This window comes from Euprymna scolopes, chromosome 10, assembly GCF_053919585.1.
Source record: "Euprymna scolopes isolate OS-2025 chromosome 10, ASM5391958v1, whole genome shotgun sequence".
In the NCBI taxonomy this organism is placed as follows: domain Eukaryota; kingdom Metazoa; phylum Mollusca; class Cephalopoda; order Sepiida; family Sepiolidae; genus Euprymna; species Euprymna scolopes.
In genome coordinates this window covers 149582647-149726825 of record NC_136491.1, presented here as the reverse complement: position 1 = coordinate 149726825, position 144179 = coordinate 149582647, and the positions used below count along the sequence as shown (strand labels likewise).

The 144179-nt window shown below is 34.8% G+C and overlaps 1 protein-coding gene and 1 pseudogene across 1 annotated transcript; both read right to left on the bottom strand.

Annotated features, from left to right (window-relative positions):
* Positions 1-28032: 28032 nt before the first annotated feature.
* LOC145286428 (uncharacterized) lies at positions 28033-143070 on the bottom strand. Its single transcript, XM_080135346.1, has 4 exons — positions 142740-143070; positions 102917-103053; positions 37729-37791; positions 28033-28158 (listed from the first exon to the last, which is right to left on the bottom strand). The coding sequence occupies exons 1-4, from the start codon at positions 142768-142770 to the stop codon at positions 28048-28050; spliced, it is 342 nt and encodes a 113-aa protein (XP_079991472.1). The 5' UTR covers positions 142771-143070; the 3' UTR covers positions 28033-28047.
* Positions 104158-104304, bottom strand: LOC145286692 (U2 spliceosomal RNA; annotated as a pseudogene).
* Positions 143071-144179: the final 1109 nt, after the last annotated feature.

The following is a 144179-nucleotide window of genomic DNA, read 5'->3' as shown; positions in this document are numbered from 1 at the left end:
TACCATATATATATATATCATATACCATATATATATATATCATATACCATATATATATATATCATATACATATATATATATATCATATACATATATATATATATCATATACATATATATATATCATATACATATATATATATATCATATACATATATATATATATCATATACATATATATATATATCATATACATATATATATATATCATATACATATATATATATATCATATACATATATATATATATCATATACATATATATATATATCATATACATATATATATATATCATATACATATATATATATCATATACATATATATATATCATATACATATAATATATCATATACATATATATATATATCATATACATATATATATATATCATATACATATATATATATATCATATACATATATATATATATCATATACATATATATATATCATATACATATATATATATCATATACATATATATATATCATATACATATATATCATATACATATATATATATCATATACATATATATATATATCATATACATATATATATATATCATATACATATATATATATCATATACATATATATATATCATATACATATATATCATATACATATATATCATATACATATATATCATATACATATATATATATATCATATACATATATATATATATCATATACATATATATATATATCATATACATATATTATATATATCATATACATATATTTATATATCATATACATATATATATATATCATATACATATATATATATATCATATACATATATATATATATCATATACATATATATATATCATATACATATATATATATCATATACATATATATATATATCATATACATATATATATATCATATACATATATATATATATCATATACATATATATATATATCATATACATATATATATATATCATATACATATATATATATATCATATACATATACATATATATCATATACATATACATATCATATACATATACATATCATATACATATACATATCATATATTATATATATATACATATCATATACATATACATATCATATACATTACATTTTCACCCTAAACAAGGTTCATTGCTACTTTGGTATAGGGGGCTACTATCAGAGGCAACAACTACTCTAGTACTAGGTAAGGATTTGGTCAGCAAGATGTCTGTTCAGGTTGCACTTGAACTTCTGCACGTCGGTACAGTTGTGGAAGCAGGGACCTGTAATGGAATTCCAGAGTCTACCGGTTCTGGGGAAGTGCTGGAGTAGAAAGCTCTTTTAAGTCTAGAGATCTCTACAGTGTGGGGTCGGATTTAGCAGCCTGTCGGGATTGTCTAGGGTGTTCATGCAAGACCGTCTTAAAAGACAAGATGGCCGGTGGGCAAAAATAATTTAATCTGCTGACGTCATCACGGATAGTCACTTAGTTGCTTGACACTGATAGGCACCGGTAGTCACTCGTGGATATCTCCATTCAGCAAAGTAAGTTTTAACGTGCTCCCCCTGTATTTAACACGATGTTACTATAATTTAATTCAATATTATCATCCTAAATTTTTTACCATTCAAAAGAAGAAGCTTCAAATAGATTGCTAATATTAAGAAAAAATTTTTACAGCATACAAAACTAATGAAAATGCGAGACATAATCGACTCTTTAAAACACGTTCTTTTGAAGAGACGATTTTTTTAAGCTTTTGACACACATGTTTTAAAAATCTAGCAAAAATTAATTTTCCTGAAATTTTTCAATATTTAAAAATAAATTATGCCGGCTGATAAAATTTTTAAACTTTTTTTTAAGCTAGAAAGATAAAATTTAAAAATACTTATATATATATATATATATATATATATATAAGTATTATATTAAACTAAACTAAAAAAAAAAAAAAAACGCGCGTTCATTCGTGGTCTTAAAATTCATTTCGGGTTTGTATTACTGTACATAGATTCGAAAAAGTTGTCAAAAAACAAATATATAACAAATAAATGTTATCAAAGGCAAGATACGTTACTTTTCTACCAAACTGGATATATGTGTCGTATTTTTATTCAATGTAACATGTTTATTCAGCTCGAAAAACATACAGTGTTTACCGATGTATTGGAAAATTCAAGATGGCGCCTCATGGGAAAAGGTGTTATAAATAAAAAATTAGAAAAAATACTATTAAAAACCCGCCGAATATATGTCAAGCTATGTCACGGTAACATATTGAGCGAGTTTTTAACAGTATTTGATTAAAAAAATATTGTTCATTTTGATTCAAAAAAATATTGTTCATTTTGATTCAAAAAAATATTGTTCATTTTGATTCAAAAAAATATTGTTCATTTTGATTCAAAAAAATATTGTTCATTTTGATTCAAAAAAATATTGTTCATTTTGATTCAAAAAAATATTGTTCATTTTGATTCAAAAAAATATTGTTCATTTTGATTCAAAAAAATATTGTTCATTTTGATTCAAAAGAATATTGTTCATTTTGATTCAAAAGAATATTGTTCATTTTGATTTAAAGAATATTGTTCATTTTGATTTAAAGAATATTGTTCATTTTGATTTAAAGAATATTGTTCATTTTGATTTAAAGAATATTGTTCATTTTGATTAAAAAAATATTGTTCATTTTGATTCAAAGAATATTGTTCATTTTGATTCAAAAAAATATTGTTCATTTTGATTCAAAAAAATATTGTTCATTTTGATTCAAAAAAATATTGTTCATTTTGATTCAAAAAAATATTGTTCATTTTGATTCAAAAAATATTGTTCATTTTGATTCAAAAAATATTGTTCATTTTGATTCAAAAAATATTGTTCATTTTGATTTAAAGAATATTGTTCATTTTGATTAAAAAAATATTGTTCATTTTGATTCAAAAAAATATTGTTCATTTTGATTCAAAAAAATATTGTTCATTTTGATTAAAAAAATATTGTTCATTTTGATTAAAAAAATATTGTTCATTTTGATTCAAAAAAATATTGTTCATTTTGATTCAAAAAATATATTGTTCATTTTGATTCAAAAAAATATTGTTCATTTTGATTCAAAAAAATATTGTTCATTTTGATTCAAAAAAATATTGTTCATTTTGATTCAAAAAATATTGTTCATTTTGATTCAAAGAATATTGTTCATTTTGATTCAAAGAATATTGTTTCATTTTGATTTAAAGAATATTGTTCATTTTGATTAAAAAAATATTGTTCATTTTGATTCAAAGAATATTGTTCATTTTGATTTAAAGAATATTGTTCATTTTGATTTAAAGAATATTGTTCATTTTGATTTAAAGAATAGTTTTATTTTAATATTTGTTTATTGTCTTAACTCATCAAATGTTTTGCTTGTGTTCTGCTTCAAATATTCATAATCTTACATGCATAATTTTCATTTAATTATATTAAATAAACTTCAAGTTTACTACAAATCAAATCATGTTCCTTCACTTTTTTAAAATGTAATTTATAAGTAATTAAAGAACGCATTCTAATCTTTAAAATCTATAATACAACGAAATATTCAATTGCTTATAATACTTAAACAAACAGCTTGTGTTTTTTATTTTTTATTATTAATATTAGATGAGTTTCAGTATAAATCATCGTGTTCTTTATTTCAATCCAATTTTGAAGTTTTGTAACGCTGTCTGTAAAAATTACTGTTCATTATTGACAGTCTAAGAGTTCCACATATCTTGCTTGTTGGGACCTCTGCGATGACGTCATTTTTTCAGCTGGCCGGGCATCTTTATAACGAAGGCCACGGTTCACGTCGTGGGGGCACAAGTGCTTGCAGTTCGTCAGAGCATTCACCATTAAAATACTTGTAAAACAGCTAGAGTGATGCAACGTTTCGTCGATGGGACAGAGGCTGAAGCTTAGATGCCATTTAAGGGCCTATCAGATTTGCGACTCTTTTGAACCTTGTAGCAGATGCATCAGTCCAAATATGACAGCAATACTCTATACATGGGCGAATGGTGGTCTTATAGAGATACAAGATACTTTCGGGTGTTAGTAGTTTTCTAGCACGGTAGAAAGAGCCCACCTTCCTTGCAGCGGCCCTGGCGATGCCTGCAATGTGATTGTTCCAACTCATGTTTCCTGTGAGCGTTAGGCCAAGGAGTTTGAAAGATGTACTCTAAGATAAAGAGTCGTTGGCCATTTCTATAGGTGGTAGAGAATGTTTTTTGTAATTATTTAATGAAACTAGTTTAGTCCTGGTGGCATTAAACGTGACCATCCATTTTTGTCACCATTCTACTACAGATTTGAGGTCTTCATCTAGTGTTTCTGCCATTTCTTTAGATATGTGTTCATTTGTTTTCCTGTTGTGTCTGTTATACAGTGTAGCGTCATCAGCATATATACCCATCTCAGAGGAAATTTTGTCGGGGAGGTCATTTATGAATATAAGGAACAGTAGAGGTCCAAGGATAGACCCCTGGGGAACTCCCGCATTTACATCATGTTGCTTCGATATACAACAGTAGACGACAACCTGGATTTTTCTCTGATCTAAGAAGGATTTAATTATGTTAAGTATTCTACCAGTTATACCGTATGATCTAATTTTCCTGCCAAATACCCTGTCAAAAGCGTTAGATATATCTAAAGCTACCGCTCTGCCCTCCCCAGTGAATGGTATATACGTTCAGAGATTACAGTTAGGATGTCTGCTGTGGAACGGGCTTATCTAAATCCATACTGTTGGTCAGTCAGAAGTTTAGCATCTGTAAGGTGATGAACTAGAGCATGGTTAATTAAGATCTCAAATATTTTGGCAAAAAGTGGGAGGAGGCTAATGGGACAATAATTTAATGGTTCAGTTCTTTCACCAGAATTCTTGAATACTTGTACCACAGAAGCAGTTTTCTAACAGCCCAGAAAGCAAGCCTCATTAAGGCATTTGTTGTTGAGTTTGGAGAAAACTGGAGCTACTTAAGCTGAGCACTTTTTTAATAGCACAGCTGGGATGAGATCGAGTCCACATGCTTTTGAAGTGTCAATGTTAATTACGGTAGCATGCACCTGAGCAGGGGTGATTTTCAGATCGTCTAGCGTGGCGTCCGTCCGCATAGGAAATTAAGGTAAGTGGTGATTGGAGGGGTCCAGTATGGAGTTACAGGCAAACTGACTGGCAAGCATGTAGGCTTCTCGGTTGCTGAGCAAACAACCTCGTGATTGTTGGTTAGTGGGGAATTGTTGATTGCCCATTATTTACTACACTCTTGTAGATTTTCCAGAAGTCACGAGTTCCTAGTTTTTGTGCTTCAATGCGTTTTTTAGTGGTTTCCGTAAATTATCTCTTAGCTGTCGCTATTTCTTTCTTAACATTACTTCTAGCTTCTATATAATTCTGTCTGTTTGAACTGGACTTATGTCGATCAAATCTGCGGTATGCATGCTGCCTTTGAGCAATGGCAGTAACGAAAGTTGAAGTAAACCATTGGGGAGAGTGGGGCTTGCTATAAAACTTCCGCATGGGAACATGCGTTCAATTGGAGTTTTGAGCCATTCGGTTGTCTCGTTTGCGCACTCTTCAGGAAGAAGAGAAAAATATGTGCCCATGGGGTATCTCTGATAAGATCTCCGATGGCTACCCAGTCTGCTTTTTCATAATATCTCGTTGCTTTGAGCACTGGCTCTTCAGTTTTGGCTCTAGAGTTTAGGGCGATTTCAACCATTATCACTGCATGTCATTTGTATACATACATACATATAAATAATATATATACATATATATATATACACATACATATATATACAAATATATATAATATAAAATATATATACATACCTATACATATATATATATACACGTACAATATATATATATATACATATATATATATATATATATATATACACACACGTACAATATATAAATATATATATATATATACACGTACAATATATATATATATACACACGTACAATATATATATATATATACACACGTACAATATATATATATATACACACGTACAATATATATATATATATACACGTACAATATATATATATATATATTTACACGTACAATATATATATATATATATTTACACGTACAATATATATATATATTATATATATATTTACACGTACAATATATATATATATATATTTACACGTACAATATATATATATATATTTACACGTACAATATATATAAATATATTTACACGTACAATATATATATATATATTTACACGTACAATATATATATATATATTTACACGTACAATATATATATATATATTTACACGTACAATATATATATATATATTTACACGTACAATATATATATATATATTTACACGTACAATATATATATATATATATTTACACGTACAATATATATATATATATATTTACACGTACAATATATATATATATATATATATATATACACGTACAATATATATATATATATATATATATACACGTACAATATATATATATATATATATATACACGTACAATATATATATATATATATATATACACGTACAATATATATATATATATATATATACACGTACAATATATATATATATATATATATACACGTACAATATATATATATATATATATACACGTACAATATATATATATATATATATATTTACACGTACAATATATATATATATATATTTACACGTACAATATATATATATATATATTTACACGTACAAGATATATATATATATATTTACACGTACAATATATATATATATATTTACACGTACAATATATATATATATATTTACACGTACAATATATATATATATATACACGTACAATATATATATATATATATATACACGTACAATATATATATATATATACACGTACAATATATATATATATATATATATATACACGTACAATATATATATATATATATACACGTACAATATATATATATATATATATTTACACGTACAATATATATATATATATATTTACACGTACAATATATATATATATATTTACACGTACAATATATATATATATATACACGTACAATATATATATATATATACACGTACAATATATATATATACACGTACAATATATATATATATAGTACACGTACAATATATAGTATATATATACACGTACAGTATATATATATACACACGTACAATATATATATATACACACGTACAATATATATATAATATATACACACAATATATATATAATATATACATACAATATATATATAATATATACATACAATATATATATAATATATACACACAATATATATATAATATATACACACAATATATATATAATATATACACACAATATATATATAATATATACACACAATATATATATAATATATACACACAATATATATATAATATATACACACAATATATATATAATATATACACACAATATATATATAATATATACATACAATATATATATAATATATACATACAATATATATATAATATATACATACAATATATATATAATATATACATACAATATATATATAATATATACATACAATATATATATAATATATACATACAATATATATATAATATATACATACAATATATATATAATATATACATACAATATATATATAATATATACATACAATATATATATAATATATACATACAATATATATATAATATATACATACAATATATATATAATATATACATACAATATATATATAATATATACATACAATATATATATAATATATACATACAATATATATATAATATATACATACAATATATATATAATATATACATACAATATATATATAATATATACATACAATATATATATAATATATACATACAATATATATATAATATATACATACAATATATATATAATATATACATACAATATATATATAATATATACATACAATATATATATAATATATACATACAATATATATATAATATATACATACAATATATATATAATATATACATACAATATATATATAATATATACATACAATATATATATAATATATACATACAATATATATATAATATATACATACAATATATATATAATATATACATACAATATATATATAATATATACATACAATATATATATAATATATACATACAATATATATATAATATATACATACAATATATACATATAATATATACATACAATATATACATATAATATATACATACAATATATACATACAATATATACATACAATATATACATATAATATATACATATAATATATACATACAATATATACATATAATATATACATATAATATATACATACAATATATACATATAATATATACATACAATATATACATATAATATATACATATAATATATATAATATATACATATAATATATATAATATATACATATAATATATATAATATATATATAATATATACATATAATATATATACACACATAATATATATATAATATATACATATAATATATATATAATATATACACACACATAATATATATACACACATAATATATATATAATATATACATAATATATATATACACACATAATATATATATAATATATACATAATATATATATACACACATAATATATATATAATATATACATAATATATATATACACACATAATATATATATACACACATAATATATATATAATATATACATAATATATATATACACACATAATATATATATAATATATACATAATATATATATACACACATAATATATATATAATATATACATAATATATATATACACACATAATATATATATAATATATACATAATATATATATACACACATAATATATATATAATATATACATAATATATATATACACACATAATATATATATAATATATACATAATATATATATACACACATAATATATATATAATATATACATAATATATATATACACACATAATATATATATATACACACATAATATATATATATACACACATAATATATATATATACACACATAATATATATATACACACACATAATATATATACACACATAATATATATACACACATAATATATATACACACATAATATATATATACACACACATAATATATATATACACACACATAATATATATATACACACACATAATATATATATACACACATAATATATATATACACACATAATATATATATACACACATAATATATATATACACACATAATATATATATACACACATAATATATATATACACACATAATATATATATACACACATAATATATATATACACACATAATATATATATACACACATAATATATATATACACACATAATATATATATACACACATAATATATATATATATATATATATTAAAGATATATTTTTATAATTTCATCGCGATGGGGCGTCAATTTACTTATTCATTTTTTGCGTAGTGTAATCTATCTTAATTATTGTTAAGTTATGACTTTTTATAGTCATATCAATCCTTCCAGAGGATTTGTTTTCTAAAAGCTGGTGTAACAACTTTGGAAGAAAGTATCTACTGGGGATACAGTTACAAGACTCAGCATTGCTATCCCGCCGCGATTATTCACCTGAAGAAGGTACGAGAATAGGTTGGCCGAAACCTGATGAAACAACTATAAAAAATATAATTAGAACGTGCCCGAAAAAATAATGAATACACACAAACTAATAATCTAATTTATCGATCCTCATCTCAAAAATTTACAAACAAAATTATACAGCAGCGATGGGAGGATTCTTATATTTTTCGCGATTCAGATAAAAGTACAGATTCTGGTCTAGATTCCCGATTCGAATACAGATTTCAATTCTTTTAAACTTTCTAAAGATTTATATATAGTGTGTCTATTTTTAATTTTTAGATACCCTCTAAAAAGTTTCAGCAAAAACCTAACAGCCAGCCATGGTTCTCTCCAGAATGTGCTGCTGCCATTGCGCACAGAAATCACTTTTTCCACTGGTTCAAACGTAATAGATGTATGGAAACTAAAGCCGTTTTCAGGACTGCCAGCAACCATTGTAAGAAAGTAATAAGGAACGCAAGAGTGTTATATACTCAATCTGTTAAGTCCAAAGTAGCTGAGCAGAGGCTTGGTTCCCACCAGTTTTGGCAAATAGCAAACAGAATCCTGAATAGAAGCGTGTGCTCCATCCCAACTATTATCAATGGACCTGAGGTAATCTCGTCAGCATCAGACAAAGCCAAACTCTTTGTCAAGAACTTTGCAGCTAATTCTACCCTTTGCGACCAAGACCGCCAACCTCCAATATTTCCTCCTGTATCAGAAAACACGCTATGTGATATACGTATATCTGTACGTGATGTTGCGAAGCTAATCAAAAACCTTGATTCGAGTAAAGCAACTGGCCCTGATGGTATTCCAATTATAGTACTCAAAAAACTTCAACCTGAATTAGCGCCCATACTTACAAAACTGTTTAAACGTTGTCTTAAGGAGAATAGTTTCCCATCTCCCTGGAAAATCTCATCAGTATGCCCTGTATTTAAGAATTCAGGTGATCGCTCATCCCCCTCTCAGTACAGGCCAATAAGTCTCCTGTGCGTCATGAGTAAGTTGCTAGAATCTGTGTTAAATACAGAAGTAATCAAACATCTCAACAAAAATAACCTTCTTAGTGACACTCAATATGGTTTCCGTTCTGCTAGATCTACAGCAGATGTCCTTACAGTTATATCGCATAGGATTAGCAAATCTCTCGACGGTGGCAATCTTTCTAGGGCAATTGCTCTTGACATATCTAAAGCCTTTGATAGGGTATGGCATAAAGGTTTACTTCATAAGATCGCTAGCTATGGTATAGCTGGAAAAGTCTTCTCAATTATTAAATCATTTCTTTCTTATAGGTTCATAAGAGTAGAAGTTGAGGGGCAAAAATCAGAAGCTCACAGTATTAATGTCGGTGTCCCTCAGGGATCCATCCTGGGCCCAACTCTTTTTCTGATCTACATTAATGATCTTCCAAATCATATCCTTACATCATTTGTAGACATTTATGCTGACGACACTACCATTTATGGTACCACATCTAAGACAGTAAACGACCAAGTTCTCTCCAATTCTCTCTCCTCTGATCTTGAGCACGTAGTACAATGGGGAAAGGAGTGGCTGGTTACTTTTAATGCATCTAAAACCAAGCTTCTCTCTTTACATCATCAACATTCTAATCCACATTTGTCATCAATTGAAATGAATGGCTCTCGTCTTCAGGAGGCCTCAAGTTTTGACAAGCTTCTGGGCTTGACCATTACTCCTGATCTTAAATGGAACACGTACATCAAATCTGTTGCCAAGGCCGCTGGAAAAATGGTGGGATCTTTCTATCGATCCAGTAGATATCTCACTGCTGATGCTATTCTCTACCTATATAAGAGCCAGGTACGTCCAAGGATGGAATACTGTTGCCACATCTGGGCAGGAGCTGCTAGTAAGGACTTGTCCTGCCTTGATAGAGTTCAAAATAGACTTCGTAGCCTCGTAGGAGATGTCCTTTTCTCCTCCTTGCAACCTCTATCTCACAGAAGAGATGTTGCGAGTTTGTCTCTGATGTATCGTTATTTACATGGAAAGTGTTCAACTGAGCTTCAATCTATGGCCCCCCCCTCGCCAAACTTTCACAAGAAACACTCGTCTAGCTATAAACACTATCAATAATTTCCCCCACTCTTTATCTGTGCCTAAACCTAAACGTAGATTCCATGAACAAAGCTTCTTTCTTAGAACTGCACGCCTGTGGAATTGTCTTCCATTTTCCTGCTTTCCGGCTGACTACAATATGGTTGTGTTCAAGTCTAAAGTAAATAAGTTCTTGATGAGCCGTTCCATATAAGTTATTAAATTTACCAAATTTTCATTACTAATGATTACTATATTGACCAATTTCTACTGTACACTCTTTAACCCTTATCCTTGAGTGGCCTCTGGGCCTTGATAATGTGGTGATGCCTTTGTAAAAAAAAAAAAAAAAAAAAAAAAAAAAAAAAAGATAACTGTAAAAATGTATATATGTTCTAAGTTTTCGTAAACGAAAAATATACACTTTTGATGACCGAACTGAAACATGTCTGTTATGTAAGCATAGATTTCTTAACTTCGTTTGAGTTCAGGATATTTGACACAATGCAAGATATTATACAATGCAAGACGCTAAACTTGGTTCAATGCAGCTATGGAAGCCATGTCTTTCAAACTTGCACACCCACCAGCCAATTGTTTATTGAGCAGCGCAGCAAGAACAACGATGCTACGAATATCCAATTTCCGGTTCGTTGTCCTGATATCTGGCCCATCATTTACTCAATCCGGCTGATGGTCACTATCCAAGGATATTTGAATTAAATTATTAGATTGGCCTTTTGTGTGCGGAATTAATGGATCATTGGAGAATGACATTAAGATGCAGAAATAAAATATGACTTGATGGTCTAGACCAGTTAGGATGGAGGGATACGTAGTTGTATGATTACTCAAACAATTTTAAGCCTGAGTGCGCAGAAACAATACAAGACCGGTGGTTGCTTAAATTGGTTGGGTGAGTTCTTACGATCTGCACAAATTACCTACAAGAATTCATATGAGAGAGAGAGAGACAACGAGACACAGAGAGAGAGAGAGAGAGAGAGAGACAACGAGACACAGAGAGAGAGAGAGAGAGAGAGAGACAACGAGACACAGAGAGAGAGAGAGAGAGAGAGACAACGAGACACAGAGAGAGAGAGAGAGACAACGAGACAGAGAGAGAGAGAGAGAGAGAGAGACAACGAGACAGAGAGAGAGAGAGAGAGAGAGAGACAACGAGACACAGAGAGAGAGAGAGAGAGAGAGAGACAACGAGACAGAGAGAGAGAGAGAGAGAGACAACGAGACAGAGAGAGCCAACGAGAGAGAGAGAGACAACGAGACAGAGAGAGCCAACGAGAGAGAGAGAGACAACGAGAGAGAGAGAGACAATGAGACAGAGAGAGAGAGAGACAACGAGACAGAGAGAGAGAGAGACAACGAGACAGAGAGAGAGAGAGACAACGAGACAGAGAGAGAGAGAGACAACGAGACAGAGAGAGAGAGAGACAACGAGACAGAGAGAGAGAGAGAGAGACAACGAGACAGAGAGAGAGAGAGAGAGACAACGAGACAGAGAGAGAGAGAGAGAGAGACAACGAGACAGAGAGAGAGAGAGAGACAACGAGACAGAGAGAGAGAGAGAGACAACGAGACAGAGAGAGAGAGAGAGACAACGAGACAGAGAGAGAGAGAGAGACAACGAGACAGAGAGAGAGAGAGAGACAACGAGACAGAGAGAGAGAGAGAGACAACGAGACAGAGAGAGAGAGAGAGACAACGAGACAGAGAGAGAGAGAGAGACAACGAGACAGAGAGAGAGCGAGCCAACGAGACAGAGAGAGAGCGAGCCAACGAGACAGAGAGAGAGCGAGCCAACGAGACAGAGAGAGAGCGAGCCAACGAGACAGAGAGAGAGCGAGCCAACGAGACAACGAGACAGAGACAGAGAGAGAGACAACGAGAAAGAGACAGAGAGAGAGACAACGAGACAGAGACAGAGAGAGAGACAACGAGACAGAGACAGAGAGAGAGACAGAGACAGAGAGAGAGACAACGAGACAGAGAGAGACAACGAGACAACGAGACAGAGAGAGACAACGAGACAACGAGACAGAGAGAGACAACGAGACAACGAGACAGAGAGAGACAACGAGACAACGAGACAGAGAGAGACAACGAGACAACGAGACAGAGAGAGACAACGAGACAACGAGACAGAGAGAGACAACGAGACAACGAGACAGACAGAGACAACGAGACAACGAGACAGAGAGAGACAACGAGACAACGAGACAGAGAGAGACAACGAGACAGAGAGAGACAACGAGACAACGAGACAGAGAGAGACAACGAGACAACGAGACAGAGAGAGACAACGAGACAACGAGACAGAGAGAGACAACGAGACAACGAGAGAGAGAGAGACAACGAGACAGAGAGAGAGACAACGAGACAGAGAGAGAGACAACGAGACAGAGAGAGAGACAACGAGAGAGAGAGAGAGACAACGAGAGAGAGAGACAACGAGACAGACAGAGAGAGACAACGAGACAGACAGAGAGAGACAACGAGACAGACAGAGAGAGACAACGAGACAGACAGAGAGAGACAACGAGACAGACAGAGAGAGACAACGAGACAGACAGAGAGAGACAACGAGACAGACAGAGAGAGACAACGAGACAGACAGAGAGAGACAACGAGACAGACAGAGAGAGACAACGAGACAGACAGAGAGAGACAACGAGACAGACAGAGAGAGACAACGAGACAGACAGAGAGAGACAACGAGACAGACAGAGAGAGACAACGAGACAGACAGAGAGAGACAACGAGACAGACAGAGAGAGACAACGAGACAGACAGAGAGAGACAACGAGACAGACAGAGAGAGACAACGAGACAGACAGAGAGAGACAACGAGACAGACAGAGAGAGACAACGAGACAGACAGAGAGAGAGACAACGAGACAGACAGAGAGAGAGACAACGAGACAGACAGAGAGAGAGACAACGAGACAGACAGAGAGAGAGACAACGAGACAGACAGAGAGAGAGACAACGAGACAGACAGAGAGAGAGACAACGAGACAGACAGAGAGAGAGAGAGACAACGAGACAGACAGAGAGAGAGAGAGACAACGAGACAGACAGAGAGAGAGAGAGACAACGAGACAGAGAGAGAGAGAGAGACAACGAGACAGAGAGAGAGAGAGAGACAACGAGACAGAGAGAGAGAGAGACAACGAGACAGAGAGAGAGAGAGAGACAACGAGACAGAGAGAGAGAGAGAGACAACGAGACAGAGAGAGAGAGAGAGACAACGAGACAGAGAGAGAGAGAGACAACGAGACAGAGAGAGAGAGAGAGACAACGAGACAGAGAGAGAGAGAGAGACAACGAGACAGAGAGAGAGAGACAACGAGACAGAGAGAGAGAGACAACGAGACAGAGAGAGAGAGACAACGAGACAGAGAGAGAGAGACAACGAGACAGAGAGAGAGAGACAACGAGACAGAGAGAGAGAGACAACGAGACAGAGAGAGAGAGACAACGAGACAGAGAGAGAGAGACAACGAGACAGAGAGAGAGAGACAACGAGACAGACAGAGAGAGACAACGAGACAGACAGAGAGAGACAACGAGACAGACAGAGAGAGAGAGAGACAACGAGACAGACAGAGAGAGAGAGAGAGACAACGAGACAGACAGAGAGAGAGAGAGAGACAACGAGACAGACAGAGAGAGAGAGAGAGACAACGAGACAGACAGAGAGAGAGAGAGAGACAACGAGACAGAGAGAGGCAACGAGACAGAGAGAGACAACGAGACAGAGAGAGACAACGAAACAGAGAGAGAGAGACAACGAGACAGAGAGAGAGAGACAACGAGACAGAGAGAGAGAGACAACGAGACAGAGAGAGAGAGACAACGAGACAGAGAGAGAGAGACAACGAGACAGAGAGAGAGAGACAACGAGACAGAGAGAGAGAGACAACGAGACAGAGAGACAACGAGACAGACAGAGAGAGAGAGAGACAACGAGACAGACAGAGAGAGAGAGAGACAACGAGACAGACAGAGAGAGAGAGAGACAACGAGACAGAGAGAGAGAGAGACAACGAGACAGACAGAGAGAGAGAGACAACGAGACAGACAGAGAGAGAGAGACAACGAGACAGACAGAGAGAGAGAGACAACGAGACAGACAGAGAGAGAGAGACAACGAGACAGACAGAGAGAGAGAGACAACGAGACAGACAGAGAGAGAGAGACAACGAGACAGAGAGAGAGAGAGAGACAACGAGACAGAGAGAGAGAGAGAGACAACGAGACAGAGAGAGAGAGAGAGACAACGAGACAGAGAGAGAGAGAGAGACAACGAGACAGAGAGAGAGAGAGAGACAACGAGACAGAGAGAGAGAGAGAGACAACGAGACAGAGAGAGAGAGACAACGAGACAGAGAGAGAGAGACAACGAGACAGAGAGAGAGAGACAACGAGACAGAGAGAGAGAGACAACGAGACAGAGAGAGAGAGACAACGAGACAGAGAGAGAGAGACAACGAGACAGAGAGAGAGAGACAACGAGACAGAGAGAGAGAGACAACGAGACAGAGAGAGAGAGACAACGAGACAGAGAGAGAGAGAGACAACGAGACAGAGAGAGAGAGAGACAACGAGACAGAGAGAGAGAGAGACAACGAGACAGAGAGAGAGAGACAACGAGACAGAGAGAGAGAGAGACAACGAGACAGAGAGAGAGAGAGACAACGAGACAGAGAGAGAGAGAGACAACGAGACAGAGAGAGAGAGAGACAACGAGACAGAGAGAGAGAGAGACAACGAGACAGAGAGAGAGAGAGACAACGAGACAGAGAGAGAGAGAGACAACGAGACAGAGAGAGAGAGAGACAACGAGACAGAGAGAGAGAGAGACAACGAGACAGAGAGAGAGAGAGACAACGAGACAGAGAGAGAGAGAGACAACGAGACAGAGAGAGAGAGACAACGAGACAGAGAGAGAGAGACAACGAGACAGAGAGAGAGAGACAACGAGACAGAGAGAGAGAGACAACGAGACAGAGAGAGAGAGAGACAACGAGAGAGAGAGAGAGACAACGAGACAGAGAGAGAGAGAGAGACAACGAGACAGAGAGAGAGAGAGAGACAACGAGACAGAGAGAGAGAGAGAGACAACGAGACAGAGAGAGAGAGAGACAACGAGACAGAGAGAGAGAGAGACAACGAGACAGAGAGAGAGAGAGACAACGAGACAGAGAGAGAGAGAGACAACGAGACAGAGAGAGAGAGAGACAACGAGACAGAGAGAGAGAGAGACAACGAGACAGAGAGAGAGAGAGACAACGAGACAGAGAGAGAGAGAGACAACGAGACAGAGAGAGAGAGAGACAACGAGACAGAGAGAGAGAGAGACAACGAGACAGAGAGAGAGAGAGACAACGAGACAGAGAGAGAGAGAGACAACGAGACAGAGAGAGAGAGAGACAACGAGACAGAGAGAGAGAGAGACAACGAGACAGAGAGAGAGAGAGACAACGAGACAGAGAGAGAGAGAGACAACGAGACAGAGAGAGAGAGAGACAACGAGACAGAGAGAGAGAGAGACAACGAGACAGAGAGAGAGAGAGACAACGAGACAGAGAGAGAGAGACAACGAGACAGAGAGAGAGAGACAACGAGACAGAGAGAGAGAGACAACGAGACAGAGAGAGAGAGACAACGAGACAGAGAGAGAGAGACAACGAGACAGAGAGAGAGAGACAACGAGACAGAGAGAGAGAGACAACGAGACAGAGAGAGAGAGACAACGAGACAGAGAGAGAGAGACAACGAGACAGAGAGAGAGAGACAACGAGACAGAGAGAGAGAGACAACGAGACAGAGAGAGAGACAACGAGACAGAGAGAGAGACAACGAGACAGAGAGAGAGACAACGAGACAGAGAGAGAGACAACGAGACAGAGAGAGAGACAACGAGACAGAGAGAGAGACAACGAGACAGAGAGAGAGACAACGAGACAGAGAGAGAGACAACGAGACAGAGAGAGAGACAACGAGACAGAGAGAGAGACAACGAGACAGAGAGAGAGACAACGAGACAGAGAGAGAGACAACGAGACAGAGAGAGAGACAACGAGACAGAGAGAGAGACAACGAGACAGAGAGAGAGACAACGAGACAGAGAGAGAGACAACGAGACAGAGAGAGAGACAACGAGACAGAGAGAGAGACAACGAGACAGAGAGAGAGACAACGAGACAGAGAGAGAGACAACGAGACAGAGAGAGAGACAACGAGACAGAGAGAGAGACAACGAGACAGAGAGAGAGACAACGAGACAGAGAGAGAGACAACGAGACAGAGAGAGAGAGAGAGAGAGAGAGAGAGACAACGAGACAGAGACAGAGAGATAGAGACAACGAGACAGAGACAGAGAGATAGAGACAACGAGACAGAGAGAACAGTCCACACAGAGGCAAAACCAGACAGACTACGCGGAGGTAAAACTAGAGAGGAAAACAGGAAAAGAACGAGAGACACAAACTTAGACACAATATGGAGAAATACAGCTAAACAGTTTGATATAGAGCGACGCTGAATAAAAGACAGAAGCTGTGATTTTAAGTCAGTTAATGTTAGAGTTGAAACCAAATCTCCTTCAAGCGTTCACTGACAGGAAAATAAGTTTCCGAATGATTTATTCTAACATCTACTTTCATTAATCATGCGAACATTGCACCACGTGAACTTCAGTTACGTTTAGATCTTTCTTTTCTGACATTTCTATTGCAATCGAACGAATAAAAAGAAATTCCAGCACTTCTTGAAAGGTTAATGGCTTTTCAAAATTAAAACAACGTCGTTTAGCATTACATTCAAAACTTACACATGAAGTGTTCAGGAGGCATCTTAAAATATAGTTTTGTGACACACTAAGTTCGGTTGGTAAATAACGAAACAATTCCACAGTCGAACGCTTCCCTTCATTGGATTAATGAAGAATTATGGTGTTGATACCCAATTATAAACAACATTTTTCTGCATACAGATCACGTAAATTTAGCCTATCCGTCCCAAACAAAACTCGCTTAATTTTGATATGTGGCAGTTAATTTTTAAGCAACCAAATGTTACCGTTTCTTGTAACTTTTTCACCCGAAACAAAGCATATTGCTACTTTCTTAATGCTTTTTTTTTACAAAAGGAGTTACCACTTATCAAGGCGTGGAAGCGATTCGAGGATAAGGGTTAATAGGTATACAGAAGTGGAAACCTTGTAAATTGGATAATATACGGGGATGGTTTATTAAGAAAATGTTTACGTTGGACGTGAAGACAAATTGTAGTCAGCTGGAAAGCAGGAAAAGGGAACAGAGTTCCACAGGCGTGTATTTCTAAGAAAGAAGTTTTGTTCATGGAATCTACGTTTAGGTTTATTAACAGATAAAGAGTGTGGAAAATTATTGATAGTGGTTTTGGCTAGACGAGTGTTTTTCGTGAAAGTTTGACGAGGAGGGGACCATAGATTGAAGCTCAGACGAGAACTTGCCATGAAAATAACGATAAAACAAAGATTTATAGCTACTTGAACCTAACGGGCACTATTTGGATTAATGTCTAATAGGGGACTCTTTTCTCAATATATTTTAAACTGCTGCAGGTTAGTACAATTAGGTAAGTAGGAAACTGAGAGAAGTCCAAAGTCTAACAATTAGAATGAAGCAACTATTAAAGTAGAAGGCTTTCGGCATTTTATAACCTCAACAGTGAAGTGGGATTTTACTGCTCATCAGATTGGTCAGGCATATGTACGTCTAAGTGCTATGAGTTTATCAGAGCACACTCTAGTAAAGTATTTGTGAAACAGGGATGCAATATTGAAGTGATGGGACAGGTTAAAGCTTGGCAGATGCTGCAGGACCTATTAGATTTGAAACTTTTTTGGGAACTTTGTTTTTCATTTTCACCGCAAAAAAAGCACCGTGCCATTTTGATGCAAGGGCTACAAGTTGCAGGGATACTATGTAGGGAGTTGAGCAGAAATATATCTGTTCACATTACACTTGAACTTCTGCATATCAGTACAGTTGGAAAAGCGGGAACCCGGAAGTTTAAAAGTTTAGCAGTTCTGGGGAAGAAGTGATTAAAGTAGAAAGCTTTCTTACATTTGGTTCTGTGTAGGAGTCGGACTTTGCTGCTTGTCAGAGGTATTTACGTCGAGGGGTATAAGGGTTGTAGTTCGTCAGAGAATCCAACATTAAATATTTGTAGAACAGAGGGATGCAACACGGCGTCAATGATACAGAGGCCAAAGCTTAGATGACAGTTCAGGATCTATTAGGTTGGCGACTCTTTTGAACCCTGTCCAGTAGCGAGATACTAGTAGCACCAGCCTAAATGTGAAAACAATACTTATACATGGGCGAATGGGGGTATTTTAGAGGTACAGGATACTTTCAAGCGTAAGTAACTTTCGAACACGGTAGAGTGAGCCCACTTTCCTTGCAATGCTCTCAATGTATCTATTCCAGCTCATATTCCCTGTGAACTTTAAGTCGAGGAGTTTGAAAGAAATACTTTCAGGTAATACATCTTTAGCCATAGCTACGAGTATTGATGGGAAATAAGGTTTCTTGTAATTATTGAAGGAAACAAGACTAGTCTTGGCAGAATTGAATTTGCCCATCTATTTTTGACCTCATTCCACTGCAGATTGGACTTCTACCTCTAGTGTTTCTGCCATTTCCCTAGATACGTGTTCATTCGTTTTCCCCTTGTGCCTGTTGTCATCAGCAAATATACCCATCCCAGAGACAATTTTATCAGGAAGGTCATTTATCAATATTAGGAATAATAAAGGTCGAAAGATAAACTCCTGAGGTACACCCACATTTATATCGTATTATTTAGATGTACGACCGTCGACAACCTGGATTCTTCTCTTATTTAAGAAGGATTTAATTGTGTTTGGTATTCGTATATCATACCGTATGATCTGATTTCACTTAGAAGACCATCATGCCATAACCTGTCAAAAGCTTTAGATATATCTAACCCTAAACCCTAACCGCTCTACCCTCCTCTTGTTTAAAAGTGAATGTTAACCAACATTCATTTCTAGAAACTCATTTAAAACAAGATTGAAATATTATTCACTCCAGACAAAGCATATTGCTACTTGGACGTAAGGGGCTAGTATACAAGGTCAAGTATACAATACGCTATGTAGGGAATTGAGTAGCGAGATATCTGTTGGCACTCGGACAGACATATGCATGGACTTGGAGTCTATATTCGAAACACCCTCCCCCTAACTAGAGAAATAAAACTAGAATCAGAGGGCCAGGCCTTTATGTGCTTCAGACTAAATATGCAACACAATATTAGCTACTTGTATTTTCTCTACCGCTCTCCCTCAAACCAAGACTGTACCCTAATAAACAAAGTCTCAGACAGCATAGATATAGCACTCTCCCTCGATACTAGCGCACAAATACATGTATTTGGTGACTTCAATGTCCACCACAGTAACTGGCTAGGATTCTCAAATCACACAGACGTAGCTGGTAGCGCAACACATAGCTTCTCTATATCTCATTCCCTATCTCAATTGGTTACATTTCCGACACGTTTCCCAGACCAGCACGATCAACATGCCTCACTTCTAGATCTCTTTCTGACAACGGTTCCCAATGACTGTACAACAAATGCCCACAGCCCACTCGGGAATGCTGATCACGCTGTGATAATGGTAGAAATCAGCCTAAGTTCTCGCCCTAAAACTGAAGACCCACTACTCAAAACAACGAGGTATTACAAAAAGGCTGATTGGGAAGCTATCAGGGAGCTCATCAGAGATGCCCCATGGCAAAATATCTTTACTCTTCCAGCGGAACAGTGTGCAAATGAGACAACTGAATGGTTCAAAACTGCTATTGAAGCACATGTTCCCGCACGGAAATACTATAGCAAGCCCCACTCCCCCCAATGGTTTAATTCTGCTTGTGCAGCTGCCATTTGTCAAAGGCAGCATGCGTTCCGCAGATTCAACCGACATAAGTCCAGCTCAAATAAACAGAAGTTCATAGAAGCTAGAAATAATTGTAAGAGAGTGATAGACAGCTAAGACAGCTTACTCTGAAACCACCAGAAAGCGCATCGAAGCACGGAAATTAGGAACCCGGGATTTTTGGAAAATCTACAACAGCGTAGTTAATAATGGACAGTCAATTATTCCCCCACTAACAAACAATCATGAGGTTGCTTGCACGGCAACTGACAAGGCTAATCTGCTTGCCAGTCGGTTTGCCTCACACTCCACACTGAACTCGGTACACCACTTACTCCCTGATTTTCCTCTGCGAACAGACGCCACACTTGACGATTTGAAAATCACCCCTTCTCAGGTACATGCTATTATAAAAAACCTAGACACCTCAAAAGCATGTGGACCAGATCTCATCCCGGCTGTGCTATTAAAAAAATGCTCTGCCGAGGTTGCTCCAGTTCTGTCCAAACTTTACAATAAATGCCTTAACGAATCTTGTTTTCCCGACTGCTGGAAAACCGCCTCTGTGGTACCAGTCTTCAAGAATTTTGGTGAAAGAACTGACCCACTAAATTATCGCCCCATTAGCCTCCTCCCGCTTTTCGCCAAAATATTTGAGTCCTTAGTTAATCAAGTCCTTGTCCAGCACCTAACAGCTGCTAAACTCCTGACTGACAAACAATATGGATTCAGGCAAGCCCGTTCAACAGCAGATATCTTAACTGTAGTTTCTGAACGTATATACCGTTCATTGGATAAAACAGGGGAGGGTAGAGCGGTGGCCCTTGATATATCTAAGGCTTTTGACAGGGTATGGCACGATGGTCTTCTAAGGAAAATTAGATCATATGAAATCACTGGAAGAATTCATAACGTAATTAAATCCTTCTTAAGTAATAGAAAAATCAAAGTTGTCCTCGACGGACGTACATCCAAACAATATGACATAAATGCGGGAGTGCCTCAGGGGTCTATCCTTGGACCTCTATTGTTCCTGATATTCATAAACGACCTCCCTGATAATATTGTTTCGGAGATGGGTATATTTGCCGATGACACCACTCTCTATAACAGATATGAGGGGAAAACAAATGAACACATATCCAAGAAAATGGCAGATACACTAGAGGATGACCTCCAATCCGTAGTGGAATGGGGACAAAAATGGTTGGTCTCATTCAATGCTGCTAAGACTAAGCTTGTTTCCTTCAATAATTACAAGAAACCTTCTCTACCACCAATAGCAAGGCCAAGAACACATTGCCTGAAAGTACTTCTTTTAAACTCCTCGGCCTAACGTTTACAGGGAATATGAATTGAAATAGATACATTGAGAGCATTGCCAAGGCTGCTGCAAGGAAGGTTGGCTCCCTCTACCGTGCTAGAAAACTACTTACGCCTGCCAGTATCCTATACCTCTATAAGGCAACCATTAGCCCATGTATGGAGTACTGTTGTCACATCTGGGCTGGTGCATCTGCTGCTTGTCTCTCGCTCCTGGACAGGGTTCAAAAAAGAGTTGCCAACCTGATATGTCCTGAACTGTCATCTAGGCTTCAACCTCTGTCCCATCGACGAGATGTTGCATCCCTCTGCCTGTTCTACAAATACTTTAATGGTGAATGCTCTGACGAACTGCAAACACTTGTACCTCCCCGACGTAACTACCCCCGACAAACCCGACAAGCTACTAAGTCTCATCCTTTTACAGTGGAGATCCCTAGGTGCAAGAAAGCCTTTTACTCCAATAGTTTCTTCCCCAGAACTGCGGGTCTTTGGAACTCCCTTCCGGGATTCTGCTTTCCCAACTGCAATGATATGCAGAAGTTCATGTGTAATGTTAACAAACATCTTTCTACTCTTCTCCCTTCATAATGACCCCGCTAATTAATTTCCTAATAGTAGCCCCCTGCTTCAAAGTGGCACTGTGCCTTGTTTGGGGTGAAAATTGAATAAAAAAAAAAAAAAAAAAAAATTAGATTTACATTTGTGCAGATTAGCATACCAGGAAAGTAAGAAAGAGGGAAGCGTAGCAATCCAACGAAATAAACTATTAGAGTAGCTTTCCAGCATATAAGAGCCTCAACTCTGAAGTGATGGGATCTTGCTGTTTATCGAGTTAGTTTGGTGTATTAATGTGGATATGGTACAAATGCTAAATGTTCGTCAAAATACTTGTGAAGCAAGCATAGCGATGCAGAAAAAGCTTAACCTTAGTAGCATTAAATGTTACTATGCCTTTATTTCCCTATTCTGGCACAGACTAAAGGTCATTTTTCAAATCCATTAACATTTGCTATGTGTACATTAGTATTTTCCCTTACACCTATTATAGAGCGTGGTGTTATCGCAAATATACTGATCTAAACACAAGTTTTCCTCAATCCTGGTCAGAAAGAAGTTTAGCCTTTATGTAATAGTGGACCAACGTTTGATTTATTAAGGATTGACATATTTTAACAAAAGGCGGCTGATGGATCAATAATTGAGTGGGCCAGTTCCTTCACTAGAATTCTTAAATATCGTTACCATAGAGGCAATTTTCCAGCTATAAAGAAAACTAGATTCAGCAAAGCATTTGGTGTAAAGTTTGGAGACAATAGCAACTACCTCATCGGAAGATTTCTTTATTAGTATAGAATGGAGGAGATCAGTTTCATACGCCTCAAGCTGCAGACTTTGTTTTCCGATATCACGGGACTGTAATCTGATCTTCAGATCATCGAGTGTAGTTTATTCTCACAAAAGGAAATTTGGGAATAAGAGGCTTGTGGGATCTAAAGTGTAGTTGAAAGCCAACTACTAGGTAAGCTGTTCAGCCTTCACGGTTGCCGTGCAAGCAACCTCATGGTTATTGGATAGTGGGAGAATTGTTGATCGCCCATAATTTATAACTTAAAAACATTTCTAGAAATTGCGAATTCTTATTTCCCAGTCGACTACAGTATAGATATTTTCAAGTCTAATACAAACATACTTATTGCACCGTTCTTTGGATAATGAATTTCTCAAGTAACATCCGGTATATCCCATTCATTGTTTCCAGTCCTTTCGTGGAGGCAATCCTCATCTAGCTGATCATCTCTTAAAAAATAAGGTAAATACACTTAATTTTTTTAATTGAAAATGTTTCAAATGTAAAATATTTAACTTGTACTAATCCTGTTAAGACTCGGCTTGTGTCTTTTAATCGTAGATTCTTATCGATAGTTCTGCTCTTTGTGAAAAAGATACCACTATTCCTAATGTATTTTTGCCATCGGAAAACGATGGCTGTGCACGAGCGTCTGGGACACAAATTATACGAGGGTCGTTTCAAAAGTAAAACCTATTTTTTTTTAAGTTAAAGAACTATGAAGATGGCAGCGATACCCTTTAAATGACTGACCTTTTGTGCTTCAAAATGTATTTTTCTACATAGTCAACACATTCACAATACACTTTTGTCATGAATTCAATGACATCTGCTTCCTACACATGTTCAGGACAGGTGTTGCTTTCTAGAGTCTTACACCGTTATTATCTGCAACAGACAGATGAAACTGAGGTTATGAATACACACGTTAGGTCATAATAATGCAATTTGCAAACTGCTGATACATTCGAACGGAATAAATATGAGGTATTACTTTTGGAACGTCCTTTGTATTTCTGGTTATTAGGGATATTACGTCAATGCCGATTAAATTAGCTTGTGTGAACTATTACAAAGTTCACACCGATTGCATGATAACCGAAATCTGCAAAACTGAATAGTTTCAAGAGTTGAATGAAAGAAGAGTTACTGAAAGTTTAGGCATAGAGAAACAGCTCAAATGGTAGACAAAACATGGGTCGAACGATGACGGAACCAACGTCCCTTGTATTACTTTCTAAGTGAAAATTTACTTTCATATCAACCACTAGACGAAAGGCTGACGGTGAGAAGAAGCGACTATAATACAAGTGGAAAAAAGATCACGTATAAACATTCCACAAGTGTGTATGAAGAAAACTTATTTTGTTATTGAAAACATTACTCTTCAACATTGTTTTTGTGAAATGCCCGTTGATAAAAGTGGAAGGGTCTCGTTTGAAATAGTGCACGCACACAGATATAGGCATTCCAACTAAAAAGAAAATGAATTCCTACTAGACATCATATTCAAGTATCTAATGACTATCAGAACAAACTAGCTTGAAGATACTTTCTTTACAAGTAAGCCTTAACCAATTACTTAAAATAACATATTCCCGACCCAAATAAGATCTCAAATAAACTAACCCATATAGGATTTTACGATAAATACTTCACCTTCTCCAAATGGTATTACCTCAGGTTACAGCACGAAATTGAATACTCCACCGAACTGGATGAATTCTTGTTCTGAGATCTGGTAATACTAAGAGGACACAAGAAAAATATACTGTAACATATTTAAATGGTCAGTTGGGGAGAGGAAAACTATCTTCAACTTTACTAACTAAGTGTTTGTAAAAGGAAATAAGAACTTTAATAGACTATTCGAATATCTATGTATCTCACAAAGAGATACAGTTTTTTATATAGGAGTCACCACTTATCAAGGCCCTAAGGCCACTCAAGGATAATGTTATTGAGTATACAGTAATCAATGGTATAATATCGTAGTAGTTAATGGAAATTTGGTAGATTGGGTTAATTAAGGAGACGATTCATCAGGAATTTGTTTATGTTAGACTTGAAGACATCCAAGTTGTAGTCAGGTGGGAAGCAGACAAACAGAAGAGAGTTCCATGGGCGTGCAGTTCTAAGAAAGAAATATTGTTCATGGAATCTACGTTTTGGTTTAGGCACAGTTAAGAGTGGAGAAAGTTATTGAAAATGGTTTCAGTTGGACGGGTGTTTTCCGAGAAAGATTGGCGAGGAAGGATTAAAGACCGGAGCTCAGACGAGAACTTGCTGTTGAAGTTACAATAAAACAGACAGGTTCGCGACGTCCCTTCTGTGGGAAAGAGGTTGCAGGGAAGAGAAAAAGGCATGCCCCACTAAGTTACAAAGTCTGTTTTTTACTCTGTCAAGGCAGGATAGCAGCTCCTGCCCAGATGTGGCAAAAATACTCCATCTCTGAAAGTACTTGGCTTTTATATAGATAGAGAATTGCATCAGCAGTGAGATATCTACTGGAGCGGTAGAACGATCCCACCATTCTTACAGCAACTTAGGCAACAGATTTGATGTACGTGTTCCATTTCAGATCAGGAGTGAAGGTCAAGCCCAGAAGCTTGTCAGAACATGAAGCTTCTAGACGAGAGCCATCCATTTCAATTGATGGAAGATGGGGGGGGATCAGAGCGTTTATGATGTAAAGATAGGAGCTTGGTTTTAGATGCATTAAAAGTAACCATCCACCTCTTCTCCCATGGTACCATGCGCAAAAGATCAGAGGAGAGAGAATCAGAGAACTTGATCATTTGTGTTGCCATAGATTGTAGTGTCATCAGCATAGATGTCAACGAATGATCTAAGTACGTGTTTTGACAGATCATTGATGTAGGAACAAAGTTGGGCCCAGGATGGACCCCTGAGGGACTCCAGCATTAATACTGTGGGCATCTGATTTCTGTCCATCAACCACTACTCTTATGAGCCTATCAGAGAGAAATGATTTTATAATTGAAAAGACATTTCCAACTATGTTTCTCGCTTTCCGAAAACTTCGATGAAAGTAAAATGAAACAAAATACATTTCTAACATGTGACGAGAGGCAGTAATGCATTTTTAGATGTGGTTAAATATCAAAACAGGAATATTATTTAGTTTGAAAAATATGTCTTAAAAATGAAACGGAAAAATATAAGACAATGTATAGACTTGAACAGTGTATTTGCAGTCATGGGGGCCCAGGATAACTATTCTTCCCCCTGAATCGCACCAGGAACAGATTTTCCAATAGTTTTACCTTGCTCTTTGATAGAACGTCTTTATCACGTGACCAATACCAAAATGGATACTCAAAGATAGAAAAAGAAATGTTGGGGATAAAAAATTTAAGGAAGAATCCTTTTGTCTCAATAGAACTGGCGGTCTGAGACCTTGTGAAATTTAGAAGGAGCTTATAACACTCCGACAATGCAGAAATTATTTGAAAATATAGAATATAAATAACATGAGAATGTATTCTTAAACCATTTACAAAATGAAACGTCAAATTGCTTTAGAAAAAAACTCACAGCTAAAAGTCCGCATCTTATACCCTCCCCACCAAGAAAAAAGAAAACCCTTGTAAGATTTTTAAAAGGAAATAGAATCGTGCCGGATTAAAATACTTCGATCAAGATCTAACAATTTTCTGCAAGCAAAACAAACTTACGCATATATTTGTAAAACACATTGGACTCCAAATGTGAGTTTCATGGAAAAGGAGTGAACAGGTTTTCCAACACTAAAAAAAAAAAAAAAATGTTCAAAATACATTATATTTTTACAAGTTTAGATAATATATAAAAAAAACGAATGTAAATAAAAAAAAACAGAAAAAGAAATAACCTAATCAACTTTCTACTGTACTGACTAGTTTCAGTGGTTTCTTAAACATTTACCAGAGAATAAAATATTTTTTTCTGATCTGCATGGATTTATCTGGTCAACGATTACCCAGAACTTTTAAAATAATTTATTTTACCATAATCACCTTGAGGCTCGAATAAAGAACCTAATGACTTATCAACAGTCCATAACACGTGATTATTTTTCTCATTGTTATTACTTTTTTTGGTTTGAGGATCAACAATGTACTAAGCCTTGATTTTTTGAAGAGGAGTTTATGTTGTACGACATAACCTTTTTACTTATTTGGGTAAGGATTTCCGAGACATGAAATTATGTACTCTGTAAGATCTGAGAGTCCATCTTATGAATTGTGCTTCAATCCATATAGTAGGTTGGCGCAAAAAATGTTTTTTAAGGTTCAGCTAATATATATGTGTGTGCCTAATAATTGAGAGCTTTAGTACTTAATCGAACCTTGAGTGGCCTCTGGGCCTTGATAATGTGGTGATGCCTTTGTAATAAAAAAAAAAAAAAAAAAAAAAAAAAAAACAGTTTGCAGTTTTTATTTTAATTACTTCGCTTGTTTTGTTTTATGAGATATCAATCTTTTTAGAGTTATTTAATGCCAAATCCAACCATTTTGGTAAAAGTTCTTAATCGTCAGTTCTTTATTTCTTTGAATATTACTCATGGTGTTTAATTGTTTTGCAGAATTGATTGAGTTGTGCAAAGGGAAAGGAGAAATAAACCAGTTTCTACAAGACGAGGTGAAAATACAATATTTAACTAATTCATCGTAAATTTTAAAGCGTATAAAAGTTTTACTGTAATGAAATGTTGCTACTCAACTCCCTCCATAGTGTCCTGCAAAATATGTCGAAGATAGACTCTTATCTTAAAGTGGTACTTTTTTCCCAGTTTCTTTGATATAACTACGTCACATATAAAGACAGAAGCCACTATAGAAAGCTTTAATAATCCTGTGTCTTATCTTGCGAGTAAATGCCTTAAATTATGCAAGATATATCTCCTTTAAAGGTTTTCTTTGTCGGCGAAGATTTATATAAAATTCTGCAGAATCTGGCATCTAAAGACATCACCTGGCACTAATATATATATATATATATATATATATATATATATATATATATATATATATAATCTCCCCGAGAAAGGGGTTATCAAACGCCTCTCAATTTCTTATCTACAGTCTTGAAACTATAGGAGATGAAAACATGGAAAAAATTCGATTTTGCTTTTAGCTGGTAAAATAGCTGCTAAGGTGTCAAAATTAAAAATATTGAAACTTGATAGGCGTAAGCCGACTTATAGTGCTATTCTACGCATGAGACATATATACATTTATAGATTCAACAACCTTATTTTTTTAAACTTTCCATACGTAAGGAAGTGCCTCAGAATAACGAATAAGGCTGGAGAGCTACATTTTTGGTTTCGATTCAAGGTGATGCCACCCAGGTCATGTACTTTTACTTTTAAAATACAAATAATATATCGGATACAATACTTGATAGAAAATTGACTATATGATAATAAATATAAAATATGTACACATTCAAGTGTTGTTTACGACAACCTGCTAGTATGTTTGCAAAACCTATATATGGAATATTGTTGCAACGTCTAGACATAATACAAAACAATTTCTAATCAGGCTATGTTTACAAATTTTTAACCGCTGAATAACTTACTGTACTTGCATTCACTAAACGTACGAGGTCGTCTCAACAATAATACCTCCTATATATATTTTTTTCGCTCGAATAGATCATAGAGGCTTGCAAATTGCATTATTATAAGTGAACTTATTCGTTCATGACCTAAAAGTTTCTGCTCTATTACAGATATTGACGGCATGCGACTGTAGAAAAAAATTGAACTGATCAACATTCACCGGTGCCTGTTTAACGTTTACGAACCTTATGAAGTTAAGGTTAGAAATTAGAAGATGGGTTCATCGATTCTAGAGTGGCAACAGAAATGTGAGTGACAAAATGCGCTCCGAACTTTTACGAGCGAAGCATCAAGATATGGGAAAAGTGCATTAAGGATGGTCCTGATTATGTAGAAAAATACATTCTGGAGCACAAAAGGTCGCTCGTTTTAAGGGTATCACTTGTCTTTCTGGCTCTTCAACATTTTAGTTTTAAAGCTTATATATATATATATATATATATATATATATCTTTATTGTAGACGTTCTATGATCTCGGAAAAACCACTGCTGTGCTAGCTTCTTCCCTGACCTACACGCACCAACATATGTAACGTAGCCATTACGCTGGAACCATGTTCGTTACAGTTAAACCTCTCTTGGAATCCCACGCCGTCCTGCATCATCGGAAAGGAACAAACAAAAATAAATAAATCCGACTGTCCCCCCCCTTTTTTTTCAATCCAAGTCGTATATTACCGTTTTTCTTTCTCCTCGTCTTGACATCAGCTTAAAGAATCTCTGCCACTGCGCGGCCACATGTCCATCTCCCGTGGTTCGCGTTTTTCTCCTGCTCCACTGCACGCCGACCGTAGACAGCCCTTTGTCGTCTTCGACTTTTCATGTTCATCTTTTTCAACCGTACTTTCTCTTCTGCAGACAACGTGGTGCCCTTATATTTTTGTTCATCTCGCACACTTCCTAATTTGCATATGTGCTTTTTTCGGCAAGCCAGCTATCTTACAGCTCCTGATATTGCGCTCATACGCGCTCTCTTACACATGCAGAACTCACACCGAAAAGTATCATATACCGCTACAAAGCCACCAGTAGCCCATGCATGGAGTATTGCTGCCACATCTGATACATATGGTGTATCTACCACGAGCCTCTCCCTCTTGGATAGGATCCAAAAAGGAGTTTTTAATCTAATATGCCCCACTGTCAACTAAGTTCCAACCCCTGGTCCGTCGCCGTAGTGTTGCATCTCTTTGCCTGTTTTACAGATATTTTAGTGGTATTTTTTCTGATGAACTCGTTGACCTTGTGCTTCCCCAACGTGCATATTCCCGACAAACCCACTTAGTAACAACATCTCACCCCCTTCACTGGTGGGATCCTAAGTGCCGGAAAGCTTTCTACTCAAATAGTTTCTTCATTAAAAAGAAGGAGACTTCGAAATTCCCTTCCTGCTACACTGACTGTACTGATATGCAGAAGTTTCGATGTAACGTAATCCAACATGTTAATCTTTCCTAGGTATGGTCTCAAAATAGTAGCCCTTTCGTCCAAGTGGCGATATGTCATGTTACAGTTGAGCAGTAGTAAAAAAAATGTGAATACACATTTTGTGTCACTTATATTCACTATAAATCTGATCCCTTACGTCTCTGTGACAATGTTTTGTTTGCGGTAAACTACACGTAAAATTAATCATGTTTTATTTCTATAACGTCTAATTCATAAAGAAAACTTAGACATAATCGATTTAAAATATTTTAGTAGTTTACAATTTTCACTCTTCATAGAAAAAGATTAAAAAGAGAAAAAAAAAATGAACAAATCTTTTGCTAAGAATTCGTTGAAAGAAATTTACATTAATCTAAATCGATAAAGACATGTAGAAAAAAATGCATCAATTGTCGGTTCGAAAAATTGTGCTTGTAAATACATCAGACGCAGGGTCTAGCATTATGTCAATTACGAAAAGGCGGCAGACATGTTGCTAAGAGAAGACCAAGTAGTGTTTTGGCTTACAAATCGCAATTGCCTTCCATTTAAAATTTGCAGATTGGCACTTAGAAATCTTTCGAGAATCTTTGCTCGTTAGATAATTCGGATAGTTTAGTTTTTGCCAGAAAAATATCTATTTGCGGCTATTAGTCACCTCCATAATATGTTATATAAAACGAGATTTTCCCATATTTCATTTATTGTTTTCCATCAAAATGTTTCATATGCGAGTTTGTATCGGCATAGATGTGGGCCAATTATTGATACGCATTTCGTTTAGAAACTATACTTTGTTCACATTCATCGACTTTTACAAGTAGTTTCGCTAAACATTTTCCTCAAGTTTGTATTTATACTAGAAACTCAAGAATCTCACATTATGATTTATTATTACTGCCATATATGTACACTGGAGTGACATTTTTATAGGACATATAACACCACTATTAAATCTTAAACAGTTTATTATCCTAAACAAAGACGTTCTATCGGCGTGCTTTTTATTATTCCAGAAGTATTTTGATTAGCTACTCCAAATACTTTATTTTATATTCAATACTATCGGAATAACAGATTAGCGGCATTTATATTTAACGAAAACTAAGTAGCCTTCAGTATCACTAAGACATTCATGAATAGTCGGCAAAATCTGGTTCTTATAACATGCAATCGTACAACGTGCACAACTGATTACTGAATACTTTTTTGATACTATCTAACGAATTCTAGTCGGATTGAACGAATATATATTTTTTTTTCAAAACACACATTGATTTGTTCTGCGCTTAATTACCATATCTATTCAATATTACTCCAATCTGCATTTTCACGAACGATTGAGTTAACAAAAATATGACGTTAACTTAGTTTTAAACGCACAGTAAAATTATTTAAATTTCTATGTTCCATTGTTTTATACTGTTGCATTTGCCGTAATTGGCATTGCATGCATTCGTTTCACAATGTATAGTAGCAGTTTCCTGGTGTCTAAATATACCGCTAGACATCTTAAAGTTCCTTTTTATTAGGGTTTTTGCGCTACGCTCATTAACGTTCACACGTACAGAACGCTTGCATGTGATAAGGACCAGATTTTGCCGACTATTCATGAATGTCTTAGCGACAATAAAGGGTACTTAGTGTTCGTTAAATATAAATGCCGCTAATCTGTTACAAATTGATCTAGTGGAAAAATGAAAAGACAAGAGGAAAGACCCCCGCCCCCCAAATGAACGAGAATAAAAATAAAATATTGCCAAAGATTAGTAAACAAAACATAATTGTAAAATCAATGCGTATCGTAATTATTTTGTCTGTTTTAATGCATTTGAATTTTATTCCGTTCATTTCGTGCTAAGCCACATTGCATATTCCAACCGACTTAATGAACCCTAACCGCAATTTAATTTTCTTGTAGGTTTACAACGGTGTTCGTGCACAACAGAATTTGAACACGGCATTCCGGTTCTACTGTCGACGTATTTATCCATAATATAACATCTTGCATCAAAGGAAATATACGATATGATAATATTAGTATTTCGTGAAATTTATACTATTTCTGTTTCATTTTACCTCAGTCGATGATCTCAAATGAAGCCCCTCCCTTCCTAGTGATAACACTTGATCTCTATATGCGATGCATGGATAATCGAATATTTCGTAAGTTCTTTACCTCTCAAAAGTAAAGAAATTAACATAATTTTCTTTCTCTAATTGTCCATTTAAATATGTTATGGTATTCATGTGGTCTCTTCGTCTTACCAAGTTACAGGACAAAATCCATCTAGTCTGGTGGAGTATCCAGCTTCGTACTGTTACTCGAGGTAAAATCACTTGGAAGAGGTACGCCATCCTTCGGAAAAGTCATCTGGGTTAGCCATGCGGAAGATATCTTATTTGCACCGCGAATACCGCTGGAAAAATGGTGGGATCCTTCTATCGATCCAATAGATCGATCACTGCTGATGCAATTCTCTATCTATATAAGAGCCAGGTACGTCCAAGGATGGAGTACTGTTGCCACATCTGGGCAGGAGCTGCTAGAAAGGACTTGTCCTGCCTTGAGTTCAAAATAGACTTCGTAGCCTCGTAGATATTCTTTTCTCTTCCCTGCAACTTCTATCTCACAGAAGAGACGTTGCGAGTTTGCTTTATCGTTATTTTCATGGAAAGTGCTCGACTGAGCTCTAATCTATGGCCCTCCCTCGCCAAACTTTCACAAGAAACACTCGTCTAGCTTAAAACACTCAATTTTCCCCACTCTTTATCCGTGCCTAAACCTAAACGTAGATTCCATGAATAAAGCTTCTTTCTTAGAACTGCACACCTGTGGAATTGTCTTCAGTTTTCCTGCTTTCCAGCTGACTACAATATGGTTGTCTTAAAGTCCAACGTAAACAAGTTCTTGATGAGCGATTTCACTTAAGTTAACAAATTTACCGAATTTCCATTATTAACGATTACTTTATTGGCCAATTGACTACTGTACACTCTTAACACTTATCCTCGATTGGTCTCTGGGCCTTGGAAAGTGGTTATGCCTATGTAAAAAAGAATACTATAGGATTTTGAATATTTGTTTAAGGTTTAATCATATAGAAAAGTATCCTCATGTCAGATTGTCTTGACACACCTACGTACCAAGAGAGCTTAAATACTCGGCGATAATGTATGGTAGGTAGTTAAGTTATTCTTATATGAGTGAATATTTATGCACGATAATTACTTCGTTAAATTGAATAGACGTTTTTAGTATTAATTTTACATTGAATCATTTCCATTTTTTTCATATTGTAGTCTTTACTTCAGTACGTATTGCAATTTACTGTAATCTTTACAGAACAGACGAAAAAGCTCTAAAATGTATTAATAAAAATGTACATTGTATTGACACTAATAAAAAACTATTTTATGACAAATTTTAAACTTCCAACCTTATCAGAAGCAATAATTCCTCCCCTTTCGACAGAGTCATATAGTAAAACTAACCTTGTATATGAACTCAAAAGCCCATTAACAGACGGTGGCCCCGACAGAAATATATGTAGGTATAAATACCACGACATTGTTTAGGAGACTAACATTAGATCGCCCTGAACAAAGTGCCATCCTTAAACACCTGACAAACCAGTATTCTGTTCAATTGTCCCAGTTTAAAAGCTCCTAGTTGATAACTAACATTCTTATACAATGTAATAAACTTTAAATACTCGAAGCTATTCTAATAAAAACTAAAAACCCAACATTAACAAAATAAACTTCACTAATCGCTTTAACCTTTTGAAGTGTTTATAAAAAAAATTAACGAATGAAAATTAAGCATCCATAAATATAAATAGTAAAAATTCAATCAGTTTAATCCCTGAAGATTAATTCCGAAGGATTTGAAAGTACTGGGACAAAAAGTTATGGTTATTACATCAACCAGTTCTCACATAAAGTAAAGACTTCAATAGGAAAAATGGAAAGGATCCAATGTAAAATTAATAGTCTAAAAACGTTCAATTGTACGAATTATGCATAAAAAATGCTGCCCAAATACGATAATTACTGTGTATTATTTGACGTAGAATGTAAACTGTAGTAGGAGTGTTAATACATTATTCCGTTCGTCATAGCTAAGATTATATACTTTAATGTTACATAAGCTTAAAATTATACACACTCTTATTAGATTTTAAACGGACACGAGTATAAACAAGGAAGAAAAGCTCGTACTTATGCACAATATCTGTTCGGTAGTAGGATACTATCTTCTAATCACCACTGACTTTCGCGAAAGTGTCGATGCGAATATATGGGTGGTTTTGATTCCCTACAGTGCCTATTTCCCAGAGAATTGAACGCTGCATTGCATAAAACGACTATGCGTAAAACTGCTTTAGAACATGGTGGAACGATAAATTTGGTTATGTTGGTGATATTCCCTACGTAAGATTAAACAAAGTAGTCCAGCGGGTTCGGGTCAGGGGGGGGGAGGAGACCAGTGAGAGAAGGGTACAAAAGCGTAGCATTCCTTCTGAAGCCAACCCTGGGTTTCTTTTGACTTTCTGGTGGCGCAGAGTCCTGCTGCCACACCCAACGTCTGCCAGCGGCTGCCTGATTACATCAGGGGATCACTGCACTCTTCAACTTATCCAGGTACACTTTGTTGTTGACTTTCAAGCCGACTTCGAAGATGTGAGGTAGCACAATATGACATTCACTTGAAATCATACCAAACCTCATAACGGTTGCTGTAAACTAATGTTCTCATCACGCTGGGCACGCCCTTGTTATTCGTGGCAATTCAGCAATGCATTTTTAAGGCGCTTGCAAGAGACCTGTTATCATAACTTGCGTCAGTAGAGAGCACGTGTTATACAGTGGCACACCTTCGATCCCGTTCCTTGAACATTGCACTACTGTTATGTAATTGGGAACATTAGAAATAATTTGTTATCTGTCTCTCGACCGATCTATATATCTATATTATCGATATATCTATCGATCTAGTTATCCATCTATCTCGTTATCTAAGGATCTGTTTGGCGTGGTGAACGGGGAGATGTTAGTTGTGTTTTGATATATTGTTAAAACATGTCAAAGTCACAAATTCGATGACCGATCAACTTCATAAGAGTTCGATAGCTAACCCGAAAGTACGTATATGATCACGTGTTCTAGTTTGATGAGAAAATAGTCGGAGTTAAACTGAGGACATCATCAGAATATGGTGTGAAATGGATTTCCTTTCAAAGCAGGTGGCGTCTCAGAAATGGGCCATGCAAGAACTAGTCACCCAAGTAAAGACCGTCGATTGTTCCTCTGCTAGACGTAATGCCTGGGAGCGAATAAACAAATAACCATATATAAAAAAACCAACCCATCCTCTTGAGTTAATCGCACGTGTCTTGTCAAGAGAATCAACTCTCAAGATGAGAAAAGAACCTCCCGGAGAAAGGCTGACCAGCAGAACCAGGTATATACCACGTTTATGTATTTGTGTTATATGTCGACACACGCAAATAGACATTCACACACATTAAGATAGACACTAACGATACGACATGATTAAAGAGTTAAGGAATCAAGAGCTAATTATACATTAAGGTAAATGTTAACGCACACTTTGACTGCAACAGGATCAGCTAGAAATCTATTAGTGAAGAACCACCATACACATTTAGTGACCCGTACACACATTCAGATTAACCCTTCGTCACATACATACGTATGACCAGTGAATATACAATATACGTCATGTTGGTAACCCCATTATAAAACATTACTTTCAGACATGATCGAATGGTCCTACTGCTCTTGGGAATTGTACACAACTGGTCAACTAGTAGATCTTGGAAAAAAAAAAGTTTTTTTTTCATTCAACGAAAATGTCTTTTCTAGAGCGATAATTTTATCGTTCCACAATGTAGAGATAGAAACATATCCTAAAGCAGAGAGACCATGTGTCGGCAAAAAGGCAGCGATCATGCGCATGTAGACACGAAGAGAAATAAATTGGAAAAATGAGAAGTCTTAGATCCAATCAGTTTAACATTATAGAAAAGATCCCTGAAGCGATTCCAGTAAGACACGCTTAGAAATATATTACTAGTTCTTGAAATCGGTAAGAAAGAGAAAAACAAAATCATTCTTTCTAAATATATACCATGGAAGGCTCGCAGAAACCGACGAACATATTTAGTTTCAATAGGCATTTGTATATCACAGGAATGTCTGCTTGTAATATGTTTGCTTAAATTTCAAGACCAGAATAAACAATGTACTTACAGTCGAACAAGATTGCACTGACGAACACGATTCACTTTGGTTGTTTTCCAGAAGTTTTACATGCTGTAAAAAAAAAAGCAAAATATCGATTATTTATATGTATATATATATATATATATATATATATATGCGCATACACTCTACCATATAGTCATCCATAGACAAACTGTTTAGTTGTATCACCGGTCTTAAATGCGGCTAGACTAGCATCAATTCAGAGTTAGGGATAGGACCTACAACCATATAGTTGATAGTCAACATCTGACCTTACGCCTCATGGAATGAGCACTCGCAAATGATTGTTTATTCTTATAAACATTTGACTGATGCATTTACAGTGCTTTATTTGTTTGTTTATTTACAAACAAACAGCTCGAATAATGCCTCATGTGACATCATTTACGACAGTGAACTATCCAAGAAGAGGGGGTACATTAGTTTTTACACCAAACGACGTCATGACACAAAAAGCACAAAAGCCATGACAGTCAACAAACCGGAAGTCAAGACCAGAGTTTCGCCCTCATTTGGGTTCATCACAAGATATATCCGAACTCTGAATTCGAAACCTGAGCCTCTTGTATGCGAGGCGAGTAATCTGCCACATGAGCGAACGCGCCACACACAGGAAAGTCTGTTAACTAACAGATCAAGCAAGCCAAGAGGCTCGGGTTGAGAATGCCGTGTTCGAATATGTCTAACTGATAAGCCCAAAAGTAGTACGAAACTCGAATGTTGGACTTCCAGTGGTTGGCTGTTATGACTCTTGTGAGCTGCAACGTTGTTTGACGGAAAATTATGTCATATTCTGAAAATTATAGAGTGGCGCTAGAAAGTCAACACTTGTCATAATAAAACCGAAGAAAAAAAAAAAGAAAAAAAAAGAAAAAAGAAAAAAAAAGTAGATTTAAGTTAAATTGAATTTAACTAAATAACCTATACCTCATTTGATTCGCCTTTTATTCCTCTATAATTTTATCCGTTCATATTTAACTTTTAATTAATGTATTCTAGTGTTAACGTCAATTTAAAAAAAATGACTTCAAATCGAGAAGGCGAAAAAAACTTCGCAGCAACAAATGAGCTTAAAACTAGCTTACAATATCCACATATTAGGCAACAAAGCATATCTAATCGTAATTGTTCCAGGTTATACAACGTAACATTTAGTCCATATGCCTCGTCAAGAGCTCATTAATGTCCACTTTTTTGGTTTATCGAATTGAGAAATCGGCCGTAGATCTAAATGTGATGAGAACGACACGAATGACTGTACAAAAAGCACAAAAAACCCGGCAGTGTTCGTGATGCCCCTAAATCTGGTCGTCGTAGAGGTACTTTTTACAGGAAAGACAATGCTATTAAGATACTTATCCTCAGAAACAGACTGGGCGGTTCCCCAAATTTAACAATGTAAACTCGTTAAAAAGTGTTTTCATTCTCCAGTTACGAACATTGAATGGTATTTAATTTGCGAGGATGTGTTACAAGACGCAAGCCAATGATTTCTGTAAAGAACAAAAAGCGCCGTTTGGACTTCGTCGGATACAATGAAGATCATGACTCTTCTGGTTAGTCGAAAGTGATTTTTAACGCGAAAAGTTCAATAGACTAGGCAATGATCGTAGGCAGTACGTCCGTCGAAAGAAAGACTAAGAATTTAATCCTAGGTTAATAGGTTCAACGGTACAAGGTGGAGGTTCAGTTTTGGTGTGGGGGAGTTATTCAGTGCTAATAGGTCCAGGGCTTACAGATCTCTTGCAATATGTTGACTGAGCATTTTCTACTCTACTTGTACAGGAATTTGGATGATAATCCCATCTTCAGGCAGGATAATTATCCCATTCACACAAGCGGCAATGTCGAGAGGTTCCTTGAAAAGCATGAAATCCGTGTTTGAATTAACCTGCACAATCTTCAGACCTCAATCCTATCGAACATTACATCAAGCAACAGCTACCCAATTATAAAATCTGAAAGCACTTTGGACAAAAATTAAAGAGAAGTGGGATGCGATTTCATCGGAGTATTGTCGCAGACTAATTCAAAGAATGCTCCCAAGATTGCAGGCTGTCAAATTGCAGAAGAGCTATACTAATTATTAATCAGTCGATTGTGTTCTTGTATTTGTGTTGTATTGGGTTCCAAAGTTACATTTAAATAATTTTCCATTGTGCAAAGTTTCTTTTTGCCTTCTCGAATTGAAGTTAATTTTTAAATTGACGAGAACACTAGGATACTTCAATTGAGAGTCAAATATAAGCAGGTACATTTATAGAGGAATGAAAAGCGAATCAAACTAGGTATAGGTTGTTTGAACAGTTACATTCAATTTAGCTAAAATTTGCAGTTTTTGAAAAAAAAAATGACCAGTGCGGACTTTCTTTTTGGCACCACTATATATACTCTTATGGATTTTGAAATTGTATTAATCTGCAAAAGATCTAGCTAATTTGCATATTCTTTTAAACATTTATTTGAATTAATTCCCTATTTGCTTTTTCGGTTTTCTAATGAGATGATCATCTTTAGTAAACTATTACGCGTAATTATGTTCATGCAAATATTCTACATTATGTATACTTGCGTAATAGGAGTAAACACAAACCTCTTTCGAGATATTTATGTATGCGTACATACATTTGTAAACCAAAAACTGACTGGGGTTTGGTAGGCAACGTTTTTAAACAGACATGAAACTCAATATATAGGGTATTCAAACCCATGCGAAACTTTATATTAGGGTTTTATCCGGGGAAAATCTGTGCGAAAAAAAAAAAAAAATGGAATTTACTAGGTGTAAGTCGAACGACGGCATTACGAATATGCATGCGTAACTTAATAGCTATTGGTCTATATTTTAATTTTTAGCCTTGTAGCAAACGTGCCTTCATAGCTCAAACATTAATATCAAAGGAAAAAGTCAATCGTAAGCTAAACATTTTGGTTTCGATTCTCGGTGGTGGCGCAAGAGCCATTTTTGTTTACTTTTTAAAATCATAATTATATATTGGGCTCAATATAATTAAGAAATCCGCATTAATCAAAATAGATTTAAGCGTATTTTACGACCTGGTAATTAATGATGGCCTGCTAATATATATATGTAGATTTTTTTTTCGTGGGTAAAGTTACATATGGTCTCTACAAACAGCCATCTGTTTCAGTCAATGAGACTTCAAGCAACCCTGAACCATTCGACGCTATAGAAAAATATTTTGCTCTTGTTATCGAGCACTATCTAACAACCTCGTTGTATTCATTTTTGAATATCTCCAGCTTGAATACACACACACACACACACACACACACACACACACACACACACACACTTATACCGACTGGATGTTATCCTGGAGTAAATTTTATTACAGTATAGGTTGATCATTACAATTTGGTTAGTTAGCACAAATAGTTTAAATACTGTATAAATTTTAAATTTTCATTCAACTTTGAAGGTTTCAAATGAGTTCTATTAACGTATTAACAGTTTTTTAATTTTTATACTAAAAATATGAGTCAAAAGGATTTCGTCAGGTCGTATGAAACTCAAAAGTGATTCCGATGCCTTTAAACCAATTTCATTCCCGTTCCTATATAAAAGTAAACCAATATTTTCACATTTCTACACATTTTTATTGGTTATTTTTTAGTCGTGTTTGACCAAGTAAATGTGTCGAACACAAACGCCATTTATTGTATATTTTGCTAGTTTTCAATTCTGTTAGTCGTAACTAGCGTATTACAAGAATGCAGATATTTTCATATAAATTTTTCCAAGATTTACGCTTCAATTTAACAAGTAAAAGACAGAAAATAAAATTACGAATCTATAATTTGTAATTAAAAAATATATAGCATGACCTAAGTTAGATATAACAGACTTGTAAAAGTTTTAAATTATAGGAAGGAGGAGAAAGTACAGTATCGGCCATAATATAAGGAGCGGAAAAAAATTTACAATTATTCATGTATATTTAAAAAATTAGTGCATGGATTTTTATGAAATACTCAGAATAAACCAATAGAACCAATATGTATAAACTAGTACCCCCCCCCAAAAAAAAAATTACGATTCAATATTGAGAAATATTTTAATTTAAAATATCTGGATTTATCCTGGCCAAAAGTTAAGGAACGAAATAGAAAATTTATTTTTAAGAGACTAAACTTTACATAAAAATAGCTAGTTTTTAATATTGGAACTGCTGATAAGCACAACAAAGAAAAATGGCGCAAAACTGTCTCTCCAAGAAAAAATAATTTTAGACAATTACAAAGAAAAGAAATTAATTTCAACAATTTCTAATATCGTTCGAAGATCAAAAAGTGTTGTTCATCGTGTGATAGCTCGATATAAGAATAAAAATACATTAGAAGCATCCCCTAAAACCGGCAGACCCCCTAAAACGTCTCAAAGAGAAGATAGGATTATGGTAAGGCAGGCTCTTAGTGATCGATTCAAATCCGCAACATCAATTTCTCGTGATTTTAATGAACAGACTGGGAAAATATATCTAGAAAAACTGTTTCTCGACGGTTAGCAGCTGCCGGATTGCATGCCATGATGCCAGTATCTAAACCCTTGATCTCCAAGAAGAACAAAAATAGCCGTTTGAAGTTTGCCCATGAGCATGTCGTCTGGACTGATGAACAATGGGCTAAGGTTCACTTCAGCGATGAATCCAATTTCAATTTGTTTGGATCTGATGGAAAGAAGCATGTACGGCGTAAGCAGGTGAACGATTATCCTCCAAATGTGTTAAAAAGACACTTAAATTCGGAGGGGGGAAGTGTAATGGTGTGGGGTATGATATCCTCGGAAGGAGTTGGCCCTCTAGTTCGAATCTATGGTAGGGTTTATGCGGAGACTTATAAGCAACTCCAACAACATGTCATTAAGAGCTTACGCCTTTCACCTAATCAGCCAAGCATTTTTATGCAAGATAACGCCCCTTGCCATAAAGCTAAAAAAGTGATGTTACCTCGAGGAAGAAGAAATAAGAGTAATTGACTGGCCAGCGCAGAGTCCGGATCTGAATCCGATAGAAAATGATTGGAGAAAGAGCACAGACGAGGAATCCCAACATCAAAATCATTTGTGGGATTTATTGAAGGAAGAGTGGGAAAAGATAAATCCTGAAGTTTGCAAGAAACTAATCCAGTCTTGTGGTCGAAGATGCAGTGAGGTCATAAAGAATAAAGGGGTGTTCACTAAATATATAATGAATTTATTTTTTAAAAACATTTGCATTAAAAAAATAAATTTTCTATTTCGTTCCTTAACTTTTGGCCAGGATAAATCCCCAGATATAATTTTAAACTAAAATATTTCTCAATATTGAATCGTAATTTTTTTTTGGTACTAGTTTATACACATTGGTTCTATTTGTTTATTCTTAGTATTTCAGAAAAATCCATGCACTAATTTTTTAAATATACATGAATAATTGTACATTTTTTTATATTCCTTATATTATGGCCGATACTGTATAACACCTAAAGTAGCATAATCCCACCTAGGAATAATTCAGTACTAGAAGAAATATTTTCAGAAATATCTCATGTGGAGGAGAATTACATAATATCTTGCCAGAAATTATTTGGGGAATGCTGGAATATGAACTCTTATCTGAAATCAAATAGTTGATTCATATCTAACAGAACAATATCTTTTAGCACACATATATATGGCTGTTAGTAGTCGCAATATAATTCTAAAAGTTCAATAAAATACTCGATTCTCGAATCCAAACTACAATTTTAGTCGATATGATTTTACATAATATCACATGAGTGCAAACGTTTTTGTAGATTAAAACTTTCAAAATAAAACAACTGAAACTTTCCATTTTTTAAAAGAATTATTTTTAATAACTAACTGACCGCCCGGTGTTGCCCGATCGTACATACACATTTTAATTCATACAGATTTCGTATGTATTAATATAGAATCAATCCTTTATTAATTATATATTACGAGGAATAATTTGTCCGATGGACGAATTCTAAAAGAAAAAAGAAAAAAAAAATCAATGATAATGTCGTTCATCAACTTTCATCTGTGTTTGTTTACAGTATCACGTCAGCTGATATTTGGGCTTATCGATCTTAAGAGTCTTTCTCTTATAGATAAAAAATAATTTTTACAGGGGAATATTTTACGTTACACCGGTCGTTATAACGTAAAATATTACCCTGTAAAACTTATTTTATCTATAAGAGACTATTTTTAAGATCACAGGTTTTCGATTTTCATCGTATGAATTTCTGCACAAAACCTATCTAAAAAAACAAAAACAAAAAGAAACAAACAAAATACAAAAAAAAAAAAAAACACTGCCAGACATATAGATTACCTTTGTGTGAAATTGAGAAAGACAGGGCCGGGCGTTTCGAAACCTTTAAGGAAAGGACTCTTTTACACACACGCAAAGTGACTTTTATATAACAGTCGATATCTTCGGCTCTCTAACTTGATTTTGTTTGCAGACGAACTTCTACATGCATTAGCTGTAAAATTCATTGAATTTTTATGTGAAATATGAATCTAAAAATGTTACATACTTTAAAGTAATTAAAAAAGGTTTTATAATTCTCGAAATAAGTGATAATCCGAAGGAGCTTAATAAGGAAAACATGCAAGATTGAATAGATTTTCAAACCAAATTCTTTAGTCAGTGAAGCTGTGCGAAATCGAGCATTCTCATGATGACATACGAGTCTTTCTGGTGGCTAAACGCCGTTATTGTTTCAATACGGGTAAAAATATTGCAGACAAATATGAATGATGCTTTCATAACTTGAAAGAAATTAATCATGGTGATATGTTTAAGTAACAATATGCATAGAATAAATTAATATGGCTCAAAATACCTTCCTAATGACCTGATATTTTGAATTAAAATTATATCTACGTAGATACGAGTGTATTCCTCTTCAAAGGAAAAAAATATCAAGCACTCTTTGCAAATATATAGTTCTTAAGAACTGACCCATGTTTCGTTACAGGCATACGAATATTTATTGAAGAATTGTGATTATGAAATTATGTTACTAATATTTTTTATCACAATAAAAAAATGTGAGCATGAAAAGTAATGAGGTTAAGCTTAAACATGAAAAAGTAAAGGACTAGTTAAAACCGTGTTTGAATGATAGAACCATAAGGAATCGAAATTAAAATACCATGGATATGGTTATTATATGCTATATATGTATATGTACAAAGTGATAACTACGTTGGTTAAATAAATAAAATATTTTAGCTAAAAGAAAGAAACTCATGACGAAAATAGTCTTATATAAAAATAAGTTGGGGAAAATGATAAATTATGGAAAGGAGAAGTGAAACTATAAAACAAATACATAGCAATTGATAAACATCGTTTCTATGAAAAAAATGAAAAACAAAACGAGGAAACTAAGAACAAAGGACAGTCCTGAAAATTAATTCATTTATTGCGGACTATTATCCCCATCTTAGTTGTTGTTTCACGACGTTTCGGCCAACTATTCCTCTGGCCTTCGTCAGGTGGTAACCGCGACGGGATAAGAACTTCGCATCTCCTAACTGCATTCTCAGCAATTACTGCCATCCATAGTTGTCCTCTCACCATGTTTTGGCCAAGGAAGCCTCGGCTTTGGGTAGGAATGAAACCGCTATCTTCAAACCATTCTCATCCGGAACCGTAGAGATTCAACGTGTCTATCATCTGCACCCCAGGCTTCGTCCCATCGCAGTTATCACCAGAAGAATAGTTGGCCGAAACAACCAAGAAAAATGAGGATAATAGTCCGTAATAAATAAATTAATACTCATCTCAATAATGAATTCCAATTAAATAAGTCCTGAGAATGATAGACATAAGCAAAACATATGTAAATATTTGACTTATTTTAAACGACATTATACATACATTATAACTAGTTGAATGCTTCCTTCCCCAAAGAAAAATTCTTTCTAGTTGTATTGTCCGTCTGAATAGTTCACGCACGGGACAAGTAAATGGTCCGCAGGCCCGTCTACAACAGAGACTTAATTAAAGTGTAGAATAAAACAAAAAATATGTACTAAATAAAGTTATATTTAAATGTAGAATAAAGACCAGTAAAACAAAAGTGAATACCTAAGCAGAATTTTGTCTACTGTTTATAAGCATGTGCTATTCTCACCTAAAATTAATCCTTAGTATCTTGAAGTCACTTTCACAGCTGAAAAACAAAATACGCGCGCGTCTGGAAATAGTCCAAGCTAATCAAAGTTTCGAAAACAACTGCGTCAAGGGGGAAAAATAACCCATGATCTTAGCACAACGTTAATTATCGTCTTGCTTCCGCACTAAAAACAAGTTCAGCGGAAGTAAAAAGAAAACAAAAACAAATATGTCTGTTGAAGCCTTAAGATGTTTAGGGAATGCTTAGTGGGTCTGTAATTCTTTGCCACCTTTAAAATGATACAACAGATCACGTTTGCACACACACACACACACACACACACACACAGAGGCGGGGCTGTCTGCAGAGAAATCAAATATAACAAAAGATAAATAAGAAAAAAAAAATTCCAAGTTGAGAGAAAAATACCAAATTCAGCCCAAAATAAGATGTGACTTTTCCAATCCAAAAATAGTTTCTTCCTTCGTTTTGCTTTTGCAGAATAATCAAGGATCAAATTTAGCCAATTCTCTAATGAGACAAAATACTGAAATATTTTTTGGTAAATGCTTTTGGGAAGAAACTATTTTAAACTTAAAAGATGAATCTTGATTATATAATTTCTGTGAACAAGCATCGATTTTAGAAAGATGCGTCCGTGCGTATAAATAAAATTAGAACGGATATTCGAAGATGTGTCCATTCAGTCTGCGCGTTCAGCAATGGGAATACTATTTAAACTAAAAGCAGAACAAGGCAAAACCTAACACAGTAAAGACAATAACGATGACATGTAAAAATGGGAAAAACTCATTTTTCACATAAGGTTAGAGTAAACATACGAAGGAAAAAGTGGAACACTCAATCCGCGCCTTTAGTCAACGGACTCGGCCGACAGACGGAATTTGTATAACTTAAAAGGAATAAAATGGACATGGTTAATTATCATTCACAATCGGAGAATCTCAATTTTTAGTGCGTGATAACTATGGCTTAGACGATAGCGTATTCATTTCATTGCTTTAACTCTCGAGTGTGTATCCGTTGATATCTTATGTTTTCATATATATAGTGATTCTCGGTTGATTAACTGTGTGTGTGAGATATATACTCCAGAGTCAAAACAATGAAAATAAGCTGTTGTCATAGCCCTAGTGATAACGTAGTTCGAACAGACAACGTCTTAGCGAATTATAATATAGATAGCGTATGTGGCGTCTGTATTATTATAACGATATCTTTAACTAGTAGAAACGATGTCTAAAAATCTTTAATCTAAAAACCGACAATTTTTCCCATAAGGTTAGATTAAGTATGCGAATAGAAGTGACAAACTATTAAAAATTAAACACTGAAACTATGGTGACACATAAGCAATAAGTTTAAAAAAAAATTTTAAGAAAGGAGTCACCACTTATCAAGGCCCGAAGGCCACATTATGCTGTGTAGGGGACTCAAATTGAAGGATGACGCGGAGTTCATATTAAAAGAGATATTATGGGGATTCATATTGAAGAGAGACGGCGGGGACATATATACAATAATGATGAGGGGGAGAGACATTTATACAGTTCTGGGAGGTTTCTTCTTAACTCGTATAACGAGAGTGATAGATGCACAGTTCTTATATTTCTTATAACACCTATTAGAGAGGAAGAGAGAGAGAGAGGCATTTCTTACATAAAGTTCATATTAAGATGATTAACACATTACCTTTAATTTGTGGAATGATGACATGAAGACAAACAGTTACAAATATCGATGGTGATTATTTCATTGGACTGGTCGAATGATAATGACGTCAGGAATTCACCTTTGTTCTACATGGTTAAACTTTTATCCCCTTCACCTCTAAGGGGACCCTCCTATGACCATGTCTGCTCTTTTCGACCGACTCTGCTGACTGATCGAACTCGACTGCCCAACTGCCATAATCTGACTAATTCTAGCTCCTATATTGAGAATTCACTTTTTGCTATGACGTCAGATATGTGGTTCCAAAAGGTGACTAACTCACGTGGCTTAGCACACGTTTGTCCAAAACACACTTCTGCAAACAGAGAATTATCAACTAACCTATTTTTTAACCTAAACTGTTTTTTACAATATATTTTTAATTTTTATTGTTCATTCTTTTTAGCTGACATTTTAATTCAGTTTTCATAGAAGAACGAACAATCAATTTTTTTTACAATACAAACAATATCGAACTATTTCCAATAGAATTGAACAATAGCTAAATTCTAACATTCCAATTTCTGAACTTTGCTCCAAGGTTCGAGTCTCGGCTTATCCTAATCTCATTTTTCACTTACCTAATGTTCTTATTTGCATGGAAATGGGTCAGCCTTTCATGTAACACTTAGGATTAATGAATGTACAGTAGTCAATGGGCTAATATTGTAGTAATCGCTAGTAGTGGAAGTTTGGTAAAAAAGATTACTTAAGGAGACGGTGTTGGACTTGAAGACGATAATTTTGTAGTCAGTTGGAAAGCAGGAAAACAGAAGAGAGTTCCACAAGCGTTCAGTTATGAGAAAGTTTTGTTCATGGAATCGTTTAGGTTTAGGCATAGATGAAGAATGGGGGAAAGCGTTGGTTTCAGCTAGAGTGTTTTTCGTGAAAGTCTGGCGAAAGGGACCATAAATTGAAGATCAGACGAGCACTTGCTATGAAAATAACGATAAACAGAGACAGGCTCGCAAAAACTTTGTGGGAAAGAAGTTGCAGGGACGAAAAAAGGGCATTTCCTAGGCTACGAAATTACTTTGAACTTTGTCAAGGCATGATAAGGTGCGTCTAGAAGCTCATACCCAGATCTGGCAACTGTAATCCATCATTGGACATACTTGGCCCTTGAACAGGTAGAGAAAATTATCAGAAGTGAGATATCTACTGGAGCGGTAGAATTATTCCACTATTTGTACAGCGATATTGGCAACGTATTTGTCAAAGTTGTCAGAAACAAGAGGCGAATAGATTGAGAATAAAAAAATTAAGATTTAAGACAAAACTGGAGGAGAGGGCAAACCGAGCTTTAATACAGCTGACCCTTCCTCCCATATGGAGTAGATCGAGGATAAATGTAACGGATACTCATAAAACAGACAGCATAGTTTCTACTAAATGGTTTGTGCTGTCATTTATAACCGTCGGTATAATTCAAAACAACCCGATAAAAAAAACAAAACAAAAAAGAGACAAAACGGACTACTTCTATAGATCATCTACTCAACAAGCTCCCAAGTATGTGATAAGATGCCGCAAGAAAAATACTATAAAATAAAACAATACGTAGATCGTAGTGATACAATAGATAAAAGACGCATCTAAAAGAAAAATATATTATCGTTAGTGAAAATCAATGATGAGCGAGGAGAATAAACATGAAGTTTTAAAAACTTAGTAATGTAACCTTTTATTTTTTTTTTCGCATTTGCTGAACATTAGTTTTCATTTAAGTACAATAACATTGTGGTAGTTATCTGACTTTTAAATACTAAATTAAATGGTAGCCATTAACTATGGCATTTGTTGTCATATTTTTACTATATATATACATATAATATATATATATATATATATATATATATATGAGAGAGATGTACGTGTTCATATGCACTTACTGATATGTTTTCTTAATTTTTTCATGGTGTTCAAAATTAAAATCCAGTTCTTCAACGAAACCAACTTTCACTTATGATGTTGGCAAACTTCATGTGCCCCCAAACTGTAAGTACTTGATGGCTTTCTAAGAAGGAAGAAAACTAGAAAAGGCTTAAGTGTGATATTTTAACGAGAACTGAGGTGTTAACTTAATTAGAAATTGTGATTTTTTATTTTCTAATTGTTCAATAACCGATAATCATGAGAAATTGTATGTTGGTATGGTTTAACTATTTCTTTGTTTCATTCGTTTAATAAATTATTTCCATTTTTGTTGCTAAGGACAAGTAACGATTTAAAAAAAAAAACACCTGGTGATGTATTTAGTATTTTGCGTGAAAAATACTTGTCTCCATAATTATTACATTAAAAACAAAAAACAAAAACTGTACCCATCTTAATATTTTTTTAGAATTGATTAATATATATTCGATTAGAAATGTTAATAGTTCTCCGACTTTATTTTATTTTCTAATAGTTCAATAGTTGTTGAGAAATTCTCAGGGAAGGCTTTTTCTTCTAGAGTTGTATATTTTTGTTACTCTTAATTTGAGAAACACCATTTCCTGTGCTTGCCAGTTCTTGTTTGGGAGTTGCCAGGGCAAAAAACAAAAACAAGAAATCTTAACATAGGTGTATAGGAAGGACTTCATGTCGGTTGGTTACTGGGAAACAAAGTTTTGGTATTTCTTTTAGAAAAATATCAATGTTTTTTTGAAGCGTGTTAAGCGTAATCAATTTACCACGCTTTTCTACATTTCGGGAATTATTAGTAAGAGGTTTGAACAAGTGAATTAATTATTCAGAGTAGTTTATCGTGGGTTTTACACACACGGTGAGGTTTGGTGTAATTAACCGATTAATCGTTCAAATCAGGCAATGGCCAAAGTCTCATCTTCAGACCTAATCAATCATCAGGATCCCTTCATTGAGCATTACGACTAAGATATGGTCACAGCGGGATTATTCTTTTGTTTTAAAGAACGAGGTTTTGTAAAAGGACAAAACTAATGTTTAGTCCATGTTTGTTAGAAAGTATCTTGAAAAGTCTGATCTGATGACACTAGAGTTTTACCGAGTATTATTACTGGTGATTTCATCCGCTATTTTATGTTTCTATTATAATTATTGTATATTTTCAAGCGATTTTCCTGGTATTGCATGCATTTTAGCAGTTAGAGAACAACCGACCTTAATTTTAATCATTTTGTGCGTTTTTTTTTTCTAAGAAAACTGCTTATTAGTTTAAAGTAAAGATATAAATGCGAACATTTTGTGTTAACGTTTATGTTTGGATACCCTATACACGAAATTTCAAGTCTGTAGGTCAAAGCTTCGTTGAGTGTATAGGTTGCAGAAGATCCACACGTATACACATTCTCAATTTCATGCATATATACATTATAAAAATACTATCAAACAAATCTCTTAATAAAACCATTAAAAATACTCGTAATTGAACAAAAAGCAAATACTCGCACGGAGCTACTCCCTCAGCTATATAAAGAGCCAATTAAAAAAAAATCTTGTGAAACAATTATTCAAAATTAATTCGGTATTCTATTTTATTTGTAAATTTTTAACATTACAAAAAAGAAAAAAAAGTGACCACATTTAAAAAATTTAAGGTTTATAAACCGCAACAACTATTAAAATGCGAGTCAACTATTAAAAGACATTTCATTTCATGCATCCGAATGCCGTATTTTTAATTTTCAAGTGACGTCACCTTTTCTTCGGCTATGTGTCCTTACTGTTGTCAAAATTGCCGTTAAATTTCACTTTTTTTTTTTTTTTAACTTGTTATATTTCTTATCTTTGGAAATAAATTAAACGAGAATTAATATCGTATTCCCTTTTCTAGTCTCAATACATTTTTGCATCTTATTGGATCGTAAAAATGTTGTTCAATCTTTGAGAAAAGGTGACATCCATTCAACTCACCAAATTCTATAAAAGCTTAAAAATAACAAAAGTTAAATATATATATATATATATATATATATTATTGCAACGTCTTGTGAGACGAGTGCCACTCCCTCAGACACTTAAAGTCCATGCGCCCAAAAATGACTTCCATCGCCGCAGGACCATTTTAATTAGACAAATGCCTGAGGGAGTATGTATACACATATGTTACAGAGTCTTAGCTTTGTACGACACCCAAGTCTCTCTCGGTTCAAAATGTTGAGATCCAGCAACAAGCAAGAGCAAGATAGCCAGCAACAAGTTGAATTGCAAACCAGCTTAATGCGGGTACTGGTCTCCCGCTTTTTTTTTTTTTTTTTAAAATCAGATTTGCTTCTCCTAGAAAGGTTGCCTTCACACGGCTTACGGGAGCCCTATCCACCCTAACAGACAAACATACGATGTTAGTTGGCTGTTGACCCCCCCCAAAAAAAAGGTTCATTCGTCCTTTGGAAGGTCTTGTTTATAATCCTTCAAGGAGACTAGCCACCCTCCTCACCAAACAAGTCTGGTGGGGGAATCAGTTTAGTCGCCGGTGACCCGACCATGAGGCAGGTAGTACTGGGTTACACGGTACCAGTAGCATATGACATGACACGCACATATATATATATATATATATATATATACACACACAGCCACATACGACTAATTATAGCGTTCATCTATTAACGTTTGAATGCTACATACTTTTCTGTGTTAGTTTTGGCAGAACAATGAGGTAATAACAGAATCTAAAAATATGTTTCACTGTTAATTTGTAGACGATACAAAATGCGCAGAAGTTTTATAAAATTCTTGGCTTTTCGACTGTCGGCGAGGCAATTTGTTAACGAATTACATTGCCAACTATTTGTTATCCTATTTCATTACCATTCATGAACATGGCGTAATTCATACATGATTTTCTTAAATGAAATAACTTTGGAGATAATTAGATTTTACATGGTTTAAAATGTAGATGAATTTCCTTGCTAACGCTATATTCTGATTAAGTAAAGTACTCTGAATCGTTATCGATGTAGTCTTGAAGGGGTCCGGCCTATAAAATCATTGGGTTAATTAAATTATTTGATAAAAGAGTAGACACCATATAGGTCCCGAATCATCAAATAAACTCCAATTTTCATCCCATCGCCAAAACGTGGCGTCCTTGTGCCTGTTTTACAAGTATTTCAATGGCAAGTGTTCTGACGAACTTCGAACACTAGTACCCCCTCGATGACATAATCAACAAACCGACAAGCAACAAACAGACAAGCAACAAACAGACAAGCAACAAACAGACAAGCAACAAACAGACAAGCAACAAAAGCTCACCCCTACTCTGTAGAGATTCCTACATGCCGTAAAGCCTTCTATTCGAATAGCTTCGGACTGTTGCACTTTTGAATTCTCCCCTGGGCACCTGCTTATTTGACTTGTAGAAATTCAATAATGTGAACAGACATTTGCTCCCGAACAACGCCGGTAAATAAAAGCATGTAACTCATCCAACGTTTATTAATAAAATACAATATTTCTATATGAAATTCAATAGACGAGAACCGATTATTTCAAATTCATTTAAACAAAGGTTTAAAGAAATTTATTCAACAAAATTATTAGTAGGAAATGGTGTAAAAATGGTTCAAGGTCAAAATATACTATTTGTTTGTGAGTTTTATTTTTATGGAAATAGCACGAGACAAAGTATGAAACCACTTGATGTAAAGAGTTAAGAACGAAAGCTGATTTGTGCAAAGAGAGGAGTGGCCTATTGACGTTAGTCGTGAAGAGATAAAGGCTGTACATAGAAGGAAAGCAGGAATAGAGTTCCACAAACTTATAGTCTTTGAAAAGAAGCTGCTTGAGTAGAAAGCTGTATTGCAATGCGGTATTGAAACATCGTATTGATGGCGACGGTGTCAAACGAACTTGGACAAAGGAAGAAATCAGAATTCCGAGGAACAAATGCCACAGTGGTTATACGAAAAAAAGTGACTTTTTCCAAGTAATGTTACCTATAATATCATAGAATGACAAAGAAAAATACTATATTATAGGTCAATTAGTGAGAAAACAATGTTACGAACTTAAACCCAAAGTTTTATAATGAAAATGAACTTAATGGAAGATTAAAATATCTATGCATATCATATGGAAATCAAATTTTAGGCAATAGAAGGGATTCCTTTCCAAGCACATGGATAAAGCTTTTAATTTGGATTTCAGATGCAAAAAGTAAAACAGTTTCTAATCTTGTATCTATATTCTCATTGAATGAGTCATAGTTCCGTAAAGGAAGTATTTACGGAAAACGAATGACTGATAATAGTAAATGTTTAGTAAAAATTAAAATTCTCATTTAGGCTTTAAAGCAATCCGTGCAAAAAAAAAAAAAAAAAGTTATGTGGCGTTTGTACAATGGCTGCCTTTTTTCATACCACCCCATTTTGCTAACACGAATGCTTCAATAGAAGGATACTTCAATTATATCAAACGTCAAGCAAAAGTAAATATAGTCTTTACAACTTTGACGAACGTGATTAATTTAGGATAATCTAGATTAGAAGCTGAATCGACTGTTTATTTCTCATAACCCTAACCTCACCTGTCACCTATCGGTATTAATACTTAAATGACGAAATATCGATTAAAAGTCCCGACAAGACACAAATGATCTCATTCGTCTGCAGAGATTTTGTCCTGACGACTTACAAGAGAACAAAACGATTAATTAAAGCCGGCCGAATGACAACATTGACTTTCACAGAATTATATATTTATCGAAAAATCAAGCCATTCTTTATAAACAGGACCGAAATCTTTAATATTTCGGTTAGATCACATAAAATTACCTCAGTTACACTTTCTGATAATTGGATTTCGTATTCAATTTTATTATATGCGGCACACATTTTTATAAGTATACAGATAAGCAGAGACCCACAAGAAAAATACTCATTACAATCCATCCATTTAACAATAATCTCAAATCTCCTGTCTTCGCTTAAAGCCATCAAAAATCTTAATTGCTACTAAACTACCTGTGACCAGTCGGATAAGTATATGTTATAGCTGTGGAAAAGTAAATATACAGAATTAATGTATAAATGCGGAAAAATTGCATGCACGCCCGCGAAAACAAACATGGCGACCAGCAAAAACAATGCAGGATACACTGGAGAATTAAGGTCTTAACATCATTGCCCTTAGATTAAATGAAAAGTCCTTTATATAACAAGGGTGTAATCTACTGTAAAATAAAAACGAAAATACAGGGAGAGAATGTGCATTGTACAGGTCCACACTATTTTTTTTGTGTTACAGCCTTAACTATCAGGAAATAAGTATATCATTTTCTGATATTTTTAAGGCTGTTTATATGAGACTTTCAAAGAAACTTTATATATAGAAAAGTGACATTTTCTCTCCGTGTGTACACATTTCCTCACCAAATTATTCTGTCAATTCTCAGCTACAGACTCGGGTTTTGACATAAGGGGTATTGAGATTTGGGAAAATCTTTTTAATCGATTTTCCGTCAGAAATTTGACTGTTTAAGGGTCAAAGTTCAACAATTTGGCCTTTGAAAACTAACAAAATGCTCCGCCAATTTTGGATCTAAACACTTGAAATTTTAGATGTAGATTCCTTGGACATGGATCAAACTTTAACTTGATTTAAGTCCAAAACAATAAATGTTAAGGGAAGGGGGGGGGGTCAAAATTGGGGTCAAAGAAAAAAAAAAAAGAGAAAATGGACCCCTTAACCAATTTTTGGTCTAAACATTTGAAATTTTGCATAAAATGTATTCAGACATAGGGGGCAACATTTTAATTAGTTTTTGGCCGACAATTTGTCTGTCAAGGGGTCAAAGTACAAAAGATTTAACCTGTGCCCAAATATTTTCACCATGCAACATCTGTAGTCTGGAGAGCAGTTGAATGTAATAATCAAAGAAGAAAGCGCGTGTGTGTGTATTGTGCGGTTATACAACTTACCTTTGGGGGGGGGGAGAGATATTAAAGGTGGCAGCCATGGATTTATAAGGTGTAGTCTCGTGGAATCTCACGAGATCTCATCTACTGCACACGTATGCAAATAGAATGGGGTCAGTTTTTTTAATAAAATGCCTGTTGGCAGGTGGTTGGGAGAACACGTGAGAGAAAGTTGACGGTGACGAATTCTAGCTGAACTTTTGCTTATTGTATTTATTTTGTTTTGTTTTGGTGTTTACCAGCCCATTTAACTGCAAACTCATAATCCCACCCCACTCCCCTTTTCTGTCCCAAATTAAAAAAAAAACAAACAAAAAAAAACAAAACAAAATCTGCTAACGATTACGTCTCGTTACATCGCAAAGATATAGGGCCTCGTTTTACGTTAAATTTATATAGGAAAGTGATCCTACGCTAAAATTAAATATCCATATATTAATACAATAGCGTCTGTGTTCTTTTGTGTGTCACGCCTTCCGGCAAATTTCATTGGTTGAGATTTAAGAACACACACTATCATTAATATATAGATTATACTAAATGTGAGTTAATGGATTTGGCGAGTGTTTAATGAACTCCCAGGCATAATCTCCTTTTCGAGTAAGGGGAGATGATAGTCTGACGCGTTTCCTTCCGGTGATGACGTCATTATATTCTGTAAAAAAAAAAAAAAAAAAAAAAAAAAAAAAAAAAAAAGGATACATACAATATATTCATGATGTACTACATTGACATAAGATGTCATATTCCAAAAATCACATTGATGTACTGCCGATTCAAAACTTCAGGTAAATGGATCAGTGCACGCTTATTTGTAACATTACAAAAACCACGTAAACATATCAAGTAATTCAGAGTTTATATTTTCACCCTTAATGTCCTCATGGCAGTAATCAAAAAATCTCCCTAAGAAGGGGGAATTTAAGTCACTGGAATGCCGAGACAAATATTACACTCAGAAATCTATGTTGAAGTAATGGTTGCCTAATCCCTAACCGTATTAATGTTTTTATGTATTAATTTCGAAAAGCTGCTGAAACAGTTTATGATTTAAACATTACTTTATTTCAAGTATATTTTTAACAGTGCGGTGGGGGGGATATGCAGTCAGTCCCGGAAATGGCTGAAACCGTTTACGCATTAAACATTACTTTATTTCATGTATATCTTTACAGTGTGGTTGCGAACATGAAGTCAGTTCCGGGATAGGATGAGATAAGTGCAAATATATACTAGTAGCATACCCAGCGTCGCTCAGGATTGAATGAGCTGGGAAGATATATACTAGCAGAATACGCGGTGTCACCGGGGATTGGATAAGATAGGTGGAATATATATATACTATGAGAATACCCGAAATCGATTGGTGTGTTCGTAATGAAATAATCAACCCAAACAATATATCAAAGTTATTTTAGTAAGGGGGCGATAATGTGGGTCCAAATTATAAAAATATTTTGTAGAAATTAGTAACATATCCAAGAATTATGAAAAATGATGGAATATAAATTGATTGGTGTATTTGTAATGAAATAATCAGTTCAGGCAATATATCAAAGTTATTTTTTAGTAAGGGGGTGCGCTAGAGTTTTAACAAAAGGACTAAAATATTATCGTGTCTTCATTCATGCTGAACGTCCATAAAATGCCCAGCAGCAATATATTACATATAAAAGAAGCTGTTGTGGAATTTCCACAGGTCCCGCCGGTTTATCATTAATATATACATTATATATATATATATATATATATATATATAATCTTTAAAATACATGGAAACGTATTAGGCAAAAAGTAGATTTTGATTTTTTTTTTAGGTGAACTACGATGGATTGGGTCGTAAAAAAGAAAAAAAATATAAATTGACCAAGTAGTTTTTTTTACATAAGAAAAACATACTACCTCCGGTCGGAATAGTTGGTGCACAAACATTTTCAGTTTGGTCGGAAATACTTGGTGCATTCAAGTTTCAAGTTTTATAAGGCAGTACTTTTGAAAGGAAATACAGGTTAACCAAATAAGTATACTTAATTAAATTGACAATTGATTGTACGTACATTCTTACAATGTATGATTAAATAAATATACAAAAAAAAAATAATGCAAAAAGCTAAAACATCTAACTATTTATTCAATTGTGTTAATTTACTTTTCAATTTTTCTGATATCAAAATTGAAGTGGGAAGTTTTCCTTTTCTTTCTAGCTGTGCTTTTGACATATGCTGAAGCCTGTAATTGTTGCCACCATCAACCAAAATTATTTGTTCCATTGTCTCCTGCAATGTCAGGAAAATGTTGTTCAACTTTGATTTTTCTAATTATTGAAAGCTGGTTTCAACTGCTTCAATTAATTTATCAATATTCTTTGATGCCTTTTGGTGTTGAATGGATTGGATTGCATTGAAGTAACATAGGTCAAGAACATTCAGATCCGGACTGTTTGCAGGCTGGTTAACCAGTTCAATGTTCAGCCCTAAACTCTCCGATTCTTCTTTGAACACCGGGTCCGTTGGATGTACGTGTGGCTTAGCATTATCTTGTTGAATTATGATTCGTTGTGCAATGGATCCACTTGGCCATTTGTTCCGTGTGGAAACAAGGACCTTTTCAACAAGGAATTCACGAATCTGAATTTTCGTGATTGTATCCATGACTTTAGTTACCATTGTTCCAACAGGCCTGTTTCTGCTGTTACGTTTAGCCGCCTCTTGTTTGACAAATGGCCAAATTCCAATCTTCCCATCAAAGTAACATTTGCAATGTGAATCGCAACGGGGTCGAGCCACGGCAGCAAGAAACCTTACCTTTGTAATGAAAGGCCTGCTTTTAGTGGTTCTTAAAGGGTCATGTTCGTCTTTGTCTAAATAAAATTTCTTTGCATTTTGCATCATGTAAAACCATTTCTTATCAATATGTATGACATCAAACATTTCTCTAAAAGTTCCTCGATTTAAATCCAACTGCGAAAATTCATGTTTTCTATCGTGAGAAGCGGGTTTACAGGATTTGAATGTGCCCGAATTTCGCCATCTTTCATCCTTGCAATCAGCGTTGTCTTAGGTATTCCACATACTTGAACAGTAGACCTCAAAGTGGTCTTTTTCTCAAGGGAATGATGTTTATTTTTGACAGCTGTGAACTATAGTCCCTTTTATCGGCCACAGAGAAACTTACGACTCAAAGAATCCATTGGCACCAATATATCGGACGAACTGTCTAGTGCTCGTGACCAAATTCTGCCTACAGTGTTTCGTCCTATACCGAATTTTGTGGCAACATCTTTGATTGCACCTCTTTCTAGGATGCACCCTATAGACCTTTGTAGCAACGCCTTGCAGAACTGCTGTTCGTCTTGAATTTGTCAATTCTCTCTTATCACTTCTGTTTTTACCTTCCACATTGGCATCAACTACATTTTCCAGATTTATATAGCCACTGCGAGTATTTTTAAAAATAGATTATATAGCAGTCAACAAAGTAATGTGCATAGATTAAATGACTTTTAGAACGAAAACTTTTTTCAATTAAGCACGCTCTAAAGTACTACCATTTACCCCCTAAAACATTGAAATGGTGTTTGACAAAACCTAAAACGCGGACAGTTTTAATTCTGCACCAACTATTTCCGACCGGAGGTAGTATTTGCTTTGTTTTTGCTTGAAAAAAAAATTGCAACTCAAAAATAAATAAAATAAATAAATATTACAAATAAAATAATCGTAAATAAGTTTGGACACGAAAAACAGATTTTTCTAAATCAAGTTCTAATCACGCACAACTTCAGTATAGAAAATATTAAAAAAAAACTATAAGTGCACAAGAACTATCGGCACCTCCTTACAAATTTGTCCCTTTCATCTTTTTTCAACTATTTCTGCGGATTATTGGATATTAAGTTACCACATTATAAAATGAAAAGTCAACATTTAAAGCTTTTAAAGAGGGTTCAGTTTCAAATACAACGTTCTTCTACATCGATCCCTATTTTCAGAACAGATTTACAGTCCTGATTTTGCTCTTTCATCATCTTTCCTCCGCCATTATTTTGTTTTTCTTTTGCGACTTTTCACTAAAAAAAAAAAAAAAAAAAAAAAAAAGATCGGTCTGCTTCCCCGATGTCATTTTTTATTTAGTCTACCCGTTGGCCCTTAAAGATCGAGATGAAAAATGTTTTAAATCAGTGATTGAGATTATATTGTCTCGAGAAATATTTTCTTTGAGTAAAAAAAAAAAAAAAAAAAAAAAATCCCAGGAAGCCTCTATAGCACTATCTAAACACTTATTAAATTGAAGGACGTCCTATTAAAAACATTACAAAAACCAAGTTTCTGACCCCTCCCATTTTTGAAGAGAAAATATTTTTAAATTGAAAAAACAAATCGTTAGAATCCACAGGAACGTCACAAAAGGCAGTAAATATAACTAATCATAGTTATGCCCATATGTTGTATATTTATATTTAAATCAGTTTTTTGTAACTTAACAGGGTTAAATTACATTTGTAATGAAAACACGTTAAAATAAGTTAAAACAACAACAGAAAAAACATTCTTGACCTTGTGTATGCTTTTAATAGCGGAGTGGCTTTCAATATCAAACTTAAGACAGGACGGTCATGAAATAGGTAAGCAGACGAATTTTTTGAAACCGGAAATCACAAACCGGATGGACGATTTAAACGCGCAAGCAAGTTGATCTGAGTTTTATAATTATATAGATATAATGCAAAATCATGTTATTTCAGGTATACTATTTTTCCTGGAGCTTTTTTTCCGGGACATCCGATTTAAAGCATATTCTTCCCCTATTAAATTGTTTCTTCTGAAACAAAAATAATTGTAATTGGAAAGATAAAGTATATAACATTAACTGTTTTCAATCGGACATTCAATCAAAAATTAAGATCATAATTTCCGATTAAAATTCTATGAATTTATACGAGTTATCATTTAAATATTTTTTAAAATAATACCGTCGTGTTTTCAATTTCGTAGAAAATTCATAACAAAGTGAGTTTTCTACTTCTAAAAAACAAAAAAACAACGAAGGAAACTCTCGGAAGATTAAAGTATAAATAATGCAAGATCAAACGTGAAAATTATATTTAAGCATATCGATTGATTTCTGGAGAATTTTCGATATATCCACTACCAAAATAATGAAATACTTCAAATTTGGGAATGACGTAAATGCACACAAGAAAATATTGAAATTAATCATATACAGTCCCATCATAAATTGTACAGGATCCAACCGATATAGCAACCACAATTTTATCAGTACGTACTTGCTGATATAATTCTATCTGTATAAGAGCCACATACGTACTAAAATGGAATACCGTTGCTACATCTGGACAGGAGCTGCTCGGCGCTTTCTATCTTGCCTTGACCAGGTTCAAAACCGGCTTCGAAACGCAATCCCCTTTTCTTTACAACCTTTCCCCACAGAAGAGACGATGCGAGCCTCTTACTGCTCTATTGTTATTTTCATGGCAAATGCTTGTATTAGCTCCAATCTAGGATCCGCATTTTCCCAAAAGACTTGACTAGCTACAATCACAATCAACAATTTCCCCTACTCTGTTCATTGAATCTGCGTTTAGAATTAGGTACAAAGCTTCTTTCTTAGAACTGCTCGCTTGTGGAACACTGTTCCATTGGCATGCTTCCCTGCCGATTACAAAATTGTATCCTTCAAGTCTAATGTAAAGAAGATCTGTTGAACTGTCCCCTTAAATAATCCAAATTGTACCCCATCTACACCATTAACCATTACTAAACTACCACCTGGAATTCTTTAACCGTTATCCTCGAATGGCTATCGAGCCTTGATAAGTGGTCACTCCCTTGTATAATAGCTTTATGCACCTTAATTCTAACTAATTTTCTAAATTAGTATTCGAACTTGAAGTTTGACCGTAGTCAGCACAGCTATTTGTTTTTCACTTGCGGAAAATTCTGCAATTTGATGTAAGGAATGGGTTATTTGTTACGTTAGCAATAGAATATCGAATATAAATCGACATATATTTAATGCATCGTGTCTTTAAATTGTCCGGACAAATATTTACACCAATAGAATAAAGAAATTTTACCGTGCAAACCATAGATATTAGCTATAATTTCACTTGAAGAAAATTATGCATTTTATTTTAACTAGCAAATTTTATACTAACTTGGACAGGCTCAAAAAATTTACCATAGTGTACATAGAGTACACTTATTTATTTGCGAAAAAAAATGCATTTTTGGTGAGGTTTTCGGTTATTTGTCAGTAAAATATAGAATTCGCATCTGCATGTAATCGATCTTAGTTTTATTACGTAACATTCTATGATTTTTAAAGAGTTTAAAATTTAATTTAATTTTTATGTATTTTTGTTTCCCCTGGTCTTTTGTAGATATTGCAATAGTTTATGCCTACAGTTCGTAGCCATTCCACTTCAGTGGCTCATTAAAACAGTAAATCATCAAAATAGCTTTTCGAACAGCTTTACTTGCATTATACACTGTGAACTCCGGTTCAATTTCTTTAGTGATGAACTCACTTGGAAAGCGACGTTTACAAATATGTTTACTTAAAAGACAGTCTAAAAAAAAAACATTGGTAGATACACAATATGTATACATTATAAATATTATAATATAATATATACGAAAAAGAGAATTTTTATTTGCATCTAAAAGCGCGTTTTAAATAGTTTTTTATTATGTATTCTTGCATTTAAGATGTTTCTATTGGCCGACACCTATAACTTAATATTTGGCTAGTGCGCGCTTTCCGGCTTAACCCTCTCTAAAAAAACAAACAAAAAAAACAAACAAAAAAACCAAAAACACAAAAAACAAACAAACAAGAAAAACCTAGAGTTCTATGTGCAATAGCAGCTAGCGCAATCACAAATGAGCGGACTGTCTATTTCCTAGGAAAAAAAAAGACAAACCAACGGACTAACAAAACTTAACCTTTTCTTTTACAAAGGTTTTTAAATCCAAAATTAAGAAAAAGAATTTTCATCTGAAAACGGGGTTTAAAACGGTTTATTATATATATATATATATATATATATATATATATGAGAGGGTTCGTCTCACTACTTAGATTATGGCTTAAAAACTACATAATAACTGCTTAAAAAATTATATTGTAGTATTTTGAAACGGCTTCGTGATTGGCATATTTAAAGAGTTTCCTTATGTAATAATTTGAAAGAATGTGGACCGGAATATTTATCCAGTAAACATGCATATTTGATCCATCCGATAAAAGTGAAGCATTCATGCCCCCCCCGTGAGTGCAGAATGAACGAGGCATAAAAAAATGACGAAGTCCCCAGGGGACGTCAAATCCTGGTGAAAATGAATAAATGGTTCAGTTTAAGGCCTTAACATATGCAAATTTGAGTTCTGCACCATAAAAAAAAGAAAGAAATAAGTTCACCATTTGCTCCCCCATTTTCCCCCTGAATCCCGAACATATTCAAATTTAAGTTCAGCACCATCCATAACTGCTAATAAATAGACATACACAGACAATTTTAAACAAATATGGTAAAATAGTCCCTAAAATGGAGGGGTTTTATTAGCCCTAAAATAGCCCCTAGGGCACACAGAAGAGTTATTGCAAAGTATAGACAAACAAAATTATATAGAAATCAGTTACAACTTTTCAGAAAGTTTTCTCAAAATCTAAGGCATTAATTTTTTTAAGCACAAAAGTTTCAATTTTAGTCATTTTAACCCGAAAGCCACGCTTAGAGGGACAACCGGAGGTTTCCCCGGAAAATCCCTCGTGTTACTTTTTTTTTTACTTATGTTTAAGGAGTGTGAAAATTCCAAAAAATTCCAAGGCGTAGTTATTGAAAAAGTGCGGACAGACGAACAGACGAGGGTGAATTTACAGGTCCACCCCCTTATGTCGGGGAGGGGGGCAAAAATGCATAATATAGACTGAATTAGATGCATGTGCAATACACCATATTAAACAACTGGATAAATTTGCGTTAGTTCCTTGTAAAGAAAAATGCTAAACGTTATTGTCCTTTATGGACCGATTACGATTGCGCAATTACATGCAAGATAAGTATTGACTTGCATTTTAAAAACGTAATTGTTTTTCATTAATTCTCTGCTTGGTACGTCGTCGAAATTTCATTGAAAGAAGATAAAAATTTTTGAAATTTTACATGAAGCACCGGCGGATCTTTTTCGTTTAGTGTCAGCAATTAATAGAAACTGAATACAACCTCTACCAAACTTTATCCTACCATAAAGGTATATATATTATATGGAGGATCGGCTGACAGCAAGCACTAAACTCCAAAAATTCCTCAGTTACAAAAAAAACAAAACAAAAACAAAACAAAACAAAAGCAAAACATGAGTTTTCTACAAGACATCACAAATGATAATTTATATATAGGAAAATTAAATTACGTATGTCTGATTTTATAAAACCATTTTAGATATTAATAGAGCACTGGAAAATAGAAATTCCCAGTTTGATCTCTGGGGGTGCCTTTAATCCACTGACAGATGCACTCTCAATCTTCGTTAAGACATGCATCTAAGAGGAGGAAACTAATATAAAACTTGAGGTCTACTGTAGGGTGTATTATGTGGCAGCCATTGCACTGACACATTAGCAATTATACTAAGAAGGTGTTGTTGATTGTGCACAAAGCTTTCATTATTAAAAAACAACAAAAAACAAAAAAAAAATACGTGTGGATTCAGAACAAGTTAGTTATGGCGAACCTCATACGTTGAAATCGACGAGAATACTAACGATGTGTATGTGTTTAGTTATTTTCTATGTTATTCTCACCACCTTTCGGTCGATGTAATCTCCAACTTTCTTCAGATACATGACAAAGTGAAAATCTGTAAAGTAGTTCGTGCACTACGCTATATTAAATCCACAGGTATAATTTCGTTACGCCAACCATAAACAAATAGAAGTCTAAAATGATTCACAATTATATTTCTAGTCTCATTCGCACTGAGGATTGAAACAAACTCAAGAGGATTGCCACTCAGACATTTTTATTTCGTTACGTTTAAGATCCGTACGAAAGCAGTAATGCAAATCATTCCCATTTAAAAAATTCAAAAACAAATTACAAACATGTAAAACACACAAATATAATTTTAAAAGCAGTCAGCAGAGTTAGAAGAAGCATGATAAAATATGCATTTAAATTTTTAATACGCGACACTAAAATTCTTAAACGCAAGGTTGTGTTGCTGGATTCACGATATGCAATGTCGTTGGCATATACAGCATCCACGTAGACACAAGGTTCTCATTAGATCAAAGTTAAGCTGTTAAATATTGGATACCACGATAATGATACTCTATGGCTGACTGGGATAGCTTTCGTACATTCATATCTGATTTACCTCTGCACTCCATGTTTAAAAAGGAAGTGTCCTCTATAGTATCAGATCTGACCGAATGGTTAATTGTTCCCACCAGTTTTGGCAAATAGCAAACAGGATCCTGAACAGAAGTGTGCGTTCTATCCCAACCATTATCAATGGACCAGAGGTCATCTCGTCAGCATATTTGCAAAGAACTTTGCAGCTAATTCTACCCTATGCGACGAAGGCCATCAACTCTCCATATTTCCTCCTATAACACAGAACACGCTAGGTAACATACAAATATCCGTGCATGAGGTCGCCAAGCTAATCAAGAACCTAGATTCCAGTAAAGCAACTGGCCCTGACGGCATCCCAATTATAGTGCTAAAAAAGCTTCAACCAGAACTTGCTCCCATACTTACGAAACTGTTTAAGCGCTGCCTTAAGGAGAAGTGCTTTCCGACTCCATGGAAGACCTCATCAGTTTGCCCTGTATTTAAGAATTCAGGTGATAAGTCAGCTCCCTCTCAGTACAGACCAATAAGTCTCCTGTGTGTTATGAGTAAGTTGCTGGAATCCATATTAAATAGAGAAATAGTCAACCACCTCAGCAGAAGCAACCTTCTTAGTGACACACAATATGGTTTCCACTCTGCAAGATCTCCCGCGGATGTGCTGACAGTTATATCTCACAGGATTAGTGAATCTCTTGACAAAGGCTTCCTTTCTAGTGCAATTGCTCTTGACATATCAAAGGTCTTCGACAAGGTATGGCATAAAGGCCTACTTCACAAGATTTCCAGCTACGGTATAACTGGAAATGTTTTCTCAGTCATTAAATCATTTCTCTCCGATAGGCTCATAAGAGTAGTGGATGGACAAAAATCAGAGGCCTGCAGTATTAATGCTGGAATCCCCCAGGGTTCAATCCTGGGCCCAACTCTCTTCCTGATCTACATCAATGACCTCCCTAAACATATACTTAAATCATTCGTTGACATCTATGCTGATGACACGACCATCTACGGCAACACATCAAAGGCTGTTAATGACAAAGTTCTCTCTGATTCTCTCTCCTCTGATCTCGAGCGCGTGGTTCAGTGGGGGAAGACGTGGCTGGTTACCTTTAATGCATCTAAGACCAAACTCCTATCCTTACATCATCAACGCTCTGATCCCCATCTGGCATCAATTGAAATGGATGGCTCTCGTCTGGGAGAGGCCCCATGTTTTGACAAGCTTCTGGGTTTGACCTTTACTCCGGATCTGAAATGGAACACGTACATCAAGTCTGTTGCCAAGGTCGCTGGAAAGATGGTGGGATCCTTCTACCGCTCCAGAAGATATCTTACTACTGATACAATTATCTATCTATATAAAAGCCAAGTATGTCCAAGGATGGAGTACTGCTGCCATATCTGGGCAGGAGCTGCTAAAAAAACAGCCTATCCTACCTTGACAGAGTACAAAATAGACTTTGTGGCTTAATGGGGGATTCCCTTTTCTCTACCCTTCAACCTCTCTCCCACAGAAGAAACGTTGCGAGCCTATCCTTGTTTTATCGTTATTTCCATGGCAGGTGCTCGTCTGAACTCCAATCTCTGGTCCCCCCCTCGCCAATCTTTCACGAAAAGCACCACTCTAGCTGAATCCACTGAAAAATTTCCCCCACTCTTTATCTATGCCTAAATCAAAACGTAGATTCCATGAACAAAGCTTCTTTCTTAGAAGTGCACGCCTGTGGAACTGTTCCGTCTGCCTGCTTCCCACTTTTTTTTACACAGTGATCACCACTTATCAAGGCTCGGAAGCCACTCAGGGATAAGGGTTATTGCAAGTACATTGCAACTACAACTTGGATGTCTTCAAGTCCAACGTTAACAAATTCCTAATGAACCGCCCCCTTAAGTAAACACTTCAAATCTCCACACTAAAGTAATAACTTGCAATAACCCTTATCTCTGAATGGCTTCCGGGCCTTGATAAGTGGTGACCACTGTAAAAAAAAAAAAAAAAAAAAAAATGAAAAACAAACAACAACAGCAAACACAAACAATCGATCGGTAGGACAAATGCAGATTTATTTAATGTAAAGAATTTTGGACTCTCCACCATTGTCTTGCGGAATGCATAATTTTACTCAGAAAATGAGAGGATATCGATCAAAGACTGAAACGATAGACAAAAGAAATATTAAACATTCCAATAGGAAAATAATGTTTTTATAAATAAAATCGTCACAAAGAAGAAGTCAGTCAGTCGATCAGAGAGAGCCAGGCTGTGTCACCATTTCTTCACCGCCGACATCTGACAAACACGCATCGTATCTCACGCGCCTTTCAGAAACGTCAAGATACAGTGATTCTTTATCATCAAAAGCTGATTTGTCGGTGTGAAATAAAAGCAATATATTTTTTGTAGATCAACTTTGATTTTTTTTACTTCACTGTCAGTGTGTGCGTGTATATATTTGTACCAGCGATTAAAGTAGTTAACATTTATATAGACTGGACAACCGGCCACGGCAAATACGTAATACAGCGACGTTGGACCTGATCAGTACAAGATGAGTGACCATTTGAGAATATTAGACGCTGTATGTATTCAGATAAGTAGGTATGTATAATACCCCAGCGTGATGAACGCTCCAAACTTAGTTCCATGTCACTTTTAAGCAACGTTTAACAATTGTTAGACCCCATCTAATATTCTGGAGGTAGATAGTCCTCAGCAGTGGTGACTGGAATACATCTAGAAAAGAATAGCTCCGTTTCAAAACCAAACTGAAAAGAAGAATCCGGTAGCATTGTACAGCAATCTTCCATTGATGGTGTCATAAATTAAACACTTGCTTCCAATTTTCATGATCTAGATTGGAAGTAGTAAGGCACGGAAAACTGTCACGAGAATGCTTATGTCGGTGCGATATCTGGTCTAATCGATAAAATTTTATTTAGTTGTTTTGTTTCATGGCATATCTAAATATTTCGAACCATTTTATATTGAATCCAGTAATTTTTGAGACTGTTTTTATGTTTCAAGTTGTATATATGATAAAATATTTTATCATTTTTTATATGGAGTCACCACTTATCAAGGCCCAAAAACCACTCGAGGCTAAGGGTTAATGAAGTGATCGTTAATATTGGTAATTGGGTTAGGACTTTGATAATTTATGGGAACAGCTCAATAAGAACTTGTTTAATTTGGATTTGAAGCTACCATGTTGTATTCAACCGAGAAGCAGGCCAGCGGAACAGTGTTCCACAGGTGGGAATTTCTGGGAAAGAAGCTTCGTTTATGAAATCTGCGTTTAGATTTAAGCAGAGAGAGAGAGAGAGAGAGAGAGAGAGAGAGAGAGAGAGAGAGAGAGAGAGAGAGAGAGGGAGAGGGAGAGGGAGAGGGGAGAATCGTTTATTGTGGTTGTAGCTGGTCGAGCATGTTTTATGAAAGTTTGGTAAGGGGAACCATAGATTAAAGTTTAGTCTTAAGTATCGTATTGTGATGTTAGGCAGTGTAAGGTGTTACCGTTGGTCAGTATCCCCGTTCCTTCTTTCATCGTATTAGATTAGAGTTTAGTCAAGCACTTGTCATGAAAATAACGATAGAGCAGAGACAAGCTCGCAACGTCTCCTTCGTGGGAAAGAAGGAGGTTGCGGGGAAGAAAAAAAGGGCATCACTGTTTCGAAGTCGAGGTTGAACTATCAAGGCTGTATAGAGCGTACCGAGCAGCTCCTGCCCAGTTGTGGCAACAGTATTCCATTTTAGGGCGTACCATAATTTGGGGTAACTTTGGCCACATGGGGTGACCAAGTTATTAAGAAAAATAAAAATGAAGACAATAATGCGTGAATAATATATGATCTATTTTTAAACTATTTCTACATCCTATACAATTTTATAAATTTACAGACATTATGGTGCAGCAGCAAATATTTATTGCGAAGCTATCTTCAATTGCAAATAGTTGCTTGACTGCACGATTTACTCTGTTGAATTTTATATCTTCAAATTTCTGTGAGTACAAAAAATATTTTCCATTGAAATGTTAAGATTTGTTTATATCAAGCAGTAAGAAGGATAAACACTATGAAAATAAGTTAATTAATATTATAAAACACGAGTGAGATTGGGAAGGTGGGAAAAGTCACCCCACGGCGGGCAATGACTTTGGCCACCACTTTGTCAAAATAAAATATCCAATTTTAAATTTTATAATCTATTTAATATTTTATTTGCCTGTTGGAAATGGCAGTAATGTTTATACAATGATTATTTCTGTGTTTTAGTCATCAAAATGCCAAGATCATACTAACCAATACAAGGAGGGAAGCGATACAACTTAACTGCAGCTAAAATCTTTGAGAAAGCTGTTGCAGACTTGCAAGATGGCAAAAGTCAGAGGAAGGTCTACAAAGAGTATGAAATACCAAGGTCATCACTTCAAAACTTTCTGAAAGTGTCATCTGGTGACGGGATGCCTAGAGTGCCAGGTGGTCAGTCAGTGATAAGGCCTGATGATATTGCTCAATATTTAGTCGTGCTGTTAGATTGGGAGGGGCCCCTTTTGATAACCTTTACCTTAGAATGACAGTAAAGAGGTACCTCGCTATACAGGGCAAGACTGTCGGACGTTTCAAAGATAACTTTCCAGGTGAAGACTGGTGTTACAGGTTCATGAAGAGACAGAAAACCCAAATCTAAAATCGTTTTTGTCAAAATATTTCAAGGAGTAGAACAGAAATCAGCAGGGAAACTATGCTAACTTATTTTAACGATCTAAAGATAAGACTAGAAGGAATTCCACCAACTAACATCATCAATTATGATAAAACAAACTTGACTGAATATCCTGATAGGAAAAAGCTTATCTTCAGGATGGGTGTTTGGTATCCTAAAAGAATTGTGAACGGTACAAAAAGTTCTACAAGCCTTATGCTAGCAGGACCAGCAGCAGGACAAACATTGTACGTTGTATACAAAGCAATACATCTCTGGTAAACATGGACTGAAGGTGGACAGACAAGGCCCGCTATAGTCATTAAAAATCTGGATAGTTCGACCACATCACTTTCAAAGATTAGGTTGACGTGATGGCACTCCCATACTGTAGGAAGCTACAAGTGAAGTTATTCTAAGGCAATGTGAAAAGAAGGACATCAAGTTTATTTGCCTTTCACCAAATGCAACACACTTGTGTCAGTCACTGAATGTTGCTTTTTTTTGCTCCAATGAAGGTAGTATGGAGACGGCTTCTCACTGGGATCAAGAAGGTAGCCAAAAAATCCCAAAGCACTATGTCAAAAACTTGTTCCAAAGTTTTAAAGACCTTCATAGATGAAAAACTAACAAACCAAAAAGATCTTGTGGCAGGCCTCAAGAAATGTAGAAGGTTTCCTCTTGATGAGCATCATGTTCTGAAACGCCTTCCACAAATTCCATCTGATCCGTCGGAGTCAATCAGTGCTCAAAAGACTTCGATATGGAGAAAAACTTGGAAAAACCAGCGCCAACGCCAAGCGAAAAAAAATGCTCCGGGAAAGAGCATTTCAACAAGGCCAGCGGCAACATCAGAGATGCTGCTGAAGAGGTTTCTCGTGACAGCAAGCCTCCATCCTAAGGTTCTTCGGGTAGGAGGGTGGGTCCAAATAATACCAGCCCCAGTCCTCCAGCAGTTGATACAGATACTAGGCTAGGCCGATTTTTATGAAATTTCACACAAAGGTACTTAGTTTTGTATCCAAGTATCTTAGATAAGCATCGAAATAATACGACGGAATAAGGAACAGGCGATATTGACTAAAGTTAATGCCGTACACAGCCTAACATCACAATTTAATACTTACGAGTGCTGAAAAGTGTCTCAAAGTGTCAAAAGGTTATCGAACACAGTAAGTAATAAGAGTTCCTAAAAAACGTGATCAATTGTCCAGTGTATGTGTACCCACTAGATGGATGTAGTATCATAAACCGAAGTCTTCACACTTGTACAAAAGATGGTTCTTTTATTATTGAGTTATCAGAAGTTTCTCTCAAACACGCTGGTCTGCTGGCACCAGGTAAGAAAAGTAATAACACACAAGTCTGTTTTCCGCAAACATGTTTGTACTGAAAATTATGTCAGCTGTGCGGCGACACTATCAAAACAGAAAAATTAAAAAGAAAGGAAAAATAACTGGAAAACAATATATTACGAACTCGTCAACTGGTAGGTTTCAAAGGGATGAGACAGGGTTAGTTTTATTTTAATTCGTTTTCTTTGCTTTCTCTTGATAGTCAGCTTGGTTTTTCATCGCTCCGAGCTGTTTTTATCAGGAGTTTCGAATTCGGTTTTTGTTCGGAAGGGCTGTCATTTTAAGGACGTTTAAGGATTCATCTAGAGACAGGTTTTGGATACGGCATTTACAGTGTCATTCGAATTCAACTAAACTCACTTCACTGACTATTTCTACCGTTTTACTTTCAACTATCTTCTGTTCTATCTCATTCTACCTTTTAGAACATGGTATACGATGTTTATTTATGCAGAGGTACGTATATGGTCATATGTTAACGGACCAATCAACGTATTATACAGTGTCTAAATTCTCCCCAAAACAGAGTGTTCTTTGATAAAGAATATAATTTTCCACTTTAATCATTTTGAATAATTTCTCTTATTAACAAAATAAGAGATTCGTAAGACTTCACCCTCTTTTTCCTGTTCGAACAATCAAAGTCTAATTTATTCAACAGCTTTGTTGAACATCAAAGCAACATATTCTCTGATGTCATTTTAACCAAAATTCTACTAAATTATTGATTGTCAAAACAATTATCCATTTGGGTATCGTGTCCTTTAGCAAGTAAAAACAATTACTCATTTAGGTATCATATCGTTGCTAACACATACATATTTATCTTAATATGCGTTAGCACACCTAATTGACAGTGCAATTAGGGCCTTGTAATTTTATAGCAAATATCTTGGACTAAGGGCTGAATCTTTCGGTAGGAGCTATCAAGTGAAAACGTCACATAAGTGCATTTAAGATTTATTGCCACACAATCCGAAAGGCCCGACATATAAAATCAATAGTAGATTCTGATACGGCAGGGGCGCGTTCGAAATGAATGTTTTTGTTTGAAGCATGATACTTGACTTTTACATTTTAAACTTTAATTCAAGCCATTATATATAAAAAATAATTTAACAGTAGGTTCTCTACAGTGCAACGTAAGCCCCAATGTATTTAAGACTAAGTCACTGCAAAAGGCATGCGAGCTTCCTCACGGTTAACCACGATTGGTATCCAACTATAGCAGGCAAGCAATCGATTTGATTGAAGATGAGCGATTTTACAGATTTCGAAGATAACAATCCGCGTGTGCGTGGTCCTCTTCTGGTGCTGCATGTGAGATGACGTCACAAAAAAATAGTGAAGAAATGATGAATATGAGAAATGTGAAGGGCCAACGCTGCCTGCACATTTTTGCCAAGTTTCAGAAAAATCTAATAATAAAATTAATAAGTTATGAGGTATAAAAAATGCCACTATTTGTAATTTTGGGGCATTTGTGAGAACTTTTGAGCTCCTTGGAACGCCGAATCCCAGTGAAAATGGACAAACGGTGCAGTTTCACACATTAAGACATGTATATTTGAATTAAGCACCATGAAAAACGACTAAATAGTTTGAGTAATATGAAAAAAGAGCTCCAAAAAGGCATGTTTTTTAAGCCCTAGAAGTTCCAAAGCAATGTGAACCAGAATTTAGCCAGGGTCACCCATACTGAATTTATATTAAAAACAATAGCCTTCATATTTTGGCAAAATTTCAGGAAAATCTAATGGATGGATCAAACGCTATGGGACAAAAAGTGTCATTTTTTATCATTTTGGGGCATTTTTTACTTATTTTGAGCCTCTGGAGACGCCGAATTCCAGTGTAAATGGATAACGGTGCAGTTTGAGGGCTTTACACACGTATTTTGTTGACCACTGTGAAGAACCACTATATAGTCAGACACATCAAGTTCTTAAGTAATATGAAAAAAAAAACAAACAAAACACACACACACACACACACACACACACAGAAAAAGAGGCGTTTTTAGCACTGAAAATCCCGGGGACGCGAACCAGAATTTTGCTAGGGTTACCGATACTGCATTTATATTAAGAAAAATAAGATCCACCTTTTGGCTAAGTTTTAAAAAGATCTAATGGATGGATCAAAAGTTATGAGGCAAAACGTGTCATTTTTTGTCATTTTGGTGCATTTTTGACCTCTTGAGCCCTGGGGAATTTTCGCATATTTTTTTTTTTTTTACTGTGCACATCTATTTAATAAAATAAAGTTTGTGGCAAAATTTCCGGACAAACTAATGGACGGTTATCTGGCAATCGTCCGGAATAACGGACACACGGATGGACGCTATTGAAAACATACGTCCCTCTGATAAATCGGGGGACCAATAAAAATATAGGAGGATGAAACATTCGTCAACTATTTAATCCTGGATAACGTCGGGCCTCCCTGCTAGTACATATTGTAACGGACTAATTAGACACAAACTAATTTTATTGTTAGTAAGGTGAAAATACAGTTTAGAACCATACTTAATTGAAATAAGCGCAATGGAATTTGAACACTGATAGCAGATTTCATAACGCGTGTTTTTAGGTTACCAACAACCCCTTAACGTGTTAATACACGTCGAATAATTCAGGATCGTAGGAAAATCGCCAAGTAGAAATAGAAAATACACACACACACACACACACACACACACACACACACACACACACACACACACACACACACACACACACACACACACACACACACACAAACAAAACAAAAAACAAAAAAAAACAAACAAAAAAAAAAAACTAGAGTACAAGAAAAATGCAGTTTGGCCCAATCTTGAAAGGAGTTGTCAAACAGCCAAACAGTTTACAAATGCTGCAAAGAAAACCACAAAAAATACTGGATATAAAAACAAGTTAAAAACTTGTAACGGTTTCGGGATTGAAAGACTTCAATTCGACCTAATTCATCATTAATTACATCGCATGCCAACAGATATTAAACAGGTTTTTCCAATCTAGAGGCTAAGCCATAATAATGATAAAAAAAACTAATCACATTTCGAATCCCATGATTGGAAAAGTATTGCTACTCCAAGCGATCGGCGATATCCAGCTGGAAATCTATTCAAGTTTATTCAGAATATTAGAATATGGAACTAATAAGCTGCATATCTTTATATAACCATTGACGTCAGCGGTGGTTGTTAAGCGAATGCATGTTATTATTGACTATATAAAGCAATATATTTTCGTCGAGTTGCATTTCACGGCAGAATATTATAAAAGCATATTCGCTTCATTGTTAAGCTTTGTCCGTCGTCCAGGATTCAATTTTACACTGAATTTACATCGATAAACGTGTAAATACTATAGACGCATCTTAATCGTCGTTATTGGGGTTGTGTGTCTATTTCGTCTATTACTAACAACCACTGGGGTTTGTTCGGTCATAAAATACGTATAAACATTTTAATTCATGCCAATTTCTTATTAATTGCGGGGGGGGGGAGGGGCTAGCTTTTCCCGGTCTGAAAAAGTATACTTAAATATACTTTAATTTTTTTCATGATTTGAAAAGTAATAGTATTTGGATGCCATCAGCTAGAATCGAAAGCTAAAGCAAAACTGCAGCATTCAAAGCTGGTGACGTTACCTCTGTACAAACGTGACACGCATATAAACTAATTAAGAAAAAGCAAACTAAGATGAAAATACAAAATTTTCAACGCTTTCTTTTTCAAATTTGACCCACTAAAAACTATTTTAACCGGCTAAAAATAAAGGAATGCTCCATAAATATTCAATCATTTGAGGCTCCTAGCGACGCTCTGCAATTTTTAGGTTCGGAAAAAAATAGAGTTTGAATATATGGAGACACAGAATATTGTTTTTAATAATATATTAGATTATAGTGGCAATTATCTATGAATTAAAAAAAAAGGTGTGTATGTGCGAATTTATTCCTAAAAAAAAGAAAACAAATAAAAAAACGGCTGCATGGATTTCTTTTCTTTCTTTTACTTTCACATGCACTTATATGCCTGTCAGTGTTCTCCGAAATGTTTTGTATCGGAATATTTTTGGTATATATCGATAATCGAAAAAAAAATCCGATGCGATTTTGACTAAAGTTAACGCCTTATACAGCATTGAATCACAAATGCATTTGACAGGTTTCCTTACCGCACAAGTAGAAAGGCCCGGCATATAAAATCAATAGTAGGTTCCTTGATATGACAGGGGTGCTTTTGAAATGAATTTTTCAGTTAAAAATACAGCTAGAACATTAAAATACTTCACTTTTGCATTTTAAACTTTTATTCAAGCTGTTATACAATTTTATAAAAATCAACAGCGAATTCTCTAGAGAATTTTTTTTTTTTTTTTTTTTTTTTTTTTTTTTTTTACACGGTGGTCACCACTTATCAAGGCCCGGAAGCCACTCAGGAATAAGGGCTATTGCAAGTACAGTACGTTAGTGTGGAGATTTAATGAAGTGTTTACTTAAGAGGGCGGTTCATTAGGAATTTGTTAACGTTAGACTTGAACACATCCAAGTTGTAGTCAGGTGGGAAGCAAGCAGACGGAACAGAGTTCCACAGGCGCGCAGTTTTAAGAAAGAAGCTTTGTTCATGGAATCCACGTGTAATGTAAACTACAATGTATTGTGGACCAAGTCACTGCGGGGAGGCACGCGAAGTTTTCTTCCAGTGCACCGCAGTTGATCCCCAACTAGAGCAGACAATTTATCTATTTAATTGAAAAATGGACAATTTCATGGATTTCGATGACAAGATACAAGATATAGGAGGGTAAATCATTTTTGACCATTTCTGCAATTGCAAAAATTCTCAGTGGTAGTTCAACTATTGAACGTTAGAATTGTTCCAGTTTGAAGACAATCATAGTGTCATTACTAACTAAAATTAATATTCTTTAATCATCTACATCATAATTCAGATCATAAATTCTTAATTTATGATTTGAACCAGGTTAAAACTTACAGGTTTTAAAGTATTTAAAAATATTAACTTACTGTTGCCCATCTTTTTAGATTCATCTAATTTTTCAACCTTATTTTAGCCACAATTGCGATTCGAATTCAATTTTAAAAATTCAGTAAATCACATTTTGCATTATTCCCGTTTACCTTGTTCAATCGGGTTTCAATTAATACCTTATTTGACATAATGACGACCTACGACAACGAAAGTCTAATTGCTTAACTAGTTAAATATGGAATTCAAAGCTAAGCTTAAAGAATTCTAGAATAAAGTTTGAAATAAATCTACACTCATAAAAATGTGTATGCGTGTGTAAGTTCCTTCCTTATAGGTTCCGAAACGGCTAAGACTATTTTTTGCAAATATCACATAAGGGTAATTTATGTTTGGCAGTGTTCTTAGATATGCAGAAATTTATCCGATAAGTATCGAAAAAGTTAGATCTTGAAAATAGTTCGCTCTTATAAAATTTTTTTTACGTTATATTGGATATGAAAAATAAAATCTCAGCAAATCATTTATTTTTAAAAACAGATATGTTGCCATCTAGAAATATAGCTCACGGGTAAAGCATTCAACTACATATTGAATGATTCCCTGCTCAAGTCAGAGTGTATCTCACCATTTTATTTTATAGTATATCGATACTCTATGGCTGACTGGGATAGCTTCCGTACATTCATATCTGATCTACCTCTGCATTCCATGTTTAAAAAGGATGTGTCCTCTATAGTATCAGACCTGATCGAATGGTTAATTGTAGGTATAAACCGATTCATACCATCCAAAAATTTCCAACAAAAACCTAACGGCCAGCCATGGTTCTCCCCAGAATATGCTGCTGCCATCGCGCACAGAAATCACTTTTTTTATAGCTACCATCGTAATAGATGTACCGAAACTAAAGCTGCTTTCAGGACGGCCAGCAACCACTGCAAAAAGAGTAATAAAAAATGCAAGAGAGCTATATGCTCAGTCAGTTAAATCCAAAGTAGCTGAGCAGCGGCTTGGTTCCCACCAGTTTTGGCAAATACCAAACTGGATCCTGAACAGAAGCATGCGTTCTATCCCAACCATCATCAATGGATCTGAGGGCATCTCGTCAGCATCAGACAAGGCCAAACTATTTGCCAAGAACTTTGCAGCTAATTCTACCCTAACGAAAAGCCATCAACTTCCCATATTTCCACCTATAACAGACAACACGCTATGCAACATACACATTTTTACGTTATATTGGCTAAGGGAAATAAAATCTCAGCAAATCATTTCTTTTTAAAAACAAATATATTGCCATCTAGAAATATAGCTCACGGGTAGAGCATTCGACTACAGATCGAATGATTCCCTGCTCAAGTCAGGGGGCATCTCACTATATTTTATTTGTTTCTTATTAACGACTTCAATTGACGATAAAAGGAGGTACCATTTAAAATTGCTGCAAATCATATCTTCGTTTGCCTATTTTAAAACTAAATATTAATCAGAAGTGACTTTTCCAGGGCGTTAATCATCAAGCCCAAATATCAGCTGACGTGATATTGTAGTTCATCAAATTTCGTTTGCGTATGTTTACATTATTAATATTTTAAAATTGTTTTTGCGAATAAGTCCACCGGGCAAAATACTCATTTTAATATAATATTACATAGAGGATTGATTCTGTAATAATGCTTACACAATCTACATAAATTAAAATATGCTTAAGCGTATTGTACGAGCGAGCAACGCCGAACGTACAGCTAGTACATAGATATTTGACAGAAAGAATTTACTAACAATAAAAATTGATGACAAAACAAACACTTTCCTCATTTCAAACGTAAAAAATAACGCAATAATCCGAAACTCGATGTGCCGTAAGGCAAAACAATCAAACCAAACATCACGAATAAATATTTGAAAATAGAAAAAAACTTGAAGCATAAAACCTTTTTCAAAATTACTTGATTCAGCATTAACTTAAAGATGGTTGATATACTGTAAAACAATCCACCAACATCTGTTGCATGCTATGTAATTTTTGGATCATTCTCAATTTTACCTTACCTGTAACTCAAAAATCCTAATGGAAATCCATCTGTAAATAAATAACCCCTCTTCTCTTGAACGCTAACAATCTACTCCTTCCAACCTATCCGCCACTAAACTCCCACATTGCTCCGCATCTGTAGTTGAATCGCTAACTTCCAGCCCCTAATCCCTCACATGCAAACTGTTTTAACAACCATCACTAAACATCTATACATTTCTACCTCTAAGGCATGCATTACAGCTCATTCCTATCCAGTAAGGGACTTAACAGCCTATGCACACAAAGGCAGGTACTTAACAGCCAAAGTACCCAGAAACAAAGCGATATGCACTACACAACTGTCTCGAGTTTTGCAACGATTAATTACGTTATTGAAACGACACTCCTTGTTATGCAAAACGCCCCATGACTCTTACTAAAAAATACCTACAACTCCAACTCTATTCGCACCTACTGAAAACCTGCCTATATATATCTATTCACCTAATTACGCATGACTCAATACTTGCTATCTTATCCATGCTATATTGCACTTACATCTTAACCCTCCTATCATCTAAAATAGCTCGGGCACAACTCGTAGCTCAATTCTTAATACCTACTCATACTGTAACACTATACTAGACCTAAGCTAACATTAATAAAATAAAAAAAAAAAAGGGTACGACTAAAATCACATTATCTCCTCCCTAACAAGCCCTCTTACAAACATAGACGCTTACACTGCATGAATTCACCCACCCCCTTTATCCATTAACAAGAAAATAGCATGTCCCTAAATCACTTTGAGGAGTGTAACTAATCAGTAGATATAATCCCAACAAACTAACCCAGTAACACTAACAACGCGGGGTCGCAGAAATACCTGGATTAGAACCTAGGCGCGGAGAAAACCCTCTCAGGGCTGACGGACCCAGTAGGTCTTCCCAGATCATCCGTCTAGGAAAAGGAAAACTCTGAAACTAAACCAAAGGGGAGAGAGGCCTCTTCAGTCTTGGATGACAACCTTCCTAGAGCTGGTGACTCAAACAAATTCACCGGTTTGCAAACCTAAATTGCTTAAGGAGTAGATAGGCTCTGTCTATCGCCGGCTTCCATACTCCTTCTTTGCCTATTAGTCAAGCGCAGAGACACTATCTCAGTGATTCGACAGAAACACCCAGCGGTAGATCTTGTTTCCTGGCTAGGGCAATGAACGCCGTTCTTCCCCATTCCCAGCATGCCCCACCCCTAAAACTGAACATTTGGGAGTGCTTGAGTATAAGATATGCCTGAGCGGTTAGATTGGGTTGACCTTCTTCTAAAGGGTTGAGGGTACCGGATTGACAGTTCCTGGCTGCTGTTCCCGACTGGTAGTACAGGAGCCCTAACTCTTTGGTAGCGCTTAGAGCGGCTGCTCCATCAACAGTTGAATAATATCGGGTTGTTTGCAGTGCCATGACGCGCATGGAAAGGGACCCTGCACTCATCCCCGGTGGGCTTTCCTGAGGCCACAATCCTAATTGGAGAAAGGTCAGCTGATGGTCTACTTGTGATGCATGTCTGAAGCTCCGCATAACCTTGTTTAGCTCCCCCTTACCGAAACTCTTAAAAATAAATATGACGACAGTACAATCTAAAAATAAGCTTAAACCAGGATTAGGGACAAACAAATTCAACTTTCCTCCTCCCTTGAGGCTCTCATTCACAAATATCCGTGGGCTTAGAACTAACTTAGCTGATGTTGAAGCATTTCTCTTAACAAATACCCCGGATATCTTAGCACTAAGTGAGACTAACCTACACTCCTCCATTCCCTCTAACCACTTTAACATGCCTGGATATCTCCCACTCTGCCGTAAGGACTCTGACAGACATATGCACGGACTTGGAGTTTACATTCGTAATACCCTTCCCTTGACTAGAGAAACAAACCTAGAAACAGATGATCAAGCCTTTATGTGCTTTAGACTAAACGTGCAACACAGTATTAGCTACTATTATTTTCTCTACCGCTCTCCCTCGACTCAGGACTGCTCCATAATAAACAAAGTATCTGACAGCATAGACACGGCACTGTCCCTCGACACTAGCGCACAAATACATGTATTTGGTGACTTTAATGTCCACCACAAAAACTGGCTTGGATTCTCTACTCACACAGATGCAGCGGGCAGCACAACCCATAGCTTCGCTATATCTCACTCCCTATCACAAATTGTTACGTTTCCAACCCGTTTCCCTGACCAGGAAGAACAACACGCATCACTTCTAGATCTGTTTTTGACCACAGTTCCCGATGACTGCATAACGAAGGCCCACAGCCCACTCGGGAACGCTGATCATGCAGTGATAATGGTTGAAATCGCCCTAAACTCTAGTCCCAAAACTGAAGAGCCAGTGCTCAAAACAACGAGATATTATAATAAGGCTGACTGGGAAGCCATCAGGGAACTAATTAGAGATGCTCCATGGAAAAATATTTTCTCTCTCCCTGTTGAACAGTGTGCAAACGAGACCACTGACTGGTTCAAAACTGCAATCGAAGCGCATGTTCCCATGCGGAAATTTTATAGTAAGCCCCACTCTCCCCAATGGTTTACGTCGACTTGTGCAACTGCCATTACTCAAAAGCAGCATGCATACCGTAGGTTTAACCGACATAAGTCCAGTTCAAACAGACTGAAGTATATAGAAGCTAGAAATAACGTTAAGAAAGAAATAGCGACAGCTAAGAGAGAATTTACGGAAACCACTAAAAAGCGCATCGAAGCACGAAAACTAGGAACTCGAGACTTCTGGAAAATCTACAACAGTGTAGTAAATAATGGGCAATCAACAATTCCCCCACTAACCAACAATCACGAGGTTGTCACCTCAGCAACCGACAAGGCTAACATGCTTGCCAGTCGGTTTGCCTCAAACTCCACACTGGACCCTTCCAACCACCCCCTACCTGACTTTCCTATGCGGACAGACGCCACACTAGACGATCTGAAAACCACCCCTGCTCAGGTGCATGCTATCATAAAAAACCTTGACACCTCAAAAGCATGTGGACCCGATCTTATCTCAGCTGTGCTATTAAAAAAGTGCTCAGCCGAAGTAGCTCCAGTTCTCTCCAAACTCTACAACAAATGCCTTAATGAAGCTTGCTTTCCGGGCTGTTGGAAAACTGCTTCTGTTGTACCAGTATTCAAGAATTCTGGCGAAAGGACAGACCCATCAAATTATCGCCCCATTAGCCTCCTCCCACTTTTTGCCAAAATATTTGAGACCATAATTAACCAGGCTCTAGTCCATCATCTTACAGATGCTAAACTACTGACTGACAAACAATATGGATTTAGACAAGCCCGTTCCACAGCAGACATCCTCACCGTGATCTCTGAACGTATATACCAATCACTGGACAAAGCGGGGGAAGGCAGAGCGGTAGCTCTAGATATATCTAAGGCTTTTGACAGGGTATGGCATGAGGGTCTCCTCAGGAAGATTAGATCTTACGGTATCACTGGTAGAATACTTAACATAATTAAATCCTTCTTAGATAAGAGAAAAATCCAGGTAGTCCTCGACGGTCGCACATCTAAACAATATGATATAAATGCGAGAGTGCCCCAGGGTTCTATCCTTGGACCTCTATTGTTCCTGATATTCATAAATGACCTCCCCGACAACATTGCCTCTGAGATGGGTATATATGCTGATGACACTACACTCTATGGCAGACACGACAGGAAGACGAATGAACACATTTCTAAAGAAATGGCAGAAACACTAGAGGAAGACCTCCAATCTGTAGTGGAATGGGGACAAAAGTGGTTGGTCGCGTTCAATGCTGCCAAGACTAAACTAGTTTCATTCAATAATTACAAGAAACCCTCTCTACCACCAATAGCAATGGCCAACGACTCTTTATCTGAGAGTCCATCTTTCAAACTCCTTGGCCTAACGTTCACAGGAAACATGAGTTGGAACAATTACATTGAAGGCATTGCCAGGGCCGCTGCAAGAAAGGTAGGCTCTCTCTACCGTGCTAGAAAACTACTAACACCCGAAAGTATCCTGTACCTCTATAAGGCCACCATTCGCCCATGTATGGAGTATTGCTGCCACATCTGGGCTGGTGCATCTGCTACTAGTCTCTCGCTCCTTGACAAGGTTCAAAAGAGAGTCGCAAATCTGATAGGCCCTGAACTGGCATCTAAGCTTCAGCCTCTGTCCCATCGACGAAATGTTGCATCCCTCTGCCTGTTCTACAAGTATTTTAGTGGTGAATGCTCTGATGAACTGCAATCACTTGTGCCCCCACGACGCGAGCACCCTCGACAAACCCGACAGGCTACTAGATCCCACCCCCACACTGTAGAGGTCCCTAGATGTAAAAGATCTTTTTACTCCAATAGTTTCTTCCCCAGAACCGCAAGACTCTGGAATTCCATTCCAGGTCCCTGCTTCCCCAACAGTACTGACGTGCAGAAGTTCAAGTGTAACGTGAACCGACACCTTGCTGCCCAAATCCCTACATAGTACCCCAGTAGTTGTTGCCCCTGATAGTAGCCCCCTACACCAAAGTGGCAATTTGCCTTGTTTGGGGTGAAAATGTAATAAAAAAAAAAAAAAAAAAAAAAAAAAAATCACTTTTAGAAATTCCTATCAGCCAGTGTTTGCATTGGTATAAGCTAAACACCAAGGAAGAAAGTTTATTACAACTTTATAGCTCAATATAAAGAACCTATGTTAATGTTATATCCCAAGGCGCATGAAAGCAAGAAAAGACAATTCCACGGTTTTGAAAATTTACAACAGTAGCATCACTTAATTTATAAACTAATAATCCGCTCGTGCCGTTTGAACGTTTGTAATTCATAAAAAATATATTTGTTATTAGTAGCGCCATCAAGACATCAGGTCTGGGACATTAAGTGATGAGTTACAAGCACAAAACCAGCATTGTTCTATGTTTATATATATAGCCCAATGAAAGAAACACGGCCCACAATTCTTTACTATTACAATCTTATAGATCCGATGTGTGTGATACTGACCAGTTTTTTCTAGATATGGAATATGAAAAAATTATAAAATAAGCGTGCACCTGGTATTGCCACATACCAAAAAAAAACATTAAATGTGGATTGGTTGGTTGGTTGTTCTTGTTTTACGGCATATCAACCCTTTTCAGGTTATTTAATGCCGAATCCAAAGATTTTTAAGAAAATTTTTTAATAGAATATTTGTTGTTTTCAAGTTGGTTTCTATTTAACCCATAGTTGGGACCCTAACAGGTACTACCACTCCGGGTCAGAGTGGATCTGGGAGCAATGGTAATTAAAGGGGTGGCTCCATACTCCCCAAAGCCCGCAAGCTGGGGCCTCACCACTGGATAATGTTTAAGGTCATATCTAGGACCATAAAATGTGGAGGTAAACAATTGTAAAAGTTATTAGTCTAAGCAGAAAAGGCTCCCTTGAGAGACAATATGAGGGTCCAACCGACATCCTTTGAATGTACATCCTTATTTTAGATGCAAGCAAATAAATGATAAGCACAAACCAAAGACTACACAGAAAGAACAAATAAAATTGAACTAGTAATGAAAAGCGAATTAAGAGTTCCCATGAAAAAGGCGCCTTCATATATAGAAAATACTTAAGTAGTGCCTTTGATTGTATAAACAGATTTTCAATAAGCTACGAGGGGCATGCAATAAGTAATGCCCCTGACCCACTTTCAGTTATCTGATCTAGCTGAAATTTTCATGTGTAATGATTTATATCTCTACGAGTTATGTGGCAAATTACAGCTCTGAACGAATTGTGGTTTCTGTTTTACAGGTGTTTGAATGGAGTCAGGTGTGAAATGGAGTCTGTTGAATATCGATCAGTGATCCGGTTTTTGTATTTGAAAGGACGCATACCACCGGATACTTTTTGATGAAATGAGAGAAACTTATGGTGATAATGTCCCATTATATGACCTTGTAAAACGCTGGCATCGTGAATTCAAACATGGCTGGAAGTCTGGAAATAGCTCCCAGACCTGGTCGCCCCCCCTTCTGCCATTGATGAGGCATCTGTCCGTCAAGTTGAGGCTGCCATTTTGGAAGATCGGCGCATTACTATTCGCCAAATAGCCCAAGATGTAAAGACTAGTACAGGGTCTGTGAAAACTATCATTCATGACCATATGCATAAGGTGTCTGCCAGATAGATTCCCAGGTTGCTCACACCATTCCAGAAGCGACAGCGCGTCAAGTGCTCGAGGATGAATTTGGAGATGTGCCAAGATGAGGAGTCAAAGTTTTTCAAAAGATTGATTACACAGGATGAAACCTGGGTCACTCACTGATCCAGAAATCAAAGCCTAGTCAATGCAGTGGAAGCACTTGGATTCACACCTCCAAAGAATGCAAGGGTGCAGCCTTCCGCTGGCAAGGTCATGCTCACAGTCCTCTGGGACCAGGACTGAGTAGTGATGACAGATTTCCTGGCAAAGGGTACCACAATTACAGGAGCCTATTATGCTTCACTTTTGAGGAAATTAAGGGAAGCTATCAAAATCAAGAGGCGGGGCAAGATCAGCAAAGGTACCCTTCTCCTGCAGAACAACGCTCCGGTCCACAACACGTATGTCGCCAGATCAGAAGCACGGGCGTGTAGTTATGAAATCCTCCCCTCCTCCTTACTTTCTTGACCTTTTACCCTCTGACTTTCACCTCTTTCCAGCCATGAAGTTGTTTTTGAAAGGAAAGTGTTTCCTAGATGATGCAGCCTTGATTTCTGAAGTCATATTGTGGTTGGAGGATCAACCTGGGGTGTTCTACAAAAACGGTCTCCAGAGCTGCATCAAAGGATGGGAGAAATGCATAACTCTGGGTTGTTCATATGTAGAGAAAGACTAATAACTGTGCCAAAATTTTGTTGCTCGACTGCTATGGGAAGTGAGGCAGGGGCATTATTTATTGAACGTCCCTCGTATGTTTTTGTACACATCTTGATAACATTTAAGAACATTTTAATATATTACGTATTTTTTTAAAATAGTTTTTAAGACAGTGTTTTGAAATATGACATTCGGCATTTCTATCCTCCAGTGTCTAAGCTCTTATGACATGAGAATACCTGATCTTAAGTGAATATTAACTAAATATTCGAAATAACCAAATGGATACTCTGCTAATACAAAGAAAATTTAGTCTCCAATGATAGTCTCAATAGTAGCATTACGAAGCTGAATACTCCAGACCTAATGAATTCCTGTGCTGTAAAGCGGCAAGACCAGAAAACCACAAGAAAGATGTACTATTCATAACTCATGTACTAACTCAACATTTAACAGGTAGAGAATTTAATTAAAAACCAAATATTTATGTCTCTCAGATCCAAAACGAGTTCCTTGATTTTTATGAACCACGTGGGTAGTAAAATAAAACTGAAACAGACTTGTTTATTACATGTAGACATCAAGTACATTGTACCCGTATTTAAATCGTCAGATTTTTAGCAATTTAGTTAAACCTTCAATTATTGCAGAATCGAAGGTTTATAATGTTTATTCATAAACTAGAGAAAAATGAGTTTGCATGTATCTAAAAAAAAAAAAAAAAAAAAAGGTCTAGACGTTTCTCTTATATGAAGAGACAATCTGGTGCCTGGAGACAGATTTAGCCATCATTTTGGCAGATTTAAACGTAAGGTCTTAACATCTAAAGAGATACATTTTGTTTAAGACAGTTTGAGTCTAGAAAGGCGTCTGAAGGTTTGAGTGCAAACGAACAATTGGAAAAGATTACAACTCTTCATCTATATTCGGTAGAATGGTGCCAGTTTCATTAAAACTATAAACTAATATTCACTTTTATTAGAAAAGTAAATTTTGACTTATTTTAGGATAAATCTTAATGTTGCAAATATTTTCAAAATGAAATACACTGACGTACACAAGTGACAATATATTAAAATAAATTTTCGTGCTTATGTTTATTTTCCAGAGGATTGAGGAGAAAATAATTTTCCTTCTATCGAGATTAGAATTTCAGATTATAATACTTATATTTTCATTTAAATTATTTTGTTCTTACTGTATTAAATATTGTTATTTAAATTGTTTTGTTCTTGCTATCTAAAAAAAAAAAGATATGCAAATTCAGTTTCTTGCCACGTGACTTTGCACGCGTTCCTTTTTCTTTCTCTCTTGTTTTAGTAGCTGTGAATTTTGTTCAATAAAGCCTTGGAAAGAGGTTTGTTTTACGTCTTCATTCAATTACAGCACTATAAAGACTTATGTTCCCATCTTTCGTATCATTTACCATTTAGTGGCATATGAATTACGCAAGCTCAAATCATTACAATTCAAAACAATTCGTAGGAATCTACGTTTTATCCTACATCTTATACGTCGTCTTATTGAAACACAATAAATAATATTAAACAGGTCTGCCGAATGACACTAGTGGTGGAGTATCCAGCTTCCACCCTCCCTACAAAGTATTTATTACATTGTTTTTTTTTTCGGATTTCTTAAAAAAAATATATCAAGTTTATTTGAATGAAATTTACACACAACTATTCATATAAAATAAAGATATATACTTAGTTTACAAATATTTATTGACTAAAACTAATATGTAAAAGTATTTAACACATTCACTAATATTTAGTTTAATATCCTCCGTTCTGCCTTACAGCCTCCAAGTTTCTTACAACACTTGCTGGGTGTTTAAGCCATTTTTCTTCGCAAACTTCAATTCCTTGATATTCTTGGGATCTCTGGCAAGCATCCTTAACTTGAAAAATTTCTCCATATCAGCGATAGGATTAAGGTCAAGTGACTGGCTGGAAGATAAAGTCATGGCTCAATCCTAAATCCCCGGCACTCTTGAATTGAGGATTTAACAAAATATTCGTGTATGTTGTTGCATTCATTTTCCCTTGTACGATTTCCACCTCTTCAACTCCATTTTCCGAAAAGCAGCACCAAATCACTACACTGTCATCTCAAATTTTTACAGTGGGAACGATATTAAATGGTTGAAATTATGTGCCCTTTTTCCTCTATACACGAGTGCGCATGTTCTTCCCGAAAAGCTTAGGTGTTGTTTCATCTGACCAAATCACTTTGTTCGAGAAGTCATCCGATTCACATTGATATTTATAAACAAATTTCAAACAATCTTTCAAATGTTTAGACTTAACGTTAGAGTCATTGCCGGTGTTCTAGAATATAGGCCTGTATGATTCAATAATCTCTTGATCGTGCCCTTGCTTACTTCAATAATTGTTTCTTGTAAATCCTTCGGAATTTCTGAAGAAGTAAAAAATGGCTCTTTTGTCACATTAAGAGCAATGTAAGGACGAGTAACACCATTTAATTTACGTGGCCGACCACTTCTTAGATTTTTAGTCTAACGAGCGGTGTGCAATAAGTAATGCCCCTGACCCACTTTCCATCGCAGTAGAGCAACAAAATTTGGCACAGTTATTAGTCTTTCTCTACAAAGGAAACACTCAGAGTAATGCATTTACCCCATTGTTTTATGCAGCTCTGGAGACCGTTTTTGTAGAACACCCCAGGTTGGTCATCCAACCACGACGTGACTTCAGAAATCAAGGTTGCATCATCTAGGAAACACTTTCCATTCAAAAACAACTTCATGGCTGGAAAGAGGTGAAGGTCAGAGGGTGCAAGGTAAAGAGTAGGAAGGATAGGGAGATTTCATAACCACACGCCCGTGCTTCTGATCTGGCGACATGCAAGTTGTGGACCGGAGCGTTGTTCTGCAGGAGAAGGGTACCCTTGCTGATCTTGCCACGCCTCTTGATTTTGATAGCTTCCCTTAATTTCCTCAAAAGTGAAGCATAATAGGCTCCTGTAATTGTGGTACCCTTTGCCAGGAAATCTGTAATCACTACTCAGTCCTAATCCCAGAAGACTGAGCATGACCTTGTCAGCGGAAGGCTGCACCCTTGCATTCTTTGGAGGCGGCGAGTCCAAGTGTTTCCACTGCATTAACTGGGCTTTGGTCTCTGGATCAGAGTGAGTGACCCAGGTTTCATTCTGTGTAATCAGTCGTGAAAAACTGACTCATCTTAGCACATCTCCAAAATCATCCTCGAGAACTTGACGCGTTGTCGCTTCTGGAATGGTGTGAGCAACCTGGGAATCTATCTGGCAGACACCTTATGCATTTGCCAATGGTCATGAATGATAGTTTCCACAGACCCTGTACTAATCTTGACATCTTGGGCTATTTGGCGAATAGTAATGCGCCGATCTTCCAAAATGGCAGCCGCAACTTGACGGATAGATGCCTCATCAATGGCAGAAGGGAGAGGGCGACCAGGTCTGGAAGCTATTTCCAGACTTCCAGCCAGGTTTGAATTCATGATGCCAGCTTTTTACAAGGTCATATGATGGGACATTATCACCATAAGTTACTCTCATTTAATCAAAACGTCTCCGGTTGTGTGTGTCCTTTCAATTACAAAAAACCGGATCACTGCTCGACATTCAACAGGCTCTATTTCACACCTGACTCCATTCAAACACCTGTAAAACAGAAACCACAGTTAGTTCAGAGTTGTAATTTGCCACATAACCCGTAGAGATATAAATCATTGCACATGCAATAATTTCAGCTTGACCAGATAACTGAAAGTGGGTTAGGGGCATTGCTTATTGCACGCCCCTCGTACCACCTGTTATTTTCCAAGTTCTCACAACAACCCCAACTACTCACCACCAAATTTCCTTCTGAAGGTATTTCCCTGTATATCTTTCCATTCTTATGCCTTGCTATGATTTCCTGTCACATATTAGTCAATTCCTTTGTCTTAACCATTTAAAAACAGTAATGAAAGAAGCAACCTGTATAGTGTCTGAAAAATGTTATCGACTGACCCGTGAGGAGCCGGAATCCTATGGGCCTTCTGATTGATTAAATCATTGTAACAAGATGAAATAACTGCTTAGGAATAAAATTTGACAGATACTTTTGCATGTAATTTGATGTTTTTTTAATAAATATTTGTCAACCAAATATATCTTTATTTCCGTTTTATAATATCTGTTTAAAGATAGAGTGTAAATTTCATTCAAATTCATTGGATATATTTTTTTAGAAATACGAAAAAAAAAGAAAAATAAACCAATGTACCAAATACTTTTGCTACCCACTGAATGATTGTTTGATTGATGACGTAAGAGTTGTGCTATAGAAACACTATCACCCTTTTTAAAAAGTAAACTTTTCTGTTTGAATCCAGTTAATTTACCTATTAATAACATGATGGTGGGGGAAGTTTGACACTAACCATAATTAAACAGGTAAATATGAGGTGCCGTCAATGTTTCCTAACGTTTTTGCACTGACATTAAAAATTGTTGTAGACCCCCTGAGAATTTAACATGTTATTGAAATACACACTATGAGACCGACTAATTTTTATTATTTCATGATCAAGTGAACAGCTACAACAGAAATTGGAATACATCTTACTAAAGCATAATTGTCACAACTGGTGAATTTAAAAATGCAATCTGGACATGAGGACACTTTAAAAGAACAATATGCAATAACATTCTTTTGGACGATATTGCATGAATCGAGCATTATTTTATGAATGGCATAAGAGATTCAAGGAAAGCAGGGAATCTGTAAGGGATGTTGATAGGTGTGAGAAGAGCAAGTCAGAATACCAGATTTGATTGGCCAAATAAAGAACTTTATAGATAAGGACCGTCATGTGGTTATTAAGACAACTAGCGGGGGTACCCGGCGTTGCCCGAGTGTTTGTTTCCGGGACGGGGGGGGGGGAGGAGGAGTTTAAAAAATATTATGGTAGGTAAGTAGGAAGGATCAAACCCGGAGTCATGAGTAAAAGTAGGAAAATAAAGTGTGAAAAAAAAAAAAAAGAAAAAAAAAAAACATCTGCAACGTTAACAGTTCGGCCACCAAGAAAAGTCCATTCCAGTTGTTTAGGAAAAAAAAAACCCCACTATGGTAGGTCGGCGCGAACGTGAAAATATAATGTGAATTGTCCAGCACCCTAACCAATACGCCACAGAGCTCTGCAGCTTAGTTTAGTGATTTTAAATAACTTGACATGATAGAACTACGAAGCCAAACCGGTGTTCTCTTCTCAACTGTTCCTTGTGAACGATCTCCAAACGGTGTTAAGTGGTGGCAGGGGGAGGAGGAATTTTTAAGAGAGAAAATATTTTACCACTTCCATTGATCTTAACCGATTTTGGCCGTGACTTCTCAGCAGAAAAAGTATAGAAATCTAAGATTATCGAGGAATTTGAGAACTAATAAGCCTATAACAAACCTCAGATATTGTTCTGCCGTTTGTGCATAATGTATTTGCATGAAATATCTTGATTTTTAATCCTATTAATGTCAAAATCAGACGGGAAAAATGAGTTCATTTTATTTATATAGAGAAGATAAGTGCACAGTTTGATACTATTGTGGTAACTGTACACACAATTATTCGGAAGGAACTGAAGATGCAGTAGATTTGCGAAGTTTATTCCAAGGGTGCTCAGAGAAGGTCACAGACTATTTGACCAAGATGGGTATCAAGACAGTTCCTCACCCTCCCATAGTCAACATCTTGCTTCCTGTGACTTTCGGTTATTCCCTAAGCTCAAGGAAAACAGAGGCTGACTTAGGAGACAATCGAGGAGATGAAAGAGGCTGTGACGAGAGTTATTGACATGCTCACACAAGACGACTTCCATGGGCCTTCCAGAAGTTGTTGGAACGGTACCTTAAGCATTGCAGCCCGAGGAGATAATATTGAAGTGGCCTGGAGATTCATGTGCGTACTATTAATAAAAGTGGCGATACGAAAAACGTCTAGAAACTTATTAAAAGCAACTAGACATTGCTTGTTTCATTGGAACAAACAAGGAAAATCTGTTTTATTGAAATAAATCATTTGCCAAAACGTAGGTTTAATTCGTCGAGCTTCTACGTCACGATTCATGACTTCCACTGTCAGCACTGAAATTCAAATTCAGTGAAAATATTTAATAGACTACGTTTAATCAACTGCATTTCATTCTAATTTGGGAATAATTAGAAAACTGCGAAGAGTTTCATAAATCCGTTCTTCGCGATGAACGAATTTCTATTAATACTGCTCGTCTCAATTTCTAGTACAACGAAATTAATTGCATATGCAACTAGTTGTACATAAGCAACGTTTTAGGGAATATATTTTTATTTGCACTTATTACTGTTAACTATGCACTAAAATATACTTTGAATGCTAAATATTTATCGTGTTTAAGCTGAATTTCTAATATGTTATAATTGTTATATAACTAAATAATCTTAAGATAATATCTCAAAAATAAAAAGTTCGTTTTAATAATTTTTTTTAATTGAAAAAGTAACGCTGTTCAAATAAACTTTAGTTATTTAGTCGTCTATTTTTATCTAAAGAATTCAACACGTATGTAGACACGGTTGCAGAGAAAAATAATTTCGACAATTCTTCTTGGTGAAGGAAAAAGTATTTATTTTGTATTTCACGCAACCAAAACAGCTACTCGCTGACAGCACAGGATACCAGAAAACTTAAAATTCACTCAAATTTTTAAAGTATGATTTTCGAAAAGGAAGGGGGACAGAGAATAGACCTTGAATGTTAAATATTTATAGTATTTAAGTTGAATTTCTAATTAAACCAAAATTCCATGAAACTGACTTAGATTCTTCAGGATACTATTCTTATTAGACGTTATGTATAGAATATTTATTTCGGCGGAGGTAAGCTCCGATCTTCAAGTGTATCTTGCTGAACTCTGCACAGAATTTTAAACGGAATCCCGTATTTAATAAACGGTACAAGTATATTGCTGGTGCGATTGCTGACGAAACGAGAAAATGCTATTCTTGTTGATTAAATAAAGGGTTTCTGTCGAAATTCCATGCAGATGCCAGAATTCGACAGAGAGATGCCAGATTTCGACAAGATACATATGAAGGTCGGATTCGACAGAGAGATGCCAGATTTCGACAAGATACATATGAAGGTCGGACATCCTCTGAAATATGAAATTAACACTAAATAGTAGAACAGTAGGCTAAAAAATTCAACTAATAATATCAATCCTGAGTTCAAAATTTCAGAAACGTAAAAGTAATATAGAAGCGGAAAAATCATCGAGAAATGATTACAATTTTATTAATAGAAATTTCTGCCACATTTTCTGTAAATATCAGACAAGTTCTGGCCAATCAAAAGTGAAAGCAGACTGTTCCACACTTCATGATTTCACATCACCTACTTCTACTTTAGTGTCCGTCCCATTATCTCAAATCCAATTTTAATGACTAAATTACTTTAATTTGAAATTTATTAAAGTCTTAAAAAGGAAAAAATGCAATTGCTTTTTCGTTCTGGAATATTTGAACATTTTGTTGCATTTTTAGAAAAGAATCAATGGAAGATAAAAATCTCAGCAAATGAGAGCATAGCCATTAACAAGACGCGAACAAATTAGGTATTCTTAACTAGTCTAAAAATTAAAAAGTAACTGCATAAACTTATATAATAAAGTCAATTAAATAACTAATTTAATCAATATCGGCGCCTGACGTACTGTACTTTACGTAAAGTTGATGTGACAGGTTTATTGCTAATATTGGACTCTTTAACTGTTCTGCATTCAGGAGAGACATTCACACTTTCTCTTCCTCAGACTCATTTCATCTCTCCCTCTCAAATTTGCTGGCAATAACCGTGTAATTATTTCGGTCGATAAAGAAATACGAAATGTTAAGGAAATCAAAAATCAAATAATTGGGGTGGTAGGGATTGGGACAAAATACACACACGCACGCACATTGAGATGAAGTGTTGTGCAAGATAAAATCTGTAGCTATGAGACACACTTACATGGAAGAGAACCATTTTCTTTATGGTATCATAAGAAATTTTTAGGGAGGTGACGGTGGTCAAGTAATTAACGACACCAACTGACGACCTGGCTGTTCTAATTTCGAACCCAGTCCGTTCCACAAAATAACTTTCACTTAATGTTGGGTGTAGAAATGTGGCGACGCCAAGGAAAGTAAAGGTGTGCACATGCGTACATTCCAAGTGAAATTTAATCTACACTCTTGTGTCCCATAAAATGACAGGAATTGTAATTATCACAGAAACAAAGAACGGTTTACATTTCAAGCAAGGAGTTATAGATTGCACAATTCAAAATAGAAAAGAATGTAATATTTACATTTCCAGCAATGTTGATTCATGTCTATATAAGAGATAACAATAACAGGGTAGAAAAAAAGATAACAGACTGACAGCGTCGAGCGTGATTGACATCTCTTCGTTATCGTGCCACACCCCAACCCATACAAATAACACCCCTCTTTGTCAATGGGCCAAAAGCTTAATTGTAAATAAAACTTATGTTGATAAATTCGTCTCCGTTGATTTTAAGAATAAAGATAAAATTGTCAGGTGTATATACGATTTTAGCACGCATTTGAAAAGTGCAAGCTATAAAATTATATATACATTCAACAACGTAACAATATGATGTTGACAATCTTCACGTGTTTTCTCGCATAAGCATCTGATTTTTTGTTTCTAGAAATAATTCTGACAAGAAAATATCGAGAAAATCATTGTGAATAATAGGACCTTCGGGTTTATACAATATGATAAGAAATCAGAAGATTTATAAAACAGTCGTCACTTCGTATGTTGTCTGGAGACAAATGTATTGCTTTTGTTTATTCGCATCGTAATGATCACTGGACTCTCGGGTCTTTAGGCAATTAAGAATTTCGAATATTAAATCTAGGGTTGTCGATTAGAGCTGACAAACGCCCTCAAGAGAACACAACCGATCTCTTATGTCGATAACAAAATCATCTAGTAAATAATGGAAATTAAAGGAAAATATGGCGGTGCTTCCGGAGCAGGTCATGTGTGTGGCCTTTAGGTAATATGTTGGTCTATAGAGTACAAAGTGATTTTGTGACAGAGCTCGAATCTCCCGACCAGCAGCAATTATCACCTATACTAATGATTGCATGCGTAAACACGAAACATTTGTAATTATACAATTGTTTATATTTGAAAATTATATTAAGATTTTTTATACATACAGGCACGAGTGTTTCATGCTTACGCAATCATCAGTGTGAGAAGTCACAATTATGATTTGAACCCTTGATTCTATTGGCTAGCATATTATCTCAAGGAAGTTAATACAAGAACTGAGGATGTCATCAGTAAAGCCAGTTTTGCTGCATTGCGGATCTATAGTGTAACTAGATAAACAAGTGCATCTAGCTGATATGTGTCGGTATAAATTTGATCCCTATGATATTGGCCATTACCTAAAAAATAGAAACGAGTTGCAATTAATAAATCTTGAGCCATACAAAGATAACGTGAAATACTATTACGGTTATAGTAGAAATAACGTATCTCCTTAAATATCTTTCGCCCTCTGTATGATATTTTATCTACCATATAAAGTTATGTTATCGGATATTTAAAGTAATACTCAAATAGTAGTTAAGCAGATAATTCAATGTTTACTTACGAGGGTTTTTCCAAAAGTGATGCCTCCTAATTTTTTATTCCACCGAATAGATAAGGAATTGCAAATTTATTATTATTGAATGGATTTATGCGTTCATGAGTTGAAAGTTTAATATGTTGCAGATACTGACAGTGTGAGACTCCAGAAACAGCTTTGCCATGAGCGTGCATCGAACACTGAATTCCTCTATACAGAAAAAATTTGAACCGATCAACATTTATTGGCGCCTGCTGAACGTTTACGAAATCGATGCAGTTGGTGCCAGACCAGTTAGCACACGTGCCGTTTGAAGGTAAGTACTTTATAAAAAGTAAGTGTTACACAGTTAAATGGCGACTTAGAAGCAAGTGACAAAGCGCACTCTGTAGCTCATGCACAACCACTTCCCTATCTCTGGCAAAAATGCATTGAGAATGGTGACTTTGTAAGAAAAATAAATTCTGAAGCACAAAAGTTCTCATTCTAATGGTAGCACTGGCGTCTTCATAGCCCTTCAACATTAAGGTAAAACAATTCATTATTTTGGAAATAACCCTTGTATAAGCAAATTTTCATTTGTTATCGGTAATATAGTTAGCAACTTTGCTAGTGCTCATTCTAATGGTAGCACTGGCGTCTTCATAGCCCTTCAACATTAAGGTAAAACAATTCATTATTTTGGAAATAACCCTTGTATAAGCAAATTTTCATTTGTTATCGGTAATATAGTTAGCAACTTTGCTAGTGCTCATTCTAATGGTAGCACTGGCGTCTTCATAGCCCTTCAACATTAAGGTAAAACAATTCATTATTTTGGAAATAACCCTTGTATAAGCAAATTTTCATTTGTTATCGGTAATATAGTTAGCAACTTTGCTAGTGCTCATTCTAATGGTAGCACTGGCGTCTTCATAGCCCTTCAACATTAAGGTAAAACAATTCATTATTTTGGAAATAACCCTTGTATAAGCAAATTTTCATTTGTTATCGGTAATATAGTTAGCAACTTTGCTAGTGCTCATTCTAATGGTAGCACTGGCGTCTTCATAGCCCTTCAACATTAAGGTAAAACAATTCATTATTTTGGAAATAACCCGTGTATAAGCAAATTTTCATTTGTTATCGGTAATATAGTTAGCAACTTTGCTAGTGCTCATTCTAATGGTAGCACTGGCGTCTTCATAGCCCTTCAACATTAAGGTAAAACAATTCATTATTTTGGAAATAACCCTTTTATAAGCAAATTTTCATTTGTTATCGGTAATATAGTTAGCAACTTTGCTAGTGCTCATTCTAATGGTAGCACTGGCGTCTTCATAGCCCTTCAACATTAAGGTAAAACAATTCATTATTTTGGAAATAACCCTTGTATAAGCAAATTTTCATTTGTTATCGGTAATATAGTTAGCAACTTTGCTAGTGCTCATTCTAATGGTAGCACTGGCGTCTTCATAGCCCTTCAACATTAAGGTAAAACAATTCATTATTTTGGAAATAACCCTTGTATAAGCAAATTTTCATTTGTTATCGGTAATATAGTTAGCAACTTTGCTAGTGCTCATTCTAATGGTAGCACTGGCGTCTTCATAGCCCTTCAACATTAAGGTAAAACAATTCATTATTTTGGAAATAACCCTTTTATAAGCAAATTTTCATTTGTTATCGGTAATATAGTTAGCAACTTTGCTAGTGCTCATTCTAATGGTAGCACTGGCGTCTTCATAGCCCTTCAACATTAAGGTAAAACAATTCATTATTTTGGAAATAACCCTTGTATAAGCAAATTTTCATTTGTTATCGGTAATATAGTTAGCAACTTTGCTACAATTAAATAAAATTTGACGGTACAAAACTTATACATTTATTTATATAGAAAATAGCCGCCAAAACCCTAGGGAACCCCTTTCGCCAACAAACTCAGCAGGAGTTAATCGTTAGACTATACAAAGAAAAAAATATCATGCAGGAGCAGATACTTAATGGGGCGTGCGTGTAAATTTTATCGAGGGAGTGGGGGGGGAGAGGTGAAAATACGAATAAAATAAAATATTTACAATTATATAAAATATGTGTACAAGTGGAGACAAAGGGGGTCGTTAAAATATATCCTCAAATAAATCTAATGACTTGACGAATTCTTTCTGTCGAGAGAGAGACACAGAGAGAGAGAGAGAGAGAGAGAGAGAGGGGGCCTACGTGAGACAATGGAGACTAACTCCAAAATCCGCAAGTGATTCTGAGAGTCAGACCGGTGTAAAATTCTAAAACACTCGATTATATGCACATTGTCACACGACATTATATACACGACGGTCATTCTTGTTCTCCATAGTAAATAATAACTTTGTATGGAGAAAATCGAGTTTGCCGAAAAAGATTTTCCCCTTATTTTCAGAGGCAAATGCTGCAAAGGTGTTGTCGACGTATCGAAAATATATTGATGACTGATACATCAATAAATCAGACATGTGAAATCCCAAAAAATGTCAGTTAATGCAGGACCAAGAGAACTTCCAATGTTAACCACGTCGATCTGACTGTACATAACGTTGTCGAAGCTCAATCCTACTGCTTTAGTACAGAAGTACTGATCAATAGGATTGCAACGAATATGTCCCTAGGGAAATGTTTGTGAGGGGAGGGTAAAATAATATTATAAAGAGAGTCGGCATAAATATTAATAGTCTCTTGTAGTGGAACATTTTTAAATAAACTAGAAATGTCGAATGAGCACATAAATTTGTTTTCAACACCGGGTTGCAACTTGAGTAAATGTTCAAACATAAACGAATTGGGAATGTTTTAATTAGTGTGTAGAGCCTGCACTTGGCTATAGAGTGTTGGGCAGACCCTGTAGCGGGATATCTTCCTTATATATTTAAGAAAGGCCATGGAGTTTAGGTCTCAGTGAACCAAAATGCCTTATTTTGTCGTATATCTCTTCGGAAAAATAACTTTTCTTATAAAAGTATAAAAGACGCTTCTGGATCTTGACTTCATTTTTGTAAGCATTATGACAGATTTATGCAGGACCAGTACGAATAAATTTATCGGGATTATTTAACATAATCGACATTTTCGATAGTCTTGCTGTTTGTTTGAATCGATAATTTTATAGGGAAGAGACGTAGTACATGTGTATAAGCATGTCCTCCGTGTAAAACCGCCCACGCTGGCACGCAAAGAATGCATCAGCCATGGTCGACGAAGGCCGACTGCGTATTAAGCTATGAGATTTTCTTACCAACTTACTATTTACTTCATGAAATTATTTAAAAATAAACAACGTTTTGTTTTATTATAAATTTATACCGATAATACGAAAATGGTTTATAATACTACAAATAATAACATTATTGCTTAATGAACTGCCATTAACAGATTTCTTAATTACTCTAAAAGTACGACTTAAAAATAAAAGTTGAAGCATTTTATTTTCGTAGTACCTTAATTGTGACTAGAAAGCAAAATAAAAGCGTAAGAATTCCTCAATATTTCCAGGGAAAACCGGCCACGCTCATATATAATTATATCCGGCAAACAGGTTGAGAATCCAAGTGACACTTACCTCTAACTCTGAACGATTCGAAATCAAATGAAATATTACCGTACATATTAAAATCCTACTTACACTGCCATATTGAATGTAGTAGCCAATGTTATCCTATTTGACTAGTGGGCTAGATTGAGATTAGCTAGAAAATTGATATATAAGCATGCTTGAATGGTATGATATGTGTAACGAAGCGGCGCGCTCTTCTAACAGCGTCGATAACCGTAATGAGCAGCAGCCTATGATAGCTGACTAGCAATAATATTAGCAGAAGCAGTCTTAACAGACATGCAAATTAAGCAAGTAAGCACGCGCTGACATCACGGAAAGAAGAAAAAAAAGTAAAAGAACACTACGTGGTCGAGCAAAGGAAGCGATCGGACGTGTTTTGACTCTTGAGCGACGAGAGAGAAAATACACTGCGTTGTCGAAAGAGCGGAAAGGCAAGCGATGAAAAAAGACGTGCGTGATAGAGCGTGCAGACAAGCATGTTCGACGCGTGAGTGATACTTAGACACACAGTGAAGTCCGTTAGAAGTTATTTGAATAAATGTTTTTTTTTATTTACATAGAAAAAAAATACCGAGTCTTATTTTTATGCCCTTCCTTGTTTGTTACTGCGACGATACCAAGCAACATGCGAGTCCGAGTGGTGTAAATGCTTATATGGACAAATTGGTTTTTTGGATTGGTATTGATTGCTAGTCTGTTAGTGAATACGCTATGATATAAATATTATTTTGTTCAAATAATGGTTTTTCTAGGTAGACAGTAGTTGGAGCTATTTTTTTTTAAATTGCATTTTCACCCCAAACAAGGTACGGTACTACTTTGATGTAAGGGGCTATCATCTGAGACAATTGTAGGACTACTATGTAGGAAGTTGAGCAGCAAGATATTTGTTTACACTACATTTGAACTACTGCTTATCAGTACCGTCGGGGGAGCATAAACCCAGAAGGGGATTCCAAAAGCTAGCAGTTCTAGGAACGCAACTGTTAGAGTAGAAGGCTTTTTGGCATCTGTGGATATCTACAGTGTAGGGATGGAAATTATCTGTTTGTCGGGGGTATTTACGTACAGGTGCACACGGGCTTTTAGTTCGGAGCATATACTATTAAAATAGTTTTAAAACGGGCAGAGGGATGCAACATTTCGTCGATGAGAGAGAGGCTGAAGCCTAGCTGACAGTCTGGAGCCTATCAGGTTGACGACTCTTGAACCCTGTCCAGGAGTGAAAGGCTAATAGCAGACGTACCAGCCCAAATGTGACAATGCTCCATACATAGGTGAATGGTGGTCTTATAGAGGTACAGGATACTTTCAGGCGTAAGTAACTTTCTAGCACAGTAAAGAGTCCATTTTTCTCGCAGCAGCCGCGGCAATACCCTCAATGTACAAGTTCACACTAATGTTCTGTGAACATTAAGCCAAGGGATTTGAACGAAATACTTTCAGGTAAATCATTAGCCAGAGCCATTGGTGGTTGAGAAGGTTTCTTGTAATTATTAAAAGGAGACGAGCCTAGTTTTGGCAGCATTGTATGTTACCATACATTTTTGTCCTTATTCCACAACGGACTGGAGGTCTTTTCTAGGCTTTCCCATATTGCCTTAGATACGTGTTCATTCGTTTTTCTATCGTGCCTGCCATAGAGCATAGTGTCATCAGCAAATATACCTATCTCAGAGACAATTTTATCAGGGAGGTCCTTCATGAATATCAGGAATAAAGGTCAAAGGATCGACCCCTGAGGTACACCTGCATTTATATCATTCTGTTGACGTACATCCATCAAGGAAAACCTGGATTCTTCTCTTCATAAAAATGGTTTAATTATGTTACGGATTCGTCCAGTAATACTAAATGATCTGATTTTCCCGAGAAAACACTAGTGCCATACTGTCAACAGCCTTAAATATATCTAGGGGTACTGCTCTACCTTCCCTTGCTTTATCCAGTTCATGGTATATAAGTTTGGAGATTAGTTAGAATATATGCAGTAGTACGGACTTGCCCAAATCCATATTGTTGGTCGGATAGGGGTTTAGCAACTGTAAGGTAGATAGACTAGAGCTTGGTTAATTATCGACTCAAATATTTTGGCGAAAAGAAAGATCAAGCTAATGGGACGATAATTCAATGGGTCAGTTCTTTCGTCAGAATTCTTGTAAACTGTTACCACAGAAGCAAGTTATAGGCGACCAGGAAAGCAAGATTCGTTAAGGTATTTGTTGATAAGTTTGAAAAAAAACTTGAAAAATCTCAGTGGAACATTTTTTTAATAGTACAACCGGAATGAAATGTTGATCCGAATCCATACGCTTTTGAGGTCTAGGTCTTTTTTATGATATCATCAACTTAAGAGATCATTTTCAGATCATCTAATGTGGTTTCTGTCCATAAAGGAAAATTGGAGAGGGAGTAGTTTGCTTTGTTTATTGTAGAGTTTAGAGCAAACCGAATTGTCCTAGTGACATATGACCGAGTGGTCCTACACGTTGTATCAAAGTTTACAGTTACCCAAAGGTGCTGAGTTCAATCCTGAACGAAGGCAGTGAAAAGTAACATTCAAAACAGAGAATCAGCAACTATGTCCCAGAGCCTAGCTGGAGTCCGAACACGGTACCCCCGTAATAATAAAGGGTTGGGTTCGAGACAAAACACCTGATGAAGGCCGGAGGGCAAAATGGCCGAAACGTGACTATAGCAACCAAGATGAGGAAGTCAGTCCAACAATCTCAATAAATGAAAACACCTCATCTCAAAAATACAGACAATTACAATTTTAGTGCATATTGTTCTTCTAAAGCGTCCTTACGTCCAAATTGCATTTTTAGAAATTCACCAACTGTGGCAATTAGTAAGGTGTATTCCAATTCCTGGTGTACCTGTTCATTTGAACGGGAAATCAAAAATTGGTTAGTCATCTCATAAGATGTATAGCTATATCATACTGAAATTTGAAGAGTTTACAACAATTTTAAATACCTGTACAAAGTTTGGATCCTTATTAAAAGGCACCTCAAATTACGGTTAGAAACAAAGGGCAAACAGACAAAATGCATTTATATAAGAAAAAATGATAAGTAGCAATTATATTAAGAAATGAGTTTTGAAAGTATTAATTCAGAAGTAAATGTAATAGATATATTTCTGTAGTTCATCTCTGTATTGATTAGGCCACTTTCTACCCTGCCAATCTTTGATTCGCAGAAGTTCCCAAAGTTTCTTAAGCAGAGGTTACAATGTTTAACGTTGGTGATTAGATCAATGAATAGCCACAGGGCTTGGTCACCTTTGCTGGTAACTGTCCAAAAAGCTCCTCCCGAAACAAATACAAGAAGCGCAGTAACAGATTTTAAAGGCTTTCAACTATCGTTCAAATAAGAAAAAGCAAAGATTTTACAATGCAAACGATTTAATGATATTCTGTGTATAAAGACTAAAAATCGATTAAAATCAATATAAAAAGAATTTTACGAATCTTTGGTTCTTACAAAAATTTGATTGCTAAGAATTTCAACATAAAAGAAAATCGATAGTGTCCGCCATATCAAAGACTATGGTAATCTTTTCATGGTTTGCTCATTAAGTTTTTAATTTCCTTTTCTGTATAAAAAGGTGATTTTTGTATAAAGTTAACTTCAAAATGGAAATAACTTTGTATTACACTTTTAAGAAATTGCAATCATACTGAATCTGTAGAATGTCATCGCGTACAAACCAACTTGCGTTATAACGCAATGGTACATCTTTTAAAGATTTCCAAAAAAATTAAAATCTAATGTTTACGATTTGGATCTGAGTAACGTTGAATGTAGATGTAATAAAAAGTGTACACATACGTATGAAACAAAGTACGAAAAAAAAATAAAGCACAAAGGCAAGAGAAAAAAAAGCAACAGAAAAAATGCGACAGAAAGAGAGAAACGACGATGGCTGCTGCGAAGAAGGCGAGCTCTCTCTCTACGCCTGAAAGTATCCTGTACCTCTACAAGAGCTACCATTCGCCCATGTATGGAGTATTGTTTTCATATTTGGGCTGGTGCATCTACTAGTCTCACTCATAGACAGGGTTCAAAAGAGTTGCTACTCTAAGAGATCCTGAACTGTCATCTAATAATATCTTTCCCACCAACGAAATATTGCATTCTTCTGTCTGTTTTACAAGTATTTTAATAGTGGATGCTCCGACGTAAAACCCCAAAACAAACTCGATAAGCAACAAAGTCCCACCTCTACACAGACCCCTAGATGTAAGAAAGCCTTCTATAATAGAGAACCGCTAGACTTTAGAATTCCCTTCCGGTTTCCTGCTTCACCAACTGTACTGACATGCAGAAGTTCAAGTGTAATGTGAACAGACATTCTGCTGCTTAACTCCCTACATAGTATCCCCGTACTCATGCCCCTAATAGTAGTCCCTTAGATCAAAGTGGCACTGTGCCTTGTTTGAGTGAAATGCAATAAAAGAATGAAAGATACAGAAAAACCTGTGAGGGATGTGATAGGGAGGTAATGAACTGGTAATTGAGAATGGGGTAAAACTGTGGTAACAAAATCAGAACGAGTACAAAGATAGAGAAAGTTTAATGTTCTCGTAAAATGTGTGTGTGTGTGTGGGGGGGTTACGCACCCTTGTAGATCACTTCATAATGCAAATACAAATACTTTATTTCAATCATTGACAAAAGCAATGTATTATTTGTACTCTCTCCTAAACGGCAATAAGCTAGGTTGCACGCCGTCTCAAAGTATTATCGTAGCGTCGATTAGTTTTAACGATTCATAAATGCGTTCTAATTCCCGCAAGACGTAAGTGAAATGTTACCTTATTTAGACAGAAGGCGCGGCATTTGGCGGTGGAGATATCTTGCCAAGAGAGATGTGGAATTTCTGTAGATGTCGAACAAGCCAAACACGTAAACAGGATGACTAAATTCCATTTGATATAACTTGAAACCATTCCTGGAAAAAGAAAAGTCAATATATTACTACATCTATTTTAGCAATGCCGGCAACATGGCGTACCTTGCTAAAATGACTATAAGTTGACATTACCCTTTGCAATGTTCACTCGACGCAAAATAAAGTAACGAAAATATTAGTATGAAACATGCACATTATATAAAGTTGAATGTTATTTTTCTCGCTTTGATATTGATATCAAAAATTATTAAAAAACGAACTTCTTAATATGCCGAGTCATGGATATGCAAACAACTACATGAAGTTTAACTAACTTGCATATTTATTTGAAAGCGAAGTCCACGAAATCAACGTTTAGACAAAATTTTATCTGCCGGCGAGATCTCAAAGAGGCGTCAAAGACAATAGGAAAAGCTGTACACACAACAAGAATATTGAGAAAAGTTATCAGTCTTTCTCTTTATATTTTGTAACAGTTTTTTTTTATTAACTTTATAGATTAATATCGGCTTCTGGGTGGTTTTCTAGCAAAGTATACAGAACCTGGATTCCCGACGGACATAATATTTGTAAAGTACTAGCAGAACTAGTTAACCGTTGTCGCCTGGTGGACGCCTGTCCCCTCCCCTGCAAAAAATAGACTACAATAGTTGTTGGTGGTGGTCACTGCCGTCCTTGAACAAATGTGGACACTGGCGGCCGTAGCGGAAATTAGATAATCTGGCTTTCACTAGCGAATAGTGATGGTTTGAGTAGATAACATCGATGTACTGTTTGAATAAAATAAAAAAAGGCAATTAAGGAATACGTAAATCAGTATGATATAAGTATGAAAAAGAAATGGTCAATTAGAAATATAATGGAAAGTATAAATAGAAGTTTTAGAGGCTATGGATTCTCACTGTATTCTTCAAAAACAAATTGAATGATCTGGAGAATAACTTGAATGGCTTTGAGACTGACTGCTTGTAAAGTGGGTGATCATTTTACATTAAATTGATACAGAAAAGTGATCCCCCACTTTATCACAATAAGTACAGCATGTAGTAAGAACAGATGGTATTTATTTGCTCCCCCACTGAGCAAATTAGGCACAAGGCCGTTTTTAATGTGAGGTAAAAACCAGCTCCCCTAAAAGTAGGCAAAAAGGGGGCACTCTGGTTACCAAAAATAATAATTGTCCCAGTATAGAGGGTTTCCCCTCCATTGACTGGTACAAATTATCTTAAGTGCAGCATCTGCCGGAACAGATACTACACTTTGATCTTGGCCAAAAGGCCAAGAAAAGCTGTATTTATTTGCTCCCCCCACCGAGCAAATTAGGCACAAGGCAGATTTTTAATGTGAGAAGTGAAGAGGAAATGGGGACCAACTCCCCGGGGAGTAGGGGAGCTGGATAGTGACAATTGGTATGAAGGGTTGCCCCCTACATTGACCAAGGTCTTATATGTCGAGTTGCCCCCACATATGGTCTTTGCTTGCAGTATCTGCCGGAATAGATAGTACACTTTGGTCTTGGCCTTTTGGCCAAGAAAAGCTTAAAAAGCTCAGAACAGCATGTATTAACAGACCTTTGATCTTAACCAAAAAGGCCAAGTACAAAAGTGTTACGGACAGACCGACAGACAGAGTGACTTATAGAGTCGCTTGCACGCAACTAAAAATATATCCATATGACTTGAGGCATTAGCTTTAATCGAAACCGAAATAAAAACTTGTGAAATATATAACTTGAGTTTCTTTCAGCCATAATTGAAACCGAAACAAAAACTTATGAAGAATTCTAGATAAAATTATTTATGTCAAGGAATGGAAGTACATAAACGACCCGGATGTAAATGTGATACAGAAAATAACGTACACATAATGTGGTTCTAGAGTTACATAAGATAGTGACTAGTAGTCTAGACATTAATTTGAATGTAGCATCTGTTACAAACCTACGGTAATTTGGTCCAATTTGGGAAATTTCTGCAATCAAACCATATAGGAGATAAGATAGTGCTTTTATCATAATGCGCACATATTTGAAGAATAATACTGCAATTACATAAGAAACAGCAATTTGTATTCATTTGTCAATATATATCGGTTCTATCACGAGTGTGTCAGACAATTTAGGAAAATAATGAAAGCAAATATATTTCTGTAATGGAACGTTATCTTTTTGTTTCCGAAAATATAAAACACTATGCACTTCAGCTTATTTTAAGAATAGTAAACAATGGAATGCATTAATAAAAGATTTAATGGATTCACTTTAATTGCGTTCATCGTCACATTAAGAAAGTAGGAATAAAAGGATACGGCACCATACGGATCAATGTTATAGTTTTAGAAGCTGTAGTGGTTTCTCCATTGTTAGCAGTAAAATGTTTCGCTATCTTGTGCTCCGAGCGATACGTTGTTTATTTGTCGGCGGCTATGACGACATACGCTCTTTAAATTGTTTAAAGATGAAACTTTGTTGATTGAAAAACAAAAATGAAAAATACAAATTTATTTGTTCTAGTGCAAGGCATCCAAAATATATTAGCATAATAAATGGAATATACGTATAAAATTAATTTCGTTAAACTTTGGGAATAAAAAAAAAACTCATTGTAGCAATTCAAAGAGACCGTTTGAAATATATATGTAATTAGTTTGACATTTCTAAAAACCTATATTAGTACGACTAAAATATACTAAGTTGAAATCTGCTGGCCATAATTATCTACATAAGTAGGTAGTGGTAACATTTATCGTATAATCGGTACTCAACAGAATAACACTTTTCGGTTAATTTCAACTTTCTTCACCGCCTATTGACGCGTTTGTATAAAACTTCACTCGAAAACTTACAAGTTAATTTGTTATATTTTTTGGTCAAATTGTATTTAAAAAAATAAGGAAACAAACAAAAAAATTCGGTTATGTTTTGTTAGTTTTCTTTATTTAAATTACAACAAAAGATGAAAAGAAACTGTTCATTTTGCAGATGACAGTTTCGTACAAAAATACTCAACATTGAAAATAGGAAGTTGGTTATTTTCAGTATTTCAAATTTTCGGAGGCATAAGCTTCCTCCCGATACACCGCGATGGGTCTCCAACTAAAACAGGCAATCAATCGATTAAATTGAACGAATATGAGCGTTTTCACAGATTTCGCTGACAATAAAAATACGAGTCCGAAACATTCGTAGATGTTCCTTAAATCCCGGACAACGTTTTATAGTTTTAGAACAGGTTGATTCGTGATTTTTAACAACGTTTCGGTAGTTTTACTCTCAGGCCTTACGACTTCTAAGTGTGACACGATGAAATTAAAGGGTGCAGTATAAAAGACAATCAGAAATTTGAAATAACAATGAAGATGAGAAAACTAGTTCAAAATTTGTATACCATTTTAACCGTAGTAAAATTATAAGATAATAAAAATGTATTTAAATTTAGAGAATCAATTATTTTGAGCAGTTTTATTAACGGAGGTTCAACATGTCGTAATTAATGCTTTTATAAGCCGCTAAAAATTTGAAAGAATTCTATCTAAAAATATATCAGAAAAATCAATGTCAATAACAGAATCATCTGATAATATGAAATTAATTTATATTTTTCATTGATAGTATACAGAGTATTGTTCGTTTCGTACTTATGCAGCATAAGGAAGTTGCTATAGTGATAATCATCAGAGCGATTTATGGAAAGTTGCTGCGACGCCGAGTGCCTTAACACGAATACAAAAAAAAAAAAAAAAAAAAAAAATATCAGAAAAAACGCCCGTTTTCTGTCATTTGCCATATATAAATCAAAATGTTACTAAAAAATAAACATTCATGAAAGTTACCTTACAATGAGTGCTTTTTTATTTGAATTTTAATATTCATAAAGTTTGAAAAAAATATTCAATACTTACTCATTCTATTTTCTTCGTAACAAAGACAATATTTTCATTTCTCAATTAACCTTGCATTAAATTAGTTTCCATCCATGGCCCTGAGCCCCCCCCCTAAGGGGCATAGGCCATTTACAACTTAATAGATGCTTTTGTAGCGACGGAGTTCTTTTTACGGGGCGAGAGTGCTGGCCCCACGCCCAACCTCTCCAGAAGGTACATACAGCGCCTAGCCTTCCCAAATGGTCACCCATCTGGTACTGGCCAGGCTCAACGTCGCTTAACTTCGATGATTTGGCGAGAACCGGTGTGTCAACGTGATTGCACCGTGCCATTAAATTAGCTTAGTAATCAAATAAAATTCTCATTGAAAACAAAAAAACAACAATAGCGTGAAACTTTCGTTCGAAACTTTCCGGCGTTTTCCGTAAACCTTTTGGACAATTCCAAATTCCGACGACAGCGTGGTTCTTATACTGTAAAAGTGCCGTTTGTTTTTACCTCACTGTTTTTTATTATCTTAATCGCCTTTATTTACATGCGTAATAGAACGGGCGGGTGTAGAAAATGAAATGAAAAGCAACTCCTTTTGCACCTTATACAGAGGAAAACCAGTCTTATTGCTATAGTCCTAGTCTGATAAAAATGAGGGAGAGTGAAAATAATTGCGCAATAAAGTCAGTTTTACTTTAGATGGTGTTTAACTGTTTAGGGAGTTTTATGAATCAAGTGCGCTAAATAAATTAAAAAAATTTCAGTGCCATTAAAACCTGATTTAAAATTTTTGGTATGGACGAAATGCGCGATATTACAAATCTATAAAAATTATAACGATCACTTAAAAGTTAATGCAAATCTTTGAAATACCCTTTTGAAAGAGTTCAACTGTCTCAGTATTATAAGTCTGTTCTATGGCATGCAAAGTAAAGAAAATGCAAATTACATATATACAAACATACAAAGACTAATCAATGATACTAACGTGATAATTAATCAACCAATCATACTAAGCTACTCAATATTAAACGCTAATATACAATCTAAAATACTAAACTATAACCCAACGCGCTAACAAACGCTACCAAACAAGCAAAACATAATACAATTATATTCGTAATATCACATCAAAACTAGCACACTTCCTCGAAGTCCACAATACATTGCAGTTTACATTGCACTGCAGAAAATCTTGCTTTTATGAAATTATTTTTATATAATGACTTAAAGTTTAAACATGCAAATTTTAAATTTCAATTGCGCTCCAAACAGAAAGATTCATTTCGAACGCGCCACTGTCCTACTAAAATGTTGATTTTATACGACAAATATTTCTGATTATTGTTGATGAAATCTCAAATGCACTTGTGATGTAAGACCTTTAAAAATAGGACTGTTCCTTTAATGTGATTTGTTATTTATCGGGGGCATTCCGATACAAAGCATATCTATGAACACTTATATGCACATGATTTACATTTATGTGAAATTTAAAAAAGAAAAAAAAATCATCCCGGCCGTTTCAGAGTCCATCAGAAACGAACTTCAACACAAAGTGCCTTATATAAGTACTGCTGTGGTTTTATGATTCATTGCATGTGTCGTTCATCATCAAATGAACCTGATTAAGCAGAATTTATGTAGCAAATCCAAACATCAAGTTGAAAAGTATTTTTTATCCCATCGATAATTAGAAAAGGAACAAAGTTTTGCGTGTCAGAAAGAATTTTTCTTGATTAAACATTCTAACCAAAACGCTATTTTCACAATTTGAGAATAGGCCAAGAAAACATAACTTGTTTCATACCATGAAGGTGGGATTCAAAAAATATGCGTAAAGAACTTACAAAATATTGATGGTTGATTGGGTATGTCGTCATAAAGTTGCTTCAAAATATCCAGAAAATTCCAAAATTCGTTTGGCATAATGCCTTCAGAATTTTTATAAGCTGTAACTTGGAAATATATATTACGTACAAAGATAAACTTTTCTGTAAGTTCTATAACAATTATGATTATGTACATAATTATACCTCATCAAAAACAGTTCAACCGATATTGATAATATCAAGCTTATATCTATATAATAACTAATAAAGGAATTTTGTGCACGTATCGACGTCACGCCCTGGGATCAAGGAATGATGATTATTTGATATCGCGAAAGTAAAAAACGAAATGACTTTATCGTTTAAAATTTCTTCTAAAATAAATTATCCTATCAATTAAAACAGTACAATTATACATATACAGGGCACCCCAAAGTCTTGGGAACATTTCAAGTCCTCATATCTACTTAACTATGAAGGATAGCAAGATGAAAGTGGTGTCAATTTAAAGCTAAACGCATAAAGTTTTTTGTAAGACTTGATTTTTTTAATTACTTTTCAGATCCAGCAATGGCGCCCACTCAACAAGATAAAGAGTTTTGTGTGCTTGAATTCGCAAAAACCGAATAATGGACAGTTGTTCAACGTGCATTTCGCAAAAAGATCTCATACAGTGAGATTTTTTTATAGAGATTTGTGAAAGGTCTGGTCTATTCAAAGAAAAGTGGAGGAGCTGGAGGCACGGATAACAAACTGTTGCAACGATTGACAACACAATGTTGGGACGCATTTGGCTAAAATTAGAGTATTGGCTTGATGTGTGTCGTCTGACCAATGGTGTTCGCATTGAACATCTTTGAACATTCCACGAAAAACTTCTGATTACAAGCTTTCTGAATATACCAGATGCGTTTTTATATCCTTAATAATTCTCGAGATATTCAATGTCAAAATGTGTCAAACTTTTGGAACACCCTATATATAAGGACATTAATTTTATATTTTTGTTTTTCAGAATCCTTTGAGATGAGGCTTCATAATTTTTGTATTCAATTTTTTTGTGGACTGCTATCCTTATATTTGATGTTTCACTATAGTTCAGCCAACTCATCTTTTGCCCTAATCCAGGTGATTAACCATGACGGGACAGAAATATGGAATCTCATAACTGTATCCTCAGTAATTGCTGCTTTCCATAATTGTTGTCTCACCACGTTATCGTTAACTATTATAGAAAACTGATCACATATAATGGTCTGCTTTGAGTAGGACTGAAACCGTTATCTTTAGAAAATGCTAACGTGGAACAGGATAACAGTTCGCGAAAGAATGCATACACAAAAGACATTCATTATATTGATTTCAATATTTAACTGACAATTATTTGTACGATAAGATCGAGTATCTGTTTTGAAAATAATTATGTTGAATGTGATGTGTTTGTTTAGTTGTCTGATGAATGTTTATCTGAAAAAACACGATTATTTTTTATGAAGGACGGTATGTTTTATTTGTATTTATTTCAAAAGAAATATTGCAAAAACTTCATTACACGTCTGATGTAGAAATTACTGGAATTATCAAGGGCACACAGAACTTTAATATACTACGAGGGGCGTACAATAAGTAATTCCCCTGACCCACTTCCAATTGTCTGATCTAGCTGAAATTCTGCATGTGCAATCATTTATATCTCGACGGGTTATGTGGCAAATTACAGCTCTGAACTAATTGTCGGTTCTGTTTTACGTGTGTTTGAACCGAGTCAGGTGTGAAATGGAGACTGTTGAATGTCGAGCAGTGATCCAGTTTTTGTATTTGAAAGGACGCACACCACAGGAGACTTTTGATGAAATGAAAGAAACTTATGATGATAATGCCCCATCATATGACCTTGTAAAACGCGTGCATCGTTAATTTAAACATGGCCGGAAGTCTGTCAAAACAGCTCCCAGACCTGGTCGCCCCCCCTTCTGCCATTGATGAGGCATCTGTCTGTCAACTTGAGGCTGCCATTTTGGAAGATCGGCGCATTACTATTCGCCAAATAGCCCAAGATGTCAAGATTAGTACAGGGTCTGTGGAAATTATAATTCATGACCATATGCATAAGGTGTCTGCCAGATGGATTCCCAGGTTGCTCACACCATTCCAGAAGCGAGAACACGTTGAGTGCTCGAGGATGAATTTGGAGATGTGACAAGAAGCTGTGTCAAAGTTTTTCAAAAGACCGATTGCACAGGATGAAACCTGGGTCCATCACTGATCCAGAGACCAAAGCCTAATCAATGCAGTGGCAACACTTGGACTCACCACCGCCAAAGAAGGCAAGGGTACAGCCCTCCGCTGGCAAGGTCATGCTCACAGTCTTCTGGGACCAGGACGGAGTAGTGATGACAGATTTCCTGGCAAAGGGTATCACAATTACAGGAGCCTATTATGCTTCACTTTTGAGGAAATTAAGAGGACATATCAAAATCAAGAGGCGGGGCAAGATCAGCAAAGGTAAACTCCTCCTACAGGACAACGCTCCAGTCCACAACTTGCATGCCGCCAGATCAGAAGCACGGGCGTGTGGTTTTGAAATCCTCCCTACTCTCCTGACCTTGCACTTTCACCTCTTCCCAGCCATGAAGTGGTTTTTGAAAGGAAAGTGTTTCCCAGATGATGCAGCCTTGATTTCTGAAGTCACGTCGCGGTTGGAGGACCAACCTGGGGTGTTCTACAAAAACGGTCTCAAGAGCTGCATCAAACGATGGGAGAAATGCATAACTCTAGGTGATTCCTATGTAGAGAAAGACTAATAACTGTGCAAAGTTTCGTTGGTCTACTGCTATGGGAAGTGGGTCAGGGGCATTACTTATTGCACGCCCCTCGTATATAGCAAATATACACATATTCCATTAAAGTATATCGCAAAATTTCAAGTTATTGACTTAATGCAAGGCATATCCATTAAACAAACATTTTATAGTAAATAAAATGTTGCATCTACTACAAGGGTCGTTCTGAAAGTAAATCCTGTTTTAATTAATAAAAGTTGAACAGCTACGAAAACTGGAGTGGTACCATTAAAACAAGCGACCTTTTTGTGCTGAAGAAGTTATTTAGCTACATAGTCACCACCGTTCTCAATGCAATTTTGTCAAAAATTGCATGATGCACGTCTATGGCAGTCTTAAACCGTCAATATCTACGACAGGGAAATTAAACTCTCAGGTCATGAAAGCAAACGTTCAGTAATCATAATGCAATTTGTAATCCCTTCTGATCAATTTAGGAGAAATAAAAATAGACCTTATTCTTACCATTCGGATTTCTTCAGATATTTTATTTTTAAACAGCCTTCGTTTAAAAAAAAAAGTATATTGTTCTATTAAACTTTTGTTTAAATAATTTATACTTTGTCCGTTTTATTAAAAGAAAAAGTAAAGATTGAAGAAACATTTTTCACTCAGTAATGAGCTTTGGAAGATTGTTGTTTGGGAAAAAATCGTCCAAAGATGAGCATTTTATTTTTAGTCGCCACTTGCAATTGAGACTGTTTCTCTCGTACCGTAACGCCCTGAGTATTTATAAGCTCAAGTATGTTACTAACATGAATTAAAACCAGTATCTCTTCAAAAGTGCTTCATACGTGTGTAAAGCGTTTTTTTATAAATCTAATATATAAAAGGTTGGTTAGTTGTTTTTGTTTTACGGCATATCAACCCTTTTCAGGTTATTTAATGCCGAATCCAAAGATTTTGAAGAAAAATTTTTTTAATAGAATATATTTGTTGTTTTCACGTCGGTTTCTATTCAACCCATAGTTGGGACCCTAACAGGTACTACCACTCCGGGTTAGAGTGGACCTGGGAGCAATGGTAATTAAAGGGTGGCTCCACACTTCCCAAAGCCCACAAGCTGGGGCCCTCACCACTGGATATAGTTTAAGGTCATATCCAGGACCCCCATTGAGGGACTTTTACCCTCTGCAGGGGGGGGGGGGCAGTCGGCGTATTCTAATGCCCCACCGACAGGGCCGAATATATAAAGGATATACGTTTCCGTCCCCATATTTTAAAACTATCTCCTCTGAAATTATAAGTTGCAGAGCGGCCCTATGGGTCTCAAATGATACGAAACGTTCTTTTATGGATCTTTAGCCGATTAAAATAATTGAAAAAAAAATCGTTATACATTTCGTACATTCATCTTTTTAATCACTTCATAAGCGTGTAACGTTGGTACAGTGGTAACGTCACCAGCTTTGAATGCTACAGTTTTGCTTTCGATTCTTGCTGATGCCACCCACATTTTTTTTACCTTTGTAATCACGACTATAATAATATATACGAAATCTGGACAAATTTAAATATATTTAAGCGTATTTTACAACCAGACAAAGCCATCCCCGTCTAGTAAAGTTATAAACATTGTGAGGAGTCTACGCTGATAAACCAATGTTTGTAAATACTTTATATAGGTGTACTATCTGTATTACATATAGGACAAAGAATGTAAAAAAAATAAAAAACGTTGGTCGATCCATCCAGACTCTTCACAATGTTTAGGACTCAGGCATAATTATTCACTATAATAATTATTAAATACCTACAGACACAAGTGTTCCATCCTTTCATGAATCATCAGTGCAGGGAGATACGATTAACACCGGTCGATAGATTTGAACCCGGCAACAGAAGCGATGTCTGGCTTCATTAGCAAGGACAATCAATTCGGCCGCAGTAAACCGAGAGCAATACTAATATATATATATTATATATACTAGCAAAAGTACCCGTTGTTGACTGGGTTCAAAAACAGCTTACAGAAAATCGACTCTGGTTTATGAAAGTATGATAGGTTATGAAAAGGAAGGGTTGTAAAGAGATAGCTTCCAATTTGGGGGTATAAAAACCAAAGAAAAATATGATGAAAGTAAAAATAAAATAGATAAACCCCATAATTTATTATACCATACCTGTTCACACTGAAACGCTTATCACAATATTCTGTGGATCTATATTAAAAAACTTTGTTAAACTTTGACATATTTCCATTCTATGAAGGTCAGGTGCGAACGAACACCCCATAACTTTATTATACCATATTTCTTCAAACGGAAACATAATTATCGAAGTATACTTACGCAGATAGATATGAACAGTCTTTATTAAAATTTGTGCTTTTCTCCATTCTATGGAGGCCAGGCGCGAACGCACACCCCACAATTTTATTATACCATACTTATTTATGTTAAAACATACTTATCAAAGTATTATTATGTACATCTATATCAAAAACATTTGTAAAGGTTTTAATTTTTAAATTTTTATTTCCATACTTTGTGGACCAGGCGCGTACGCAGACCCCACAATTTAAATGAATCATTATGCCAGATCAAACATACCCATTCCTGTGTCTCGATACATCTTCTGTCATTATATGTAATCAGTTTTCTATAACAGTCAACCATATAGGAGTCTATTCGTGACCAGACACACAGACGTTCAGCTTATATGTGCACATACACACACAAGTAAGATTTCGCATCTAAAATATAAAACAATAGGTTTGCTGCTTTTAGAATTTAAACTGAAATTGTGCAGCGGATAAAAGTGCTAATTCATAATCAATTCAAGAGGGTGGCTTCTGGACGTTGATTGTTTAAGTCTCAATACTGGCGATACAATACAAATACAATTAAAAATTACTTTATATGTTGACTTGGTCATGGCTGACGATACGGGAGGAAGTTAATTCCATGCATAAAAGAAAAGGATTTCTTATCAGTACGAAATTTCGACAAGATGGAGGCGGACGATTGTTAAGTGATTTTTTTTGTGTTTAACGGCATGTCCACCCTTATTGGATTATTTTATGCCGAATCGTGGTTTAGTGTTTAAATATATATTTTTTTTTATAAACAAAATTATGTGAATAAATGTATTTATAGTTGAATTATAGTTTGCATTAAGATTACATTAAATTCGTAAACATTTTAATACAAAATTAAATGCATAAAATGTATTAAAATGAGTAAATTTGTAAAAAAAAATTAATAGGAATTTGCGTTATGTGTGTAAATTTGTAAGGATAAATATTTGCTACTTAGGTGTAGTTGCGTTCGTGTAAATTTGTAGAAAAGTGTTATATTTGCGTAAAATATTTAAGATAAATTTGCATTACGTGTGTTAAATTTGTATTAGTAAATATTTACTACTAAGGTGTAGTTACGTTTGTGTTAATTTGTATAAGAAAGATTTTATTTAATTATATTTATGTATATTAAATGTGCAAAGGATTACTTCAGAAATACTAATCCGTATCGATTTGTATTAAATTTTCTTGCTTATTCACATGTATATGAAAATCTATATTTTTGTATATATACCAATTTCTTTAAGGTAATCGATTATGTGTTTGACTTTTGTTTTCGAAAAGTTCTTTTATATTGCTGTCTTTAATATTTTCGTCTTATAGGCAGAAAATCAATGCATTCAGTAAGAATGTTTTGTTGTCAGCGGAACCTGACATGCAATACACATTGGCTGGTCTTCTCCTTTAAGTAAATATGATTGGGTTAGGTATGTGTTACCTAATCGCAATCTCGTTAATACAAACTTTTCCTTTCTATTTTTCCTGGAATATTGTTCAGTTACCAATTGTTGGTTTAATGGCATATAGTTTATTGTTAGTGCAGCCATTCCAATAAATTTGCCATTGTTTTTTTTAATGCATTCATTTATATAATTTTTAAATCCGTATAGGGACTTTAAAGTTTTCATCTTGATTTTCATTTAGAGAAGCCTTTGTTGCTGTGTGTACTAATTCGTTTTCTCCGGTACCGATGTGCTTAGGTATCCAGCAAAGCACAATTTCTTTTATTTTTTAAAATTCGCTTATTCTAGCCTGTAGTTTTACTAACAACGGGTTGTTAGACTTGTGTTTTTATGCTGTTATAGCTGATAGCGAGTCGGAGAAAATTTAGAAATTTTGTGTTATCCTTAGAGATGAAATCAAGTGCTAAATCTATTGCACAAACCTCTGCATTAAAGATTGAGGTTTCTTTCAAGAGATGCTTTAAAAAAAAATTTGTTTTTGTTATATACAGCTGCGCTGCCTCTTGCATCTACCTGTTTTGAGCCGTCCGTAAAGATGTATGCATGTTTATGCTAATTGTATTTGATTTGTTCAAATTCTTCTTGATAAACAAGAGGGTGAGTTTTTTCCCTTACAGTGTTTGCTAAGACTTAAGTCAAATTTTGGTACTCTAATATTCCAAGGAGTAAATGTTTTGTGATTTTTTTTATCGGGATCTTCTTCAATAATGAGTTCCATTCGTGGGCCAAATGTTTTAATGGCTTTTTTTGTTGAAATAAATGTTTGTATTTGGGATAAAACGTGCAGTTGTTCGCAGGATTGCCGGGATCTGCCTTCAATTTTGTATAATATAGCAGTGTTAATTTGTTATATCTGGAGATTAGGTGGAGGCTCAGTTGCTTCAGCATACAAAACTTTCTATTGGAGATGTTCTGAAAGCTCCCAGTGCAAGTCTCAGTCCTGTATGGTAAATGGGATTAAAAATTTTAACATAGGATTTTCTTGCTGCTTGGTATATACAGCTGCCATAGTCAATTTTTGATGGAATTAGGGATCTGTACAGGTTTAACAAGGTCTGACTGTCAGCTCCCCAGTTTGTATGGGCCACAACACGCAGAAGTTGGAGTGTTTTATTACATTTTTTTTAACATAGTTTATGTGGGGAATAAAATTTAGTTTTTTTATCAAAAATAATTCCTAAAAACTTATATTCATCAACATCTCCATCGAGTTGTAATTTGGGATCATTTTGTAATTTGTGTTGATTACAAAAATGAATGCATTTAGTTTTATTTTTGGAAAATTTAAAACCATCTTTTGCCCATTTATTCATTTTGTTTATGCTGTGTTGCAATTTTCTTTCAATAGTATGGATGCGCTTAGAACGATATCTTATGGAACAACCATCCACATACTCCTGACATAAATAGAACATTGTAAGTTCCTTTATTATGTTGTTGATTTTTATATTAAATAGGGTTGTTGATAAAATACTTCCCTGTGCCACACCTTCCTGTTTATTTATATCGCTTAGAGTAGACCCTATGCATACCTTGAAGGTTCTGTTCGTTAAAAATTTTTGAATAAATTCGGGAAGTCTACCTTTAAGTCCAAAGTCGAATAGATCTTTCAGAATTCCGAATTTCCAGGAAGTATCTTAAGCTTTTTTTAGATTGAAAAACACAGTTGTGGCGTGTTCCCCTCTTATGAAGGCTTCTCTGACATAGCATTCAAGTTGACCAAATGGTCAAGACATCCACAATTTTTACGATAACCATACTGTGCATTGGTTATTAGTTTGTTTGTTTCTAAATACCAAATTAGCGACGATTTACCATTCGCTCTAATGTTTTGCACATACAACTTGTTAGTGAAATTGGTCGATAATTTCCAGGATCTGAAGAATCTTTTCCTGGTATTGGAATAATCGTTGTAGGTTTCCAAGATTCTGGGACCTTTTTTTTATCCAGATGTCATTGCAGATTTTTAGTAAAAGTTCCAATGAAGTTTTTTGAAGTATTTAAAAAAAACTATAATGGACCTCATCTGGTCCTACGGCTGTTTAGTGCGATTTGTTTATGGAATTTTCCAATTCTCTTATTGAAAAAGGTTTTAAAGTTTTTGGAATTGAAGTTTAGCTTGTACTTTTCAATATTTTCTTTGATGGTTTGGAATTCTTTGTTATAGTTTTTTGAAGAGTTCTGAAAATGTTTTGGCTAATTTGTTCGTTTCTGCTATTTTGGTATTTTCAGTAGAAAGGTGTTTAATTGGTATTGGGTTATGTTTTCCAGAAAAGTTTTTAACCATTTCCCAACCACTGTTTGGTTTAGTGGAAATATTGATCTTGCTGACATTCTTGCCAGCATTCTTTTTTGGCTTTATTATTCTGCGTGATTTTGCTCTATGCAATTTATATTCAATTAAGTTGCTTGTTGTTGAATAAATTTTCTTAATGCTGCTTTTCGTAGATTTCTTGAATCTTTGCATTCTTTGTTAAACCATGGTCTATTCTGTGTTCCTGGAGTAGTGTTTTTGGGAATGCACTCTTCTATTATTATTAATGCTTGTGTAAATGTTTCGATTGTATCGATGTTGTGTTCTGTAAATTATTCTGAGCAGAGATTCTTGAATTTTTCCCAGTTGGCTTTGTTAAGCTTCCATCTTGGTGGATATTGAAATATTTTTCCTGGCTTTTGAGAATGATCACTACCACAGGCATCATCGAATACGCTCAAAGAAAATCCAGATAAGTAGAAGGGTCACACACAGTTAAATCAAGCGAACTAAGCGATCCATTTGTTGGGTTGATGTGAGTGGCTTCTTTTTGGTTGAATCAGTATAGATTATTTTTATTTATTAGATTTTCAATTTTCTCTCCCTTTCTATCCGTTTCCTTGCATCCCCATAAGGTGTTGTGACTAAGTCCCCTAGGAAAATAAAGGGTTTGGGTATTTTCTCTAAGTTCTCCAATTCATTTTCATCTATTTGTTCATGTGGTGGTATATATAAAGAAATGTTTATCGGTTTCTGTAGAGTTGCTCTTATGGCAACCGCTTGCAAATTTGTTTTTAATTAAATTTGGCTCTGGGGTATGTTATTTTTAACGAATACTGATAGACCATCAGAGAACAAGTCCTGTATTATGAATGTAGTTATATTGTTGACAGTGTTTTATATTCAAATTGTTATCTTCCTTAAGGAAGGTTTCTTGGAGACAAATAACCAAAGGATTAAATTTAGTTTGCAACAATAATATTTCATTGTAAATTGCCTTCAATCCACGGCAATTCCATTGGATTATCTTATAACTCAATGATTTTTTTATTGGGAGTAACTTCAATTTCCAGGTCTTCTAATTCAGTAAATCTATTTGTAGTAGTAGTGGCTTCTGTTTGTGGTAATTTCTTTATATTATTGTTTATTGGTAGATGTATCTTGTTTGATTTTCAAGTGTGTTCTTTCACCACGAGGAAGACGTATTTGCGATCTGTGTGGTCTTTCTTTTGACCGATTTTGTTTTTCCTTAGTTTCGTCTTTTTCAGCATCTGCACGACGTACTGGTGATTTTTGTGTTCTTTCTTTTGATCGACTTTGTTTTTTTTGGTTGTTCTGATTTTGGTTGAGAATTTGTTTTATTGGTAACGTTAGTTGTTGATTTAATGGGATGATTAATTTTTGATATAATTGGTCTGATTTCATTTATAAATTTGGGTCAGTCGTTTGGTCCCAATTGTAGCAATTTGTTTATTAGTGTTTCTTATTTGGAGTTTTGGTTAGTGATGCTGGATGATATACAACTTGAGGTGACTTGAAAGTATGTATTTTCCTTCATGTATCCATCTACTATTTTCCTGGCTTCGAGGAAGGAGATGTCTTTGGTATGTTTTATTAACACCACTTTTTCTTTCTTCCAGATTCTGCATACTCTAGCATAAGCAGGATGGTTTTCTCCACAATTTGCACATTTGCAATCGAGATTGCAGTCATTGTCAGTGTGGTCCGGATCTCTCTGGCCACTTCTGCCGCATACCGCTCATCTTCTACATGCATCCTCATGGTGCCCAAACTTCTGGCATTTAAAGCACCGAAGAGGGTTTGGTATAAAGGTTCAACTTTTTCAATGTTGAACACAACTTTGATTTCTTTTGGGATAGTGGGTCTATCGAACTGCATAATGCAAGTGTTCGTATGTATAGTCTGATTCTGTTTTATTGTAATTCTTTTAACGTTTATTACTCCTTGGTTTTTAAGTTCTTTTGCTGTCTCTTCAGTAGTGCATATTGAGAGGTCTTTCGATCTTACTACACCTTTGAATGTATTCAGATTCTTATGTGAATAAGTCTTAATATTTATGTTGTGGAAAGTTTTCATTCTCAGGAGAAAAGTGTTATGTTTTCCCTTTCCACTTTCACCAGTAGGGTTTTATTTTTTTTAAGTTTTTACATTTTTGGGGGTAATATATGCCGATATAATTTTGTGTATAATAAACGGTGATATCCGTTGTATTGGTTTCTTCGGTGGATTCCAATACAATCAATTTTGAGAAACTATGGTGTAGTTTATTATCTGAACTATTAGCGTAAACGTGTAAGCGCTTGGAATTTTTATAATTGGCCATGTATATATTTTAAAATTCATTGTTTATGCTCCCCCACCCACCTCGGAGTCCAATACTGGGGTATTTTAAGGGGGAAACCAATTCGCCTTGTCATGCCAGGGCTACATAAAACAGTATACATGCCCCAAATGGGAGTCATGAGCACCTGTATTACTTAGGTTACACAATCCAAATAATTTGTAGTAACTTCTGACACTATACTGCCATGTCATGACTATGCATTTGGCACATTTGACCCTAGCCACCGCCTTCTGATACATGGAAAAGAGGGAAAATATGTACATAGTTTACAGTGGTACAGGGTAGAATTGTATTTGTTATAGTTGGAGGAAATCGATAGAAAAGTAGATGTGTTAGGGCTTGACGTAACTAGCCGATTGATCGGATCGGGCCCCTCCGACCACCCGTCTAGCTTTGTACGAGGCCAAAGTGAAGGGTTGCAACTAATACCTTTAATTTCCCTAGATTAAAGTTGCTCAGCCAGCAGGTTCCTTTTCCTAGGCATCATGGGTCACCACCCACGGCCAACAGGTGGTCCCATTGAAAGGCTTTTACTCTTTGTAGGAGGATAGTCGGTGTATTCTAATGCCCCACCGACGGGGTTGGGAAGTAGGGAAGGAAAAAGAAAGGAAAGGGGAAGGGGCTGGTTTGGTTTTTGCAGAACATAATTAAGTTTTACAAAAGAGAATAGAAAACAAAAAAAAATCAATTTAGGTACATTTCGTCTCAGAAAGCCAATAGACAGCCTAATCTGTTAGCACTAGGATTGTTAAAATATATCCAAATACAAATTAAATTCTTAATACGTTAAATTCGTTTCGAAATTTATAACTTGGTATTTTACTTATAGACATAACTTACTATTTATATACTTACAATTCAATTAAAATAAATTACTTAACTCTTGTTTTTCATAGATTAAAAAAATAGGATTGTGTTCTATCACTGCTCATAAATTACACACGTGCGTGATGTGTGCGCATATGTCCGCTAACAAACCAACTCCTCGATAACGAGAAAATTCCGAATTATTAGTCGCCCACGAATAGTTTTAAGTTTAACGTTTCATTGAAGAAAACACTATCCGCTCGCTCTATGAGACTAATGAGTTTATATTGGACGGTAGGTGCTACCAAGGAAGAGGCACACATGATCGTGCTTGTCAGGTTTCATACGACGCTTTAGAAGTATTAATACAATTGGTAGGTTTTTCATTATTTGAATTTATACTATTTGGATTATTTGGACTACTGTTTAAAGCTGAAATGTTATTCGCATAACGTTTCGGCCGATGTAACTTCCGACTTCAGTTTTATTATGCCGAACACCAAAATCTACAGAATTTCAAACGAAAACCTTTATTTAATCCATGGAGGTAGCAAGTTTTCGTTCCCTCAGCCATAATCGGGCGAAAGTCTAAAGTAATTCGTAAAACGGGAGCATGTTACTCCTATGAATTAAATAAAGGGTTCCGCTCGAAATTCTGTGCAGATTCATGCGTTCCAAAAATTTCAGTCGATCGCGAGGAGGATCCGGCGAACTGCAGAACAACCCAGAGGCTATTGATAGTAAAAAAAAAAAATCCCTGATAAATCAGGAACAGAGATATCCCAAGTAGATTCTTGCTACAATTCAATGATCAGACGTTGAAATTCACGGATGTTGCCTTATCAATATGCAAAAGAGTAAAAATTGTACATCAAATCTAGTTAGATGACTACAAAGTTTCAACGACTTAGAATATCACACACACACACAGTGCCCTGTCGTAAAAGACGTTTAAATATATTCTAATGCAAATTTCGTGTTTATTATTGTAAAGTCAATTATTTTTTTATTATATTGTGTATTAATATAGAGTCAGAATTTTAAAAGTTAAAAAAAAAAAAAAAAAGGTTTGAGTGCCATCAGAATCAAAACAGTAAACAGTTTCATGACTCAAACTGTTTATAAGTTAAGCAAAAACTAAAGTTTATTGTACCCAATATGGTTGCACTGTGGAAAAGAGTGAATGTAATTAAATACGAGCCGGTTTCCATGACAATGGTTTTGATAGACAAGATACAAGCAAGAGCAGTCGGACGGTCCAGAGTTTTTTTTTTTTTAAATTATATATATTAGGGATGGCACGGTTCCAGTATTATTATCGATTTCGTATGAAATTCCCGATTACGATTCTTTCTAAATCTCTACATATTTAACTATATTTTTCACGATTACCACAAAAACATGTTAAATGCGCAAATATTTTCTTAAACTTTGGGATACACTTGTGAGGGATGATCTATCGATTTTAGTTTTACTAATTAGGTTAAAAATCAATATATATTCACTATTTTAGTATTACTCTCAGCGGTAGACTATTTTTCTGTAAAGAAAATCAAATAAAAAAGCCAATTAAAAGAATCGTTGTTGGCATCGGAAAATAGGCACAAAATTTTCTGATTCCGATACCCCAAATATTTCCGATTTTTTCAATTCCCGATTCTGATTAATCGACCCAACACTAACACACGACTTAAAATTTAAAGCAACAGTTCTGATAGTAGATTAACTATTCCCAGGACGTTAATACCCCCAAAAGACTGAACAAGTTGTTAAAATTTAGGTCAGGCAAAGCGTTGATTGAATTTTATAACCAATCATTAGATTACTTCGATTTTACTGATAACATCGATTAGGAAGCAAATCATTACGAATTAGTCTGGAACAAATATTTTTTCAGAATCGATAAATAATAAACGGAGGTTTCTTGCCCGACCTTTTAACATCTCGTAATGATTAAGGAGAAAAAAAATCAATATTTTACCAACGTCAAAGTTTGATATTTTAGAAAATAATTCGATATATTGGAAGATCTGTGAAAGAAAATTTGACATTTTCTCGTGTGACGATAATTATAAGAAACATATTTAAACGTTTTAGCAGATTTTCCTCGTAATCGTTGTGATATTTCAGGCGAAATAAACGGATTTAAAATAAATTTTATATGAAAGGATGAAGTAGTACTATAAATAATTATCTAGGAATTTGATTTTATTACAAACCCTTTTTTCGATTTATTTAAAAAAAGAACAAAACTTTTATGTATCGGTCGTGGATTTGCATTCATCTGCAAAAGATGTAGCTACTTTGCATATTCTTTTAAACATTCAAATTGATTACCCATTACTTTTTCGGTTTTCTTATTTAGTTTACTATTACGTGTAATTATATTCATGCAGATATTCTACGTGATTTACACTTGCATACTATTTGCGTAAAAAGTTTATAGTAAACACAGACCTCTTTCTATATTTATGTATGCGTTTATATATTTGTTTAAAAAGTTTGCCTACCAAACTCCTGTAAGTTTTTGGTCTACAGACATGAACATGTGTACGGCATTCGATCCTATGCGAAACTTTAGATTTGAGTTTTAGTCGGGGAAAATCGGTGCAAAAAAAACCCAAAAAACAAAAAAAATTGAATTTGCCAGGTTAATGTCGAACGATGGCATTACGAAGATACATGCGTACCGTTTTAATTTTTAGGCTTGCAGAAAACATGTCTTCGTAGCTCAGACATTAACGTCAAAGGAATAAGTAAATCGTAAACTAAACGTGTTGGTTTCGATTCTCAGTGGTGGCGCACTAGTCACTTTTTAAAACTTAAAATCATTACTATATATTGGGTCCAATATAATATAATACGAAATCTGCTTTAATCAATATATCAAGCGTATTTAACGGCCGGGCAATGCCGGGCGGCCTACTAGTCTAATGCAAAATTAAGTTTAATCACAAGGAGGTTGATTCAAAATGTAGAGAAAATCCATACGGAAGTATTAGAGGTCACTTTATCCATGTCTCTGAAAATCCCAGAAAAATATCCACTACAGAAATACAAGAGACATAAAACGCATCCATGTCTACAGATCATATCCGTTTTCTAAAAATATTTAAAACAATAAAATCAAGGTCTTTATAGAGTCTGTTTATGAACAGTTTTACTACTAGCAGAACCCGTCGAAAATCCACGTAATGAGAAACATTTAATCAGCAATTATGCTTTTATAAAGCCGTTTTTTTTCTGTATAGCAAAACACATTTTTAAGACAGGAAAAACCCCCATACAAATATGATGATAATATATATATATATATATATATTTTTAATTGGAATTCATTATAGAGATGAGTATTATTTATTAATTTATTTACTGCGGACCATTATTTTCATCTATCTTAGTTGTTTCACGACGTTTCGTCAGGTGGTAACCGCGACAGAATAGGAACTCCGAATCTCTCAACTGCATTGTCAGCACTTACTGCAATCCATAGTTGTCGTTGCGTTTTTTTTTGACGAAGGCCAGAGGAATAGTTGGCCAAAACGTCGTGAAACAACTAAGAAAGAGAAGGATAATAGTCCGCAGTAGATTATGCAAATACGAGTTGAACATTTCTATGAAAATCGTGTCCATTTTATTTAAAAAAAACAACTGGCCCAAATGATATAAATTAATAAATACTCAAAAAGTAATATTGTGCTACATAGTCGAATACAGATCATAAAAATCACATCGTAAAATAATCCTTAATATTTACTTTTTCAGTCCAACATGTCATGACAAATGTTCTTTTTGCCATTTTCTTTATATTCCCCCCATTCTATTATTTAATGTTTCACCGACTTTTTTTTGGATCGATAAAAAAAACAGCTGCACATCAAAATCACTAGCTCCCTTCTCACACTACAACAATGATCATATATTTTAATGATATTCGAAAATTTATTAGTTTATCATAATTGGGCCAGTTCTATATTTAAAACAATGGACACTCTTATAGAAATGCTAATAAACTCATTTGCTGCATGTTATTGGTTTCTTCGTCCAAAAATCTAATTTATACATTATCCAGAAATATGTGCGCCTCATCAAAACATTTGATTAAATATATTTCTCATTCTCTGGAATTTCTGCGAGTCGTGTTTGTCTTTAATTACTATAGCAGATGAATCTATTATCTACATATTTCCATTTCGATAATGTTCATTTTGGGTAATCTAATAAGAATATTTCTGTCATTTATTGTAAGCGGTGCGAAACAATGGATACCACTTGCCAATCGATTTGTTTCCCATAGATTTATTAAAATTCACAAACATTTGTAGATTCCTTCGGCTAATCGTATAATTCCTTTTGAAACGTATTTATTTTACGTCTACACTGAAACACACTTAAGTTGTCTTTAAAAGAAGATGCTTAGTTCATTTAGCAGAAAAAAAAACATTAGGTACTCACTTAAAAAACATAAGGTTTTAAAGATATTTACGTACTTTGCTGCAGGAAAAATGTAATTTATCCATGCACGACAAACAGTGAAGTTGATATTTATCCACTGTAAGATTCATCAGCGCGAAAATAAATGTATACTATGAAGCCATACATTTATGACCAAGCTAACTAATACTGGCTTACTGACCTAAAATACAAAATTGAGGTAATGTTTTTTTTTTTTTTACTTTTTCTTTGCGAACTGCAAATCATGTTACTCAAAGCTAACAAAATACATTTCCTCCGTAAGCATAAATAAATATTTTAAGATTTAGAGAACTAGAAGCATAACGTTTTCAAATGTAGATTCGGCATTAAATAACCTGAAAAAAATGGTTGGGATAATTTAAATCAGAACCATATCTATAAACGTTTCAATTTCGAAAACTGAATGGTGTGTCAAATTTCGTTTATAATTTGAATGACATCAAATGACAGACCTGAACGAGAATCACCCCCCTATTTATTAATGTCCGATCAATAATAATTCAGTGAAAAAATTGCAAAACCCCAAAGCCGTTCTTAACATAGGAAGGTTGGTGGGTGTTTATTCCGAAAACCGTTCTTATGGGAATTATTCTCGTTCAGGCCCGCCCATCAAATAAAGCTTAGTGTAGACCAGCAGGGAGACCCAGACGTTGCCCAGGATTGAATGATGAACAAATATCACACTCCCATATTCTTATTGTCCTCTAAATCGGTGCAATCACTAATCTTCCAATCAAATCGAAAGATTGCCTTCTCTAGCTGGGGACCCACTGCGATGCACTGAGAGGAAGCTTCACATGCCTCCCAGCAGTAACTTTGTTCACAATATATTGTTCTACATTGCTTTGTAAAGAACCTACTTCTGATTTTTATAAAATTCACTTATATTATGGCTTAAAGTTTAAAATGCGACAGTCGAGTATCATTGTTTAATTGTGTTTTAAATAGAAACATTTCTAACGTTCCCCTGTCATAAGAGCCTACTGTTGATTTTTATATGCAGAGCATTCACGCTTCTGTGGTAAAACTTCTCAAATGCATTTGTGAGGTTATGCTATATAAGGCGTTAACTGGTCAAAATCGCCTATTTCTTCTTTCATCGGAATTTTTCGAAGACATTTTTATACAAAACCTGCCAAAGAACACTGCCAGATACATAAAGTACATTTGAGTGAAATTTCATATGCATCGGCCCAGCCGTTTCGGAGTCCATAAGAACGAACTTACACAACGCAGACAAATTTCCTTTTATATAATAGATAGATTTATGGTATCTCTTCGTTACATACTAATTATTGTGTATGATATATTGTATTGACAGTATGTGTAAATGATAATTTGTTTTCATCTTAGCAACTCTTGAGCAATGTCAGTCATGCTTGTGACACTGTACCTATCGAAATATATATTTTCATTTAATCTTATGTTCCAAGAAGTCTTAAATATCTTAGAGGTAGTTCTACACGGCAAGTTGGGCGAACAAAGTGGTTCTTGAAAATCCTCCACAATCACTTTTTCATGGAACAAAGTGCCTCTTGGTTCAAGTTAAATTGAATAGAATGAATATTTGCCATTTTTATAACTTGATTTCCAATATCGTCGGCCATGTTTTTCTTTTCAATTTTTCATTTAACAGCGTTAGCAGACATTTTAATTACTTTCAGTTTCTGCACAGCAGGTTTTCCCAAAGCGTCTTCATGGGCCTGTAACATGCAAGACGTGATTAATTCTGTTCCAATCGCATATGGTTTTTACGTTTTGAAGTGCTATAAAATAGGAAGCACGCAAAAACGCAATGTTAAAACCATATCAAAATGAAGTTTAAAGTGTCACGCTAAAAGAAGCGTCTTATTTAACTAATTCTTAAGTGGCGATACAAACACCCGCGAAAGTAACTAAAATATCTCTAACTCCTGGAAGTACACACAGAATTAAAAAGTATATAACTAGAAAAATAAAAATACCGCGATTGCTTTATTTGAACAAGAATAATTTACCATTTTTATTTTTTGCATGAAAATAGACATAATAGAATTATTTTCAATTATTCTAAAACATAGATCAAATTATATAATTGGATTTTTGGGAGGCGAAGGTGTCTAAGTGGTTAACCACACGGACTGACTACGCGAGTGTGCCATGTTAAAGTATAGTTCTTTCTACAGAAACTAGAAACCTATTTTGGCAACCAGCACCTTACTCCTATTGTAAAGAGAATTCGATCAAGAAAAGGTGCGGAGAAAACAATTCTAACAATAAAATAATCCGATTCTTGAGAAAACTGAATGTATTTATAAATTAAAAAAAAAAAAAAGTAATCATAATTCCATGCGGCTTACTCCAAGTAATCGTTTTGGTACTCCCGATTCTGTATTTCTGTAGTTAATAATCTCGACACTCAAATTTTCTATGTTGTAATCTATACCTCCATGCAGAAATGCATTCTAGATCTTTCCCCATTTATATGCCATGTTTGTAGAAATTCATACGAGTAGACAATCCATTAACTAGTTTTTAACAGCAATAAGAAACTCGAGCCATAAGTACTGAACTTCACTTTATAAATCATGCTATTGCTGGACGATGTAATATTTGTTATTGTGTACTAATGTTGATTCAAAAATTACTTAATACGCTTTTTTTAACTAATCATTTTTTTAACAGGATCTTAAGAACATTTTGATAACAGACGCTCACATCGGTCGGTACACATGTGACGTGTTTTATAAACATCATGGAAATCGAGACGAAACGTGTCGAATTATCAAATTCGCATGTTAACATATGACAGTGAATAACGTAATTTAAAGAAGTGGTTTTAAAATTAAATAAAAACTGGTATAATTGATCGTTTAGCATTAAATCTCTCGACCTAATGCTTTTAAGATCGAAGCAAGATTAAATTATTTTGGCAGTATATGCGTATTAGAGTCGCTGATAGAACATTGTATCTTCGTTACGTTTGAGCAAAGATATGCAGAGTACCATGCCGTCCGGCGTTGTCCGGTTGTGAAATGCGTATAAATCTTATATTTTAATTCATGCAGATTTATTATCATAGAGCCACTTTTATATTGTTTATAATCCAATATAGGAATGATTTTAAAAAGTTATAAATATATGTCCTTGTATCACCCGCTAGAATCCAAGTCCTTAGTCGTTATTTATCATTACCGTCTAAACCAACTTTTCTGAAAGACTGCAAATTAAGCGATTTTGAGCCGTTTCATTGTGCGCACGAGCAAAAATAACAGGAGGAATAATGTTTTGTTTAACTCACCAAAATCAACTATTTTTTTTTGTCAATTTTAATCCTTTGGCAGCAATTGTTGCCGGCTGAAAACCAAAGCGAAAGTTTGCTACATGTCCAAATACTCTATATGTCAAATTTCAGGAGTTTGATAAAGACCTTTTGCACATACAAAATGTGTGTGTCTGTCTGTCACACACACCCACACACACACACGTGCTAGAACGTTTTCGTCTTAAATTCTAAGCAATTATGTTGAATTTAGAAACTATGCATAAATAGAATTAAACGTAATCATGACATGAAACCAATAATCTAATATGAAACAAATAATTACATTTCATTTTTCTGAAGAAATATGCGAATTAGTTAACCTTCATGTAGTCACTCGCATATCCATGACCGAATACATAAAGTTTGGTTTAATAATTGAATTAATAGAAAAAGTAGGTTTTTAATATCAATGTCAAAGAGAGAGGGAGAAACTCAACTTATGTTTGTGTGCATGTTAGGTCTATTTTATATCAAAAGAACGGTTAAAAAAAAAAAAAAAAAAAAAAAAACTGCATAAAATCTGAAAAAATATTCCCGTGTAACACCTCGTAGGAAAGACTAATTGCAGTGCACCCTAAGGGTACTATTAAGACATAACTCTGAAAATTTCAAATATACTCAGTTTTTATTTGTTTATAAAATTTAAATTAGATGCATAAAATTTTCTGTGGGAAATAAATTGAAGTGGTATCAAATGTTAAAATGCCTTCTTAAGACTTAAGATATAGTGGGGGGGCGACTTTTCTTTAAAAAAAATGTATGTTACACATTCATCCTAAAATAAGCACATTGTATCCTATGGTCTCGGCGGCAAAGTAGGAGGTTGAAGAACGAAATTCATATTTCAATTTCTGCTTGTTATTATAGTCAGGAGAAAAGGAAACTGAGCAATTCCAAAAAACATCTTGGAGTAAAAGGGTCTGACACTTGGGGAGCTTCTATAGGAAAGGAGATTTTGCTGCTTGTCAGGAGCATTTACATCGCAAGGGAAACCAGTCCTATGAGTTCGTCACAGCAAATTCAATAAAAGTACTTTTAAAACAAGTACATGGATTCAACATTGCGGCGATGGGACAGAGGTTGAGGCTTGGTTGACAGCGTCCAAATAAGATTTTTTAAAATATTTTGGTACTTATTAGATTGGACTTATTAGATTGGAGACATTTTTCGACGCTACAAAATAAAGAGTGATTGATGCACCGGCTCATATATGGCAAGAATATTCAATGCACGAGCGAATAGTTACCATGTAGATATATATAGAATGCTGTCATAGAATGAGTATTTTCCAAGCGTAGCAAAGAGAATCCCCTTTCTTGGCAGCAGATGTGGCAATGTCGTCTATGTATACGTTTCAATTTATGCCGCCTGCGAATGTAATGCGGATGTTTGAATTATGAACTCTCCACTAAACACTATGGCAATTGGTGAAGGAAAAAGTTTTGTAATTGTTGAAAGAAAGCAGCTTTATCTCATTAACATTAAATGTTAATGCCTCTTTACGTCCTCATTCCACTGCAGACTAGAGTGGATTTTCTAACGTTCTAGACATTGCCTTGGATATGTTTACACTCTGGTACTGAGTGTGATGTGATCAGAAAATATACCAACCTCGAACAGTAATATCAGGGTGGTCGTTCAGTAATATGAAAAATAAACGTTAAAAAGATCGCCCCCCTTTGCCATGCCCGCATTAATATAATGTTCGGAGAACACCTAGGTTTTCATCTTGTCCAAGAAGGACCTGATTATATTAAGTATTCGAACGTGCATAGCAAATATTTCAACACTAGTTGGTTTGCGTTCCTATACCAGACTTGAGACTAATTTAAATAAGTTTTCTTATTAATTACTGCATACGATAAAATACGTTTAAATATATTTTAATTCATACAGATTCCATATTTATTATTACATAGCACATTTCTCTATTGATTATAATTTGGTACCCAATATATATATATATATATATATATATATATATATATATATATAAGAATTTCAATTTTTTTTAAATGATTACAGTGCTATCAGCTAGAATCAAGACCAAAAACACTCAGCGCCCCAGCCTTGGTCGTTATTTAATGCTTCAGATTTCGTCGTTATCGCATGAGGAATCACCAGACGGACGAATAAGGCTAAAAATGCAAACTAGAAATAGATATGTACGCATGTTCAGAAGTTAGTCTTCTCCTGACAAGGTCAACTTTGATAAAATATTTTTGACCCCCTTAGAAACTTTTACGATCTAGCTAGAAAAAAAAAATAAAAATCGAAAAGGTTCAAATGTTCCAAATACATTATACCTCACCGTGGAAATATAGAATAGTAAGTATTTAACATTGTCAGGTGTTTTTTTTTTCAAATACACAGCTTGCAAAATAAAATAGTGTACAGTCAGTAAGAAAGGAAACAGAACATTTTTCTACAATATTCGCATTAATATACAAAGTTGAGATTTTTGTTCTCGTCCTGACATTGATAGTATTAGGCTGGTGAAAAAATAATGTCGCTTTTTGACATGAAGTTGAAAGTGAAAAAAAAAACGACATTTTACACCAACCTAGTAAAAGCCTACGGTTTCTATTTAAAAATTATTAAAACGAACTTAATATATCTAGTCATGAATATGCGATCGTTTTCAGGAAGGTTAACTAATTTGCATATTCCTTTGCAAAACAAGTGTCCATTAGTTATTTAATTTGTTTTTTTAGTAGACGATTGGTTTCATGTAACTATTACGCTTAATGCTGTTTAGTCATAGTTTCTATATCATGAATAATTACGTAGAATTTTGGACGAAAACATAGGCATGTTTATATATATATATATATATATATATATATATATATATATATATATATATATGAGATTGTATGTGTACGAAACTTCTCTACAAAACTCCTCTCTGGATATTTGGTCTAGACTTGAAGCTTGATACATAAGCGATTTAGAGCTGTAGAACAATTTCGATTTGCTTCTTAGCTTGTAAAAATAGCATCAAAGGAGTCCAAATTGAAAGCAGTCAATTGACTTTGGCAGGAGTAAATTGATTAAAGCTGTTACTTATACGCATACGCAAAATTATACATTCATAGATTAAAGCCGTTTTATGTTTAAACTTTCGTATTCATTTTTTAGCAGCTCAGGCTGGAGCGATACATTTGATCTCTATTCTAGCTGAAGCCACCCAAGTCATTCTGTTCATAACTTTTTGAATCATTACTATACATTTGATAATTATCGATAGAAAATTGGCTTTATAATGAATACGAAATCTGCTAGTAAAATATATAACGACCATTTAATACTCTGCTAGTTTTTCCTCAAAATATATATCAATATAGCTTCCCAAAGTAATTTGCGGCTTTCGAATGTGAACATGCGTAAACTTGCTACGTCTAACACCATTAATAATTCGTAAACGACGAAACTCTTCTCTACCCTTTATGATTCTAATAACGAGATTCAGTAAAGGAAATAAATACAGTCTATGTATAATTTAAGTATTTTTAACTTTTACATGGAAATTATTTTACAGAAGTTAAGTGCTTTGCACTACGTAAGAATCATTATTTTCATTACCAAATTAATCAATATGATTTGTGTATATATTTCCAGTATTTGCTCCAAAAGTGTTCAATACGTGTGTAGAGTTTGCAAGTATGAAAACCGATGCGTGGTGGAAATACCACAAAGACCTAACGGAAACATAAACTTATTTAACATTTGGAATTTGTTTTTACTTTGCTTCCGCTTCTAAATTTATTTCTTTGCAAGGATTTATCCTTGTCTCCGCATTTTTAACAAGAAATCTGAAATCTTATCCCGCGGACTGTCTCTTCCATTACACTGATCCTTACTTTCTTGCAAGGCTTCAAAGGTTAAATCTTAAATCACATTGCTCCTCTTATCATTTCGTTCAATGTTTTGCAGGTCTTCTGTGAACTGTGTTCTTAAGTGTCCTTAATTTATCATATGTTAGAAGACACATCGAATGCAAAGGGGGGGGGGATGAACATTCAAATATTTGCTTAAAAAACAAACTAACTTTATAAATGGAAAATATAAAAATGAAGTCTTTAAGAAATAAGAATAACTCAACTATCAGTGAATGTGGATAAAGGATACTTCAATATATATATATATATATATATATATATATATATATAAGATCCGTGTGCTATGGCGTTTTCATCCAAAATTTTTCTCACTTATGTACAATGTCGAAACTACGTATAAAAAGAATTAAACATAATAGTTATATGAAACCAATTATGTAATAAGAAATAAAAATTAATTAACGCTCGTTTTTTTTTTAAAAGAATATGCAAATTCGTTTACCTTTATGAAGTCGCTCACATATCCATGCGAGTATATAAAGTTCGTTTAATACTTTTTAAATTTAAAAACTAGATTTTTTATATCAATGCCAGAGTGAGAAATAAAAACTCATACATATAATAATATGCGCAGAACTATAAAAATAGAATCTCCATATTAATAGAATTTTTATTATTTCTCATGCTCGTTTCTCAACTCAATTCAACTAATATTTTCTACTTTCAAAAGTTTTTATGTTACATGGAAAGGGCTGTCCCCTTTCCATGTAAATAAGAATATTAAATAAGTGAAAATGAGATTAGGATAAGCCTAGAATCGAACCCTGTAGGTAAAGTTAAGAAACGGAATGTGAAAAATTAAGCCTATTGTTAATTCTTCTAGAAATCTGAATATTAAATATGTCAGTAAAAGAATGAACAATGAAAATTAATATATAGAAAATAGGTTAGGTTAAAAAATAGGTTAGGAGATGATTCTTTTGTTTGTAGAAGTGTGTTTTGGACAAACATATGCATAGACACGTGAAATTTGTCACGTTTGAAAAACACTTCTGACGTCATAGACAAAGGATATTTCTCGATATTATGGGTTCGAATTTTTAGTCAGTCAGTCAGAGTTGATCAGCCAACAGTTGACATAGTCCGAGGAGAGTACCCTTACAGGAGAAGGGGTAGAAGATTAACTATATAGATACAAGTGAATTCCTGACATCGATCCGATGAATAGTCATGTTTTTTTACGTGTTGTCTCGTGTCGTCATTCAGTTACAACAGAAAAGATAATGTGTTTATCATCAATTATAACGAACTCTTGCGTAAACCCTTCCAAGTATTATATGTCCTCACCATCATCGTAAGTGAAGTATCACCCTCTCCTCTAAGATGTGTTATAAGAACTGATATATAAATGTCTTCTTTCCCTTATGATTATATATGTTCCCGCATCTCTCCTTAATATGAACCCCATTTACACAACAAATCCTACATTTTATTGTCGTAAGAAAAAAAACCCTTAAAAATAATCACAAAAATGAAATTAAATCCATAAAAGTAGATCACTTTCTTCGCTAGTTAACCATAGTACACTTAATTTTTGAAAGACTTTTCCTGAACCTTTTTAATTCTACAGGATTGTGAAGCATTTAAACTGCTGAATAAAATGCCATTTCTCGCTTTAAAATTCGTAGATCGACATTTCGGGGAGCAATTCACGTTCAGCAAAATTAAAGATGAATCAATATTAGCATGACAAAATTGGCAAAAGTTTAGAAATTTAATTCAGCAATTTAACGAACAAACGATAGCATAAAACTATTTCACTGTCAAAATACATAAAAAGTGGAATCGGTTTGAAAATCGAAAATTTCAAGATACCGAGTACGTACCTATACATTCTAACAAATTGTGATATTAAACTACATAGTAAGAAGGCCTCATGGAAACAAACGTTGATTAGGTGACACAATACCTTATGGCTTTTATACAAACAGTATATATTTATCTGCGCCGTTTACGTTATTAAATCTATGACCTATACATGTGCTCCTTACACAAGATGGTTTCATGCTTTGTCTTGAGCGATTTCCATAAAAGGAATGATACTGCATGCATATATATATATAATATATATATAATATATATATATATATATATATATATATATATATTATATATATACACACACATACAAATTATTTGCATAAAAGTTGCAATCAAAACGAACTGAACATTTTAAAAATTTGAATTCAACTCGAACCTTAATTTATTGACGGGACGATTATTCTAAAAAAAATTCATGGAAACGTTTTGGAGATATTGGACAAATTTCAGTCTAATTTCAGAGTCCAAATAAGATTTTTAAAATATTTTGGTATATAAGTACCAAAATATTTTTAAAAAAGATATTTGGACTCTGAAATTAGACTTTGTTACCGCGCTGAAATAACGAAAGAAATAAATAAAACCATTCTTAGCGCGGGGAGGGTGTTTTCTTACTATTCTCTACTTGCACTTAATTTAATAAAAAGATATCGTAAAACTTGAAAATATTTTACAAATAGCGCAGTAACAAAAGTGTATAAAGACCAATATATTTTTTTAAAAACTTGCTTTTACTAATGATAAAATATTTATATTTCGAAAAAAAAAAAATTGCTTTTACTAGTGATAAATATTTATAGCTTCAAAGCCTCCTCCCTGGCACTTTTTATGAATATTATTTATTCTTTTATTTCAACCGCATTTACGGTTAGTGGCAGGGTTAATGGAGGACATGTTTGTTTTCGAATGCCAAATTAATTTTAAAAGCACTTGAAATACTCCCCTACCCCTAAGCCCCCTCTCAATCACCAGGTTCGAAACAAGAGCGATTATTTAAGATTACCAATTAAACGTTTTAAACTCACAATTCAAGTTTGGTAATATATTTTTATCATAAAATTATACTTTTGTGGCTTTGAAACATTTTGAAGTTAAATGTATTGGTACTGCTATGTTTTGATCGGTTTGTTATGGATCGTTTTTTTTTCACGTAGTTTTGCAACTAAATGATGTACATGCAAGTCTTTTAGTTCGACGAATGAACACGAATTATAACTAGAGTTATTTAGTATTGCCAGATATACAAGAGAATAAGGCACATGTATATGTAAAATATATTATATCTGCTAGTAAAAAAAAAAAAAACACCTCGGCAATTTCAGTTTGTGTCATAAAATCTATTAAATGGCGAGAAAAATTGCGTACTCATTTTTTATAGGATGCAATTTCACTAGCATAATCGAATTAAAACTATGTAACACGATAACCTTCTCTAGACAAGTTTTCACCGTCGCATAAAAGAAATGATTTAATTCTTCCATTAACTACGTAACAGACATGGTATTCAATTAGAAGACCTAGAATGGTCTTATTCGCAAGCATCGCAAAGAAACAGGTGATTATATATATATATATATATATATATATATATATATATATATATATATATATATATATATATATATATATATATATATATATATAAGACGAAATTGGAATAACACTGAATATACAAATGATTTCACCGAGCGTGGAAACACCCGCCCATATCGCATAATATACTGCAAACGTTTCTTTTTATATATGTTGCGTTTGAGAAGATTTGTTTTGTGACATATCAACCATTTTCAAGTTATTTAATGACGGATTCAATTATTTAAGTAAAAAAATACACATAAAATTTCGAATATCGTTGATTATACAGAATGCTGATCGCGTTATGGTCGGCAATTTTTTTTGTATAATTCATTTTATGAAAATCTCAGATATTCAAATGTAGTTGTAAACTTTATATTACAATGCGTCTCAACTATCTTTTCTAAGGAGTAAGGAGATTATAGGGCCTAAGTTAAAGCGCAAAATAAGAACAAAGAACTCGTGAAAAAAAATAATGTATAACAAAAACACCAATTAAATTCACTGGCAACTTAACGCGTGGAACTTATATTTTTTTTTTATTTCATAACTAGCAAGCTGTCTGGCGTTGCTCGGTGGGAAAATAAGCAAATATATTTTAATTCTTATTATAAACAGAAATACCATAAGTATTAAACGTAATGTTAAATTTCTTTAAAAAAAAAACCCGGAAAGAAGCAGACATATGCATGCGAATATTGTTTTTTCTAAATATAAACAAAAATACTCGAGCTAAGATGGGAGCCAACACCTAAAATTAGAGCAGCTTGACACGATCAACTTGCCGACATTTTCTTTCTGCGCATGCAAAGATTCAATTAATTTCTTCCAGTCTTTCCTACCTATCTCTCGATAGCTACACGACTGGAGCATTACTGTTTTGGTTTTGATTCTAACTGATGGCACCTCATTCATTTTCTTTTCAAAGCACTACTATATATTTGGTACAATATAATATTCAATAGAAAACTTACTGTAATAATAAATACGAAATCTGCATGGATTAACATATTTAAGCGTATTTTATGACTCGGCAGGACCGGACGCCACAAGCTATTAATTGAATAAAAATGTTACTGATGCATCGTATGCAACAAAATTTAGTTTAAATGGTCTTGTAGAATATAAGTCGATTTCGCACGGTCTGAGGACATTTATTTCGTGCACAACTGTTTGTAGTATCTTATTCATATTGCCATTACAGCTTAATTGTAGAGTTTATTTAAAAAAAAGCATCCATTTTTCCATTCAAGTTAAAATTTACTTTTTGATTAAATAAGATTTAGAAACCGGCTTAGCTCTCCGTGTTGATTACTTCAAGATGTCAGTATATACAAAACAAAAAACCCAAAACATGTCTATCCTTAACCTTACCCGGTTAGAGTCAATGCTCCCTCTGGAAGCGAGAGGGTTAAGAATTAACCATGCAACAACTTTGAATCCCTGAAATACAGAATCATTTCCGACTGGTCGAAGAATAAATGATCATGTTTTTATAACTGCTCTCTTCCTGTGTTCATCATTACAACGAGAAAGGTAACGTATTTATATTATATGTACAACTGTCAAACGTAAATGTCAAATGCACTCTCGGTCTATCTATCAAGATATTAAAAAAATCACTTCTAGTTGAATTACAGGCTTGGTGCTCTTGTAGTAACATGTACACTGTCTATTATATATATATATATATACAGAACTGTCTCTCTCTTTATATATACTCTGTTTATGTCTCCAATATGCTATCTCCACAAACATGAACATCATAAGATGTTATGAACACTCACAATGAATATATGATATCGAACATCCATCAACACACAACATGAACACTCCTAAGACTGTCTATCACTCTAAGACTCTTACTAACATGAACAACAACAATTATATAAGTCGTTATCTAAATAAGAACAACGAAACATATACGAATATTTGGTACCTTTAAAATACCACCCATTACACAATATAATATAAATATTTGGTGAACGTGACTAGTCCACTCAAGCAGGGGTGGGTTTGAAAAAAAAACAAAAAAACTTGGCGTTACCACGGGTGCACAACGTAAGGGTCCATTACAACTAGATGATCACAGAACGCGAAAAAGAAAACGGGAAAAAATGCAAAACGAAATAAAACAATAATTAAGAAAAAAGAGAAGCACTCACACATACGCAGTATTAAAAAAGAAAAAAAATGAACACAGACACAATGGAACAAAAGTATACAAGAAAAAAGGTCGATATGCCGCAAAGAGACACATACGCTTAAATGAAAATCAATTTTGTGTTCATAGTTGAACTTTCGACTTTGAGTGTTTTAATGGTTTTGGTTTTGAAAAGGGACAATTTTAAATATTGACTATATAGATACTTAAAAGAAAACAAAAAAACTTTTCTCTGTATGTTCCAGTTATTTTTTTTAAAAAGACTTGTAACGAAAAATTTTTTTTCAATGAAAAAGTTATAATTGTAAGTTTCGTGAAATCATAGTTAAATTTATTAATGATGTATTTTGTTTTGCAATGTATTAATGATGTATTTTGTTAAGTAAAATATGAAACAATAATTTAGACGAATGGTTGGCTTAGAAATTAGCTAGAGTTTTAGAGAGGGGACAAGATAAATTACGTAAACGGGTATCTTGAAAGTTTTCAAATGTGATAAGCCGAAAGAAAGAAATATTTTTTGACAATTGGTTTTTGTTTTTTATGATGCCCATAACATCTTTCCCAACAAGAGTAACGTGGTAGGGAGATAGGCACTAGAAGTGCCCCTAATTAGAAAAATACAGATGGGAACCTGCTATATATGTGTGCTTTTAGAGCATGCCGCATGTAATGGTTTTGAGCAGAGGATAAGTCTCGACACAATAAGTTAATATTGCAGGTGTTGGAAGGATACGGGAATCTTTAAAATACCATTCATTATATAATACTAACAGGTTCTGCACTATCGCCCAAGTTACAACCTCTGTCCCATCAATGTGCCTGTTTTACAAGTAATTTAATAGAATGTGCTCTGGTAGACTGAACACTTCTATCTTATCACCACTGTTGAGGGCCATAGATGCCGAAAAGTCTTCTCTAATAGTTTCTTCCATTGGACTGCTAGACTTTAGAATTCCGTACCATTTCCCCTCATTATACTAGCATGCAAAATTTTAAAGGGACATTTCGCTACTCAACATCTTACTAGACATTATCCTATATAGTGGACCATTAATCTAAATAGCAATATGGAGTGAACAAGAATAAAAATGTTACTCTTAAGATTCTTTAAAAGACAAAATCCTATAAATTTGATAAAATACTATCAAATATATTGCAAAAAGATTTGGATACAAATCCATAAAGATCATGTAAATATATATTTATGAAATAACTGGTTTTATAAAGTATATTTTTCACATCTATTTAATCCATCATAGTGAGTCCATACTTTTATTCGTTATGCTTACGACTATTTACGTACCTCTTAAACGTTTATTATTTGCTATTTTCTAATTAAGACTTTTACCAAATATGTATTTTTTTATTATTTTTACTAAAATTGTTTTTTCTAAATTTAATTTTTCATTTAAACTGAACGTGAGGAATGAAGACTTCTTGGCCTTCGGGACAAGATCAAAGTCTAGTATCTGTTCTTCAGATGCTACACTTCAATTATTTGTTCTGTCAGTGGAGAAATCCGTCACAACTGAAAATTTTTTTATTCTCTTTCCTCACGTTAAAAAAAAAAAAAGGACCCTAGTGTGTCCCGTGGGCAGGAAAAGTAAATAGGAAGTGGACTTGAGGAATTCATGCTATAGCCATGCCTCTTTTCCCTGGGACAATTTTAGCACAATAGAAAACGACTTTCCTTTAAACGAAACGTATTATTAGTTCGATATTAAACACCATCCAGTGTTCCGTGTCACGATTTAGAAACGTGGGATCGTCACCTAGTTACTATTCTTTTAGGATCTACATCTATCAATGTTATAAATGGGAATAAAATAAAAAAATCATTACCTTTAAAATATTAAAGGCCTTAATTCAGAAAAGCTTTTCAAATTAATAGAGTCTGAGAAAGAGTTGATATGTCGTAAGACGAGCAGAACATGCGATATGAAATACTTAAGGGAAACTAAATTAGGAGTAAAACTAGTCTAAAAATCGTAAACAAAATATAAAACAAATAATTTATAGTAGAAGCAATAAAATAAGATTCTCTATTGAACTATATATTTTTAACGTTTAGAGATTAATTCATTTTAGTTCAAAAAAGTTATTCGACATGCGGTAAACAACAATGGCCGCAGATGTCGCTTTACTTTGAGGATTACATGTGGTTTTGCTAGGGAATTTGTTTGCCCGTCCCTCCAATAAAAACCGTTGTAAAGTAAGTTTTTGTTATAGTTTTATCAGTTTTCACGTCTAAAGATAATAACCTACTAAAAGTAGAACTGATTTCTCTAGGAGTGAACGGTGCGGGACTAATTTTATCAGGCTTTTAGTTTACTTTATGAAATTAGAAATAAAATTAATTTTTTCGGATATAATAACGCATAAAATGGATTATAAGACATCTAGGGAGGTGCTGCTCAGTGCTCCCTTTCATTCCTTGCCAGCGCAACGACTTTAAAAACTAGTGGGTGGATGCCCTTTCTTTTTACCTACTAATTCTAACAGGAAACGTTGCTAATCGTTGCCGAAATACAATTATTACATTTAAGCCATTCATAGCATCAAGAGGAAGAGGTATTTTGTATTTTAAGTATTATTTTACCTGACAATTTACTAAAAAAAAAAAAAAAAAATTAAATTTGACTTGAAAATCCCATATAAAAATAGTTCAATCTTAAAACTAAACAAGCTCCAATCTTGATCTACGAGATCAACATTACTAAAGAAAACGGAATTAAAAAAAAAACAAAAAAACAAACAAACAAACTTCTACAGAATTTGAACTATTATTTTGGAAAAAGTCGTTTTTGTTCGGTTCAAATTCTATAGAAGAACAAGCAATCGACCATGAAAAATTCATGGTAAACTTTTGTACTTTTTGACGAAGCATAAAAATTTGATTTAATTCAACTTGAAATATTTGGATATTTCAGTTTTAAAGATAACTGATAACTTATCACTCGATTGATTCTGGTGGGTTGGTTTCCTTTCTTTTCAATCTAATACAACAAGGAAAAAAAAATGTAAACACCCGTCTTAAACGCGCTGCCATGGATCCGATAGAACTCGAACATCTTATGTCCGTGTCATTATAACTAGGGCTGTGACAACGTGTTCCGTTCATTGTTTTGACGGAGTATAATTATACGTTAACATCTTGTATCTTTTTATATAGATGATGTGGCTCTCGGTTGATGACCTGTGTCGAATATATACTTTATAGTCAAAAGAATGAAAAGAATATTCTGTTGTCACAGCCCTACTTATAACGCATAGAAAATAATTTCAGCTGTTGACAAATACAGTTATTTAAGCTAAACAAAAGATTGTATAATATGCATCGATTGATTAACTTAAAATTAGATCTTGACAATTAAAAGTAAAAAAATTTAATTTGGTTTTAGTCGATGTAATTAAAATCTTCAAATACATTTTAATTTACAGTTAGGTAATTGGTACTTGTATAGTTTAATCAATTCATTAAACAATGAAAATATCGAAAAAAAAAGGGGCATATTGTACGTATCCGTTTTGGACTGAAGATCTCCGAAAAAATTTCATTTGATCGATTTTTTTTTTTTTTTTTTTTTTTTTTTTTTACAGCGGAAAACACGTTTTTATGAGAGCACGTTGAAGTCAGCCATTATGGAAATTTTTAACACGCCACGGGGCGATAACTCCATGGAAACCACCGACACTCCCTCTCCATTTTTATTACGAACTTTTTCTTCCTAAAAATCGAACCTTTTGCTCGGTATAATAATTTTTTTCGCTGTAAAAGAAAAACTTGATGAAATTAATTGAATGAGAAATTCGTTCCATAACGGATACGTACAATATAATCTTTTTTCGATATTTTTATTTTTTTAATGTCTTGATTACAAGTACCAGGTAATTAACTAAAATTTAACCAAAACAAATTTGAGGATTTAGCAAAAAAGCCAACAAATGACTATGCTATAAAACAATAAATAAATATACCAGAAATAAACGTTACCGAAGCCAATAAAAGTTACTAATATATTTACCCCCCGCCTTTTAAGTGAGGGGGGTTTAGTAGTTTTAATGCTCTTCGTACGATCTAAAAAAAAAAAAAAAAAAAAAAAAAAATTCAGTTTTTACGAGCGGATGTGAATCACTATGGTAAAAGGGTTCTTGTTAAAGTGAGCCTAGTTTTGAAATTCGCGTTTTTTTCTGTGTACACCTCAAAACTCGTGCGTTTTTTTTTTACTTGTGCAGTTTATTATAAAAAGGTACCAATGGACTTACTGATCCGTGCTGATATACGTTACTTAGAAAGCCATTCTTAACATGGGGACGGGAGGGTGTTGTGTACCTAATCTGTATTTTCACTTAATAATTTAATAAAAACAGATAGTTAAATTTTAAAATACTATTTTAAAAAAATAGCGCGGATTAATAAGTGCACTAGCACCTAAAAAATTGTGTTTATTCCGTTTTTTTTTTTGGCGGGGGGGGGGGGATATTCAATTTTGGCACTTATGCAGTAACATTTTCAAGCAAATTCTACGTTTACATTGAAAGAGTTCCGTCATTTTTTTGTCCGTGGGGGGGGACTAAAAAAGAGATGCTACTGAACTGGCTTGAATTTAACAGTTTCCTTCTAGATTCGTCTTTTTATTCTTTGCAGTTATTTACCATCTTTTTCGATCGAAGAAAATGGCGCATTGAACAAAAGACACCCATAAAATCTCATCAATTAAACTAGAAAAAGAACACTTACCAGAAAAGTCTTGAGCACAGAACGAATACATCAATTAATGAATCATGAGACCAACGAATACGCACGATGTGTTCTCGTATTAGTCATTAATGTTTTATATAAATCGTCACTTGTGCTGCCGTTTCTTAATGCGCATGCGTTTCTGCTCTTAAAAGCAATTTAATTAAATTAATTCTTGGGGGTATTTCGTCTTTTCACGGCAATGTTATAAACAAAATTCCAACTTAAGCTCGACTTTGCGCCATTCTTATATTTATGGCTAGAACAAAGTTACAAGAGTTCTGTATTTCTACTTTCGATGGTTTCTATTTTAAAACTATAAGTCATGAAGGTAAAAATATTTTAAGACTGATCAACTGTTTATGCAAAATGATTAAGCGTTATTTGTCCTTGTAAAAGCTTCTCTCTCTCTAAGAAATAATTATCTACTGAATTTTATGCACCTCACAATAAAATCGACCTGTTGCACTTGAGGCCCGGATTTCCGTGAATGTCTGCTCAGCTGACGTAAACTACCAGAATATACCGAGCACTAGAAAACAGAAAATAACATTTATCGGATACTAATTACAATTGAATAAATGGAAAAACAATAAAATACAATATAACAATGACCTACCATAAATTAAATGAATAAATATTGTTTGTTTCTTGTGTAAATTATTATGCCAACTTGCCAGGATCTTTAAAAGGTGTTTGCAAACCTACTTATTCCTAACATAAGAAAGATGTCCTGTGAACGAGTCGTGCATGCAAAGTCGTGAAATAGTTGACACACAGATAAAAATCCGATTACCCCCAGTTACTAATTTTTCAACTTTGACCCCTTAGCAGCCGTTTTTTCCGAATGAAAACCAATTAAAATGTTTTGTACATGTCTGAATGCCCTATACACTAAACTTCAAATCTGTAGATTAAAAAATTCATTGAGTGCATAGATTGGGAATCGTCCTCACACGCACAAACCCTGACTTTTTTTCGATATCTAGATGTACTTCTTATAATTAAGTTCGAATTTTCGACTCATAATACAGTCGTAATCAGGAAAATATAGATCCAGAGAGAAAAAAAAATACTAAATAAAAATTTCGGAGGAATATACGAATCGATTATTCGAATTTAATTTTAATAAAACATATTAAAAAAAAAACTCTTGCACTTTACTAGAATTTTATTCCGTTAAATTTTGAATTAATTTTTGTGGTTTTTGTAAAATGGATTATTGAAGAAAGATCTTTGTTAAAATACAGTTTATAAACATCCAGGTTTATAGTCAAATATTAAAAATAAAATAAAAAGAACGTCAAAATCAAAGTAATCTCTCATTAAACAACGAAAAATGATTCTAGTCACACGAAAAAGAATACAACTAGTTAAATGCGCCCTTTTTTTAATTTCTTCCCGAGGAGGTGACGGTGGTTTAGTGGTTAACGATAAAAA

What these genes read in the sequence shown, in the direction of transcription:
- LOC145286428 (XM_080135346.1), bottom strand. Translation starts at nt 142,770, where the DNA reads ATGTATTCGTTCTGTGCTCAAGACTTTTCTG. An exon ending in CTGTGCTCAAGACTTTTCTG is followed by an intron (nt 103,054 to 142,739) that starts GTAAGTGTTCTT and finishes TTCTTTTTCCAG; the next exon opens with GAATGGTTTCAAGTTATATC. An exon ending in CAGTGCAATCTTGTTCGACT is followed by an intron (nt 28,159 to 37,728) that starts GTAAGTACATTG and finishes TTTTTTTTTTAG; the next exon opens with TGTTGGAAAACCTGTTCACT.